This window comes from Heptranchias perlo, chromosome 11, assembly GCF_035084215.1.
Source record: "Heptranchias perlo isolate sHepPer1 chromosome 11, sHepPer1.hap1, whole genome shotgun sequence".
Classification (NCBI taxonomy): Eukaryota; Metazoa; Chordata; class Chondrichthyes; order Hexanchiformes; family Hexanchidae; genus Heptranchias; species Heptranchias perlo.
The window spans coordinates 62479908-62624086 of record NC_090335.1 but is presented as its reverse complement, the minus strand read 5'-3'; the positions used below and the strand labels follow the sequence as shown (position 1 = coordinate 62624086).

The 144179-nt window shown below is 42.3% G+C and overlaps 1 long non-coding RNA gene across 1 annotated transcript; it reads left to right on the top strand.

Annotated features, from left to right (window-relative positions):
• The first annotated feature begins 71660 nt into the window (after nucleotides 1–71660).
• On the top strand, nucleotides 71661–134484 carry LOC137326995 (uncharacterized). Its single transcript, XR_010964323.1, has 4 exons — nucleotides 71661–71924; nucleotides 84575–84699; nucleotides 129290–129444; nucleotides 132554–134484. It is a non-coding gene; the product is annotated as an uncharacterized lncRNA (long non-coding RNA).
• Nucleotides 134485–144179: the final 9695 nt, after the last annotated feature.

The window sequence follows — 144179 nt, the reverse complement described above, 5'->3', positions numbered from 1 at the left end:
ACTGCCACAGCTTTGTCCCCTGGACGACGTGACGAGCACTGCCACAGCTTTGTCCCCTGGACGACGTGACGAGCACTGCCACAGCTTTGTCCACTGGACGACGTGACGAGCACTGCCACAGCATTGTCCACTGGACGACGTGACGAGCACTGCCACAGCATTGTCCACTGGACGACGTGACGAACACTGCCACAGCATTGTCCACTGGACGACGTGACGAGCACTGCCACAGCTTTGTCCACTGGACTACGTGACGAGCACTGCCACAGCTTTGTCCACTGGACGATGTGACGAGCACTGCCACAGCTTTGTCCGCTGGACGACGTGACGAGCACTGCCACAGCTTTGTCCACTGGACTACGTGACGAGCACTGCCACAGCTTTGTCCACTGGACGATGTGACGAGCACTGCCACAGCTTTGTCCGCTGGACGACGTGATGAGCACTGCCACAGCTTTGTCCACTGGGCGACGTGTCGAACACTGCCACAGCTTTGTCCACTGGGCGACGTGTCGAACACTGCCACAGCTTTGTCAGCAGTTTTGTTTCTCATTCCAGGAATGAAACCTAATCGCAAACCTACCAGTAAAGTACTATTTTAACAGAATTAGCCAATAGAATGCCGGGTTAACAAATCTCTTTTACTTCAGACTTGCATCTTCGAAATCACTTCTCTTGGATTCATTTTAGTAAATCGTTTCTTCCTCAGTAATTCAGGAATCTTCACCTACAACCTGAAGATAGTAAAGTTTGAAATCACAGAGAATAAACTGGCAGGTGGTGTAATATCCAATATGCAGGCCATGTTGCTTTAAGAATGCTTTGGGATTGTTGCATCCTGTGCTTTAATTCATAACAACGACAATTTCATTTAACATAGTAAAATATCCCAAGGCGTTTCACAGAAGCGTTATCAAACAAAATTTGACACTGAGCCACATAAAGAGATATCAGGACAGGTGACCGATAGCTTGGCCAAAGAGGTAGGTTTTAAGGATTGTCTTAAAGGAGGAGAGAGAGGCGGAGAGATTTAGGGAGGGAATTCCAGTGCTTGGAGCCTAGGTAGCTGAAGGCATGGGAAAAAAAGTTGTTAATGGGAGTACAGATAATAAAAGATCTGCTCGGTACAACTTACAACCTTCTTGATTCTCTATAAAGATCATATACACATATATTATAAGTGGGAATAATTACAACGAAATAACCTCATCAAGAGGTTCGGAGCTCACAATAAACCGTGGGAGTGAAGTTCGACTGGCTTATTACCTGGATCGCAAGAGTCAATTATTTTCTTCTCAATCACTGCCACCCATGCATTATTTTTGAATTGATATTATTACATTATATATACAACAGTAAAAAAAAATTGAGCCTAACCTGTTGTTAAACAGTAGCCATTTTTTTCCATGGTAGTTTAGTGTCAACATCAACACCTAGGACACTCCATTCTATAGATATGAAATTTTCACTGATAATAATTAGATCACAAATTTAATCTTACACTTGGTTATGAGAAAATAACACCCAAATGCATATTACAGTACTTTTAATCATTATTGTGTGCTCCTGATTTATTAAATATACATTGTCAAATTTAGTTTGAATGCTTTGCCAATATGATATTCCTTTTATTTGAAATCCATGTATAATAAATATGTACTGTATAAGTATTTATATATCAAGTGTTTAACTTGCCAATTTTTGAATTATTAAGCACTGCCTCTAAGATTATACAATTTTTCAACATAGACCACTTGGGACCTCCTAATTCACAACAGTCTGCATCATCACACACTTAAATGAGCCACTGACTGAGCGCTGATCATAGTCATTCACGTCCTCATGCTACAGGACTTGCTGCTTCTCAGCCCACTCCCACGTGAGTAGATTCAGGTATTCGCAAACAAGCTTATCTTAGCTTCATTCCATTCGTTTGGATTCCAGATCTGGAAACAGTGGGCAGTCTGAGCTCCATTAGTGACCACTGTTGTGTGTACGTCATCGGACTGCGTGACGCTCACCTCAGTACACAACAAAAAGAAATCTAGTACAGGTGTCATCAACAATGTCTAGTTAAAAATGCTTGGAACTCCCCAATACTTCGATAGGTAAATTAATTGCCTAATCTGGAACTGACCAGAAAGGTCCAAGTACGATCCCTGGCTCGTGCGGAGATGGATTGCCTCCGCTAGAATGGCAATAGGGGTTCTACAAGTGCCCATGCGTTAGGGAGGGAATAAAAATCTGCTTGGGGTTCCAGCTTCTGAATGTTATCCCAGCGACTCCTGCTCGGAAGTGTCCATAAATGATAGTGAGTGAGAAAAGAATCAATATCGGTGATGATGCCTAACACAGCGGAACAGCCTGCCAAAATGATGGTTTAGTTCACACTATAAATCAGAAAGATTTTTAGAAATGTTATGACTTCAGAAATCCTGCAACAAATAGAACCTGCGGCAGATAGCTTCTAATAAGTATAATATTGGGGGAAGCCTGCTAATAATATTCCAATTATAAGAACATTTACTAAACGTCTAACCTTTCTTGTTAACCTACACATCAATCTAGATTACATCCTGCTTGTAAGAATCATTTTTCTTTTGAAAATAGGATGCTCTTACAATAGGGCTTTATTGCAAATTAATAAAACTATATTTACTGCCGTGACTGAAAAGAGTTTCTTCATCTTTGCTACAGAACTGAAAATAAAATCTAGTAATGCCTGATTTATTTTAATTAAATTCCTCTGTGACAGAAGAACATAAGAAAGCATGGAAGAAGAAGTCATTCAGTCCATCAAACCCCTTCCTTTCACCGACCACGTACAACCTACCCTAATATCCCACTGTGACATTATCCCACTATGACATTAAACAATTTTCCCTGCACTTCAAAGTAGTATGAAACTCGTTGAGATGTTTCTGAGCAATGTGATAAAGTGCTATATAAACGCATACCTTCCTTTTTTCACCTACTTAATCCCTTGAGGGAGATTTCCGCAAAATTATTCCTTGATTTCCCCCCCACTCCCAAAGATATTTCACTGACTCTAAAATATCACTCTAACTCGATCACCTCTACTATTCAGTTTTGGCCAGTTACTTTAAACTTCCAAAAAACCAAAATACTGCAGATGCTGGAAATCTTAAAACAAAAACAGAAAATAGCTGGAAACACTCAGCAGGTCAGGGAGTATCTGTGGAGACCTGAAACGTTGGCTTCTGTTTTTCCACTTTCCATTGATGATAGTTTCACGGACCCAGCAGCACAGGAACCACCGTGATACATAAAGAATTTGTCCACCTCTGTCTCGATTTGTCCATGTAACTTTCAATCCTGTTTTTTTTAAAACCAGATGTTTGTCCACCTCCTTGAAGGTATTAATCAACACCACATTATCTGAAAACATACTGCTCTTACAACATCTGAAAGCTACTGCCCACTTAAACTGGAGAAAGAAAAAAAGTGAAAGAAACAGAGAGGAATCATTGTTCTATTGATATGACTCAATTCCAATTTAATGCAGCTCTGTAATTATCCACACAAAAAGTTCTAATAGCCAAGCTAATTATTACTAGGTTTGTGTAAAAAACAATGCACTACAGTCACAGACATACTGTATTAAGCAATAAACTGAGCAGATAAGTGTATCGAAGCAAAGTATATGGAGGAAATCAAGGATTGTACCTCATGACAGTCCTTCTAACCTGGAGCCTATGAGCTATTAAACTATATCATTTCCTTTTGGGTTTTCTTAACATTATTTAAGTATCCCTGTTATAAATATAAAATGGAGCTTGGGTACATCAGTAGGAGGAGATACTTGGATGATTGCCACAATCCACAGCAGACATCAGTTTCTACTGACATCACCACAAAGGATTATAGATTTTGGAAAAAATTACCTTCAGATCCGACGTCTCTGATCAAAGCCTTGAAAGAAAAAAAAAGCTGCGTCTCATCCTAACTGTTTACACGTTACAATTCTAAAACTGAGGTATAAAAAAGCATTTCATGAAAATAGGAATTCTTTGGGAGAATTCCCTATGGGTGACTTTCTTTCCTGGCTACTAGTTCCATATGCTTGCTGTGCTGTTTAGATCCTGGAAACTGTTTATGATGTCTGGTAAACTTTGTATTGATTTTCCACTCTCCTAGATAGTGATTTCTTTGTAACAGCCTATGTTGTAATAAGGGAAAAAAGATATTAAGTTTCCCCCGATCAATATTATCAAAAGTAAGCTACATTAATCTGTTTCCTGGATTTGACTGAGATTAGGATTGCATTTTCTTGCTTTTAAAGATCAATATCTTTGCTATTTTGTTAAATTCCAAATGCAATTTATTATACTCTTCTGATTGTATGAGGTTTATCTCATTTTCCAAGTCGCTCTCACAGAAATCTATGAGCACATGACTCGAAGGCTATTGGTCTGCCATGATGGATAACGACTGTCGTTGAGAACACATGATAGATAGGAGTCATAATGTTATTTCTGACTTTATTAGTCCCCAAGGAGTTTAAAATTTTATTCATACGTAATTTAGTGATACTTTGCCTCTCTTTCTCCTGTGGTCTAATTTTGGGTAAGTTGTGCTCATGGCTGTCCAACTCCATTGCAAGGAAATCTACAGAAAGCTTGCAGCAGTCCTAATAAAACATCAAAAAGGCAAGGGAGATCCCACAAGTCCATCTCACCAGCATGTCATCAAGCTCATCACATTCAAGCTCTTGAATCGTAATATATTTTACGTAAGTACAAATATTTATAATTCATTAATTTTCTTGTGGTTGTATGCACTTTCCATTGACACACTTACTTATTTCTTGTGTCACAAATTTGTCATAAACTGGTTATGGCTGAAGTAACAAAAAACATAACAGTGCAGATGCTAAAAATACACAAAACATAGTTCGAAAAAGAAATGTAATTGTATAACTGTGAAATATATAATGTTTGGATTTTTTTTAAAATTGTTTCAAACCCATTATTTTGGAAATTGGAAATTTCAGATACTGAGGGGAAAATGGAGGATCGAAAAGATTTTCAGAAAGCATCAGGGGGATATACTCTCACTATAAACAGCAGATACTGTCTATGTCACAGGCCACGGCAGGGAAACGTGACACCTTTAACACTGAAAATAACTATCACAGCATCATCTAGAGGAGTAATATGTACTGCAGATACTTATAATGAATTTTCAAGGAAACGTAAGCACCACATACTGGATTTAATATAGAAAGAAAGACAAACAGACTTGCATTTATATAGCGCCTTTCATGACCTCAGGACGTCCCAAAGCACTTTTAAGCAAATGAAGTACTTTTGAAGTGTAGTCACTGTTGTAACATAGGAAATATATAATATATATATTATATAATGTAGGAAATATATAATAGATATGCATACCATATATAGTACGCTGGCAAAACCCCCAAAGAAATGGGGGAGACCTGGTTACATTGGGTCTCCATTGTTTCTGCTAATTACCAATTTGATTTGTAAGGGGTAGAACTTCCATCATCCCCTTACAATGTAACTGATGGTCTGAGAGCAGGGCAAGGAGTGGGGACTTTGTAAGCTGAGAGTGCCTGCTCCTGTCCCTGGATAGGGACCCTGTATATCAGTGGCAACTGGTATGCTGAGAAGGTGAGACGTATCTGTCTTTAAGGGTGCATGTGAGCTGCACGAGTGGAGTCCAGGCCTGGCAAGCAGCCTAGAGAGCTAAAGAGAACAATTCTTTTTTTAAAATCCTCGATCAAACCCCCTTGCTCGGAGGCCAATCAGAGTCTGTGGGGGCAAGCAAACCCCCAACAATACATGGGAGTCCGTCCCAGTTTTCCAGGCATATGGGATAGATGGGCACCAAAAAAGTACCCCAAGTGGCACTTGTGCCTGCTCGTCCCATGCAAATGAGGTGCCCTACCAATGACCCCACAAACTCTGGCAGGGCGTTTGTACTGGAGGGCACCATCGGGTGCGCTACCAGCATAACTGTCAGGTTGGCATCCAGCAGGATTTCAGGGCCACCAAATATAAATACATTTTAATGTGCATTTTATATATTTCACTTAATTTATTTAAACTTGCATCTCCTTTGTTCTTAAACTTTTATAATTGTAAAACAACGTTCCAATACACAATTTCATCTCAATTTCCAATTCCTTAAACTAATTTATCTTTTCTCCATTCTACATTAACTTCCTTCTTCAACCAACAATCCTTTATTCCCAACAATAGCTAAATCTACCACCACTGTAGTGTATTCTCCATTATACCTTAGAATCCTCCTGCCCTTATCAATAAGGAGCTATTCAACTGCTGAACATGGTAGACCAATAGCCTTCAAATGCAATTAGCTCATTTACAATGAGCTAACAACAACTACAATGAGCTACAACTTACATGGGAAAGTAGGGTTGAGGTCACAATCAGATCAGCCATGATCTTATCAAATGGCAGAGCAGGCTTGAGGGGCCGAATGGCCTACTCCTGCTCTTAATTCGTATGTTCGTATGTTCTACTGTGCATGATATGAGGTTTTTTTTCCCTCAGGTAAACTTGTGAGAAAAAAAATCACATTTAAAATTATATTTTGAAATGAAAGTCAAAAGTATAAAAGTAGATACTGGGCAAGAGACTAGGAGATGTGAGTTTGGAATTATTCAGATTTCAAGTTTGGATTTGGATTCAGATCTAGACCTTAGAACTGGAACAGTTCAGGAGCCTGAATCCATAGAGGGGAAAAAACTGAGTGAGGAGAGACATCCTGTGCCGTGAGGAAACTTGGATGCATCTCTCCTCCCCCCAAAATACATCATAATTGAAATGGAAATCTTTACACTGCATAAGAAAATATGGAATGAGAAGAGGTCATTTAGCTCATCAAGGCCTCATCTCTCCCTTCATTACACTGTCAGGAAACATGACCAGGTGGATTCTCACTTCTCCCAGAAAGAGAGAGAGCTATTACACAGCTCTCCTCCCAATAGATCACTTCTGCCCCTACTATCACAGTCATCCTGCATAAGACCACCAAAGAATTGTACGGATTCCTCTTTACAAGAGCGCTAAGGAACATCCTGATGTGGAGATGCCGGTGATGGACTGGGGTGTACAAATGTAAGGAATCTTACAACACCAGGTTATAGTCTGTTGGACTATAACCTAGTGTTGTAAGATTTCTTACAAAGGAACTTCCTGACACACAAGTAAGGAGAGCCTCCCTAGACAATCAGAGGACTAGACAGTTAGGAAAGTCTGATTAATTTTAAGTCTTTCAGTATATCCAACTGCTTCAATCACTTGCTCCCAGTTCCCGTCCACTGATCCAAGACCTGCTTTTGCAGAGGGCAATTTGTCAGGTGTGAACGTGGGCAGTTTGCTGAATTGGGCCAAAATTCTGCTTTGGCGCTGATTCCTGTCACTTACATATCATTCATGAGCACATTATTTGTAACTTCATGGCTCATATTGTTGTGAAGTTTATCTTCCTTGATATGATATCATATCGGTCACTGAATCACTCAGTACCTGGTACAATGTCAGCTTTTTTCAAATTGAATTCAATATTTTGATTTGAAAAGAATGGTGTGGGAGGAACTTTAATTAAAAAAGGAGTAAAATGTTATAAAAATCCAAATACCTCAAGAAAAGTTTGAAAAATTGGGACTTTTCCACTGGAACAGAGAAGGTTACATGGAATACAATAGTGGTTTAAAAACTTATGAAAGGTTTCAAAAGGATTGATAGGGAAAGACTGTTTCCACTGGTTGGCAAGTAAGTAAGAAAGGGAGCGTAGACTCATGATTATTACTGGAAGAAAGAAGGAGAAGTTGGAAGATTTTTTCTCACACGGAGAGTTATTACAACATGAACTGTGGCTATTGAGGCAAAGACTATAACATCATTAAGAAGAGAATTGGATGACTATTTGAAAGGGAATAATATAAAAGGATGCAGGGAAAAGGCAGGAAAATGGGATCACAGTCGATATCTTCAGTTGAAGTACAAACACCAGCACAGACATGATGGGCCAAATGGCCTCCTTCTGTGCTGTAATTCCTTTGAATCAATGATCTTGCTGTAGGATTCAATCCCCAAAACATTATACATGGTAGTAAATTAGTCTTACGTCATATTCCCACGTACACTGACACTGGCTAATAAAAATTGAACAACATGGTGGGAAAAAAATGTATCTTTCACTTACACTGTCATATTTCCACTGTTTTAAGTAGCTGATTAAAGTACTGACACCATAAAACCTCTACAGTCTAATCACTGAAGAAGTACAAGTGCTCCTGCCCACATTATATAAATATCTAAGAGTAATGAACACAAAAACAGTCCATTCGATACCCAAAGTCCCAAAGAAGACACCTTATAAAGACATTGCTGACCCAGATGCAGTTTAAATATTATAAATATAACAAAAAAACATGAAATAAAGACAAGTCCTGGAAATGAACAGCAATGTCTGAAAGAGACTGAAAGGCTAACCTTTCAGAATGGACCTTTCCTCTTGTTCTAATGAAAGGCCCCATCTAAAAACGAACCTATCTCTCCGTCAGGTGCTGATTGTCCTGGTGTGTCTTTTCAGAATTTTCTATTTTTATTGGAGTTTTAATACCTTAATGCCTAACTACCATGGAAGCTCTGAGAACAGTGAAGGACCTTCTGACCACGACCCAGTCTCAGTCTCAAGATGACATCTCTGTTAATAATTTGCTCTTGCATTACACTCTCTTGATTTGAATCCCAAAGCCCTATTATTTCAGTTCAAATAAAGATAACTGTGTGTGTCTTTGCTATAATAAAAAGGATCAATCAATAAACAGCTTTTCAGAAAGTTTTTTTTCCCCACATCAATCTGTGGTGTTAGTGGATCTGGGAGTGATTGTCGCTCCTGAGAATCTGTAGCTCTTCGAATCCACACACAGTGGGCTCGATTTTAAAAGGGCAGTGGGATGGCAGCGGGGGGATCAATGGGCTCACGGCAAACCCGAATAATAATATTGCACCATTCCCCACGCAATCACAACTTAATTGGTGGCCATTAATCTTGTTTCTGGGTTTGCCGTCCGAGAGCTGCGCAGTGGGCGGACTGCGCACCCATGTGACAGGCTGTCAGCTGGAACATCTGGATTTAAAGGGCCATTGCTCCAATGGATTTTGCTGGAGCAAAGAGCAAGAAGACCCAATGGAGCAGCACAGGGGCAAGGCTGCTCCAATATTCAGCGATGCCTCACTACAGGTGCTACTGGCCGGGGTGAGGAGGAGGAGGGAACTATTTTACCTGGCCGATAGGAGGAAGTGCACTGCCTCTGCCATCAAGAAGGCCTGGCTCAAGGTGGCAGAGGAGGTCACCAGCAGCAGCAACATATCCCGCACCTGGGTCTAGTGCAGGAAGTGCTGCAATGACCTAAGCAGGTCAACATAAGTGAGTTCGCTTACTGATTCTCCTGCATTCCGTGTTCCACATCACCGCACCCCACCCACAACTCATTCTGCACTGCCGAGACTACTCCATCACATCACTCCTCACACCCACAGAAGGCTCATCCTCAACTTACCTGCACTTCCTCACCTCCCCATTTGTGACTCCACCACTACCACTCACCTCAATTCTGATCCAATGTGATGTCTCTATCTCATACTCACCTTCTGATGCACCTCTTTCTCGGTCAGCCTCACCCAAAGCAATGCATTCATCGGTTGGCCACTTCACCATCGCTCACTCACACGTCTGTACTTTCCCCCCTTCTAAGAGAAGAGAGCGCAAAATACAGGTGAGAGGGCGAGGACTGGAGGGGGGTCACAACAAATAGTGGTCCTTACAGCGGCGGATGAGGAGGCCCTGCAGATCAGCTGCACCCTCGAGTGCCTGTCCGTCGGGGACGCCGAGACTGGCACCCTACAAACATCTGGTGACACAACTTTAACATTCATCACACACAATATGAATTGATCTTAACAATGCTTGCCATGTTCAACACCTCAATTTGCTCATCATAACATGACACATCTGTGATGATGCTTAATATTGCCTTCTGTTCTCTTACAGGGCCTTCAACGACTGCAGTGATGGCAGAGGGCGATTCCTCAGAGGACCTGCTGGCCTCTGAGGGCGCACCGTCACATCTTAGTGAGCCATCCAGCAGCGCAGATACTCACACCTCAGTGGGTCTCAGTAGTCAGTTAGTTGGGTTGGCACCTGGTGAGTCACCACACACAAGTGAACATGAGCAGACATTGGTGGCAGGGGCAACTGTGGAGAGTCTGCGTCGGTGGGCGCACTCCTCTCCAGGCTCTGCTCAGCTGGATGCAGATGCTGAACCCTGGGGGTCATCCTTTAAAAGGAGAATGATCGAGGGACAGCAGCACATTTGCGAAGGTGCTAGAACAGGTGTCACACACACTCTTCTCAATAGTGCAGAGGATGGAGGAGTCCAACTCCTGCATTAGTGGAATGGTGGCACAGGGATGTGAGGAACTATCTGAGATAGTGTCACATGTAACTGCGGAAATTTCTGAGATAGTGGCGCAGGTAAGTGCAGAAATATCTGCGATGGAGAGAAGGCTAGCCTCCATTGAGCTTCAAGCATGGCTCACAAATGAGTCCATTCAGGCCCTGACAACAGCCATTCGGACTCAAGGTGAACAACATTCTGCTGCCTTAAACAGGCAGACAGGAACTTTACAACTGGGCTTCCAAACTGTCCTCCAAACTCTTCTCCAGCAGGGTAGTAGGAGCGATGTGGGCCTGGTCCAGGAGAGGGATGATGGTGAAAGGGGACATGGAAGTGGCGACGCCACTCAATGTCTCACCCGTTTCCGCCCTCTCAACCAGTACCCGCAAATGCTGCCTCCTCTCCAGGTGGCCGAGACAGCCTTTGCACTGCTGCAGGTGGAGCAGTCTTTGGAGGGGCCCTCACGGGCACCAAAACCCAGAGGGTGTAGGCCAAAAGTATCTAAGCAGTCCGTCCATGGACATGAGCAACCTGCCACTACCTCTGCTACAGGCACTGGGGATGCACCACGTAAAAGTGGTAGGAAGACTAAGGCTAAGGATTTGTGATCATGAAGAGTATGCACAAGGGTGTCTGACAGACTGTCATGTTTTTCATTTATATTTAGTTTCTGTTAAAGTCACATTAAATGTTATCATTCTCACCACAACTGTATCGTAATGGGAACAACACCACCTGCACGTTCCCCTCCAAGTCACACACCATCCCGACATGGAAGTATATCGCCGTTCCTTCATCGTCACTGGGTCAAAATCCTGGAACACCTTATCTAACAGCACTGTGGGAGAACCATGGACGGCAACAGTTCAAGAAGGTGGCTCACCACCACCTTCTCAAGGGCAATTAGGGATGGGCAATAAATGCCGGCCTTGCCAGCGACGCCCACATCCCATGAACGAATAAAAAAGTTCTTGACTGGCTTTTGTGATAGAGCCCTTTCGTGTGCTTCACCATGAACGGTGAAGTGGGTCACTTTACAGTGGGTGTATATGTAGTTGCAGGACTGTTTTGTGCAGGGAGTAGGGGGACTGGTGTTGGCGCTGCTCTTTCCAGGTGGTATGAGGACTGGACCCTGCTCACTTTCTGACCTTACAAGAACCGTTCACATGTGAGTGACTCCCTGGTCTCACGAGCAGCCAGGTGAGCCGCTACTCGGCCGTGGGTTCCTCCTCCTCCTCAATGTGGACGGCAGATGTGGATGGTGGATGAGGGCATGGGGCCTCCTCAACCGGTACCCCTCTCTGTTGCGCCATGTTGTGCAGGACACAACACACTACTCTAATGCGACCCACTCTCACTGGTGTGTATTGAAGCGCTCCCCCAGAACGATCGAGGCACCGAAATCGCATCTTCAGCAGCCCTATCGCATGTTCAATCATAGACCTGGTGGCAATGTGGCTGTCATTGTATTGACGGTATTGCTTGCTAACGGGGTTCCTCAGAGGTGTCATGAGCCACATGTGCAGGAGATATCCTTTGTCCCCAAGGAGCCAGCCCTTAAGGGTATTCAGTGTGTGGAAGAGGCCCGAGATGTTGGATTCCCTGAGAATGAAAGAATCGGGGCAGCTGCCAGGGAATCTGGTGCACACGTGAAGAAATCTTTTGCGGTGGTCACAAATGAGCTGAGTGTTGATGGAGTGATACCCCTTTCTGTTGAATAGTCCTGGCTCGTATGGAGGTTCTCGGATTGCTATATGCGTGCAATCAATTGCACCCTGTACCCGTGGGAAGCCAGCCACAGAGTGGAATCCCACTGCCCTCTTCGTCTGGCTGAGTTCGTCCATGGGGAAATTGACGTATTGCGAGGCCCTGCGAAACAAGCTGTCGGTGACCTGCCTTATGCACTTGTGTGCAGACAACTGAGAGACCCTGGCGATGTCACCGGTGGCACCCTGGAATGATCCAGAGGCAAAGAAGGTGAGGGCAGTGGTGACTTTAACAGCGACGGGTAATGAGATGTCGCCAGGCCCAGCCGGGAGCAGCTCGGCATGAAGGAAGGCGCAGATGTCTGCGACCACCTGGCGACTCACCCTCAGCCTCCATATGCACTGCTCCTCAGAGAGGTCCAGGAAGCTGAGCCTCAGTCTGTAGGCCCTCTGACGAAGGTAGTGCCTCCTGCGATGTCGCTCTCTCTGTTATTGCCCTCTGTGTTCTTGTGCAGGTGCCTGTGGTGTACCACTGCGTTGTGGTGCTCCAAGTGGTGCTCCAGAAGTGCACGCTGTGCCTGGCAAGGCTGCTGATGTTGCTCGTCCTCGGATGTAGTGGTGAACGCAGCCATGGCGCCCCCCCCATCCTGATGGTGTCAGTTTCAGAGGGTCCAAAAAGTTGGTAAATATGTGTCAACAGAATGATTCTGAGTGGAAACTAAGAATTTTCAGTGTAAACGCAAAGATCTCCCAGCCAAAAGTTTGTCTGAAGACCAGAGTGCCCTGCTGTAATAACTCACCTTTTATCCCCTTCTGTCAAACAAGCATTTCAATGTCCAACTGGCTGCTGGCTGGAACATGTCTCCTAAAACTGTTCAGTTCCATTCGCAACCCCTCAGATAATGAAATAGTCTGTGCCCGCATGCAGCAAGACCTGGACAACATCCAGGCTTGGGCTGATAAGTGGCAAGTAACATTTACGCCAGACAAGTGCCAGGCAATGACCATCTCCAACAAGAGAGAATCTAACCACCTCCCCTTGACATTCATCGGCATTACCATCGCCGAATCCCCCACCATCAATATCCTGGGGGTCACCATTGACCAGAAACTTAACTGGACCAGCCACATAAATACTGTGGTACAAGAGCAGGTCAGAGGCTGGGTATTCTGCAGCGAGTGACTCACCTCCTGACTCCCCAAAGCCTTTCCACCATCTACAAGGCACAAGTCAGGAGTGTGATGGAATACTCTCCACTTGCCTGGATGAGTGCTGCTCCAACAACACTCAAGAAGCTCAACACCATCCAGGACAAAGCAGCCCGCTTAATTGGCGCCCCATCCACCACCCTAAACATTCACTCCCTCCACCACCGGTGCACTATGGCTGCAGTGTGCACCATCCACAGGATGCACTGCAGCAACTCGCCAAGGCTTCTTCGACAGCACCTTCCAAACCCACAACCTCTACCACCTAGAAGGACAAGGGCAGCAGGCACATGGGAACAACACCACCTGCACATTCCCCTCCAAGTCACACATCATCCCGACTGGGAAATATATCGCCGTTCCTTCATCGTCGCTGGGTCAAAATCCTGGAACTCCCCACCTAACAGCACTGTGGGAGAACGGACTGCGGCAGTTCAAGAAGGCGGCTCACCACCACCTTCTCAAGGGCAATTAGGGATGGGCAATAAATGCTGGCCTTGCCAGCGACGCCCACATCCCATGAACGAATAAAACAAAAACATGGAACGTTTCCCACAGCACGGGAACATGCTGAGGCTGAATGATAATCAGTCCCCTGCCTCAATCACCATGAAATTAATTACTTCAAATACTTAAACTATCTAAATAACTGTGTGTTAAATATCATCCCGCTGGCTTTAATTGCCGGTGGGACTTCCGCATTCGTGAGGAGCGCACGCACACGGTCTGTAAGGGAACCCAGAAGTCATCGGTTTGGAGCCTGCTTCCTCATCCGCTCGGGATTTCCCCAATTTTCAGAGCCCTCCTCCCGCCCTGCCCCCAACGCACCTGCACTTCAGCTTGAAAATCGAGCCCAGTGAGTTTCAGTAGAAATCGACGTTATCATGAATTTTAAAAGATAAACCTAAATTTTCCCACAAAAACAATGGTCCATGTTGGCTTGTCTCTTAGTAGAATCCACTGTCCGCCTTTGACAAGGTCCACTGATACCAAACTAACATCCCTGACCCTCTAACCTGGTACCAAGCCACAAGGAATCCCTGCTGCCTTCACTAGGATACTGTGAGCAAAGCCTGCTGGTCCAACCAGGGTCTGCACAATCCACATTAATGTTTATTTGTGTGTTCATTCATTGTAGGATTGTGTAACTGTACTGCAGATAACATAATGTGTCTGGATAGATGCCACTGTGTCTGTTTATGGATTACTAAAAGGCAGTCTGTCTTTCTGTGGTGGTCACACATGGGACCTCATGCCATATTTAACAATACATATTCAAAAAATATTAAATTAATTATGTTTAAATGAATGCTGTGTTGTTGCGCACATAAATCCTTCAGAGTAAATGGGCAACTAACAAAGCTCTAAAATCTTAAATGGTTAATAGTTTTCAACTGTACATTATAATAACGCAGTGCTGTGGTATGGCCCGATGTACTGATACAACACTGTGCTCTAGCGTGCTGGTGTAGTGCTCTGGTCTGTAACTGCAATGTATGTTTGTGGAGTGCTGTAGTGTGCAGTGTTGTGATCATATATTACTGTGATGTATATTGGTGCAGTGCTGTGGTCTGTGCTGATGTGGTTCTGTGATGCGTGAGGTGTACCACAGTAATGTACACCTGTGTACTGTGTGCAGTGATATAACATTGTGTACATAGTTACAGGAGTAGGCCATTCAGCCCCTCGTGTCTGTTCCACCATTCTATTAGATCATGGCTGATCTGTACCTCAACTCCATTTACCCACCTTTGCTCCAAATCACTTGATACCCTGACCTGACTAAAACCTAACAGCCTCAGCCTTGAAAATTTCAATTGACCCAGCATCCACCATTTCTGGTGGGGGGAGGGGGAGAAATGGGGGCAAGTTCCAGATTTACACTACCCTTTGTGTGAAAAAGTACTTCCTGATTTCTCTTCTAAATGACCTGGCTCTAGTTTTAAGATCATGCCCCCCTTGTTCTGGATTTCCCCGACCAGAGGAAATAGTTTATTTGTATCTACCCTATCGAATCCCTTTATCATTTTAAACACCTCGATCAGACCACCCTTCAACCTTCTAAACTCAAGACAATACAAACCAAGTTGATGCAAACTGTCCTCATAATTGAACCCTTAAAGCCCCGTTATCATTCTGGTGAATCTACGTTGGATGTACCCCCTCTTTTCTCAGATTCAAAACCGATGACCTCACACTTCCCCACATTGAAACCTAGTGTTTTTCCCATTTGATCTGTCTCTGTCCCTTTGTAACCCATCTACACACCTCACTGAGTCTCCTAAATTAGTGTCATCTGCAAATTTGGATATACAGCTCTCTATTCCTTCACTCAAGTCAATGATTGATATAAATATATATATAATTATAAATATAAATAGATGAAGTCCCACCACAGATCCCTGGGGTTGTATACAAAGTAATACATTCAAATACATTCAGCCAGTATGGTTGATGACAGGTGCATTGGCACAATAGATATCTTCAATTGAAATGCTGATCCGTGAGGTCATCTCTCTTGTCATTGTGAACACTTTCTTCTCCCCCTTCCCCCAAGAACAGACTGCTGGAGCGTCTCTTGCTCCATTGCCAGGAAAGCATTTCCAGTGTGCAGCAAATCACAAAAAATTAGAAACTTTGGGCACCATCAATATCATCCAAATACCTAGATTTCTGCTTGAGTCGAATAAGAACTTGCTGTACTATTGAGACAATAGTACTGTATGCATCCTCCCACGTCCTACGCAAATATATCTTCACCTACAGTGCCGTAAATTTCTCAGACAGCTCACAAGTATCACACTCTTACCACCTGGTGAAAGATGCTCCCGAATTTTTAGAACAACATTCTCTGCGCACAGCTTAATGTGCATTGCAGACTGAATTAATGGAACGTAATTGTGCTTTCTTCAACTTGGATGACCTGGTGAGCTCATTAAACTTCATTCTGCATTCCCTCCAGATAAATGGGATGCTCCCATCAGAAAAGTGTGCTGCAGTCCTCCTCCTCACACTCCTTCCGGACATGGGAAGTGATTTTCCACAAAGGTTCTTTGGCTCATCTGCTATTTGCGCTATTTTTACGGGGTAGATACAAATAAACTATTTCCTCTGGTCGGGGAAATCCAGAACAAGGGGGGAACGATCTTAAAACTAGAGCCAGGTCATTTAGGAGAGAAATCAGGAAACACTTTCTCATACATAGTGTAAATCTGGAACTTGCCCCCATTTCTGCACCCACACCCCCCCCCCACACCCCGCACCACCAAAGATGGTGGATGCTGGGTCAATTGAAATTGCCCTTGAGAAGGTGGTGGTGAGCCGTCTTCTTGAACCGCTGAAGTCCGTGTGGTGAAGGTTCTCCCACAGTACTGTTAGGAAGGGAGTTGCAGGATTTTGACCCAGCGACGATGAAGGAACGGTGATATATTTCCAAGTCAGGATGGTGTGTGACTTGGAGGGGAACGTGCAGGTGGTGTTGTTCCCATGTGCCTGCTACCCTTGTCCTTCTAGGTGGTAGAAGTCGCGGGTTTGGGAGGTGTTGTCGAAGAAGCCTTGGCGAGTTGCTGCAGTGCATCCTGTGGATGGTACACAATGCGCCGGTGGTGGAGGGAGTGAATGTTTAGGGTGGTGGATGGGGTGCCAATCAAGCAGGCTGCCTTGTCCTGGATGGTGTCGAGCTTCTTGAGTCTTGTTGGAGCTGCACTCATCCAGGCAAGTGGAGAGTATTCCATCACACTCCTGACTTGTGCCTTGTAGATGGTGGAATGCCTTCGGGGAGTCAGGAGGTAAGTCACTCACTGCAGAATCCCCAGCCTCTGACCTGCTCTTGTAGCTACAGTATTTATATGGCTGGTCCAGTTAATGTCAATGGTGACCCCCAGGATGTTGATGGTGGGAGATTCAGCGATAGTAAAGGCATTGAATGTCAAGGGGAGGTGGTTAGATTCTCTCTTGTTGGAGATGCTCATTGCCTGGCACTTGTCTGGCACGAATGTTACTTGCCACTTATCACCCAAGCCTGGATGTTGTCCAGGTCTTGCTGCATGCGGGCACGGACTGTTTAATTATCTGAGGGGTTGCGAATGGAACTGAACACTGTGCAGTCATCAGCGAACATCCCCATTTCTGAACTTATGATGGAGGGAGGGTCATTGATGAAGCAGCTGAAGATGGTTGGGCCTAGGACACTGCCCTGAGGAACTCCTGCAGCAATGTCCTGGGGCTGAGATGATTGGCCTCCAACAACCACTACCATCTTCCTTTGTGCTAGGTATGACTCCAGCCACTGGAGAGTTCTCCCCCTGATTCCCATTGACTTCAATTTTACTAGGGCTCCTTGCTGCCACACTCGGTCAAATGATGCCTTGATGTCAACATCAGTTACTCTCACCTCACCTCTGGAATTCAGCTCTTTTGTCCATGTTTGGACCAAGGCTGTAATGAGGTCTGAACCCAAACTGAGCATCGGTGAGCAGGTTATTGGTGAGTAAGTGCCGCTTGATAGCACTGTCGACGACACCTTCCATCACTTTGCTGATGATTGAGAGTAGACTGATGGGGCGATAATTGGCCGGATTGGATTTGTCCTGCTTTTTGTGGACAGGACATACCTGGGCAATTTTTCACATTGTTGGGTAGATGCCAGTGTTGTAGCTGTACAGGAACAGCTTGGCTAGAGGTGCAGTTAGTTCTGGAGCACAAGGCTTCAGCACTACAGCTGGGATGTTGTCGGGGTCTTTGTTGTATCCAGTGCACTCAGCCATTTCTTGATATCACGTGGAGTGAATCAAATTGAATGAAGACTGGCTTCTCTGATGGTGGGGATATCGGGAGGAGGCCGAGATGGATCACCTACTTGGCACTTCTGGCTGAAGATGGTTGCAAACGCTTCAGCCTTGTGTTTTGCACTCATGTGCCGGACTCCGCCATCATGTAAGGATGGGGATGGATACAGAGCCTCCTCCTCCCGTTAGCCGTTTAATTGTCCACCACCATTCACGACTGGATGTGGCAGGACTAGCAGAGCTTTGATCTGATCTGTTAGTTGTGGAATCGCTTCCGCTGTTTAGCATGGATGTAGTCCTGCATTGTAGCTTCACCAGGTTGGCACCTCATTTTTAGGTAAGCCTGGTGCTGCTCTTGGCATGCTCTTCAATGCTCCTCATTGAACCAGGGTTGATCCCCTGGCTTGTTGGTAATGGTAGAGTGAGGAATATGCCAGGCCATGAGGTTACAGGTTCTGCTGGAATACAATTCTGCTGCTGCTGATGGCCCATAGCGCCTCATGGATGCCCAGTTTTGAACTACCAGATCTGTTCTGAATCTATCCCATTTAGCACGGTGGTAGTGCCGCACAACACGTTGGATGGTGTCCTCAGTGTGAAGACGGGGCTTCGTCTCCACAAGGGCTGTGCGGTGGTCACTCTTACCAATACTGTCACGGACAGATGCACCTGCAACAGGTAGATTGGTGAGGACGAGGTCAAGTAAGTTTTCCCCTCGTGTTGGTTCGCTCACCACCTGCCGCAGGCCCAGTCTGGCAGCTATGTCCTTCAGGACTCGGCCAGCTCGCTCAGTTGTGGTGCTACTGAGCCACTCTTGGTGATGGACATTGAAGTCCCCCACCCAGAATACATTCTGTGCCCTTGCTACCCTCAGTGCTTCCTCCAAGTGATGCTCAACATGGAGGAGGACTGATTCATCAGCTGAGGGAGGGCAGTAGGTGGTAATCAGTAGGTTTCCTTGCCCATGTTTGACCCGATGCCATGAGATTTCATAGGGTCAGGAGTCAATGTTGAGGACTCCCAGAGCCACTCCCTCCTGACTGTATATCACTGTCCCACCACCTCTGGTCAGTCTGTCCTGCGGGTGGGACAGGACATACCCAGAGATGGTGATGGAAGAGTCTGGGACGTTGGCTGAAAGGTATGATTCTGTGAGTATGGCTATGTCAGGCTGTTGCTTGACTTGTCTGTGGGACAGCTCTCCCAATCTTTGGCACAAAGTCCCCAGATATTAGTGAGAAGGACTTTGCAGGGTCGACTGGGCTTGGTTTGCCTTTGTCGTGTCTGGTGCCTAGTGGTCCGTCCGCTTTTATTCTTATTATGACTTTTTGTAGCGAGGTTTTACAACTGAGTGGCTTGCTCGGCCATTTAAGAGGGCAATTAAGAATCAACCACATTGCTGTGGGTCTGGAGTCACATATAGGCCAGAACGGATAAGGACAGCAGGTTTCCTTCCCTAAAGGGTATTAGTGAACCATATGGGTTTTTACAACAATCCGGTAGTTTCATGATACTCGATTTTTTTACACCAGAATTTTATTTAATTAATTGAATTTAAATTCGCCAGCTGCCGTGGCGGGATTCGAACTCATAACTCTGGGTTATAAGTCCAGGCCTCTGAATTACTAGTCCAGTAACATAACCACAATGCTACCATACCCGGTGGCCACTTAGATGGTCAATCTAGCGATTCTGCCGATCTCGTGCCTCCATGTAAATTCCAGGCAATTGTGTTTCTGGAACTACAGTAGGCTGGATGAGAAACCTATGGGTAAGTGTGTCTTTGAGAATTATTTTTGCTGTAATGCGATTAGGTGAAATCTTTTTCCTTTAATGCAATTGAGGAGAACTTTTTAAGGAAAGAAAGGTTTCACGCAATATAATTGAGATAACAAAATAGAAAACAACCATTAAGCAAGCAGAAAAACACAGAAGATGATGCACACTTAACCAATGAGGAGGACAAAAACTGACAGATTTTCCTGACAGATACTAAAGTTCATGACATTGACTCCAGACATATAACATTTTATTATAGATATTTTTTACAAAAACATTTACTGCCTTTTATCTTAAGTATTAAGAATTTCTAATACTTAGTGTAACACTATAGTACCCCTTTTAACACAGAAACCACATGAAGCACATACTCTCACTATAATGTGCTTTGATGTGCTTCAAATTACAATGTGATAGACAGGGTCTACACTATCTATTTCAACTGGATATTAACCCTTTACCCGCTAAAAGCAATGACCAGATATGAGTTCCCCGCTCAGTCCAAGATGGGACGTGCCTGCATTCCTCAGCAACCCTGGCAGGCTCCATCATTGGCTCACATGAATTGGAGTCAGCTTCAGTTTTGTAAATTCCTGAATTTCTCACGGCTTCAAAGCCAAAAACCGAACATAATGAATGAATACCGTAGCTCACTACTGTAAACAGACTTTTCAACAAACATTCAAAGAAAGAAACGAATGATGGAAGTTGGTTTGTAGCTACACTTTTGTTACACAAGCTGGTTGTGGCAATGTCATTTAATGTCAATAAATAAATACATAAATGTTTGTAGCAGTTTTATCTCCAAGACAAAAATGAAGCTGGCTGCTTAAATTCCTAAAGGTTTATTGCATTTTGACCAGCAGTTACTAAGTTGATTACTGGAAAGAAGCAAGAACAGAATGACCTCTGAACTACTCCTCTTCTTCAAAAAAAAGTCTCAGCATATTGTAAATAATGTTATTTATTTATTTGATTAGTGGCCCCGTGCCCCCATGGGCTGATGTTAAGGCACCTTTTTATCAAATTATGGGCCTGTCTAGGCCTTAGGGGAGATGCTGCCCATTATTAACCTCCCATATCTCATGCAATTGCACTGACTTCATGTTCTTCAGAGGTTAACTACATGTCATTTTGTTAACATGCTTATTTTATGTGTTTTGTACTATTATACATTACACTGTGAAGCCTAGTGCTGTACTGGAGTAAATATTTTTCATCCAGACCATGGGAACATGCGGCATCTATAACTTATACATATTTACTTGTTTAGGTGGAATACAGGGCGAATGGTTCGCCAATCCTATGTGTCTATAATATGTAGAAAATTTCAATTGCAAAAAAATGTTGTTTCATACATACTGCCGCAAATTTTACTTTCTGCCACCTCAAACTGGCCATCATGCTCATTCAACTCCAGTACCATGCATCCCCCTAGCATATCGTTTCGTCATCTATTCAATTTTACTATTATAGCCTCATTATTGACCTAACTTCAATGCCTGACATTGCTACTAACCAGCATTGTTTGCATCCATCATAGACTTCATATCATTGTTGCTGAGAAAGGAATGGTACCTAAGTGTTAAATACTCAATATCACTTCTAGCTTTGGCTTCCTCACATTAATAAAATATCTTACTGTCTTTATGACTTTACTTACCTCAGATTCTCCTGCCTTACCTGAACCTTAGAGCATCCCCTTGATGTCATAATCTTCACTCAAATCATAGGTGGAACTTGTCGGACTTACTCTGAATATTGGGGACATGTGACATGAAAGAAATGATAATTTAATTGTTTTGTTTAAAATTCCTGTTTTGAAGCTCTACAGTTTATCAAACTTGCAACTAAAATCCTTATAACCCACATGTGAGGAATCTCATTATAATGTTTTTTTTGAGTATTTCCTCCACAGCAAACACTATACTAATGCTTTAGTGAGACAATAGATAGGCGAAGCCTGGAAATCTCCTCTAGTGGTTTAAGTATGAAAAGTCAAAGAGTGTGATAAGTTATTGATAGTACATCCAATGAGAATTACGATGTGTGAGGTACCACAGTTGTGTGGTAATGTTCTGTGAGTTCAGAGGAGCTGTTTGTGACCTGAGGTCAATTAGAGGCTAATTGTTGAGGGAAGTTTCTTGAAATTGGCATCTGCTTCTACATCCCTGGCTTGAACTTTGGGAAGAAGCCAGGTTATCAAGCTCAGTAAAACCAGCAGGAAATAATTGGCTTTATCTCTCTTTTCTACTACTTTTGACACTCAAGTTTGGCATCTAATATGTGATAAACATGCACTAGGTGCAAGACTTCTATACATTATTGTAAAAGTAGTCCTTTTCAGTTTTGAACACTGATTACTTTCTGAAGCACTTACCTCTTTTATTAGCAGGCAAATCAGCAGTCATTAATTTAGCAAGATTAAAAAGGAAAACTGCACTCAAAACATATTATTTTATCAGAGACTTACGTCATTTCTGCACAAGCATAGACAGGTCAGTATTTCTATGTTGAAGTAGCAACTTTTTCTGTGTTTTTCCTATGTGAACATCCATTACATTATTCACATGGCCAAGGTTGGTGGTTTTTTTGAAATCACTTCTATTAAATAATCTACCATTGACACTTTAATTAATTGAAAAGAAGTTTGCTTCTCAATTTTCTTTATGAAAGCCCAGCCCAGTTAAGAGCTTTTGGGCATTACGCAAAGGTGGCAACTATTAAAACTCTAGCAGGCAAAAGCTCAGGTAAATAGACTGTGATTAAATAAGGACCATTTTTAAATTCTTCCCCATCCCACTTTTTCCCATTCTCCTTGCATTGTTAACGTGTATACAACAACATACATTGTGTTTTCTAACCTTACCACAGACTCTAGCAGTTGGCTTGCGGATCACATCTCTCTCTGTTTGCTTGCTCCTTTGAAAAAATCCAGACATAATCTGTTTTCCCATCACTAGCCAATGTCAAGGGTCAGCCTGCATGGCCTTATTCTCCCCAGGAGAATGATGCTGAGATCAAAGCCTTTAGTGCTTATTGCTTTTAGAATTCCATTGTTTCCTTGTCCCTTTTTCATAAGTCTTTTTTTCTGTGACATTGACAACATCTTACTAAAAGCCCTAGTTTTCTTTGGAAAGGCAGGATCTATCTTAATATTTTACCTGTAATTGTCTGTGGCCAATTTCTTCTAAAGGAATTAAAAATGCAAATCTAATATCATAATTGTGTAATACGATAAGCCTGGCAGTTCAATCAATACCGTCTAGTGTGGTCAATAATAAGGCTATGATGTATTTTTGACAGAACTAACCAATCTCACTTTATCACTGGCATGTGGTCCTTCCCGGACTATACAATATGACATTTCATACACCGACTGCCATCAATCATCCACAGTGTTTGCCTCACCAAGATTCATATTGTCGTCTTCCAGCCTGGCGACATTGGGATTACTCCTTGAGCCCGGCGTCAGGGACATAGGGCACTAGCCACTCAAGGACTTCCAAATTATGATCTGGCTGAACCTTTGGTCCAACGATTATATATTCTCGTCCTTTTATTCTCTAGCCAAGTCCACCTGCTGGGAATAGTGCAACCAAAAAGGCGTTGGTGTCCAGCATCCTGCTCCACAAATAGTTCTCGGATACTCTGCTGAACTTTCTTTCAAGTAACTTGCAACTTCACAAGTATCTGATGTAGGGGCTACCATGCCCTTTTAGACTGTTTAATTACCTTGTTTGGATTAAAATATTATAGCCTGGAAATTACACCTGGTGATGTTAGAAGACTAACTCTTAAATTGTTTGTATTACATTCCTCCAATCATTATGTTAACAGAGGTGTTAAGTCTGCACTAATATCGCCAACAGTAATTTCTAAGCTTATGGATTTTTGGTGTATTTAAGATGAGTTTATTGTCCCAACTATAGACTGTTAACCCCATTGAAAGTAGATAGAAATGTGAATTTTTAAAAATGAGGTCAAATGAAAGAAGTTGAGTCCAATAAAAGCATCACAAAATTAAAAGGAAATACAGATCAGAAACAACAGCTACAAACAAAGAACATTTGGAAATAGGAAACAGGGAAGTTAGCTCACAATAATTTATTGTTCCCAAGGCTCTCCAACTGCTGGTATAAATTAAGATCCTGCTTCTATTTCAGTTTCTCTTCTATTCAAGGAAACACAGCAAAATTAGGCGAAATGAGCAGTTATGCCTTACGTGCAAAGTTCAACACTTGAATATTTAACTCAAATGGGAAAAGAAGAATCAGATTTCAAAAGTAAAATGCATAAAACTCCAGGCTGCTGCTGGCAAACAGAGATGAAGAAAAAGTTCCTGATGGGCTTTCTGCCTGAACTGATGCAAGCTGGGCTGAGCTGGCTCATGAAAGTAACTTGGCTAGCTGAATATTTGGCGTAAATGATTTGATAAGATTTGTGGAATACAGCAGGATCTATTTTGTTACCAATATGTATAACAATTATGATCTCTTACGATGCCACTCCAGTTCTCCTCAGTATTCTCACAAGTTTCTTGTAATATGAAGCACTGAAGGTACATCTGCTACAAACATGATCATCGTCTCATATTATGCTACTTATGATGTGCATGGCGTCAGTTTCGTACTACAGACTTCTCACCTGAAGCTGTCCTAAATCACATAACATCCATGATAACTATCAGAAAGAGGAGGCTTTCATCCTCAGTGTCTTTGCTGAATTAAAGTGCTGAGTTAGATTCAGGACTTCTTGCAAAAAACAAAATTTGTTCCAACTAAGGTAATTTTAACTCTGCCAATGCCTGCCCCTTTCAGAATGTGATCTGATTTTCAGTACCCTGCAATAATGCAGCCAATGGCTGCACATCCAAGACGGCAAAGTTAAGTGCCATTGCCATTGCCTGGATTTATTGATTGCTGCCTGACTAGTCGGAGTGAGAGGGGAATGTTGGGCAGGGTGCTAAATATCCAATTCCTGATGTCTAAACTGAGGGAGGATGGGGGTTGAATATGCATCCAGTCTAGTGAGTCAGTGTGTGTGATGGGGAGGGCAGGGGGAATATAAATCTACTGTAGTGAGGTTTCTCTGTGTGGCAGGGTAGGGATATATATCCAGTCTAGTGGGATTTCTGTGTACGTATATGTGTGAGGGAGGGGGTGGCTTTGGTATGTGAGGGGGTAAAGAGAATCATATGCCTGGCAATCTAATGAGGATATGAGAATTATGACAAGGATCATATACCCAATCCCAGAAAGTCTCCTCCTCTAACTCACTCTTTCCCAGGATCTGAAAACTGTGAATTCCTTACCACTCGTGAGGTGAAATTGCTCTCAACAGATATATTTACAAAAAATATGTTACCGTGGAAGCATAAAATTCCTTTGTGTACTGTTTAGAGGGATTCAAAACTGAAGCTTGGCATCAGCTAAACATTAATTCTCTCCATCTCTCCTGCTCTTTTCAACCTTGTGTTGTTCTGCACCATAAGCAATGTCCCTTCACCTAGATTTTTTTTACAAAATGTTTAGCAGTGTCTGCAACTGCATGAGGAAAGGGATATATATCCAGACTCAGTGAAAGGTTCTTCCCACGGCATTAATTTGTCTTTTACGCTCTGCAGACATAAACTAATGTGCTGGGTATTTTCAGAATTTTCTTTGAGAATTCCAGCATCTGCAGTTTTTTCTATTTAAATACACATCTAGTCCTGGTTGACTAGTGTGCAGAAGTCTGTGTTAGACCTTGGACAGTCTACAGTAATTGAATAAATATTTGTAAATGTGTTTATTACTTTATCATTATTACTGTTTTTGTTATTTTTATGATTATTTCATGAATTATGGACGCAAACTCTTCCAGTTTATGTATTATCCTGATGAGTCCTTGTGACAGATAACTTCCACTGATGGGTTGCATGAAAATATATTCTATTCTATTGATCAGACTCTGTCATTAGTGAATGGAATGCCTGTTGCTTTAAGATCTGCTAATGGGCTGGATGAATGTTGGACTTGAAGCTGCAATCCAACGTCATTCATAGAAACATAGAAAATAGGAGCAAGAGTAGGCCATTCGGCCCTTCGGGCCTGCTCCGCCATTCAAAATGATCATGGCTGATCGTCTAACTCAGTACCCTGTTCCCGCTTTTTCCCCATATCCCTTGATCCCTTTAGCATTAAGAAATATATCTATCTCCTTCTTGAATACATCTAATGACTTGGCCTCCACTGCCTTCTGTGGTAGAGAATTCCACAGGTTCACCAGCCTCTAAGTAAAGAAATTTCTCCTCATCTCGGTTCTAAATGACATACCCCGTATCCTGAGACTGACCCCTGGTTCTGGACTCCCCAGCCATCGGGAACATCCTCCCTGCATCTAGTCTGTCTAGTCCTGTTAGAATTGTATATATTTCGATGAGATCACCTCTCATTCTTCTAAACTCTAGTGAATATAGGCCTAGTCGACCCAATCTCTCCTCATACGTCATTCCTTCCATCCCAGGAATCAGTCCGGTAAACTTTTGTTGCACTCCCTCCATGGCAAGGACATCCTTCCTCAGATAAGGAGATCAAAACTGCACACAATTCGAAGTTCACAGGTTGAATCAGCTTTTGTCAGCCCCATTTGGATTTGCATTATTTAAACACCTGTATGTATAATATTGTAACTAATAATGCAAGACAAACTGTGAGAGCACAACTGCAATCCTAAATATATTAATCGATCAAAACAAAAAAAAATACAAAATGGTTTGTAATAGTTTGCATTCAAAACAATTTCTAGTTGAAAGCCTGCCTGAGTATTTTTCTAAAGCATGTCTGTAAATATAGGTTTATGCCAATGAAGGGAGGTTAATGAGGAATCTTCACATTCTCACCATTACAAAATGAATGCTATATGTGTTCCCCTGATGATTCAGTCAGTAAATGGACCATATACTGTGATAGTGAGTCATAAAGATTAGGAGGTTCCAGGTTCAACCTCTGGTCTGCACTGAATTAACTCCTCTCAGCCACAGTATTGATAGGGGCACTTTAATCGGGCTCAGTGTCCTCAAACTAGGGAAAGCAAATATTAAACGTGTATTCCTTTCCTGATTTGTATCCAGTGACCTTTGCTACAAATCATGTGCCCAGGGACATCAAGTGAGAATGGGATTGCGCCTGGTTATGGTGCCTTCTCTCTCACCCTCTGTACTCTAATAGACTGCCAACATTCACCATCTAGGCTCAGATTTGATCGATGACCACATGGGCAAGGTACCAGAGGGTAGCTTTTGCCCGTACTCCCAAAATCATTTCTGGGAATAATTAGGCATGACAGATATTAACACATTTACAGGTGTTTTGCTTGTTAAGTGCTTGGTAACCAGGAATTAGTGTGAAATCTGCAAATTTACTGCAGACTCCCCTGATTCACCCATTACATTAATTTGGCAACAATTGAAACTGCCATGAAAGGAAAGAGAACAGGCAGAGTTGGAAGGGTGAGCAAAGCAAGACATAGCTTACAGAACTAGTCAAAAGTGGAATGTCTTGGCATTGTATCACATCACTGAATGCTAGAGGAAGAGGAGGAGGAAGGACAGGAACAGCAGGAGACCATGACCAGGGAGACAGACCTTTAGGGTCCTACCTGGGCAGTGTAAGTTCCACCAACCTGTCACCTACCTGGATTTCAGTGAGGAAAAGTATAGGATGTTTTGACAGCAATGTGATTTCTGACCAGTGTCACCTCCTGATAGCAGACCTGCGTCCAGATGTAACTTTCAGTGGAAGTGACAGTGACCACCGCACTTAACTTCTGCACCACTGATTCCTTCCAGAGATCCAGACTGTATAATGCTCTGGTCAGACCATACCATGGGTAATGTGTCCAGTCCTTCTCACCTGAGCACAAGGAGACCTTCAAGCTTTGAAGACATTTCAGAGAAGAGCTACAAGTTGGATCCCTGGCATCAGAGGACTGAGTTGTGAAGAAAGACTGAAGAAACTTATTCCTTGAAATGAAAGGACTGAGAGGTGACCTTCCAGAAGCAAGATAATTGGCAAACATGTCCATTAATAGCAATGTAAAGTCATTGACAGTCATAGCCATATATAACAGTGTAGGATAATTATCAGTGTGGTGGGTTGTTGGTGCTGCATTGAGCTTTTGCACAATGGCCTCCCACAGAGCTGGTTTGAAAAAATGAGTGTTATTTAGAGGGAGTTAATTACATTGAATTTACAGCACAGAAACAGACCATTCAGCCCAACTGGTCTATGTCGGTGTTTATGCTCCACATGAGCCTCCTTCCACCCCTCTTCATCTAACCCTATCAACATATCCTTCTATTCCTTTCTCCCTCATGTGCTTATCTAGCTTCCTCTTAAATGCATCTATGCTATTTGCCTTAAACCACTCCATGTGGTAGCAAGTTCCACATTCTGACCACTCTGAGTAAAGAAGTTTCTCCTGAATTCTTTATTGGATTTATTAGTGACTGTCTTATCTTCATAACTCTTAGTTTTGGACTTACCCCACAAGTGGAAACAGCTTTTCTACATAGTTATCTAATAGGTGATTCAGCACCATTATAGCAATTTTTCTTTGGTTGTGCATTTGTCCATTAGTTTTAACAAATCCTAATATCAAGTATGTGTAAACCTGTGAGTTTCTGCAAGTGTGCTAAAGAAAAACCCATTTCATGCATTAATGGTATAAGATGAAATTAAGCTTCTTTAACTTTAGATGATCCCTGTTTGACATAATATTGTACTGTTTATGGTACACATCAGTAACTACGCACAATTTGTATACTTGCTTCAGGATTTGATCTTGAAGTGGATTTAAAACGTGCAGTTTTTTTTTAATATAACCACAATTTTTATGGCTGTCAAAAAGGTCCTGCTCTCTCCCCTTCAACCTGACTCCGCACTGATAACCAAGGAATTTTAACATTCTAGTTAAACAATTAAAATAATTTAATTTATAAAAATTTTGGAACTTGCATTCCTTAAGCCTGGATTAGAAGTGCAAAAAAACGATCTGTGAAGCAGCTTCTGTCTAATATTTGTTTCTGTTTTTGATAAAGTACTGAGTATTCTATTAAGGGAACCTCAGGACATTGTGTTTGTTCTATGTCTCCATGGTGGTCTATTGCTAGTCTCTAAATATCTCATTAGAGGACTTTTCCCTCATGCAGTGCTTGCTGGCCAGCTTCACCTACACTTGCACAATTGATTTTCAAACACATGATTGCTGATGAAATATTAAGCCATATTGATTTTGAAATTGAGGATCAATTGGAAGTTGGACGTCGTGCATATTTTTGAGACATGCAGATCCATTTGTCAAATCTTCCAATTGCAAAATAATTGAGACTACGTCATTCTTATATTTTTAGATGGAAGGAAGAACATTGCAATCCATAACCGGCCAATTCCTCCAGTGACTGCTATTACCATTCAAACTATTTGTATGTTTTCTTAATCAAGAGTACTTTCTAACCATTTAAGATTAAATAATAATTCCTTCACACGTTGAAAACTGTGCATTGCTATTTTACACAAGAGGCAGTGAATGGATAAATTGTAATCCATGTGAGACAATGTGAATGATGGTATGGACACCCCCACTCCCCAGGGGATACATGTTGTCCAGCTAAGGTTAGCACCTGTATAGTTTTGTATGATACCGTCCAGTTGTTAAGAAGGTCGTCCTCAAATTTCTAAAATATAAACCAAACATTGAAGTCTGATTTTTAAAATATAAATCAGTTTTTTTCCCCACTCACTTTTGATATTATGATGTAGATGTATTAGGTTATTCATATTTTCAGTAATTATCATCATCAGCAAAGAAAACATCAAAACTTGTGCCATGATTCCCACCTTCTCTATGCCCGTGTCAGGGTTTTGACTTAGTAAAGGCAGAACTCCTATATCCAGCTTCTAACAAGTCAAGCTCAGTTTGCTTCAACAGGATATAATGTATGTACCTTATTTAGATCAGCATTGTAAATTTATACTTGGGACATCCTTAACAGAAAGCAACAAACCTTACCACAGGACTTTCATTCCAGAGTAACTTAATGTTTTGCTGCTAGTTCAAGCCCATAGCACCTTTGAATGGTCAGCAACTCTCTCACCTATTCTGCTGTGCTGAATATAGTTTATGTTTGTTCAAATGGAATTCAGACAAATGTTTGTATCTGCGTCACTTAGTGAATTACATGGAAAACCTTTATATCGTGTGAAACAATTACAAGATCACATGGAATAACATAACATAGAGGTGGCGTAAAGTACAAAGTTTGTAACTTTATCAAAGGGTCGATTATAATCCTACCCGTCTGGTGGAAATAACTGGAGGTGGGCAGTCAAAAACGAGTAAGTTACTCACCCGCTCAAGATTTGACCGTCACGCCATTTCCCATTTTAACCTTCAGGCAAAAAATGCAGGGGTTGGAGGTGGGGGGCCTCATGGATTTTTGCAAATTGGGTCCGATTACATCAAAGTGACCCTGATTACATTTTAACCAGGGCCTGAGCAGGGAAGTCGCTGCAGCTTTCCCACCAGCCTGTGGCAGGTCTGCAGACAGAAGAGTTCCTCCAAACTAAGTGTAAAACTTTCCTTTGTGGGGCCGGGAAGGGCAGGAGTGCTTAATGCATGTGGTCTGTGCTGAGATAACTGATGTCAGCCAGGATGCCAATAAGACATTATAAATAACTTTGGTGTTCCAAGAGGAGGGAAAACAATAATCAACCACGATTTCCACTCCAAATCGCTATGCTTTGACTGCTGACTGAAAGTTTGCACAGGTGAACGTTGAGTAAGAACATGATCAGGCTTGGCCTTGGATGCCCCTCTCACTGACAGCCACCAATGAGGTTAGTGCAGAAAGATGACAACTTAGGTGAGGTACCAGAAGGCTAATGATGCTCTTGGAACAGTACTCAAAAATCAGTCACTATCTTCAGGCGAGAAAGTGTAAAGGGAGAAAAATGTGAGGAGGGGCAGAGAAAGAAAAAAAATCGAACTCTAGGAACTGGCGTAGGCCATTCAGCCCCTTGAGCACATTCCATTATTCAATTAGACCACGGCTAATCTATATCTTAATTTAATTTAGCCACCTTGGTTCCATATCCTTTAAATCCCTTACCTATCAACAATCAACAATCTCAGCGTTGAAATTTTCAGTTGACTAGCCTCAACAGTCATTTGGGGGAAGAGAGTTCCAGATTTCCAATAATATATTAAAAGTCTCGCATATAGTGAGCACTTCTTATAAGCGTTACATGTACTTCCAGTAACACTTTCCCTGTCACACTTTCCTCATCACACTTATTGATAACACTCTTATTGCTGTAAAATAGCGTAGCCGTTGACTCGCCAAGAGCAATGCCACAGGAGATCTGCTAGTGTATTCAATAAAAACAAAACAACACATGCCACAAAATAAACCACTCATTGCAGCAAGGATGGGGCTTTGCATATCAGGACAATCATTTGTTTAAAGAAAAAGAGTCAAATGACCCTCTCACCATTATTTCATGTCTGCAATTTTCAGTTGCAGCTGGTACCTGGATTGTCACATCTTTTGGTGCTTATTAAATGAGAATGGTGGAAAATGAAACATTCTCACTCCATCTTACAGCAGGAGCTAGACGCTCCTGCAGCACAAAAAAAAGGGCCAGCTCCCACATCGAGTCGATTATCCAGCACACACCTCTCCTGCTCTCTTGGTGCTGTACTGCCAGAATTTAGACTGTTAAATTAGAAAATGAATTTGAGGAAATTTGTACTTCTGACCCAGCTCCTTTGGGAACTGTGTTTCTATAACTTCTGAGACTTGGCAACCATCACTGAGATCCCAATCTCCATTCTGTGGGCTGATTATAATCTCAGGTCTCCTACAATGAAGTGTAGCGACTGTTAGAAGAGTTAGCTACCGAATACCTCATCTGACAGATCCTGAGATCATCAGTTACATAGTAATATTTCCAGCAAAGTATTTTTCACTTCCAATTCTAGTCTTCACATAATGTGGAGATGCCGGTGATGGACTGGGGTGGACAAATGTAAGGAATCTTACAACACCAGGTTATAGTCCAACAGTTTTATTTGAAAATCACAAGCTTTCGGAGCTTACCTCCTTCATCAGGTGAGTGAGGGGTTTTTAGAACCCCTCACTCACCTGACAAAGGAGATAAGCTCCGAAAGCTTGTGATTTTCAAATAAAACTGTTGGACTATAACCTGGTGTTGTAAGAAGTCTTCACATAGGTTAATGTAGCCAGTATATTGGAAAAATGTTAGCAGATGTGCTGTGGCATTGCTCACAGAGAGTAGAAGGTTATGCTATTTTATAACAATAAGGGTATTATCAAAAATGTGTGATGGGGAAAGTGTTACAGGAACCAAATGACACTTATTGGAAGTTCATACTATTTGCAACATTTTTTATTATATTACTAGCAGCTCTCTCGGCGTTGCTGACAGTGAGTTGGAAGATATATTGTTTTATAATAGGGGTGTTATCAACAAAGTAACAGGGTAAGTATGATGGAGACAGTGTTACAAGAAGTACATCTGACACTTAGAGGAAGTGTACACTATATACAAGAATTTTATAGGCATATATATATATATATATATATATTTAAACTGTAGCAAATTTAATTATTCAGGTCCTTTTATCCTGAATTTTTAACTTGCCCATGAAGATAAATGGAGCTAGCACTAAGGAATGGAACACTTACCCATAGCAGACATCCAGAGGCCTCTAATGCAGTAGGAGGCACTTGAAGCACTGTGGCGTTTTGATCACTGGGGCCGCATATAATCTCACTGTATGTGAGGCTTGTCATGGCCCTCACATTTGATGCGATTTAGGTGGCCCCCCCATAATGTGGCTGAAGCACCTGAGCAGCACTCCAGACACTGAGTGCTGTTTCCAATTGGGTGCTTCAAGGGCTAAACACACATTAAAAATGTAAACACTTTACGGCCGAGCCATCCTTTGTGACTGCCACTGCTTTCTCTTGGCCTCTAAAAGTCAATTCTTGAAAGAGTGCCCCAAAGTGTTTAAATGCAAAAGGACCACAGGTACCTGAAGGACAGTCAGCAGTCCTACAATAACTGCTGGTGGAAAAAAATGCACCAAGCAGATTACTTAATACCCAATTATTACATATCCCTCAAATGAAAAGTGACGGATGAATGAACTGGAAAGTAGTTTGCCACAAGGTAGTTTGCTAGTGCCCAATAATGCAGCTTCCAGCAGCCATGACATTCCCCACCCATCATGCACCTAGTGCCGGGAGTTCCACACAAATATTCAAACATTCGTTGTCATGGGGTGCAGGTGCACGCAACATCGGGGGAGCAATGGTCCCAACAGTGGTGAGCTGTGCCAGCTTTATCTATCCCCCAGTGTCAGCATCAAGCACTCCAAAGGTCAGGCACCATATAAGAACATAAGAAATAGGAGCAGGAGTAGTCCATACGACCCCTCGAGCCTGCTCCGCCATTCAATAAGATCATGGCTGATCTTCGACCTCAACTCCACTCTCCCACCCAATCCCTATATCCCTTGATTCCCTTAGAGTCCAAAAATCTATTGATCTCAATCTTGAATATACTCAATGACTGAGCATCCACAGCCCTCTGGGGTAGAGATTTCCAAAGATTCAACCCTCTGAGTGAAAATTTTTTTCCTCATCTTGGTCCTAAATGGCTGACCCCTTATCTTGAGACTATGATAATATCAGTTAGCTTTGCAGAAAAACTCTCTTAATTCTGTCTTAACCTCTGCTGGAACAATGATATTTTCAATTTTACCTACCAGCCATCCTTGTAGTTCTTTGTAACCATGACACACTTTGAGAATTATATCTGCCCTGACTCATTTCTAATGAGGTGCTTTCATGCTGTTTAATGAGTGCATCAGGTGAATTAAATTTGGAAGAAATTCATGGCATTACCTCTTTAGTTAATAGCAGTTGAATTTGCCTTTTAGACATCAGTCTGAGCACAAGAACTACAACCCACTGGAATTTGCATCTCAATTTCCAATATTTTGTATGGCGGGATTATTTTCTTGTGGCAAACTACCTTCCAGTCCATTCATCTGTCACTTTTCATTTGAGGGATATGTAATAATTGGGTGTTAAATAATCTGCTTGGTGCATTTTTTTCCACAAAGAAATGGGATTCTGCATTGGTGGAGATTCCTCATCAGCATTTAATTCTTCATCAATGCTGACCTCCTCTAAAAGGGTCAGAAGCCTGTGTCTATCCCTCGGCAGCAGCATGTTGTATTGCAAAGCATTTACACTCTTGTGGTTTTATTGACATGGTGTTTACACGCAGTGCCTCATACAACGAGATGACATGATTTCTTTTGGTCTGATTGGTGCATGAAAGTATAACCACTGTCTGGCCAAAATCAATCCGTCTTAACCCCAGTTTAGTCTCAGAAAATCAAACGGTAGCCTGGTTTAGGCCCCCCCACCATGAGGTTCTAAGGAAATATCTTTTAGTCAGTCAGTGAATTAATCCTCTCCAGCCCATTTGGCAACTAGAGAAAGATCTCCCTCCTCTTATTCTCCTAACTCTACTTTAAATATCTCTTTCTCTCCCACTACGATACTTTTCCGCTCCAGAGGTTGGTAACCAGCACACTCCATACTTTCCAGTCTCTGTACAGGTAGATTGTCACATCTGCCAATTTAGCCATGTTCTTCTCTGCCTAGCCTTTGATCTATTACCATCAACATTTCCAAACAGCAACACCCCCAACAACTTTCCTTGTGAGTCCTGAATAATGTGCCTACAGTACGTCATTTTCTACCTCATCATCAGCTTCATTACTTTTTCCTGTGCTTGTGCAAGAAACCTCTCATTCATATCTCACGTACATTCATGCACGTTCCCCTCCAAGTCACACACCATCCCGACTTGGAAATATATCGCCGTTCCTTCATCGTCGCTGGGTCAAAATCCTGGAACTCCCTTCCTAAAAGCACTGTGGGAGAACCTTCACCACACGGACTGCAGCGGTTCAAGGCGGCTCACCACCACCTTCTCAAGGGCAATTAGGGATGGGCAATAAATGCTGGCCTTGCCAGTGACGCCCACATCCCATAAACGAATAATTTAAAAAAAACTCAAACACTCACTCCCACTCATCCATGTCCCAGTCACCTTCATACTTCAGCATTTAAGGTCCATAGTAAGAGAAACTGGGAACTTGCATTTTCTCCTAATATTATCACCAGTTTGACTTTATGTTTCACAGGAACTCCTTCACATACGATAATCCCTCTTCTCCAGGTGCTGCTCTCTATTCAAGTTCTGCAGCATCAATCACCTGAAGTTATTAGACTATATAAAAGTGAACAATTTTATTTCCATTTTGTTCACTCTAAGGTCATTTCAATCACCAGTCTCCATAATAATTGATTGCCCATGTCTGCTTGTTCCCTCTTGCTGGAATAAATGCCTGAATGTTCTCCTATTATAACTGAACTGCAGCAGGTACACAACTGTTTATACTGCCTAATAGTACTTGTTTTGGACCATTTATTGCTAGTGCTCATCAAGTGCAGGCATCTATATACATACCTGATGACTTTGATATTAAGAGATTATTAGGGGACAATGGGGTTTCAATTTGCCTTGTATAGTGTCCATCCCAAGTGTTTGTTCCCTCAATTTTCTTCCCATCTCTCCTGAAAGCACCAAGCCATGATGAAATATGGACACGATCAGTCTTTCAGTGCATTGACCAAGTGGCCACTATTGATCTGTGAGCCTCGACAGTGAATGTAGTTAATTGTGCAGGATATCACAACTGAGTCAATCCTGTTATCAACCTATGCCCACACTTTTGAGCAGGGATCGATGGACAGTCATCCTGGCTGAGTTGTTTTCTCCAACCTAGCTCAGGAGCATTGAGCACATTTAGAGCAGCCCCAAATTCTGCCTTGTTTGAAATCAGCTAACTCAGCACTGACCAGACATTAAACCTGCAGGTCTGTGTGACTTAGTACTACATCTCGTGTTTAAAAGGAAAGTGTATTCATTCATAGTACCTTAATGTTAATATTTGAAAATGAGCTGTCTTGGGCCATAGCTTTTCGTGGGAACAAGAGGACTGAGAGACAGCAATAAATAAACATATAAATATCTCCTTTTACAACTGTTAGAGGATTACATGGCAAATCACAGTAATACATTTTTTTCTGAAAGTAAGAAAAGTTCAAAGCAACATTTGGATAGTTTGGGAGGGAAGGGATTGCATACTTTCAACGCTAATATGCAAAGAGTTACAATTGATAATTGACAACGACAGCCAGCCAGACCTGTATTGCTGCCAGCACCCATTGCGGAATCAATAACCAACTGCTGGTCACCCACGCAGCACATGTACCACGAAAGCATTTGGCCAGAGTGCCCAATGCCACCTGTCTAATAGTGCTGCCAATACACAATCCTGACAAGGACAGATACGGGCAGGTTGCTCTGGATTTATTTCTGGTTTTGATTGTAAGTAGGACAGAAAACCTGTCAATCATTCCAAATGCTGCTTGTTGCCAGCATGAGATTTAGGCCTACACCATAGTTGAGGGACGATCCTGCTATTGAAAAAGTGGTTTGCTGTGCTTGAATTGTTCCCTAATTAACCCTTGTCAACTTTTATGCTGCAAATTTAGGAGTGCGGGAAATTTCCTCCAAGGTGCTTTTTACAGAGGTCACATGTTTTACCCTCCACACACACACACACCCACACACGTCCTTTTCCTAGAGGGGGGATAAATTGGGCCAATTAAGCAGACAGAACCACACGCTTCCCCTTTTGGACAGAACACTGTTATCCAATGATAAACAGCAGGATGCTACTCAATGACCAGATTCAGAAGCCAGTCCAATGTTTTCATTAAACTGAACCACCATGCTGAACTTATGTGAGTCTTAATTTAACCTTTAACCCATAGAGGTTAATTATGTAATCCAACTCCTCCACCTACAGCAATCCAGGGGTAGAATTGATCCTGACTGTAATATGTAGCGACTTCATTCAGGCATTCAAAAAGAGCACGTTTATGATTTCACTGCACACAGCGATGGGAGCAATTCTTTCCCCCGTGGAGCTGGAGGGTGGTAGTGGAGTAACATTTTAAACTACGTGCACAGTGTCATGTCAGAAACACAACAGAAATGCAGCTTACTTTTCCATAGCGATATCTTGGGCTCTTTGTTTCCGATCCGCATTTTTTTAAAAAAAATTTAAATTAAATGTGTCCTTAGATGCTTTTAGAGGAAATGCAACAGCATAGCATCTGACTGGTTCTGTGGTCACGCAGTACAGCAGAAGCATCCTGCGGGTAAGAGATTTAAGAACAGTCAATGCCGTACTGCTCCTTTAAGACCTGTCAGAAGCCTCTGAAGAGCTAGGTAGTTTGTTTTAACAGATGGCCTGCTCTGAAAGCAAGCAGATAGTTGCCAAAAGTAGAGTTCCGGTCCCTCGAGTAGGGTTATAATGAACGATGTAGACTCGCCTGGTCTGGATTGAAATCGAGTCCAAACTGCATGTCAGGGCTAACCTTTCTTTTAGTAAATGACTGTGAAAGAGAACCCATGGCTCCTGGCAGCCCCCCTCCATTTCCTTTTCGGTGGTTACCTGAACTCGAGTGAGGCTTGGAGACTGCCTGGGCTGACTGCAGTGCAATGAGGTTGGCGCAGACCGCAAGTGCAGATGGTTCCATCATTCTGCACCAGGGGTGAAAGTCTTCGCCTGTTTGCAGCCAAAGAAGTGTTATTTGTTTCATAACATGGAAATGTGGAACAGACTTTACTTTATAATAAATTGCTGCCTCTTCGGTTGCACGCAGTTTAGAATAACACGCTGTCTTCGGCTGCAAAACATAAAGCCACAAGCATGAGCTTTAAAAGCAGCCAGGCTTACGCTGCACTCGTCAACAGTCAACCCCCCCCTCCCATCACACAGCAGCCTGCACCTTATACCACACATGATGGTTCCCTGGATAACGGCCATAGCCAGCAATAAACAATCTTCAAATCCGAGCGTTACATCACGCTGCAGCAAAAAAAAGTACCAAACGTCAGCTGTAACTTAATTCCTTGTGTGCGAGAGAATTGAAAGCTCCCATCATTCATCTATTTCTGAAAATAACTTTACCCCATTTATGACCATCCACTTCATTTAAGAATGATTGACTTCTCAGCTGTCAGTTCATTCCTCATAGGGAGAGTTGTTTTTTTTTAATGAGTTAGTTTCAGAAATGTATGAATGCCAGTGCATTTGAATGCCACAAAATAAGTTACAGTTGCACCGTCTGACATCAGGGCTGTGTGAGCTAATATTAGCAGTGTGGGGTCTAACATGGGGGCTGCTAGGGTTAAGATTGGCAGTGTGGGTCTAATATTGGGGCTGCAAGGGTTAAGATTGGCAGTGTGGGTCTAACATCGGGGCTGCGAGGGTTAAGATTGGCAGGGTGGGGTCTAATATCGGGGCTGCAAGGGTTAAGATTGGCAGTGTGGGTCTAACATCGGGGCTGCGAGGGTTAAGATTGGCAGGGTGGGGTCTAACATCGGGGCTGCGAGGGTTAAGATTGGCAGGGTGGGGTCTAATATCGGGGCTGCAAGGGTTAAGATTGGCGGGGTGGGTCTAACATCGGGGCTGCGAGGGTTAAGATTGGCAGGGTGGGTCTAACATCGGGGCTGCGAGGGTTAAGATTGGCAGGGTGGGGTCTAACATCGGGGCTGCGAGGGTTAAGATTGGCAGGGTGGGGTCTAATATCGGGGCTGCAAGGGTTAAGATTGGCGGGGTGGGTCTAACATCGGGGCTGCGAGGGTTAAGATTGGCAGGGTGGGGTCTAATATCGGGGCTGTGAGGACTGACATTGGCAGTGTCGGGTCTAATATGTGTAACACCTCAAGTTAGCGTCTAATTGCAGGAATAATTACAGAACTGTCATTTTCTTTTCTTTAATGGTGATCATCCAAGTGTGTTATAAACAGTAGGAATAGTCTATATGTTACTGTCCATTCTACTGTTTTCTCTTGGAAAGGCATCTCCTGATTGCAAAATACAAGCTGTGCAGCACACATAAGTGCCTGGAGGATACCCTCCATAAGGATCTCCCCTCCCTTCCAACACAGTGGAATGGGTTCACATCACACCCACTTCAATGAAATGTATCTCCTGAACTCTAGAAAGAAGTCCTTATACGAACATAAAGAAATGCCAGGCACAAAAAGACTTACTGCTCCATCCAGCCCGTCCCACACACTTGTGATGCCTTATACGCTCCCCACCCACCCAGGCTCATATAATCTCCTGGGAAAGGTGGGAAAACAGATAAAATGTCAGGCCAATTCGGGGGGGAATCTAGCAAATTCCTCACCGACCCCCTTAAGTGATGAAAACAAGTTGAGGTGATCACATTGGCCCTGATTTACATTACAGGATTTCAACTTCTTAAATGAGATGATCTCCGGCCCAGGCAAAAAAAGGTCCAGCTCTCACTTGAAGGAACACAGCGAATCAGCATTCACCGCACGAGTCGGCAGCCTCGCCTGAAAGGGGTCATTCCAAAGTCTTCATGAAAAAGTAACAGGGGGATATTTTGGGACGATAATGTCATGTACAAATGATATGATGCATTTCAACTTAATTTGTCATCTGTGTAATGAATAAAACAGTTTGTCAATTTTTTTTGAAGTTAGGTGCCTTATTAAACAGACCATAATACTAAAATCCATCACCTTGTTAATTGCACAATTCACATGGAAAAAAAGTTTTAAAAAAGACAAAAACTGTGGGAAATTTAAATAGGTAAGTGTTTCCTCCATAATACTCCTCTATTTTACCATTGGGTTTTCTTCACGGTATTGCTGACTCCTTTATTTCCAGTAAAAAGACCCTTTTTGATTTAAGTAGTTTTGTTAAATGCTATTGCATTTTCCTTTCCTAAGTCCGGATACACTTTCTGGTTTCCAAGTTAATGAGCTGGATGTTGGTCCCAGTGTGGAATTGACAGTATTTCAGAGTGTTTAATATTTTACCTGCTTTGCTGAATGTCCCTAATTAGTCCAATTACAGCTGGACTGATTACTCATCCCTGCCAATTACAGATGAAAATGGCTGACTTAAGTTCTGCACTTTAAAAATAATTAGGAAACAATAACAATTCTGCCAGTTTCTAGAGTATGGGTTTAAAAACCACCAAACCCTTACAAAAGTATCTTTTGCTCATCTCAGCATCTTTTTAAATATCATCTGTAAAAATGAATTGAATTGTATTGATTTTACACACACTGTGTTTTGTGTTGCATCTAACAAATGAGCATGGTCACTAAATGAATTATTGCAAACAAATTTCTAATTATTGTACAAACTATCACTTCAGCTGAGGTGAAGGTTGTCTTACATTTCATTAATGAAAAATATAATACTGAATACATAATAAAAGCAGGCCAACCGGATTCAGAATGGGAGTGACATCAAGGCTTTTAAACCCATCAACCCTCATGGTCCCTGTAATGAACAGAAAGTATTAGGGTTGATGAAGGTAGCTCCCTTCAAGTGTTAGAACATAAGAATTTTTAGGAACAGGCAACGGCCTGTTAGGCCCACCCCTTTTTTGATAGATTAACTGCCCCCATTCATTTTCTGAACCTCTCCTGAAACAGTTACATGATTCTGAATTCTATCCACATGTTAAATTATTGAAAAATAAAGAACAACATTGTTTGCTGTATTGCAGAAAACTTATGCTCACAGTTATGTTCCTTAGTAAAAACTGTTAGTAATGAAAACTAGTCTATTTTCCAAATTAGAGTAAATGTCAACTGGAATGAATAAGGCTATAGTCATACTGCACTACTGGTCTGAAGCTGGCAGCCGCAGGTTGTGAAGCAGAGCCAGCGAGACCCAAGTTATACTGCGAGTTGTGCCTCACACATGGACCCTCCCCAGGAGAAAGCTCTACTTATGTGTATTTAAATGCACGTGCAGAGCTTTGCTCTTTGGGCAGCTTTTTCAATGTTAGGAGAGAGCAGGCGGCAGCATCTACTTTCTCAGAACATCAAAGATAATGTGATCAGGCCGTATATAAATGCAACTCTTTTTTTTAATGCTAAGGCCCATCATCTGATGGTAGAACCCTGATATACATATATCTTCATTTTTTTTTAAAACTTGGCCAGGATAAAAAACACAGATGTTCCTAACCATGCACCTAATAGTCTAATTGATAAACTCAACCTCTCATCATTTATCAGTTTTCAGTTTCTTCAAGTAATCTCCATGTGATTCACACATTGGTTTGAGATTCTGTGTCCACTTGCCTATTACTAAACTCTGAGGTACAGTTTTTGGATTCAGAGTGATTCTTACAACAGAGATTTACCTTTATAGGGCATCAAAAATTATGATGTGTCACACTTTATAAATGCCAGTGAATCACTAGTATGTTTACTTGCACTACCAGTAAAGACTTTTTTGACTCCAGTCTTCCTGTTGCTTTAGTACTGCAGGGTTTAGTTACAAAGTATGTGAGTTTAGCATCTCATGTGCCAATGATTTTCTCTTTGTTTTTTTCAGAAGATGTCATTGTTTTAATAGCAAGATTCTGTTTTTGTTGTCATGGTTGTGAATCCAGAGACCAGCTTAGTTGGTTTCATTTGGGCCTCCTTCGTCATTAGTTAGAGTCTGGTTGCTAATGTAAAGTCGGTTGTTTTGCACAGAATTTTCTGATGAAAAAGAAACATGTTTAATCATTCCTCATCTTCTGTTATGCCTGTATCAGAAATGGAAATAATTCAGCAACAATCGTTCCTGATGGGTGTTATCTCATGGGCTGTACAATGCAATAATAGATCTGGAGTACATTCAACTGAAGTGACTAATCTCTGGTCACATAACACAATCTCCGTATTGCATTTGACCAGTAGATATTATTAGCAAAGTACCCAACAGCATTTGTCCATAACATACATTTACTGCAACGAATACTCTATACAATTCCAGATAGTAATTACGCCTTGGCTCATTGGTAGCACTCCTACTTCTGAATCAAAAAGTCATGTGTTCAAGCCCCACTCCAGGCTGACACATCAGTGCAGTACTGAAAGAGTGTTGCACTATCAGAGGTGCTGTCTTTCAGATGAGACATTAAACTAAAGTCCATCTGCCCTTTCAAGTGGACATAACAGATCCCATGGCACTATTCAAAGAAAAGCAGGCCAATATTTATCCCTCAACCAACATCACTAAAACAGATTATCTGGTCATTATCACATTGTTGATTGTGGGACCTTGCTGTGTGTAAATTGGCTGCTGCTTTTCCCTACATTACAACAGTGACTACATTTCAAAAGTACTTCATTGGCTCTGAATCGCTTTGGGACGTCCTAAGGTCATGAAAGACGCTATCTAAATGCATGTTCTTTGTTTTTATGAATGAGGTCAATATAATAGTATTCAACTACCAGAGCCACAGATCACTTCTGCTGCAGTACATACCTCCATTGTGACCAGTAGGTTGAGATTCGAGTAGAGTTTCCAGAGTGGACTGTGCTCCAACCGTTCCATGTAGTTTGCCATTCTGAAATGGGAAAACTCCCCAATGGACTGAAAGCACCCCTTGAAATCAGTTTAGGTAGAAAACCTACCTCCAGATTCTATCATATCAAAAAACTTAAAATAAACATCACCTTAAAAAGGAAAGGTTAAAAAGTGCATAGTTTTAGCATTATATTTATTTTAAGCAATTCTGGTTTCTCATCACTTGGCCCTTCCTTGTACATTAACAAGAATCATTGAATATTTTACAAGTGAATTAAGATAAAGACTCCATTGTAACACAATGTGGCACTCAGTTTATGAGTCTGAGAATGCAATGATGGGATACCGATGAGAGAGCCCAGAGTTCTGTGCCTCTCAATGATCCAGCATTGAAAGCAGCGACCATCAAGAACAGATCGATTCTTGTAAACAATTTTACAACACCAAGTTATAGTCCAACAAATTTATTTTAAATTCCACAAGCTTTCGGAGGAAGCCTCCGAAAGCTTGTGGAATTTAAAATAAATTTGTTGGACTATAACTTGGTGTTGTAAAATTGTTTACAATTGTCAACCCCAGTCCATCACCAGCATCTCCACATCACAGATCGATTCTGAGCAGCTTTTCTTGGTGCATTATACTTTGAATTTGAAGGGCCGAATGTGTTTTATTTAATGCTAATTTTAAAAATATATTTTTGCAACCTAATTACATTACCGTGCTTCTCACTAACCTTTTCAGCATTCAAAGGGTTACAGAGCAAATCCATTCCCTCATCAGGTCTCTGTCTTGCTCGCTTGCTGGTACTAGTCAATTGGTTCCATATCAGCAATACTGATGCTGACAGAGAAACTGACATGTTTAACAAGCAATAAATTAAGAGTTTAAACTCTATTGACACAGTTCACCTGCAGCTAAACAGCACCTCACTTGTGCTGAATAGATCTCTTTGATGATGGATTAGAATCCAATAAACTGCTAAGGCGCCTGAAAGCAAAGTGAGAACTGCAGTACCGACAAGTAATGTACTTGCAGAGAAAGCCACCTGGTAGAATGACTTGAAATTCACTTTATTCACCACCAGCCAGCTCCCGCTGAACCTACTCTGTACTAATATACACTGTCACCATACCTTGGGGACTGATTTGTCTCTATACTACGGATGATCAAATGGTAAACATGTTTATAAAGAATGCATTTACAATTTTGCTGCGCCTAGCAAAAGAAATCTTCCCCCCTGTGAACACTACCATCAACAACAACTTGCATTTATATAAAATCATAGAAACGTTACAGAACGGAAGGAGGCCATTCGGCCCATTGAGTCTGCGCCGGCTCTATGCAAGAGCAATCCAGCTAGTCCCACTCCCCCGCCCTATCCCCGTAGCCCTGCAAATTTTTTTCCTTTCAAGTACTTATCCAGTTCCCTTTTGAAGGCCATGATTGAATCTGCCTCCACCACCCCCTCGGGCAGTGCATTCCAGATCCTAACCACTCGCTGTGTGAAAAAGTTTTTCCTCATGTCATCTTTGGTTCTTTTGCCAATCACCTTAAATCTATGTCTTCCGGTTCTTGACCCTTCCACCAATGGTAACATTTCTATCTACTCTGACTAGATTCATGATTTTGAATAGCTCTATCAAATCTCCTCGCAACCTTTTCTGTTCCAAGGAGAACATCCCCAGCTTCTCCAGTCTAACCTCGTAACTAAAGTCCCTCATCCCTGGACTCATTCTAGTAAATCTCTTCTGCACCCTCTCTAAGGCCTTCACATCTTTCCTAAAGTTCAGTGCCCAGAACTGGACACAATACTCCAGTTGTGGCCAAACCAGTGTTTTATAAAGGTTCATTGTGACTTCCTTGCTTTTGTACTCTATGCCTCTATTTATAAAGGATCTTGTATGCTTTTTTAACCGCTTTCTCAACCTCAACGATTTGTGCACATATACCCCCAGATCTCTCTGTTCCTGTCCCCCTTTTAGAGTTGTGCCCTTTAGTTTATATTGCCTCTCCTCATTCTTCCTACCGAAATGTACCGCTTTGCATTTTTCTGCATTAAATTTCATCTACCATGTGTTCGCCGATTCCACCAGCCTGTCTACATCCTCTTGAATTCTATCACTATCCTCCTCACTGTTCTCTACCCTTCCAAGTTTCGTGTCATCTGTAAATTTTGAAATTGTGCCCTGTACACCCACGTCCAAGTCATTAATATATATATGAAGAAAAGCAGTGGTCCCAGCACCGACCCCTGGGGAACACCATTGTATACCTCCCTCCAGTCTGAAAAACAATCTTTCACCACTACTGTTTCCTGTCACATATAACACCTTATAAAATTATAAAGAGAGACTTGAAAAGCTATTTTTTACTTGAGCTGAGAATATTAAGAGGTGAGCTGGTAGAGATTTTCAAGATAATGAAGGGTTATGATAATATTAATCATAATTGATTGCAGAACAGGCTCGAGGGGCTGAATGGCCTATTCCTGTTCCTATGTTCCTATGTCTCCACTGGTCACGAGAGGACACAAATTTAAGATAATCACAAAAACAGTTAAAGGAAAGTTAGAAAAAAAATTCTTCGTACGAGGGAGGAGGAGGGTTTAGCATGTGAAATTGTCGGCCACAAACTTGAGGGAGACACCACAAATTATTTTATAAAGGAATTAGATGCTTTAAAAGCAGGCATATTAAAAGATATGAGAAGTTAATAGAAGAGTGAGGATAGACTAAGTGGCTCGTGGTGAAAAACATCAGTGCATATTTTATGTCTGTTTCTGAGCTGCAATATTCTGGTTCTATGATTTTTTCAGGTATGCTCTGATTGACTGTGTTAACTGTGACCAGCAGTAAATTCAGCTCTTCTTTATCAGAACATGCAGCATTCCACAACAGCAATAATCATGAATAATTATCGCAGGGAGCCCATCTGCTTTAATCCCCAAATGTCGGAAATTTACCCCCTAAATGTTTAATCCTGCTGAATATTTTCTCATTAAAAGCACCTCAGCAACCAACTTCTCTCCCATTAAAATTTCTGCTAAATAATGACAGACAACAAAGATATCAATAAGCAGGATCATTAATAATGATCAGCTCAAACTGAGGAACTGGAGATTAATAGTCATTTTCTCATGAGTGTTCAATGTTTAATTTAATGTTCATCTTCGTCTCTACAAGTCACCCTTACACCGCTGATCTGCTCAGTTAGCCTCTGCGGTGGTTTTTGTGGTTGCTTCTAATACTACGGACTGAAAAATCGTATTGCACAGTCAGCAATTTGACCGTGCAAAAGCAATGCGAGCGAACAGCAGAAGCAGCTTAGAACATGACCACATTCCAGTTCCCTACTGACAGCAATATAAAAGAGGACACTGTTCAAAGCTCCAACCAATTACTCCTCAAGACCTTGATATGAACCCAATCCAGGAGAAGAGGATAAAGGTCTCCTCATTCTGATGGCAGCAAAAAGTTACCGAGGGAGCTGAAATAAGAAAATTAAACCAGAAATTGATGCCTGACTGCTTTAATCCAGTGCATGAAGTTGACCAAAATCTACCATTTGCGGGTAACCTTACCCAACTGTCCAAATGTTCATGCCTGTGCTGTGAATTACATTTATCTAAAATGGCAAGATGTTCTCCCCCATATCGAGAGAGTAGAGAAATAGTAAACTTTAAATAACTTCTGTTGCATGAAATGTACATTCTGGGGAAGTTTATCAAAAACTTCTAATCGGCAGTGCAGAGTGACTTTTAAAATGTTTTTCACCACTTGTGTATGCTCAGGATCCGTTGTCCCTTTTGTGCCTGTTCAGTACTACACTTATTATTAAAAAAACTAGAAATGGCGAATGCTGGAAATCTTAAATAAGGATAAATGGTTAATTTCTATGACCATTAGGATCTCTACACAGAGAGTTTGATCATGATTCCCAACATTTACGCTCAGGTTCAATTGCTTTATGGAGTATCATAAAATCATAGAATGGTTACAACACAGAAGGAAGCCATTCGGCCCGTCGAGCCTATGCCGGCTCTCTGCAAGAGCAACCCAACTAGTCCCACTCCCCCACCCTTTCACCGTAGTCCTGCAAATTTTTTTCCTTCAAGTACTTATCCAATTCCCTTTTGAAAGCCATGATTGAATCCACCTCCATCACCCTTTCAGGCAGTACATTCCAGATCATAACCACTCGCTGCGCAAAAAAGTTTTTCCTCGTGTCGCCTTTGGTTCTTTTGCCAATTACCTTAAATCTGTGTCCTCTGGTTCTCGATCCTTCTGCCAATGGGAACAGCTTCTCTCTATCTACTCTGTCTAGGCCCCTCATGATTTTGTAGTTGAATTGAGTGGTCAATTTTTGACATATATTCATACAAAATATTTCTCATGTTACTGTTCACTGAGTTGGCCATTAACATGTTATACCAATTTGCTCAAGTTATAAACCTCTTTATTGTAGTTAGTAATCTGCTTTTGATTTCATCTTCTGCCAAGTCAGTAAATATTTTATCCCAAAAACTTAAAGGTAGAGTGTTTTCTCATACACCAGATATTTTCCCGTTGTCTGTCATAGTGAAATATCTGATTGTAGCAGCTTGTCCACTTCTTAAATCCATAATGGCCCTCCTCCATATGCTTTTCCTCAGTTTCCCCCACTTTGTCTTTCTAAAATCTTTCACATACTTCAGCTAGTACTCAAAGAAAGTTAATTTCTCCTGATCCTGCTGCATTTTAACTGTTTCAAATGGTACGGTCCTATATGACAGTGGATACTTACCTGTGTGACTGATGTCCTAAACTTACCCTTCACAACCACAGGCCTGTGCCCTTCTGTTCTGCTGCCCTGAAGCATTTAAAAGCATTTTGGGATTATTTTCTCTAACCCGTCAAATATCTTATATACCTCTGCAAGGTCCCCTCTGAGATACCTGTTTTCGAGGCTCAAGAGCCCTAGCTGACCAAGTCAATCCTTTTAGCTCTTCCTAGGCATAACCTGGGGCTTGAAATTCCTTATTGCACCATTTATTTTTAACAGGTTAATGACTTCATTAAAATAGTGCACACAGCAATTTGATACAGAATCGTTAACCAGCCCACAGAGAAATTTCGACCACGTATTTTTCAGCTGTGTTACCCCCTGCAAAATTCTGCAAGAGTTTCTCACGATCGTTTTTTAACAAGGTGCTAACAAGTAATTATTTTTCTTTTGGCTAATTTCACTGGACCCATTTTAGACACGAGCAATCTTCAGAGCTGCACTACATACAGACAAATAATCCATCAATGCTTTTTATCATTGTACCACTGCTTCATACACCTACTTTCCTATTAAAAGAAGTGACCAGAGGAAAATATGGTCCCCATTCAAAAAAGAGAGAAAAGATATATTTTGTAAGTGAACTTGTTCCTCAGAGATAAACATTTCATACAACCTACTGTTATTTATCTAAATACTGCACAATATTAAAGGCTGGTGTCAGATTAGAGTTGATCAATTTCTGAACCTAGGCTGCCGACCCACATTCGGCCCCCTCACCTCCCCCCCACCCCCTGCCATCCGCTTGCCCCGCCTCCCAGGACCTACCTGAGGGCCGCTGCCAGCATCACAGTCGCCCATGTTGTTCCAGATGAAACCGGTGAGCTGCCTCAGGAGATCCGACAAATGTCTGCGGTGCACCAGAATTATTCAGATCAGGCCCAAGGCCCGTGATCCAGTTTCGAGCGAGCCTCGGGTCTCCAGCTTCTGGTACGCGCTGCGTGCACGGCAACCATTTCGGTCCTGGAAACAAGCCTGAACAGATTTCTCCCCCATTCTCACTTCTATCAACGGCATGTGCGGGCGTTTCAATACTCCATACTGGGTACACAATATACACTAAACCTAACACACAATGATGAAGACAAAGTGCTTTGATGGGTTTTAGATGTGGAATTTTTGCTCAGTGCAACTCTACATCATCCCTTCCAACCTGACTGATCCAAGCATCTTATATGGAAAACAGAATCCTATTCATGCAACATTGCATGGTTTCTTCACAATTGATGTTTTGTTTAATTATTTTCGCAATCTTGGAGCTTGTTCCTGTTCACTTTTATACAGCTGTCAGTTTTTTGCCCCACTGTCACCAAACAGGAACAGAAAACATTAAGGCAAGTGCCCTAGGGCACCACAAATATGATAAACAAACAATAATAACTATATACAATACAGCAACATTACATAAATAATAATTAAATCACAATGTGATTGTTGATTACCCCCTCTATACCATGCAGTGCCCATCGATCACAGATAAAGCCTACTGCACCTGGTATTCCCAAGTAGTCTCCCATCCAAGAATTAACCAAGCCTAACTGCTGAGACAAAACTGGATCAGGCTCCATCAGAGCACCAGGGAAGTCAGCTAGTTCATGTAGGACCATCACAGTCAGCAGAGAGAAGAGATTATCATCCTTTAAGACTGGGCTGACCTTAACTTCAGGTTCTAGATGTTTGGTAGAATCCGACTGCAATGGTCAATCTTTACTTACATTGTATTTTGTACATGGATCGAAAGACATCTTAAAGGTATGGCTTCAATGTACTGGAGAGTCTTTGGATGAGTTTAGGTCTTACAACAGTCAGAAACAATTTGTTCTGAAAATTCTGCTACAGTTGCCTCCAACTTGGCAGCTTGGGGAAATTTTGTGCTGCAGTTGAGACTTTATCTGCAATGGTGTGAAATCAGACAATGTGACTCTTGCAATTTAGAATTTGTTTTTATTAGAACAATCTAAAAAGTAATACATTTTCAATGACGATGCAGATTAGTGATGTTTCATTGCCTCCTCTTCTGTATAATGTAGGATTGCGAGAAACTACAATGGCAACATTGCCCCTTTACGAATGAGGAGGGGGTTGGGCCTGGAACAAATCCAACAGGTACGAGATACCTGTGGATGAGAACAAAGACTGCAGGGAGGATGGGCAAATTGTCCACGGCACCATGGTAAAGGAGACCATTCAAGTTAGGGGAGCGAAAAAGAATGTGGTTGTGTAGTCAGAGGGATAGATACTGTTCTCTGCAGCCGGGACTGGGAGTTGCGAAGGCTGTATGGCCTGCCCAGTGCTAGGGTTAAGGACATCTCCTCGCAGCTGGAGAAGAACTTGAAGCAGGAGGGAGAGGATCCAGTTGTTGTGGTCCACATAGGAACCAATGACATAGGTAGAACTAGGAATGAGGTTCTGCGGATGGAGTTTGAGGAGCTAGGGTCCAAATTAAAAAGCAGAACCTCAAAAGGTAATAATCTCTGGATTACTACCTGAGCCACGATCAAATTGGCATATGGTCAAACAGATTAGATGGTTAAATGCATGGCTTAAAGAGTGTTGTGGAAAGCAGGGGTTTCAATTCATGGGGTTCTGGCACCAGTACTGGGGAAAGAGGGAGTTGTTCCATTGGGACAGGCTCCTCTTAAACTGGGCTAGGATCAGTGCCCTGGTGAATCGAAAAACTAGGGCGGTAAATAGGGCTTTAAACTAATAAGAGGAGGGGAGGGTTCAGGTAAGGGTAAATTTATAAATCTAAAGAGAAAAGTCAAGGCTGTAGACCAGATTAGTGATTTGGGTGAAAACAAGAAGAGTGTGTCAGAAAGGGACAGAGAGTTTAACAAAGGTAATAGGGCATTAATGACTAAGGTCACACATCAGGGAAAAAAAGTTAAAAGTTAAAATTAAAGTTGCTATATCTGAATGCATGAAGCATTCGTAACAAGATAGGTGAATTAATGGCACAAATAGAGATAAATGGGTTTGATCTCGTAGCCATTACTGAGACGTGATTGCAGGGAGACCAAGGTTGGGAACTAAATGTTCCAGGGTACTTGACTTTTTGAAAAAATGGGCAAAATGGCAAAGGAGGTGGGTAGCCCTGATAATAAAGGATGAGACAAAGACAGTAGTGAGAAATGATCTTAGATCAGAAAATGAGGATGTAGAATCAGTATGGGCGGTGTTTAGAAATGACAAGAGGCAGAAAACACTGATGGGAGTTGTTTACAGGTCCCCTAACAATAGTTACAGTGTTGGACAGAGTATAAATCAGGAAATTAGAGGAGCATGTAACAAAGGCAATGCATTAATCATGGGGGGCTTTAATGACCATATAGACTGGGCAAACCAAATTGGCAAAAGTAGTTTGGAGGACTAGTAGTTTGCATTCGAGACAGTTTTCTAGAACAATATGTCGAGGAACCAACTAGGGAATAGTTATTTTAGATCTAGTGTTGGGTAATGAGACAGGGTTAATTAGTAATCTTATTGTTAAGGATCCTTTGGGGTAGAGTGATCATAATATGATAGAATTTCATATTGAGTTTGAGAGTGATGTAGTTAAGTCCGAAACTAGAGTCTTAAATTTAAACAAAGCCAATTACATGGGTATGAGGGACAAGTTGGCTAAGGTAGATTGGGAAATTAGATTTAAAAATATGGCGGTAGATAAGCAATGGTGAACATTTAAAGAAATAATTCATAATTCTCAACAAATATACAATCCCTTGAAGAATAAAAACTCCACGGGAAAAGTGATCCAACCGTGGCTAACTAGAGAAGTTAAGGATAGTATTAGATTAAAAGAAAAGGCTTACCATGTTGCCGAAAAGAGTAGTAAGCCTGAGGATTGGGAAGGTTTTAGAAATCAGCAAAGGGTGACCAAGAAATTGATAAAGAGGGAGAAAATTGAATATGAGAGTAAACTAGCAAGAAATATAAAAACAGACTGTAAGAGCTTCTACGAGTATGTAAAAGGAAAAGATTAGCGAAAGTAAATGTGGGTCCCTTAGAGGCAGAGACAAAAGAAATTATAATGGGGAATAAGGAAATGACAGAGATGTAAAACAAATATTTTGTATCTGTCTTCACAGTAGAAGACATAAAAAAACATACCGGAAATAATGGGGAACCAAGGGTCTAGCGAGAGTGAGGAACTTAAAGTAATTAAGATTAGTAAAGAAAAAGTACTGGAGAAATTAATGGGACTAAAAGCCAACAAATCCCCTGGACCTGACGGCTTACATCCTAGGGATTTAAAAAAGGTTGCTTCAGAGATAATGGATGTATTGGGTTTTGATCTTCCAAAATTCCCTAGATTCTAGAATGGACCCTGTGGATTGGAAGGTAGCAAATGTAACCCCGCTATTCAAGAAAGGAGGGCGAGAGAAAACAGGGAACTACAGACCAGTTAGCTTGACATCAGTAGCAGGGAAAATGTTAGAATCTATTATTAAGGACGTGGTAACAGGGCACTTAGAAAATCATAATATGATTAGGCAGAGTCAACACGGCTTTATGAAAGGGAAATTATGTTTGACAAATCTATTAGTGTTTTTTCAGGGTGTAACTAGCAGGATAGATAAGGGGGAACCAATGGATGTAGTATATTTGGATTTTCAAAAGATATTCAATAAGGTGCCACACATTAGATTATTACACAAGATTAGGCCTCATGGGATTGGAGGTAATATATTGGCATGGATAGAGGATTGGTTAACAGAGGTTGGCAGGTTGTAACTAGTGGAGTGCCTCAGCTGTTTACAATATATATCAATGACTTAGATGAGGGGACCAAGTGTAATGTATCCAAGTTTGCTGACAATACAAAGCTAGGTGGGAAAGTAAGCTGTGAGGAGGACACAAGGAATATAGACAGGTTAAGTGAGTGGGTGAGAACATGGCAGATGGACTATAATGTGGGGAAATGTGAAATTATCCACTTGTACAGGGCTTTGGTGAAACCACAACTGGAGTTCTATGTACAGTTTTGGTCTCCTTACCTAAGGAAGGATATACTTGCCTTAGAGGTGGTGCAATAAAGGTTACTAAATTGATTCCTGGGATGAGAGGCTTGTCCTATGAGGAGAGATTGAGCAGAATTGGCCTATATTCTCCTGAGTTTAGAAGAATGAGAGGTCATCTCATTGAAACGTATAAAATTCTTAAGAGGGTTTGAAAGGGTAAATGCTGAGAGGCTGTTTCCCCTGGCTGGAGAGTTTAGAAGTAGGCGTCATAGTCTCAAGATAAGGGATCGGCCATTTAGGCCCGAGATGAGGAAAAATTTCCTCACCCAAAGGGCTGTGGATGCTCAGCCGTTGATTATATCCAAGGCTGAGATTGATAGATTTTTGAACTCTAAGGGAATCAAGGGATATGGGGATCGGGCAGGAAAGTGGACTTGAGGTCGATGATCAGCCATGATCTTATTGAATGGCAGGGCAGACTCGAGGGGCCGTATGGCCTACTCCTGCTTCTATTTCTTATGTTCTTATGTAAATCAGTACTGGCTTCAGAAATCAGCCAATGCCAATTTCATTTAGATGCATCAATGCCATTACAGACATGATTAGTAAAATCAGTACCTCTCAATCACTGCTAATCAACTGGAAAAACAGACAAACCTGACTCTTTAGCCATTGTTGTTGCAGTAACATTTCTCAGCAGGATTGAAAGATAGTGAGATGACAGTATTTCAGTTAATTCAAAAATTAATGTAAATCTTGAAATGTTCTGTGCTTCTTTGTGTTTCTCTATTAATTCTACTGGACCATTGTTAAGAATTGGAAATTGTACTAACATGCAATCTAATAGTATTGTCAAGCTGAGTTCCAAAGTTTATGCTTCAGAGGGTGGGAAAACTAGCATTTACATCCATGATTACTGCATGGTGAGCATCTGATTTCAGCTGGGATGTCGGGGGAGGGCGCTGAGCAGAGCTCAGATGGTTCTCTGTAAAGAGTCTTACAACACCAGGTTATAGTCCAAAAGCTTTATTTGGAATCACAAGCTTTCGGAGCTTTCCTCCTTCATCAGGTGACGAAGGAGGAAAGCTCCGAAAGCTTGTGATTCCAAATAAAGCTGTTGGACTATAACCTGGTGTTGTAAGACTCCTTACATTTGTCCACCCCAGTCCATCACCGGCATCTCCACAGATGGTTCTCCACAGGGGGAAGAACAATGGGAGCATGAATCACTCTGGGCCAGTCTCAGGCACTTTCAAACAGCGTGTTGAAACACAGCTTAGGCAGGAACAAGTAAGCAGATGGGACGTCTGCCCTCTAAACCATGGAATAAATAGAAATACATAGAAGTTACAAAACGGAAACAGGCCATTTGGCCCAACTGGTCCGTGTTGGCATTTACCCTCCATGCAAAAAGGATTTCACAGCATTAAGATTATTCCATCCAACTACAATTATGTTTTGTAGACATGCACTCCATGTTACACCATGTGCAAATGATTACATTTTCAGCTGTGTAAAATAAACAGGAGACAATGTTTATTACGGGATTATATGATGTAATGGAACTGGCATAACACTGGCAGGAAGTAGCACTTTATAATAATTACAGCAATTTTCAGAAATAAAATGGTAAATGAGCAAATGGTCACAATTACATTTACCCTCTCTGTTCCCACATCTCTATCCCCTTCCACCTGGAGTGGTAAATGATGTGGAGGAAGGTGCAGAATAACTGTGAAATATAGGGGAAATATTAATAGTAAATAAAAGGATGACATTTTCAAAACAAAATCCAACCATTCAACACAACCAACAGCATAAAGATATTTTTAAGTTTCAAAGGGAATACGAGGAGTAATTTTCCAAGTTTACAACTCGGAAAAACGCCCCTTCTGTTCTCAAAGCTAGAGAGGTGTGAAGTTTGATTACAAATCATAGGAACATACAAACAGGAGTAGGCCATTCACCTCTCAAGTCTGTTCCGCCTTTCAATTAGATCATGGCTGATCTGTATCTTAACTCCATTTACCCTTTCTTTTTCTTTTTTCTTTTCCTTTTTGTGGAACTATCTAAATAATCAATCATTGTTGTTTACATTTCTTTTTGGCACTCCTACTGTAACAGCTAGACTTTCAATTCACCCTCTAGATGTTACAGCAGGTTAACAACTGTATTAGTCCCTATCACTGCTCTTTATCTCTGATATGGTACCAAGGCCTTTCGTTTTGGGTGACTATTTGGGATCAAAAATAGATTGACTGTTGGTAACCTCCACCTAATCCACAGGCAGTGACCCTAAAGGGGTGCAACTTCCCTCCCCATAATGGCAAATCCAAGGTCAATGAAACCCAGAATTGAAAGCACAAAGGCAATGGGGAGATTTTTCTCACACAGTTTACAGTGTAAGAAATTGTCTGTGCAACAAACACCATACACCATGCAACTTTCTGAAGCAGAAACATGGGGTTTATCTAAAATCTATAACTAAATAATAATAACCAGCCTTTTACCATTTTATTTCTGAAAATTGCTGTAATTATTATAAAGTGCTACTTCCTGCCAGTGTTATGCCAGTTCCATTACATCATATAATCCCGTAATAAACATTGTCTCCTGTTTATTTTACACAGCTGAAAATGTAATCATTTGCACATGGTGTAACATGGAGTGCATGTCTACAAAACATGATTGTAGTTGGATGGAATAATCTAATGCTGTGAAATCCTTTTGAAATCATCACTTTTTACTTAAGATTGCAAGAGGCAACCTTGTGAGGTTATTCACTTTGGTAGGAAGAATAGAAAAACAGAATATTTTTTAAATGGTGAGAAACTATTAAATATTGGTGTCCAGAGATACTTGGGTGTCCTGGTACAAGAAACACAAAAAGTTAGCATGCAGGTACAGCAGGCAATTAGGAAAGCAAATGGCATATTGGCCTTTATTGCAAGGGGGGTCGGAGTACAAGAGTAAGGAAGTCTTACTACAATTGTACAGGGCTTTGGTGAAGTTTTGGTCTCCTTATCTAAGGAAGGATATACTTGCCTTAGAGGCGGTGCAACGGAGGTTCACTAGATTAATTCCTGGGATGAGAGGGTTGTCCTATGAAGAGAGGTTGAATAGAATGGGCCTATACTCTCTGGAGTTTAGAAGAATGAGAGGTGATCTCATTGAAACATATAAGATTCTGAGGGGGCTTGACAGGGTAGATGCTGAGAGATTGTTTCCCCTAGCTGGAGGGTCAAGAACTGAAGGGCATAGTCGCAGGATAAGGGGTCGACCATTTAAGACTGAGATGAGGAGGAATTTCTTCACTCAGAGGGTTGTGAATCTTTGGAATTCCCTACCCCAGAGGGTTGTGGTTGCTGAGTTGTTGACTATACTCAAGGCTGAGATAAATAGATTTTTGGACTCTAGGGGAATCAAGGGATATGGGGATCGGGCAGGAAAGTGGTGTTGAGGTTGAAGATTAGCCATGATCTGATTGATGGCGGAGCAGGCTCGAGGGGCCTTATGGACTACTCCTGCTCCTAATTCTTATGTTCTTATGAGGCCTTGGCTGGACAATTCATAGACGTGTTGTAAATCAATAAAAAAAATTAAGTTATCCTGAGTATGAATTTCTGTAACAAATTAAATTTTAATTCAGCCATTTATTTACTAATGGACCTGATTCAAATTTACTCTACCTTGACATTAATTAGTGTATCACAAGAAAATGGGGCGCTTCTTTACAGGACTTCCACTATATTATTCCAGCGCAATGTCATCTCATTTTATTCTTTAGTAAATTTGAGTTCATTAGAGCACTATGCCACTGTCAAACCTTAATAAGATCACATAGCTAAGACTGGATAAAAAATTCAATCTAAAGTAATGTACAATTAATCTAAAGGATGACATTTTATCTTCTCAATAAAGAAGAGCAGGGGAGTGAGGCTAATTGGATAGCTCTTTCAAAGATCTGGCACAGGCACGATGGGCTGAATGGCCTCTTTCTGTGCTGTAAGATTCTATGATAGGAACCTCTCCTATCCAATTTTTATAAACGAGTATAATAAAGTATGCAAAGAGAAAAGGACATTCAGACCCATGAAGCCCTTTTTCTTCACAGACCATGTAGATTCTACCCTATCATGAATTCTACCTTCTGCAGAAAGATAAAGTTCTGCACAAATACTGCCTGTTTTTTTTTATATTCGTTCATGGGATGTGGGCGTCGCTGGCGAGGCCAGCATTTATTGCCCATCCCTAATTGCCCTTGAGAAGGTGGTGGTGAGCCGCCTTTTTGAACCGCTGCAGTCCGTGTGGTGACGGTTCTCCCACAGTGCTGTTAGGAAGGGAGTTCCAGGATTTTGACCCAGCGACGATGAAGGAACGACAATATATTTCCAAGTCGGGATGGTGTGTGACTTGGAGGGGAACGTGCAGGTGGTGTTGTTCCCATGTGCCTGCTGCTCTTGTCCTTCTAGCTGGTAGAGGTCGTGGGTTTGGGAGGTGCTGTTGAAGAAGCCTTGGCGAGTTGCTGCAGTGCATCCTGTGGATGGTACACACTGCAGCCACTGTGTGCCGGTGGTGGAGGGAGTGAATGTTTAGGGTGGTGGATGGGGTGCCAATCAAGCGGGTTGAGCTTCTTGAGTGTTGTTGGAGCTGCACTCATCCGGGCAAGCGGAGAGTATTCCATCACACTCCTGACTTGTGTCTTGAAGATGGTGGAGAGGCTTTGGGGAGTCAGGAGGTGAGTCACTCGCCGCAGAATACCCAGCCTCTGACCTGCTCTCATAGCCACAGTATTTATATGGCTGGTCCAGTTAAGTTTCTGCAATGATAACCAAGCAAAACTCCAGAATTTTCACATCTCCACTATTCAACTCTGGCCTGCTGGCCACAGACAACATTGTATGCCTTTCCTGGGATCTATCATGTCCCTTCATGTTTTTCACCACCCGTGCTATGCTACATTATCTGGCCAACAATGCAGGCAGGCCACCTGTTCCCAAGTGTTTACGAATACCATTCTGTAATCAGTTTAAAGGTAGTACAAAGGTCGAGGAAGGGTGATTCCCTCTGATCTTCGTTTATTACTCCAAGTGATCAAATTCAAGTCTTCCACAGCATTGAGATCCCGCATGCAACTGTTGTTCTTTACTTATCTAAACTGGAGCTCAATCTGTGAGCATCCTGTTATGGAACACAAACTGTATCATATCACTACATGCCATCTTTTCTATATGAAATTAAACTGATGCCCCATCTTCCCTTTCAGGTGGCCATAAAGAATCCCACAGTACTATTTGAAGAAGAGCAGGCGAGTTCTTCCTGTGTCCTGGCCAACATTATCAAAAACCTATTAACTGATCATTTACCGCTTGCTGTTTATGGGACCTTGCTATGTACAATTTGACTGCCACATTTTCCTACATTACAACAGTATCAACACTTCAAATGTATTTCATTGGCCGTGAAGCACTTTGGGAAGTCGTGAAATTGTAAAAGAGGTTATATAAACGCAAGTTATATCTCCTTTCTTGAATCAGATCTCCTTTCATTTCTGGGCCATGCGTTCAAATCCACCAAATAACCAATACTTAGAATTTCTTTTCAACTGTATCTTTCCAGGCAGCACAAAGTCAAAATTACCCCCAGGGTTTTCAGCACTGATGTTCCTCCCTCAGTTGCCGTTCCCTGTTGGTGGTTGTATGTCCTTTTCCTTTGTGGGGAGTGAAGACAATGTTAAAGCAGTGTGCATGAAGGTTTATTTTTGCCCCATTGCATGCATCCCATGATGATCAGAGGTGCAGATGCATTGTCCCTTTAAATTAACTATTCTTGAAGACCAGCAGAAGAGCCTAGCAGGCAATGTGAGCTGACAGAGTGGATGCGAGTTCAGTTGCTGCTTAAGTGTCTACCGAAGTTGCCCTTTGCATAGGTGAGTCTCCTTGACACCCAGGTGATGATAGAGAAGGAGAATCAACAACAACAACAACAATTTGTATTTATATGGTGCCTTTAACATGGTAAAATGCCCCAAGGCGCTTCACAGGAGTGATTTTCAAACAAAATTTGACACCGAGCCACATAATGAGATATTAGGACAGGTGGTCAAAAGCTTGGTCAAAGAGGTAGGTTTTAAGGAGCGTTTTCAAGGAGGAGAGAGAAGTAGAGAGGCGGAGAGGTTTAGGGAGGGAATTCCAGAGCTTAGGGCCTAGGCAGCTGAAGGCACAGCCGCCGATGGTGGAGCGATTAAAATTGGGGATGCGCAAGAGGCAAGAATTGGAGGAGCGTAGAGATCTCGGAGGGTTGGAGGAAGTTACAGAGAATGGGAGGGGCGAGGTCATGGAGGGATTTGAAAACAAGGATGAGAATTTTAAAATTGAGGCGTTGCCGGACCGGGAACCAATGTAGGTCAACGAGCAAGTAAGGAGTTGATTGAAGCCTCTATCAGTGGTATAGAATGTGGATTGGCAACAGTGCCTGGATTTACCTTGGTCATTCTTAAGAGTTTATTAAACCTCGTCCTGCACTGTGTGGCCATCCTTGGTGTGCTGGAAGTTGCACTGACTGCTTCTCTAACCTTCCCCCATTCAGCTTGAACTACCCTTTTATGGAACTTCCTACGCTTGGTGCCCAACTAATGATCCCTCCTGCCCTGACTTCAGCCAGCACACTTCCATGAATGTATATGTGAATCTGGGAGAACCTTCCTGCTGCTGACACCCGCTCCTCCGCCACCCCCTCCCCTCTAGCAGTTGTGCTGCCCGCAGCTGAAACAAATGATGCTTCCTTTAACTGGCTGCAGCAGCACTTTCCCTCCCTTTGCCTTCCTCCCTCCTAGCTGCAGTACACCTGTCAGGAGTGGTATTACAGCTGCAAACCCACCCTGCAGGGCTAATCAGCGGGTTAGCAGTGGTGTTATGTGGGTAGGCAGAAGAACCGCTGCAGCACTAACCTGCCAGTGGGAGAAGAATTAGTCCCAGTGTCTCTTACGAGATTGATCTGTCACAGTGGCTTGTATCTCAACATTGAATCAAAGCACAATCTGTGGAAATGCAGCAATCGCATAAAGACAGGGCACCGCTCTTCCGACTTGGGGAAATGGATGAATCTGACTCCACACAGTGAAAGGATCCGTGACCTCCTAAAATTGGCTGAACATGCGGAATGGCCAACGTAATCCTTTTCTGGGGCCTGTCGTGCACAAATTGATGCAATTATCTTGAGAGTTTCAGATAGTCCAGTTGTTATCAGGCAGGGTGATTCCAAACAATCGTTTAGGATATGACGAGCATCAGTCTCTGACACCAACGCTGTTAGTGCTACACAGGCTTTTGGTCACCAAATCTGTCTCAGACCAGTGACCACAGCGAACATTTGACTCACATCAAAAAAGCTCTGAACTGATAAATATGACTAACAAATATGGAAATTTTATTCAATGACTAATTACCACTATGTATAGCAAAATCAAACACTCGTTTATAAAGATCGAGTTTTGTTACACAGTACACAGAGAAAATTTTCTTCCGAGGAGTACAAGATTTTTAAATATGCAATCGAGCCATCTGGCTTATTTTAGTTCGCTCTATCCCTTAATCATTGATCAATTAATGCTTTAGTCAATGTCCCCAAATCTATTACAATAGCATTTAACAATATGGGGACTTGCAGTAAAAGTCTGCATTACATGCTAAATGTGCACTAACAGTATGCACACAGGGCAATTTTATCACTTGTGCCTTGGGTTCTCCCCTCCGCCCTCAACCCCCACACCAAATTTTCTCCTCTCCTGAAGGTAATGAATTATGTAAGGTCTCTTTCCACAGATGATGGCCACCCTCTGGCCAGTTTTCATGTGCTAGCTTTGGGTGAATGTTGGTTGGCTATTTGACATGAGGGAGCATCACAACCAAGCCCCACCTTCGCCTCACTCACACGTATGTACTTTCCCTCAAAGAATCGCTGCAAGGCGATCAGGACTGGCAGATCTGACTTTTAATTCCTCATCCCAGCTCATAGGCAGTTAGCCTAACTGTTGCAACCCTGAGATCAACTAACTCAGAACCAAATCTGGGGCCTTACCTCTCTGTTACACACAGCCTTTGCCAACTGAGCCAAGGGAGAGAGCTTCCGAACACGAGTTCCTGTATTAATCATGGTCAATCCTCTGTGCAGCTGTAAGATGAGTCGCTCCTCGATTGTTGCTGGGTGACACATCCCAGCATTGTGGAAGAAACTACCAGCTCATACATCTCACCCCATTTGACTCGTCAGAAGGTTGTGCTTTTTTCAATTGTGCCAGCATGAGATGATGGCATAGAATGATATGAGCAGAAATAAACTGGAGTAAAATTGGATTCAGCAATAGTCTGCATGCACTGACTGTTATTTTCTGGTAATTGCTTCAAATTATCACTTAATAAAATTGCAGTGATTTCATCACAGTCATTAAGACTTAAGCAAGGATGTTACATGGAGTTTCCTGCCCACCAAATGAGTAAAATTAAATAAAACTGTTTCCATTAACTTCACAATACATATTATAAAAGATAACAAATATATGAGAGTGATTTCAGGCAGTAATTTAATCTCCAGTTCAAATGACGGTTATGAACCATCTAAGCTTGGCTCTTGTGGTTTATGATGTCATCTGAACCCCTCAGTGAATTTACTGCCTTGTAATTACTCATTATCCTCTATAAAATCAAAAGGGAAAATAGTGTCCAATTCTTCCCTTAGGATCAGTATATGTAACAGGATAATCTTTACAAGATTGTGTGGCAAACTTTTAGTTTGTATTTCATTGACCCAAGTTAGACCAAGTCATTGGACAGCAACAAGTTGTCTGCTAATTAGTTTGCGGGGTAGGTCTGCTAATTTAACAAGTTGCTCGTTGGACGGTGGAGAGTGATTTTCCACTATTTATTTAGGAATTTGATGCCGTTTCTATTTACACCATGTTGAATCGCCAAACAACAATTTGTTAGTGGCAGGTGTTAGGCGTTGGGTTTCCTGGTTTCATGCAGCCAGCCGATATTGGACAGTTCCATTATTGATCTCTATTTCTAGAATTGTCAACAATACCATTTGCGACACAAAACTAGCTGGCAACTCACCAGCTACGTAACTCTGTGCAGGCTATCATAATCATTTTTCCGATTTTGATGACTAGCTTGAATCTATGACCAAAAAAAATCATATTTTCTTGATGTAAACAGTGTCAATGTATTGCTTCCACTGACTCAGATGTATTTCATGCCAAGGACAAATGTAAGTTAATACAGATGAAGCAGTTCAACAAAACTATAGCAAATTCTGAAATAGTGATTATAGCATGATTCCCAAGAAGGGCCTAAGTTCAAATGTCACTCTTGAATCTGTCTACCTGCAAAACATGCCAACTGTTAATCAGACTGCTGTCAGAACACTTCCTGCTGAATGATCTCAGCCCTGTTAGCGAGCAGTAATACTCAGTGTGCTGAACTGTGTCAGACCCTCAGTGCATGTAACTGTAAGTGCCATGTAATTGTAATGTACCATATATTCTGTAATGTGCAATGAACTGAGACTGTGTGGAAATTTTGTACAAAATATTCCTAGTACCAGAGTCTTCCATCTCTGAGAAGGGATAAGAAAATAACAGGGCCAGTGCAGCCAATCTGGCATATTGGGGTACAAATGGGTGATAACAAATTGGCAGCCTGTTTTAAACTCCGCTCGATCTTCTTTTCCACTGACTTTAAATTTCAATGTATCTCCAACCATCCCAATGGTAGTGACAAACATCGTGGAGAAATCCCAGACCTAGAGCATCCCTACTGAAGGAAAGAAGTGTGGTGACAGGAGATGACGGTGATGATTTAAAAGCAAGGTGGAGAAAGGAAAGAAACAACATGAAGGAAATGAAGGCTCCACTTTTGGATTTTAAAAACCAGCAGCGTACCACACGGGGTAGCTGCAACACACTCACTAAACCTATGAGGTTGTGGCATCTGCAGATGTCAGCAATCATAATTAGTTTGAGATTAAATGCACAAAAGAGTTTGAACACATTGACATGAAAGGGAAAAGTATTCTCCTGTTTTTAGCCTTAACTCCAGCACAAAAAGCTGAGGCTAATTGGCCACGATGGCTTGTTCTTGGCTCAAGCAGCAGTTGATTTCTTTGGCTGCCTTTGAATACCTGAAAAGTGCTGTAGTGCAGGAAGGAAACTTTTGTTGAGATTAAGCTGTTATTGTTTCCTGTATAGCCAACTGCACGGAGTATGAAAAAAAAAACGTCACTGCTCTGGGGAGGAGGGAAAAAAGAGAGCGTTGCCTGTTGTGAATCATCACTAAAAGAGCCTGGAGTTTCCTCAGGGAAGTGGCTGATTAAGCCAATAGTTTTATCCAAGGCCATCGTATTGATGTCAAGAGAAGTGATTAATGGCGAATTTGCTTCAGAAGGAAGCTGGGTGCACATGAAAGTACTTTTTTTGCAAGCTCAAGAGGAATTGAAAGGAAAAATAAGTCACTTTTGTCACTTAGCCAGAAGAATATGTTTGTGTCAAGATAAATGTTGATGTAGGTTTGAAGGAAGCATTAAATGCCAATCTATTCAGTATAGAAACGAGATCAAAATAAAGTAGCTACCTGTTAAGCTTTAAGTACTTGGGTTTCTTTGAGAAAATGTATTGTTTGATATGTTAGCTTCGTTTTAACTATGATTTGGTACATTATTTTACATATAATTCCTTAAAGATTGCAATTAGAAAAAAGAACTTTGAATTTATATCAATTAAAAAAAACCTGCAAATGCTGGAAATCTGAGAATAAAAACAGATATGTAGTAAGTTGTAGAGAGGTGTACACCTCGAAACATTAATCTCTCTTTTTACTTTAGCGTTCTTATGAACCTGCTGTGTATTTCCATTATTACGTATCTTGGATTTATATAGCACTTTATGAAGTAACTCAGAAATGTCTCACAGCACTTCGTATACGAAGGTACTGACGAAAGGTCACCGGCCTGAAGTGTTAACCTTACCTTCTTCTCTCCACAAATGCTGCCAGACCTGCTGAGTGTTTCCAGCATTTTCTGTTTCTATTTCATATACAATTACTTTGAAGGGTAGTGACTGTAGTCAAATGAGGCAACAATTGTGCACTGACAGGACCCGACAAACGCCAGTGAAATGAACGGCTAGTTAATCTGTTCTGTACTTTTGTGATCTTTGAAGGAGGAACGTTGGCCAGGAAATTGGGAAACCCCCCCTGCTCTTCTGATGAATAATGCCATCTTTAATATCCATCTGGACCATACAGAGGCTTAGAGTTTCTGCTAGTTTGTGTTGGCTTTATCAGTGCAATCTGGCCAAGTGTAAAACGCCCAGCATAATTTGAGTTTCCGCGATCTTTTGCGCTGGCTCAAAAAAAAATCACACTGAAGCCGGCCCCGCCCACAAAACTGGCCACGGCCCCTGATCAAAGCAACGAGGATGGCGAGTTTCCGCAGTTTGCGCCCGTTTTCAGCCTCAAGGAGGGTCATCAAATTACACTTGTTTTTTTCGGTGCACAGCCACACCATCAAGCACCCATAGTCGTGAGACTCCAACCTTCCTGCAGTCACCAGCAACCATTTTCGCAAGGTACAGGCCTGTAGCAGTTGACACTAATGGAAACAGTTAAATCGTACATCAGCATAATTGAGAGAAAGAGTTAAAATAGTTAAAAAGTTAAATATGGTTAAACATTGTAGCATTTCTTTTAGTTTTCTTTCGAGCTTCATTTAATTTAAAATGGCGCACTTTCTTGCTCTACCTCTCGTCTTTATATTGCTGAAAGAGGAGGAGGAGGTGGTGAAGAAAAGGGGGGAGGAGGAGGAGAGAGAGGAGAGAGAACTGCGGAGGCTCGAAGCCCATAGACTCAAGGCCCAATGAGTGAGGTTGCCCAGGCAGAGAGTTCACCCCCATCCGCAGTTACTCCATTTGTGTGTACAGGCCTCGCTTGAGTTATGAGGAGATGTCAAGGAGCTGGTTGTGTGCCATCTACGTTTGACCAAGGTGGCAATCGACCAGCTCTGCGAGTTACTTAGGGAGGACCTGAAGCCTCGATCGTCAACCAGCACGGCGATCGCTGTGGAGCTGAAAATCACGACAATGTTGAACTTCTGCAGGAGTGGCTCCTTCCAAGCTTCGACAGGGGACCAGTCCCGGATCAGCCAAGGAGCAGTGAATGCCAGCATCCGGCAGGTGACAGACGTCCTGTTCCGCAGGGTGAATGACTTCATTAAATTTGACATAACACTGGCGGAGCAACGGCAGAGGTCACCGGAATTCTACGAGATAGCTGGCTTCCCAAAGGTGCTTGGAGCGATCGATGGCACACACGAGGCACTCAAGTTCACCCATGAGGATGCACAGAGCTTCGTCAATAGGAAGGGTTTCCATTCCCTCAATGTTCAGGTGGTGTGTGATGCCCATTTGCGGATCCTGCACGTTAATGCAACGCACGCTGTTTCAATGCACGATGGAACTCAGACACAGCCTGCACATTCGGGGAAGGTGATCGGCCTGATGGTCGGTTGATGGTGGACAAGGCCTAGCCCCTGCTGCTATGGCTGATGATACCATTTCGGGCACTAAACACTGAGGCAGAGGTCAAATACAATGAGGACCATGTCTCCACTAGGCAGGTTGTGGAGAGTTTAAATGTCCTCTCTGACAATGCAATGTTTCCTCGGACTTGCACCACAGTATCAGCCTTGGTCAAGTATCAACTCAAGTTCTGGAGCAGGGTTCAAACCCACAATCTTCTGGTTCAAAGGTGGGAGTGCTATCAACCGAGCCAAGCTGCCCCAAAATGTAATTTTTTTTTGAGTTGTTTGTTCTAACAGTATACAACATTAAAGAACGTGGTACTTCTATCCATCCTTCAACTGTATTTTCTGATCAGTCAGCATTCAAAAATAATGACAGATGATGAATTCTGCAGATGTTACATGAAGGCAGTGATGTGTGTGCATTGGAAGCTGCTCTGGACTCAGAGAGATTGATGTCAAATGATAAGTTTGTTCCCTTAGGAGTCATATTCAGATGTGGTTCCTTTGCAAAAGTTATAACGTGTAATGTAAGCATTTTACAATATTGAAGAATATGAACCCTGCAGACTAAATTTAGATTCTACAGAGGCAGGGAACACAAAGCTAATAAAAATGTAGGATGGAAGTGCAGCAGCTTTATCCTAAAGTAATGTCGTCATTAAAAAAAAGCTCTGGCAAATGGTTACTCTTAGGCCAGTGGTTAATCAAGCTCTGATTTTAAAATTTACCTTCTTCTTTAAGGTAATCAGGTGCACCTACACGCGCCCTTACCCCCATGGAGGAGACAGCGCTGGCCATCATGGGAAGGGCCATCGCTGAGGCCGTGGCCACTGGAGGTGCTGGAGGGATCGATGATGAGGGTCTCTGCATACCTAATCCTCCTTCTTGCTTCTCACTTCTCCCTCATCCCACAATCTTTTCTGACTCACGTGCTGCTGATGATGTAAATACGCACTTCTTACTTTCTCCTCTCCCCTCACCACAACTCAACCCGTGTCCCTTTGTCATTTCAGATACCCAGGAACTGGAACCTGCCCAATCAGAGGATGCAGAGGAAGACGATTGTGATGATGAAGATACACCATCACTCGATCTTACACTCGCAGCCACCAGTTTAGACACTGACACTGTGCGTAATTTAGAGGCTAGGATAGAGGAGGGATCTGCACGTGATGAGACACCAGGCACAAGTCCGCGGGAGCCAGGGCGGGGGGAAAGGATACCGCGGGTGCCAGCTCGCTGGAGGGCGTGAGGTCGCTCACTAGTTCTGCTGCAGAGGATTCAGATGATGACTTTGATGGGCCAGGCTACAAAAGACGGCTGATAGGCACACACAGCCAAATGCTTGGTGCACTGGAAAGCCTTCGCACAATGTCAAAGGGCATGGAGGAGTCCAGCTCCAACTTGGTACAGGGTTTTGTGCGGAGCTTGGAGCCCATCCTTTCCCACATGGAACGGGTGGCCACCTCCTTCAGCACACCTGTGGAACCCACCATGATGCAGCATCGGATGACCAATGTCACAACTTCCATTACAGCACAAACTTCTTCCGTCAAAGATCTGACTGCTGCCTTGGAAGCTCAGACTGCTGCTATTGTGGCTCTGGGTACCACTGTTGAAAGGATACCGGAGGTGCCCCTGCACATCCTAACCCCCATGGAGGAGACAGTGCTGGCCATCAGGGGCTTCCAGGGTGTCACAGCACTCCAGCAATCTGTTCTCCAACAGATAACCAGGATTGCTGAGGCGCCGCCCCAGGAGAGTGCCAGTGGCGCCATGGAAGACGATCCTGCTGTCCTCTTTCAGGATGACAGCACTCCTGCTCCCACCCCTGCCACTCCACCAGTGCCCCGGCTGTTGCCTGTCAGCCAGCCAGGCCAGACTGCTGCAGCCCAGGCCGAGATGGTGCAGTCTGAAGCAGGGCCCTCTAGGCCCAGAGCTGCTCGAGGTTATCCTCCAAGGCCATCTGCACGTTTCTCAATCGAAGGCCAGCAGCCTCCCACCACCCATGCTCCATCCACTGCGAATGCACCTCGTAGGAGCACTAGGAAAGGTAAATGCACATGAACAACACGCACTAAGGGAATGCACAAGGATGAATAATCTCATTTTATTTGAATCATTTCATGTGTTCATTTATAAATGTGGATTTGAATTTGCATTTGTTGGTGGTTTTTATTTCTGCGATGAGCTGCAGGAGGAAGCAATGTGTAATCATATGGAGGACGATTTGATGGTCATGTGGGAGAGGAAAGGTAAGGAGTGTGGACCTGTTGGTGAATGGGGAGGTGTCATTGAGATTACTGGTATCGCTCAAAGATAAACCAAAAGCAAAATACTGCAGATGCTGGAAACCTGAAATAAAATCAGAAAATGCTGGAAATACTCTGACAAAACGTCTTCGACCTGAAATGCTAAATCTGTTTCTTTCTCCACAGATGCTGTCTGACTTGCTGAGTATTTCCAGCATTTTCTGTTTTTATTTCGCTCATTAATAATCTGATCACGCAAAACCCAGGCAGAAAGGGCCTTGTAGCCTTCCTGCCTTTTCCTCCACTTCCTGCTGCACTTCCTCCTCCCTCTTCTCGTAGCTTATCCTGGTCTGTGTGGCCTCTCTTCATTCTCCCAGTCACATTCAATTCCCAGAGGAAGCCCTAGCAGGTCATCCATGTCTGAAAGCAACATTTTCAGCACACTATTTTAAAAGCCACTAACAGTACTGCAAGACCAGCCAGACCACTCTCTATAGAACATTGCAACTTTAGCCAAGTATGGGAAACTTCCAAAAACACGTACAATTGCACCAGCAGCCAGAAGAAATAATCCAGCAACTAACCTGTAACTCCTATATGATCCCTTTAAATAGCGCTGGGGGGGATCCTTCATGCCGTTTAAGTCCTGTTCACCCGTGCGAGGTTAAGTTAGTTGGAGTGTGGACTTGCAAAATAGGAGCAGTCCCTTTAAATCAGCGTTGCACACTGATTCACGCCATAATCTCCCTACTCTACATGCTGCCGGCGTTCGTTAGGTGCGTGTATGCAAACGCCTTTACCAAGATGGCGTCCTGCTCACTTCATATCGGAAATGTGCGCACGCATCTCGGACGCCATTTTCGGGGCTTAGATGTCCACGTAGCATCTACAAAATGTGCGCTACACTGCCCAATTTCACTCCCATTCATTGTCACCAGAAAGAATTGTTGACCTCTTGTAAAGTAGTCATTTAGTAATAACAGTTCATAGTTTATCACAGCATCAGGTTTGGATTCATTTGGTTTAATTACTTTGCAGCCTGAGCAGGCCCATATTGTGTGTTGAATGTTGAAAACTCGTAACAATAATGTTCTCCTTATACTTTTCTAAGTAGCTCTGAACATTAGCAGTGTTGCAGGTTATAATGGTCGGAAGTAGCTTAAGCCTTTTAAAGATGCCTGTGTTCAAAGCGCATTTCTAAGATTTTTTAACGTAAAATTCAATATCAATTATGATTCACGATTATCCACTTCTGTCTGTTTCTAACATTCGTTGATGCTTTCAGGTGCCCCGCAAATTCTCTAACATTTGGATGTTTACATGAAGGATTGTAACTGGTGTTCATAAGCTTGCTATGGTGCTGGTGATGTCGTCAAAATATGTGGAAGAATCCACTCCTGACATGGCTAAAACTTCAAACAGAGCTCCATTTGGAACTTAAGTATTTCCCTTCTGTCAAAGGATATATCAAAATGTGTCGAAGCATTTATCAAAGCATTGGGGAATTATCCATTCTGTTCATAACAAATATGCCGATATATACTTCAACAGCAAAAACCCAGATGTGTAACGCTATGATGTAAGTAACTTGAGTGACATTAAAACTGAGTTCCATGGAGACCAGACAGGTTAACTGATCAGTGAAGAAGGCATACAAACACAGGGAATCAGCTCTGAAGCAGATTAGAAATCTGAGTTTGAGCTGTTCAAATAAAGTTTGGTGATGTGCTTGACTCAGGTACCAACCTGGAGTTGTTTTGCATGAATCAGGTTAACTGGATTAATAACTATCATTCTCATACACACAAAAAAAATAATGTGGCATTAAAAAAATAAATGTGGCACAAATGCAAGTAAAATTTATGTGGTTCAGATGCCTGAGTTTGTGTGGTTTGACCACCTTCTACTTAACTGGTCTTGAACCAAGTCTTAGGCTTCATTTTTTTCCAAAGATTTCTACATTTAAAAAATCCCAACCACAGAGGTACAAGGCCTGGTGTACACATGGCTTCAGTCTTGACAAACTCGACATGTTACTGAATCCAAAAGGACTGCAGCTGCACAAGTCTGGGACTAGGTACATCCACTCTCGGATTATGTCTGGGGTGGAAAAGTGCTGAGCTTTTGTGGGATTGCAGCTGTATGTCCCAAAGTCCTACGTATGTGAAGCTCTGCTGCTTTTGGCCTCAGAAGAGGATATTAAATCGGAGTTAAAGTGGCAAAAAAAAAGATTGTCTCGATGCATTTTTAAAATGTTTGTTTATTTTTTGTGCTCATCATGATGAAGGGTGTCAGTGCTTTAACATCAAGTATACCCAGCTCAGGTACAACGTGGGTTACATTTGGAGTAAAGCTCCCTCTACAGCGCCTTGAACCTGACTTCTGAGCAGCATCCCCTGGTGTAGCAATGTGACAAATCCATTTCGTACACCAGCCATTATTATGGTCTTGCTGAATGAGGTTGACGATTTATGCTCAGTTATACAGGTAGTTTTGTGTTACATACAGGACGAGAAAACACAGTGTGGTCCATCTGGGTGGTTCTATGACAATAAGAAGTGAGTTGACACTACCAAAACTATTTTCCAAAGCCTGAGCTGGATTGGAGTACAAGGGGGTAATTTTAACCCCAAAGAATGGGTGGGTTGGGGGTGGATAGGAGGTAAAAAATAACAGTTTTTTGAAGTGGGCTTCAAACCAGCTCCAACGCGCCCACTTCCGGTTCTAACCCAGAACCGTTTGGATGTGCACATGTCCAAAACCTGGAAGTTCTGTCCCCACTTAATGCCGGCAGCACATTGTTAAAGGGGCAATTTACCTCAATGAAATAGCTGAGGTACTTAATTTTTTGTGGATTTTAAAGTTCAAACGAATTTAAGCTCACCTACACGGGTTTCCCACGGCTTCTGATTCTCGTCAGGTGAAAGCAGGCGAGACGGGCCGGATTCATGAGACGAGTGCCTTTATTGCGCTGCTTGTAGGCTAGGAGGAGCAGGAGTGCTCCATCCAGGCACAACAAGCTCACCTGGCATGATCGGACCCCTGCAATCAGCCAACCACCCCCCCCCCCACCGCCTCGATGGTAGACTCCCCCAATGGCCAAGTCCCCCTTCCCAATGGCCGAGACCCTCTCCCTTGCTGGTAGATCTCCAACCCCCCACCTCCGATTCTCCATCCGATATCCAACCTCCGAATCTGCATCCAATTATTGATCCAATCACCTCCATGCCCCTGGATCTTCTCCAAGGCCCCCTCCCCCCCAACATCGTCCACCGCCCACGATCTCTCTCTCTCTCTCTCTCTCTCTCCTCCCCTCCCTCCTCATAGTTCCTTTTCCTACCGACTGGCAGACAGCCTGTCAATCTGGCTGGCTGTCGCACAAGAAACCAGGAAGCAAAAATAATTACCTTCAGTGGAGTTGTGGTTGCAATTGGTGACGCACTCACTTGATTTCCGGGTTCCCCATGCGAGCATTTACCCACCCGCTGGGTTCCCGGCTCCGAGTAAAGATCGTGCTCCAAGTCTCAGACCTGAAAGTGTAACAAGCTAACCCACTAAATCAGCTGTATCCACCCATCCTCAATACTAGTGTGAGCTCACATTACTGGCTGTTTGTTGTTATCCTTACAAACACCATTTGTGCTTTTGATTTAGATTTTCTAAATTTAGCTTGTCCAAATCCATACGAGGTCAATGCTGCTCACTTGTTGAATGAGGGAAATGGCCGACAGCTGCTGCCTTCAAAGAGGTTTTAGAAAAAGGCCAGAGGGAAGGATTTGACAGGATATCGGAGTGATGAGATGATTCTCCACAGAGTGATACAACACGGGGTCAAACAGTAGTTTCTGTCATGATGAGTTCCCGATCTCAGCAAGGACAGGGAAAAATCAGAGGAGTCGTTCATCATTCTGAACACTTCCTCGAGGCTGGTTACACAGCAACATTGCATCATGGCAGTTGAGAATTTGAATTCAGTTTAAAAGAAATCTGGAAATAAAAAGCAGGTATCAATAAAAATGACCAGGAAAGCTGTGGGATTGTCATTAACAGCCCAACCGGTTAACTAATGTCCTTTAGGGAAGGAAACCTGCGGAGCTTACCCAGTCTGGCCTATTTGTGACTCCATTCCCATACCAACGTGATTGACTCTTAACTACCCTCTGAAGTGGTACTCAGTTGTAAACAGCGATTGGGCAATTAGGGATGGGCAATAAATGCCAGCCTTGCCGAAAATGAATAAATAAAAAAGATCCATGAAATGTGCTCTTCACATACTATAGATAAGGCATTAGTGCATCCTGAAGTGGAGACAGAGGAGAGATTATTTATCAAAATTAAAAGTTGTTATGGAAACAGACTTGTAAACAAATACTGCCCTGTGGTCTCCCTTCACTTTAGGAAACATTAATAGATGTCACCGGGAACAGATCTTGTATATTTTCCCACAGCTGAAAGTGGGCAGGCAATAGGACTGCGTAAACCCTCCGTTACTGACACAGCAACAGCAACACTTCACTAGAGGGACAGGAAATGAGCCTCTCGTCTTTATTGTATTATCTCTGTGGTGGGAACATTTTTAGCAAATGATCCAAAGTAGAAAGTGTCATACTCGAAATGGAAAACAGGTTGGGCTTGATTTTAACTCCAGGACGGGAATGTGGCTAAGCGAGCGGCACACGCATCCAGGAAGCAGCTTCGGCCAATTTTGACCTGGCCGTTAAAATCGGGGCTGCCACCGAGGACCCAGGGATACAGTCCCCAGACACAAGGTAAGTACTTTGGGAGGGGTATATATAATCTAGATTTGTCAAATGCAAATGTTAAACTCTCTTATATGCAAGCTCTTATCTTCAGACGTATATGTGCTGCAGTATAACTTGGAATATAGTACAGTAATACAACATATACCTTGTCCGTTACAAATATGGTATCTTTAAGTAGGCTGGGATAAATCTACCATTCAGAAAAAAAAGCGCATTTGCTTGACATTAGGGTCTGTAGTCAGATTTGACAGAGGCTGGTTATTTTGGTCTGAGTGGGAGCTGGATGTTTCCTGTCTGCTGAAGGCGTTCACTCATTCCTTCCACAGCTGTGTATACAGAGTGGCGGCACAGTCTAATGTTTAACCCAGCACTCAGCCCTCCAATATTTTACTGTGAAACTGGAGCCAAGGAACACTTGTGAGCAACAGCACATCATTTCCCGACTCTGATTGCTTCCTACACCCGTAACTGCTCCGTCATACTTTGGCTCTATTGAGAAGAGGGATTGAAAACAAGTTATACTGGGCTTATTACACAGCAGCTAAACTTCCATAAGTAGGCGGAAGTATTACGGCTTTTAATAGAAGAAGTGAACACACAAGCAAATGGTGTTGGCATGAAAGAAAACAGTCGAAGTTATTTTGTTCAGTTTAACTCTTCCCAGCACCAACAAGCATCCAACTTTCTTTACAAATATACATTATTTAAGGGCATTGGTCAAAAACCACTAGCTGATTTTTCTAATGACTTGTCGTTCACTAGTATTTTACAATAAAACTTGAAATTATCGATATTCTTCATCAGCAACAACAGAGGGATAATCAGAAAAGATTGTTTTAACCAGCATACTAGATGTTCCAGTTCATGATTGATTGTGACACTTGTGACAACGAAAGACAAACATTTAGTTTTCCCACCCCCGAGTGCACCTAATGAAGCTTATTGCAATTGTAGCCAGCAGATAACTACAAGCGGTTACTGATTTTCTGGTTCAGAATATAATCAAATATGAAATAAGAAAACACCTTTCAGCTCAACAAACCATGTTCATTTTGCCCTATTCTGCTCTCTACCCAATCTAATCAGTCTCCTGAGGGAGATGTTGGGCCTAGACTTGCTGTAACAGTGTCTGCTGTTAGACTTGACCTTGCATGTTTAGGTTTTAATTTTTTTGCGTGGCAAGTTGCTGAAAGTGTGAGGTGATAAGGTCGCAGTGAGGGGAAGAGGGCTTCTGGGACCTGAGTGAACAGGGCAGGCAACAGGGTATCTCCTTAACCAATCAGATTGAAGGATTGTGAAATTAACAGCGCAAGGACTGAGAAGGAAGTGTAAATTAGAGTGGGTGAATTCAATGTCAAATCAGGTACAGAAAGAGAAATAGAGAGGGAAAGAAAGGTTGGATTAAGAGAGAGAGAAAAGAGACAGAAAGGAAAAGGAAAGAAAAAGTTTTAATTTTAAATTTGATAATTTTAAAATGTCCAACAACAATTAAAACCTGAAAGAACGAGACTCCACACTTGTAATAGTTAAGTTTCAGTGCCAGAGAGGTTGATTGGCAGTAATTAACATTTATCACTTTGTTAAAAGGGTACTCAGACTGGAATGGACAAGAGTTAACTTTCTGTTGCGAGTTTAGTTCATATCTACCGCACAATACAGCAATTTCATGCCATTCAATGCATTTCAATGATGAGGCAGACAGCAAGAAGCCGTTTTCGCGAGGCTAAGGGATTTTAAGGGATATGGGGATCGGGCAGGAAAGTGGAGTTGAGGTTGAAGATCAGCCATGATCTTATTGAATGGCGGAGCAGGCTCGAGGGGCCATGTGGCCTACTCCTGCTCCTGTTTCTTATGTTCTTATGTTCTAATGGTGGAGCAGCGCAATTCGACCATCCTGTGCCCCATCATCTGCCTCCCGCACTCCTCTAGCAGGCATCCATGTTGGTGTGGGTGCCTGCCAGAAATATATAAACTAGATGACCCCACCCTGACCACTGATACTCTGGCTGGGTCAGGAGTGCAGGTCAATGCCAATTGCTCCACTGCATTTACGTCAACACAGCAGGCCTGAGGATATTTGGGGCCATTATCTTGTCTGAGCGCAACTGAGCTGCTAGTCTGATGGATGAGATAATTCATCGAGTAATAGTGCTTTATTATTTGATCCTGAAAGTATCAGATTTGCATGTAGATTTACTGGCCTTGATTGGCTGGAAAACAACCTATGCAGCTAAACGCTCAGCCAATCAAGGAGCAATTTTTTTCAGATTGGATCCCACCTCCGAAATGGAACCTGGAATGCAGAAGAAAACATATAGGTTTAAATGTATTCATTTTTAAGTTAAAGATTGTAGATTAGAAGGTATTAGAAAGCTAAAGCCATTTTAAAATCGTAAATATAGACGAATGAGAATGGGAATAGAGAATGGAGAAGGGGAGAGAGTTTAAATATTTTATAATTGTACTTAAACTAGTATTTCATTTTTTATTTTAATTGTAATAGGATAATATTGCAATAATAATGTTAGTCCTAGCTTTGTAATTGTAATATTAGGACTCCTTTAATGTTGAATTATGCAAAATAAAAAATATAGCTGCCCAGGAGATCGGATTTTCCGTGGATCAGCCAGCAGTCCAAGGGTTAATTTTTTGTGTTTCTTAATGACACACATCTTATTACTTCTATGAATGTTCCAGTTTCCTGTGCCAAAATGGCTGGCTCTGGAATGTCTGCAAATCTTTATCCATAAGGAATGATGTGAAGAATTAATTTGGCACATTTGACATCTCCTGATCCTGTGTAATATTTCTATCCAACTTAAAGGACCTATCTGGCCTGTAATACTTCATCTTCGTCTTACATGGCTTAAAAAAGATTTAAAGCCCTCTTGCTAATATCTGCAATCTGCTGTTCTATTATTCCTTTGCCCCTGCCTATACACCTTTTGGTTACCCTCCACTGACTTTTGTGTGTACCCAATCCTCAAATTCTTAGTTTCCTTGTGGGGATTTCCATCAATACAGTTAAGGGAGAAATGATAACAGAAAATGTTGAGCAGATCTATTGGTGACCAAAAGAAAAAAAGGCAGATTAACATTTAACATTATAGACTTTTCACGAGAACTTCTGAGTTACTCTGAGAACTTGAGTTCCATTGAAGGTTCTGTTGCTACAGTCAATACTTTCCTTGTGATCACAGTCAATGACCACTCCTGAAAGAGGACTTCACATTCCCTACTAGCCAGAGTAAGCCATCATTCGCCCAACATCTAGGTAAATGTAGCCAGCCCCAGAGATCGAACAGACTACCCACTTCACTTTTACTTTCTAGGCATATCAGATGTCACCACATGATCTCTTTGATTTCATAAGCCAGAAAAAGACGTATATAGCGACTTTCATGACCTCATGACGTCCCAAAAGCACTTTACAGCTAATTAAATACTTTTGAAGTGTAGTCACTGTTGTAAATATAGGAAAAGCAACAGCTAATATGCACACAACAATTTTAGATCTTGTATTGTGTAATGAGACAGAGTTAATTAGTGATCACACAGTAAAGGATCCCCTGGGTAAGAGTGATCATAACATGTTAGAATTTCACATTGAGTTTGAGAGTGACATACTTAAGTCCGAAACTAGAGTCTTAAACTTAAATAAAGCCAATTACATAGGTATGAGGGGCGAATTGGCTAAGATAGATTGGGAAATTAGATTAAAAGGTATGATGGTAGATTAGCAATGACAAACATTTAAAGAAATATTTCAATATTCTCAGCAAATATACATTCCATTGAGAAATAAAAACTCCACAGTAAAAGTGATTCATCTGTGGCTAACTAAAGAAGTTAAGGATAATATTAGATTAAAACAAGAGGGCTATAATGTTGCAAAAAGAGTAGTAAGCCTGAGGATTGGAAGGATTTTAGAAATCAGCAAAGGATGACCAAAAAATTGATAAAAAGGGAGGAAATAGAATATGAGAGTAAACTAGCAAGAAATATAAGAATGGATTGTAAGAGCTTCTACAAGTACGTAAAAAGGAAGAGAGTAGCAATAGTAAACATTGATCCCTTAGAGGCTGAGTCAGGAGAAATTATAATGGGGAATAAGGAAATGGCAGAGATGTTAAACAAATATTTTGTATCTGTCTTCACGATAGAAGACACAAAAAACATACCAGAAATAGTGGGGAACCAAGGGGCTAATGAGATTGAGGAACTTAAAATAATTAATATCAGTAGAGAAAAAGCATTAGAGAAACTAATAAGACTAAAAGCCAATAAATCCCCTGGACCTGATGGCCTACATCCTAGGGTTCTAAAAGAGGTGGTTGCAGAGATAGTGAATGCATTCGTTGTGATCTTCCAAAATTCCCTAGATTCTAGAACGGTCCCAGTGGATTGGAAGGTAGCAAATGTAACACCGCTATTCAAGAAAGGAGGTAGAGAGAAAACATGGAACTACGGGCCAGTTAGCCTGACATCAGTCGTCAGGAAAATGCTGGAATCCATTATTAAGGAAGTGGTAACAGGGCACTTAGAAAATCATAATATGATTAGGCAGAGTCAACATGGTTTTATGAAAGGGAAATCGTGTTTGACAAACTTATTAGAATTTTTTAAGGGTGTAACTAGCAAGGTAAATAAAGGGGAACCAGTGGATGTAATATATTTGGATTTTCAAAAGGCATTTGATAAGGTGCCACATAAAAGGTTGTTACGCAAGATAAAGGCTCATGGGGTTGAGGGTAATATATTAACATGGATAGAGGATTAGTTAACGGACAGAAAAGAGAGTAGGGATAAACGGGTCATTTTCAGGTTGGCAGGCTGTAACTAGTGGGATGCCGCAAGATCAGTGCTTGGGCCTCAACTATTTACAATCTATATTAATGACGCAGATGAAGGGACCGAGTGTAATGTATCCAAGTTTGCTGACGATACAAAGCTAGGTGGGAAAGCAAGCTGTAGGAGGATGTAAAGAGTCTGCAAAGGGATATGGACAGGTTAAGTGAGTGGGCGAGAAGGTGGCAGATGGAGTATAATGTGGGGAAATGTGATGTCATTCACTTTGGTAGGAAGAATAGAAAAACAGAATATTTTTTAAATGGTGAGAAACTATTAATTGTTCGTGTTCAGAGAGATTTGGGTGTCCTCGTACAAGAAACACAAAAAGTTAGCATGAAGGTAGCGCAAGCAATTAGGAAGGCAAATGGCATATTGCCCTTTATTGCAAGGGGGTTTACAAGTGTAATGAGGTCTTACTACAATTGTACAAGGCTTTGGTGAGACCTCACCTGGAGTACTGTGCACAGTTTTGGTCTCCTTACCTAAGAAAGGATATACTTGCCTTAGAGGCGGTGCAACGGAGGTTCACTAGATTCATTCCTGGGATGAGAGGGTTGTCCCATTAGGAGAGATTGAGTAGAATGGGCCTATACTCTCTGGAGATTAGAAGAATGAGAGGTTGAAACATGTAAGATTCTGAGGGGGCTTGACAGGGTGGCTGGAGAGTTTAGAACTAGGGGGCATGGTCTCAGGATAAGGGGTCGTCCATTTAAGACTGAGACGAGGAGGAATTTCTTCTCTGACAGGGTTGTGAATCTTTGGAATTCTCTATCCCAGAGGGGTTTGGATGCTGAGTCGTTGAGTATATTCAAGGCTGAGATAGCTAGATTTTTGGACTCTAAGGGAATCAAGCAATATGGGGATCAGGCAGGAAAGTGGAGTTGTGGTCGATGATCAGCCATGATCTTACTGAATGGCTGAGCAGGCTCAAGGGGCCGTATGGCCTACTCTTGCTCCTATTTCTCATGTTCTTATATTCTTAACAAGGTCCCACAAACAGCAATGTGATAATGACCAGATGATCTGTTTTTCAGTGATGTTGGTTTAGGGATAAATATTGGCCAGAACACAATAACAATTATTCTAACAGATTGTGCCTTAGATTATAAACTCCTGGTAGATTTAGTGATCATTAAACAGGTAAATGATAAATATAAGCGGTGGATTTACAGACTTTATTGTTCTCCTTGGAATATCAAAAACAATAAAGATGCTTCTCCTGTGCTAATATTCAATATAAAACTGAACCTTGAAACTTGATTCCTTTAATTCTTACTTAGCTATTTAATACCACAGAGTCTCCAGCCTGTCGTATCATTGTTGGCTTCAGAATGATTGCTGTCTCTGTGCAAATTCCTTTTGAGAAAGCTTGGAACATGGGGAATTCAAACATGTATTTCTCATCAGGGAGATGGGACACATGCTGTGCGAGCCGCTTGTCCGTATTTTTAATAGCTCACTGCACTCTGGGACAGTTCCCGCAGACTGGAAGAAGGCTAATGTAGTCCCTATCTTTAAAAAAGGAGACAAGATGGACCCGGGCAACTATAGGCCCATTAATTTGACATTAGTAATAGGAAAGATGTTCGATGGACTCCTTAAGGATGTAATATATGATTATTTAGATAGAGAGGGTCATACTGGGGACACCCAACATGGCTTCAAAAATGGTCATGTCTTACAAATTTGATAATATTTTTTGAAGAAGTCACCAAGATGGTGGATAAGGAAAGCTCAGTAGACATTGTCTACTTAGAGTTCCAAAATGTTTTTGACAAGGTACCGCACAAGATGTTTCGCATCAAGATCGAAGCCTGCGGTGTTTGTGGTAATATATTGAGCTGGATTGAGAACTGGCTGGAAGGCCGTAGACAGAAAGTAGTTATAGATGGATCTGGATCTGTTTGAAGACCGGTCACCAGTGGTGTCCGCAGGGATCGGTGTTGGGACCGTTGCTCTTTACTATTTTTATAAATGATCTAGATGTTGGGAGCACGATCTGCAGATGATACCAAGATTGTGCGAGTGTCAGGACTGTAAACAATGGTCGACTGCTTCAGGCGGATCTTGATGTGTTGGGGGACTGGGCTCATGACTGGCAAATGATGTTTAATTTGGAAAAGTGCAATGTTATGTATGTAGGCAGGGCAAATGTTCAACATTCAGGAAAAAGCATTAAAGCTGGTGGAGAAAGAAAGAGATCTGGGCATTCTAGTGCATAAATCTCTAAAGGTTCATGAGCAACGTCATGAAGTGATAACTAGAGCAAATAGGGTGTTGGGATGCATTTTTGAACAATTGACTATAAGACGAAGCATATTATTTTGTCCTTGTACAAGACCTTGGTCAGGCCACATTTGGAATACTGTGTCCAGTTGGGTCTCCTCACATGGTGGGTGATATTGCGGCTTTGGAAAGGGTGCAGAGGAGGGCCACTAAACTAATTCCCAGTTTGAAGCATCTTAGTTATCGTTATAGGCTAAAACTGTTGGGACTCCACATTTTAGAGAAGCGTAGACTTGGGAGTGATCTGATCGAAGTTTATAAGATGATGAAGGGAATAAATTGTGTTCGAGTTGACAGTTTGTCCCAATTAAACAGGTTGGGGAGGACCAGGGGTCACAATTTTAAGTTGTGTAAGGCCAGATCCAGGTTAAATGTCAGGAAGTGGTTCTTTTCCCAGAGAATAGTGGACCTCTGGAACAGGCTACTGGCTCGTGCGGTGGACGCCGATTCATTGAATTCCTTCAAGCGAGAGCTGGACCTGTTTTGGGCTGGGGCAGAGATCACCTCGTACAAAAGGGTAGGTTAATGTAATGCATGGCATTATCAAAGCCAAAGTGATCTCCTGGACTAGTTTCGATCGGCAAAGGGGTCGCAGAGGAATTTCCCAGATTTTTATTTCCCCAAATTGGCCTGGGTTTTTCATTTGGTTTTTCACCCATCCCGGGAAATCACATGGCGTGGGTTGGGGAGTGTATATAATGTGTTACAAGAGGTATCACAACTGTGTGGGACAGGCTGGATGGACCAGAGGGTCTTTTCCTGTCCGCCATTGTTCATATGACATGAACTATTCATTGGATTCAAAATTGTGCTTGCTCATGCAAATACAGCTGCTAATCGAATATATACTTTAAATGATACAAAAGATGCTTGTATTTGAATTGAATAGCTTGACCCTCCCTCTTCCCTGGAAACAGATTAATCTGTCACTAAACTCTTAACAGCCTTTGAGGCAGGTCCCCCTCCAAGGATGATTGTAAACAATTTTACAACACCAAGTTATAGTCCAGCAATTTTATTTTAAATTCACAAGCTTTCGGAGGCTTCCCCCTTCGTCAGGTGAACATCGTTCACCTGACGAAGGGGGAAGCCTCCGAAAGCTTGTGAATTTAAAATAAAATTGCTGGACTATAACTTGGTGTTGTAAAATTGTTTACAATTGTCAACCCCAGTCCATCACCGGCATCTCCACATCATGACTTCCAAGGATGATGGCAGCAATCACCACCCACATTTCAAGGCTTTTCTAAACAATGCTTCATCTATGTCCTGTCCTAACTTACAGAAGCTAATCAGCCAGACGAAGCCATTCCTGTGAGGGAATCTTGGTCTCCAAGCTGCCTGAAAAATTTTGGGTCATCCTTCTGGGTCCCTTGCACAGCCACCCTCAAAGCAATTGACAGGTCCCTCTGCTAAATAAAACCTCCGAGGCCTTCTCCATAGGCCTTTGAACACTGGATGCCAAGTCCTAATAGGTGTCTGCTGTGTCCAAGGTTCAAACAGAGCAAATGGCAGGAAATACAGTGGAGACTGTATTGCACTATTTGGCCTGTGCCCAGGATATGTGGGTGGGCAACTCGGTCCCTCCTCCAGGAAATGGGGTGGAGGGGTTGAGGTGAGGATGGAGCAGAGTGTGTCCCCAACCAATGTCATGGCCCTCTCCGACCCAGATCCTCTGGAAAACTGATGAGAGGGTCCTGAAAGCCTAGGCCTAATTGCTTTGTGTAGAAAATCTCCGTGTGGCGATGTGATAGATTTTCATTAAAACTGAGTATTCTGGAGCACTAGGCTTCACATTCACATCAACAGAAGGAAACTTTCTACACAAAATATTTTGTTACTGGCACCTTCCACCAAGCTTGAAAATCCATTGCTTGACAGAGGGTCTGTAGATTCTAAGATTATACAACTTCACAAGATCATGAGATATTCATGAATGAAAAAAACCCTCACCTCATTTATCTTATCCTTCCAAATTACCAGCCCTATCGTCTTGCCAGCTGCAGTATCCAGTTTTGTTTTTAAAATGAGTCCAATCCAGTATCCTGGCTTCAATTGTTCGCCAAGGCAGGCCGTTCCAGCTGTTCACCCTCTGCATAAAAAAATACTCCTGATGTCAGCTAATGGCTGCCAGGTTCATCAGCTGTAGTTCTTCCAGTTGGAGATCTTGGATTCCAAAACAGGTTAGTACTATAAAAAAATGGGTAAAAACAGTCCTACGGATAGAGAGCTTACTGACCGAACATTTTAATAAATAACAATGCAGTACAATTAAAAAACAAACATTAGAGACAAACTAGAGGCACTTCATCAAAGCGTAATCAGACATAAATTGACACTGAGCCAAAGAAGGAGATATTAGATTGGGTAACTAAGAGTTTGGTCAAAGAGGTACATTTTCAGAAGGGCCTTAAAGCAGGAGAGAGTGGTAAAGAGGCAGAGAGGTTTAGGAAGGGAAGTCAAGAGCTTAGGGCTTAGACGGCTGAAGGTACGGCCACCAATGGAGGGGGAGATATGCAAGAGGCAAGTGTTGGAGGAATGTAGAGTTCTCAGATGGTTGTAGGGATGGAGGAGGTTACAGAGATAGGGAGGGGCTAGACAGTGAAGGGATTTGAAAACGAGGACGAAAATTTTAAATTTAAGGCGTTAGGGAACCGGAGATCAATGAGTACAGGTGTGAAAGGTGAGCAGCACTTGGTGCAGGTTAGAATATGGGCAACAGAGTTTTGGATGAGCTTAAGTTTATGGAAGGTGGAGAAAGGGAGGCTAGCCAGGAGAGCATTGGAGTAGTCGAGTCTGGTGGTAATAAAAGCATGGATGAGAGATTCAGCAGCAGATGGGCTGAGGCAGGGGCAGAGACGGGTGATGTTATGGAGGTGGAAGTAGGCAGTCATCCAGGGACGGACAATGGAATGGAAAGCGCAGCTCAGGGTCAAATAGGACGCCGAGGTTGCGAACAGTTTGGTTAGTAAACAAAGTTTTTGCGGGGGTGGAGGGATGGTGGAGGACGAAGACAATGGCTCCAGTTTTCCTAATGTTTAATTGAAAGAAATTGTGGCTCATCCAGGCTAGATGTCAGACAAGAATGCTGACATCACAGAGGCAGTAAAGAGGTTGAGAGAGATGGTGGTGAGGTAGAGCTGGATATCGTCAGCGTACATATGGAACCTGATGTCATGTCTTCGGATGATGTTGCCGAGGGGCAGCGTAATGAGAAATAGGAGGGGGCCAAGTATAGACCCTTGAGGGACTCCAGAAGAAACAGTGCTGGCGTGGCAAGAGTAGCCATTGCAGGAGATTAACTGGCTGCGACTGGGTAAGTAAGAGTGGAATGAAGCAAGGGCAGTCCCAATCAGCTGAACAATAGAGGAGAGGAGAGGTGTTGGAGGAGAGGTGTTGGAGGAGAATGCCGTGGTCAACTGTGTCAGTGTCTGCAGAGAGGTCAAGAAGGATGAGGAGCGATAATCCACCAACATCACTGTCATAGAGGATGCCATCTGTGACTTTGATTAAGGCTGTTTCAGTTCCGTGGCGGGGCTGAAACCTGATTGGAGAGGTTCAGGAGTTGCAGGAAAGATGGACAAGGATTTGGGAGGTGACAACACGTTCAAGGACTTTGGAGAGGAAATGGAGGTTGGAGATGGGGCAGTCATTTGCATAGAGGTTAAGGGTAGGTTTTTTGAAGATGGGGGTGCTGATAGTAATTTTGAAAGGGAGGGGGACAACACCTGAGGAGAGGAAACCATTTACGATGTCAGCTCGCATGGGGGCGAGAAAGGGAAGTTAGATAGTCAGCAGTTTAGTGGGAATACAGTCGAGAGAGCAAGAGGTGGGTCTCATGGACAAGATGAGACAGGAGAAGGCATGAGAGAAGATAGGAGAGAAACTGGAGAAATTGCGGGTTCAGGGCTAGTGCAGGGGGTAACCATGCTTTAGTTGATAAGGGGAAGGGGGGATGTGGAAGAGGCAGCAGAACGGATGGTCTCAATCTTAGTGACAAAGTAGTCCATGAGCTCCTCGCACTTGTTGGAGGTGAGGGTGGAGGGGGCAGGGGAGAAGGGTTTAAGAAGATGGTTGGTAGTGGAGAAGAGATGCCAACTAGTTTATTCTTTTACTCGTTCATTAATATTCAGTTTCATAACTTTGGAATCTACAGTGGCTCCGGTGGATTTAGGCGTTGCGCTATCAGTAAATAGATGATGTCAACAAGATTTAAATACATTTTAAACAAAATGTTATTGGTATGAAATACTGACAAGTGATATTATTGTACAATTCATTCCAATATACTCTATACACAGAGGAAAGTAGCTGCTGGAACCTTTAAAGGGATTTTTTACTATTAGAAATATATCTGTCAGGCTGGCCTTTACTGATAACTGAAAATGTAGGTCTGGTATTAATCTAATGGAAAAGGGTTACAAGGGAATTACAGCTATAAATTCACAATAGAAAAAATAGTAATACATCAACTAGAATTTTGTGCTTCTCCTGTGTCGAGTTTTATAGTTGATCTGATTATATTCTTATAATAACTAATGATCTCAAACCAGCTCTAAAATCTGTTCCAAAAGTGAATGACAGGGTCCAACATCTGTGAAAACAATTCAGAACCAAATACATTAAGGCCTCAATTTTCCCACTAGTGTTAACCAGGAGCTTTGTTATAGCTCGTGATACTATTTAACAGCCTGAAAATCAGCGAGCGCCAGCCTTCCACTTTTGATGTCTAAAACACATTTTTGGAGAGAGCTACTATCAGGGAAAAAGATTTGGATTGGTCCACATGTGGGACAGGTTGGCAGTAACAGCAACCAATTCTCCCCCTTTGCCAGCTGTTGCTACTATCTGTGGGTCACTCCTAGTTGGTCACAGTAGCTTAACCTGCCTCTGGCCCTGTAAATTGCTCTGTGCTCCTTAGTACAACAGGAGTTCAGGTGTCCTTTGCAACGTTTACACAACAAGCCAACAGGAAGCAGACAAAAGGGAAAAAGTATTCCTTAAGCAACTAAAACAGCATTGAAATCTACCATCAGCCAGCTAAACCATCTGGCATGGCACTTTTAGCCCATTGAGCAGATATTAACTTATTTAAGTTCAAATTTGTTTGCCATAGTAAGAAAGTGGATAGATTTAATACTAGCCCATTTTCTATTGTTTTAACCATGGATTGGGTGCTCACATCTATCTAGGGCCTATTATAGTGCCTCATGAAATGGATTTGATGACTTGTGCCAGTACAAAGTTATTTTAATCACCCAAAGATATCACCTTGTTGATTGAGTTTGCACATACCAGAGTTAATAATGTATGAATTATACGCAATTAAAGGACTTCCTCATGCTGCACACAATAGCCTGCTTGTAACAAGCTCCCTGGGAGGCAGGCAGCAACCATTAGTTTTGTAATAAATAGTCACACCTGCATACCAGTTAGATTCCAAACTGATATCAATGTACTGTATTGATAGATCAATAAAGTATTCAACAGGCTGAAATTAATTATTTTTTGTTATTCAGCTGAAGGTCCATTCACTGGCTCAACTATGTTAATGGCCACCAATAGTTAATCAAAGAGAGGTGTGTTCCAACCTTACCTGGCTCCCCCTTCTAGGATCAGAAAAAAATAGTCTACTCAGACAAAGGTAAGGATTAGATCCTAAATCTGCAAGTTTTTATATAAGCATCTTCAAAAATACAGATGGAATCCCTCACATTGTGCTGAAGAACATATATGGAAAAGGAACTGGATAGCAAAGTCGATTAGACATTAGCCTTGCACCTTTGGAACCTGAGTTCAAATCCAGCTCAGACCGATGCAGTGAAAGTCTCTTCTGTCTTCTGGCTGTAAAGGACCTATGTGAAATGAGTTTGGCCATCTCAATCCATACTTCAAGTGGGCATGGACAAAAGCTACACTGAATTTGGCACTAATTGGCAATGTCATTCAAATAGGCCCAAGGAGGATTGATGTGAGAAATGTAAAGAAAAAAGGCCAAACTGGTGCTGATGGAGTTCTCTTCTGAGGACAGGGTAGAAGCTCGTTGTTGGGTGAGAGTGGAACAGCTTTGCTATATGGATCAGTTGCCCCTCCCTTTATATTAGACTGACAGAAATCAGATCCCCAAAAAATAGGCCCCGGTTTTAACTGCCCCCACCTAGCGGAAACCTGATGGGAAGACAGTTAAGATGAGGCCAGTCACTTCCTCCCTCTGAACCTGCTGCCCTCCTTGTGTGTCCTGGTGTTAACCTGCTCTTTTGACCAGACAAGCGGGACACCCCCGGGAAGGCAGTGAGGTCCTTTTTTAAATATGCAGATCGGGATCCGATGATCTTATCAGACCTCTTTAACAAAAGACTGGTGGGTTGGGGAAAATTTCTTTAGTGGGGAGAAAGCAATAACTGACTGCACCAGCAAATGGTCCTTTAGCTCAGCTTAGAGTAAATAGTAAAATCTTTTAACATTTCAGTCATGCACACAATTAAAACTGTACAATACAAACACTTTTAGTTTTAATTAATTATGAGTCAATAACATATAAATCAGCAGGACAACACATTAACTTCCCATCATTCATTTGTCACTGAGCTTCGCAATGTACCAGTTAATAGCACATCATTTCAATGTGCACCACTTAAAGCACAGCTCAAAGTATAGACATTATAGAGTGCCTTCAGTCTTTGTGCATCTCTTTACGCTTCTGAGTACATAATCACTTCCAAAAATAATAAACATTTCAGAAGAAACTCATTGTTTTATGACATTACACGTTGCCTGTATGTACCAGGGATTTCACCAGCAACCATTAAAGGGGCAAAATCAAAATACTGCAAATCTGAAATAAAAATGGAAAATGCTGGAGGTCAGGCAGCATTTGTGGAGAGAGAAACAAAGTTAATGTATAGAAAGTACATGAATAGAAACAAAAGATGGGTCCAGTGGAGGTGTAAATGATTACAGCAGAGTAGCAGAGGAGGATAGCTTGGAAAATCTGATAAAGAGAAGGCTCCAGTGGCCAAGGAATGGGGGAGAAAAAAGATACAGACCCCAGGACCCATGTAAGAAATATGGCCGGAAAACTACCATTGAGAACCTACCAATAAAATAAAGAAACTACATATTCCACAACAGCACGATTAAATTTACCCACCACATTGTCGTTTAATACCTTTATTAATGTTTTACTTCAAGACCTAAGCCTGTCTCAGAAGTTTGGGCTTCAACCAGATTTCTTTTCCACAGAACAGTTGAAGGAAGTAACCAACCCCATTATTGCATTCTGAGGAAAGTGGTAGTGGGGAGGGTGCCACGGATGGGTCAGGAGAGGAAGGGGTGAGGTGATGACTGAAGGCCTGAAAGAGGCCTAGGGCAGTTTGGGCACCAATCTTCTTGGTCCTCCCTCCCTCAAGACCGTTAGATTCTGCCCACTGACCTGGCAACCGTCCAATACCTTTTATACCAGTGCTCCTAGACCATCCCTCACACAGTCTTCCCGAATGCTAGAAACCTCCTTCCCAGGATTTCCAACCCCTTCCAGTGCTCCCGGACTCCAGAACCATCTCCAATGCTTTTAGACCCTGGAACCCCTCTCCTGGTGATCCCTGATCTGAGGACTTACCAAGTGGTTTCCCAAGACCCCAAACCTCCCTTCAATGTATTGCTAGACCAAAAGATCCTATTCCAGTACCTCCAGACACTGCCCCCCACCCCCCACTTCCAGTGCTCCCATATCCCAGAGCCACATCATTGCTGATAAAGGAGTCCCTGTTCTTATAAAACCTACGACTCACTACGAAAAACTAACCAGGAAATTAAGAAAATGTTCAAGTAACTTTGTTTTTGCTTGAAGAGAAAGAAGAGCCGTGTGCTATTTTGTTATAATGGCCTCATTCAAAGTTGATGCATTGAATTATTTCAACACACTTAAAAGCATTGGATAAAGTGTTTGTAAATGGACTAAAGGTTTGCAAAATATATTTTTGTGAAGTTGATGCCCTTTTAATCCAGAGCAATGTGAATTAGATCAGATCAGATTCTCTCTTCTCCAGCTTAACCCTGTTGTTATGTCACTTAACACATAAAACAGCAGAGGGATCAGGGTTGTCAGGGTAACGTGTCTCTCAAGACAATTATATTTATTCAATATAATTTATTTTATATAAACCCAAGGAAGGCACAATAAAATCATTGAGTCGTTAATACTATTCTTTTTTGTTCAAATCTTAGTTTTAATCAGCGCTCAGCAAACAGAGCCACAGCCAATATGATTGCTCTGTAATGAAGGTTTCAGAGCTAACTGCCCCCAAATTTGGTAAAGAATTACGGGAGCTAAATTGGGCCATGTAGTGCCCGTTGTTTCGGCGCTACGCGGCCTCTCGAACGTCCAAGATGGCGTCTTAGCTGCGCACACACATTTCCAGCGTGACGTGCGCTGGACGCCATCTTAGTATAGGTATTAGCGCATGCGCAAATACCGAACGCCGGAAGCATGCAAAGTAAGGAGAAAATGGATACAATCAGTGTGCAATGCTGATTTAAAATGATAGACACCATTTTGGCATTTAATGCTCAACTGAATGCACAGTCTTAACCACGACCATCTGAACGTGTCTTAGAGTGCCTGGAGGACCCCCCACCGGCGCTATTTAAAGGGACCATGCAGGATTTACAGGTTAGCGGCTGGATTATTGCTTCTGGCTGCCAATACCTTTGTAACTGTTTTTGGAGGTCTCCTAGACTTGAATACTAGGACGTAGGAACATAGCCTAACATTTAGAGCCAGAACAAACAGGAGTGAAGTTAGGAAACGCTTCTACACGCAAAGGGTGGGAGATGTTTGGAACGCTCTTCTGCAAACGGCTGTTGATGCTAGCTCAATTGTTAATTCTAAATGAGATTGATAGATTTCTGTGAACCAAGGGTATTAAGGGAAATGGGGCTAAGGCAGTTATATGGAGTTAGGTCACAGATCAATCATGATCTCATTGAATGGCGGAACAGGCTCGAGGGGCTAAATGCCACTGCATGCCTCCTGTTATGCGCCACCTTCTCTTACAAGAAAGCAGGACATGTGTCTGGGTGATGTGCCTGTCATGGTTGAATAGCTTCCAGTGTGTGTGTGGTCTGTGAGTGGGCGGCTTGCAACAGCGGTAACGTGTAAGGGTGAGAGGAAGCATCTGATTGGAAGAATTGAGTACTGATGGAAAGAGTTTGTTGGTATGTGGGTGATGGGTGTAGTGCGTGGAGCAGTGGATGCGGCTAGTGGTGCAGTTGGTAGGAGACGAGACTTGACAGTTGACCTCACTCACCTTGACCACTCATGTCAAAGCATTGAATTTCTTCCTACACTGCATCAATGTTTGTGGTGCTGTGCGCCTGGCATTGACGTTGTTCCCCAATGCCTGCCACTGCTTTTGGCCATATGGCTGGAGGACCTCTTGCCCGCCCCCTCCCCCCTCCGCAGATGTAGGATGTCCCTCATTCTGTTCTCCTCTTGCACCAAGACCTCTAGTACATCAGCAGAGAACCTCAGTGCACACATTCTTGTAGGCCTGGTACCAACTCAGATTGGCAGATTGGTGAAGTCTGGCATGCAGATTGGAGGATGTGGGATTTAGTAGTGCGCAACCTTTATTCAATGTTTTAACATAACTCATCAGTGTGTAAACATAGGGACAAGACCTGCATCTGTATTTTACATGTGCGATGCCTGATCTCCGTTCAGACTCCGTGCAGACAGCAGATTGTTATTTACAGCAAATAACAGGTACCAGCTACCTTTAAGAGATTTGAAGAGCCATCCTCCCTTTAAAAAGATTGGGGCTCCCCCTGCTGGTGGAAAGTGCAAATTGCATTGAATCCTTGTGTCAATGCTGATTTCCAATGCAGATTGCAGGTCAGTCCTCAGGTCTCACAAAAGTCTCGTCCTGCTTGCGCAGCAACTATTGGGCGCGGGGTAATAGCGGAGAGCGCTACCCGTGCCCAATAATAGGCCCTATCAAATTTCTTGCCCCCTACATCTTTAAACAGATTTCTTGTAAAACATAAATTTGTGACTTAGAAAAATAAATTCAGCAGAGACCCTAGAAAGTCAAATAATTTTATTTGTTGCAATACAAATCACTACAGGCAACAGACATGCAGTTTATTAAACTGCGAAGGTAATATATGGGTCAGTACATGAGAAAATAAAAAACTAGTAAAAACTCTTATGGTATTAGCACACTCACATATTTGCATATAATTCTTTTGTCCACTCTTAACGCATGCGCTAACTCATTTATTTTAAATGGGTTAATACCTTCTGTCCTCTAATTCAGTAAATTAGAGGACAGATGAAGTTTATATGTTTCTATGTTAATATCTAGATAATTTCATCCTTAAAAAAAGGTGCAAGCAAGAACAGGAAAATGTTTCCCATTATCAAATGGGAGGTAGCAGGTTGAGGAGAGCAGAACAGTACAGCTTTAATAGAAGATGGACATTCTGCCTGACAAGTATTATACCTATGCATCACGTTTTAAAAACAGCTCGCAGCACTTCACATACAATGAATTATGCTGAAATGTAGTCATGTATTGTTATGTAGTCATTCCCTGTGTTCAAAATAGGAGAAAAGAAAGAGACTAAATGTTTTCTGAAAAGATCTGAATAATGAAACTTAAAATGAACTAAAACTGAAAAATAATTTTAAATCACAAAATGAACACCCTGCAATTCCACCACCCCCTACCTCGACCTCTGGCTGAAGAGGCACACAAAGAGTCAATTCCAGAGATACGTTAACAGTGCAGTTCTGGCCTCCTACTGGATCAGGGTAAAGCGTCATGTTTACCACAGTTTGGAAGCCAAGTACTTCAGTTAATTGCTCGTGGGTTTTATTTCCCCATCTGCTAACATGATGTTACGGCCAGTATAGTGGGCATTTTTCCCAGTGGGATGCTGTCGTGGAAAGATGTACGAAAAGCATGTTCCAGCTTTGGCCTAAAAATAATCTGCAAAGTGACCAAATGGACTTAACCCTTTGAGGGCCACTTCCTTTCTTAACAGTCACTTTAAAAGTGATCATTTTCATCAATTTTTTATTTTGTAAAATTATAGTCATAATTATTTGAATTTAAAAAGTACTCTGATACTGGAAAATGTATTATGGCCAAAACGCAAAATACTGCAGATGCTGGAAATCTGAAACAAAAACTGTGAGCTCTGAAGAAGAGTCCATAGCAAAATGTCTTGTCTGTTCTGTTCACAGATGCTGCCAGTCCTGCTTAATGTGTTTCCAGTGTTTTCTGTTTTTGTTATACTTAATTATGGGGATTTTTTTTGCAGGATAATATGACTTACTCCCCACCTCACACCACCAAACAATCCAAGGCCCAGATACCTTAATGTTTCTTCAGGTAGAGAATCAATAGGTGGTGTCAAAGGAATTTTAGGTTAAAATAATCATTTTATTTTGGATGGAATAGACTTGATGGGCCGAAGAGCTTTTTTCACTGAGGACTTATGTTCTTCTGTATTTCTTGCAACAGATGTGCTTCCCCTATTTTCTAAATGGACTAGTCACTCATACACAGCAACAATGTGTTTTTCCCACTGAGCTTTCTTGGCCAAAGTAAAATGGCAAACACTTCTTTTGGAAAAATCCCAATTAGGGTATCAACATTTGAATGCTTTGGCAGGAAGGACCCACACATATGGAAGCTGATTCCAACATTACCATTGGGTAAAAATACTGTTGGCAAAGTTATCATAACAAATGTTTAATGCACTCATACCAAATCTCTCCATTAAAACAATCGGGTTAATGCCTCTGTTAAAATAGTGCAGAGAGGAATTCACTTGGACTGTGTTAAGCATTCGTACAATAACTTCACTGACAGTAATTTCTACCGTTACACTATATGGTTTCTCTCTCTATCATAAGATACTGGGGTACCTGTAAATAATTGCCAGTACAGGTTTGACTTGTGATGCTGGTATGTTATGTTTTCTTTTGCACTATTGATAAAATATTTTAATCAAAATTAGAGGGCAAATACTCCTTTAGGTACAAGATGTTTCTTAGTGCAAGCAAGCCTCTATTTAGAGTAACCTCCCTTAAATCTCCTCATTCTAATGGCAGCTGACAACCTGCCAAATCTGTGACAAAACTCACATAAGCAACAACAAACACTGCCAGCTCCTGGTCCAGCAGCAGAGCTGGATTCGTCAGAGAATTTGGGGTTAATCTTAACCAGCGGAAACCAGGTGGGAGGACAGTTAACGTGGATCCCCTCCTTCCCCGTCCCAATCTGGCTGACTGCAATTTTAAATTGCACGTGGCTCCAAGCTGCCGGGGTCCCCTTTAAATATGCAGATGCGGGCTCAGACGATGTCAATGGGGCCCGATCTATTATTTTAACCTGAGGCCTGAGTGCTGGTTTGCCCGCCAGGCCAAACCTGCCAGGAACAAGAACCAGGGCCAGAAGAGGCCCAGCAAGGTAAGTTTTTTCAGTCTCTTTTTGGGTCAGGAGAAGCAGGAGTGTTCCTCCAGGCCTTATGAGGAAACCTTGAGCCTCCCCTACCCCGGGATTCCCCTCCGGAGCTCTCGCCTTGTGCCGGGGACCATTCCCCTGAGTCTCTGGCAGCAGCCTCCTGCCTCCCGATTTTAATGACCAGGTAACCGCTTCCCAACTTCCCAGCCCTTTGGGTCAGGCAGGTGGTATTTTAACGAGGTTGCTTTGCCGTGTTCCCACCCGGGAGTTAAAAATCGAGCCCCATATATCTAATCCCTGGTATTTCAGTGGAGAGGGTGGGAAGTGCTCTCATTATGGCTGGATCTCAGCCAGTTGGGAAAAACTTGTACTGATGTGGGTTCTGGCTCCAAGAAGAATGGAGCAGAGGCACAAGTAATTATTCGCGTTAAATAATAAAAAATAGGAACTATAAAACAAAAGTTCAGGTAAATATTATAGGTAACAAATAATCTAGAAAAGTGAAATAGTAAATGTTAAAGAAACTGGGAAGAATGACGACAGGTAGAGAAGGAGAAAAGACTTGGATTTCTTTAGTCCTTTATCATATCACCAACATACTAACGTGTTATATAAGTTCAAGTGAAGTTTTTTTTTTAAAAAAAAGCTGGTTAAACTCCAGCACTATTTCCAAACAAAACTGGGAGTCTCTAAATTTTGGTTCTTGCCAACCTATATAGATTCTCTGAGCTTATGTCTCTACGGGGAGAGAGAATGCACTCCGTACTGGGCAAATGGAATCGCTATGTAGAGTTGTCATTAGTTTGTTTTGGAGATTCTTATTCACGATGATTGATTTCCACACAAGTCAGGCACTCAGCTTAACAAAGAAAACTGTGGCCTTTCAGAATGAATCTGCAATTTAGTGCCAACGGTTTTGTGTTTTAGACTCACACACCAGTAATTAGGTTGACAATGTTCAAAATCATTACACTTGGATCTTTATCGACATGAGAGAGAGAGAGAATTTCATTCATTTGGTCTGGGAGGGCTTTGAATCCTCATCATAGAGGTGAAAGCAAATATTTGAAAAACATAGGGAAAAAATTAAGCCTAAAAATCTACTTGTACTTTAATGTCAGCTCTTTGATTTGGATTTTGTTGTGAATGAAAGTGAGGCACTCATCCGAGGTAGGGAAATACTGTGAGCATTGACATACTACAGTACAGCAGCTGCTACTACTACAACATTTACATAGCGAAAAGCTCGAGGCGCTTAACAAAAATGGTGGGGGTAGGGGGCAAATGGGAACCAAGTAAAAGTGGGAGAAGAATTTGGGAAGTTGACGGAACAATAATTGAAGAGGTTTTGAGGAAGCTTTTGAAGGTGGGGAGGGATGTAGTAAGGGGGCAGAAGGGTGTAGGAAGAGAATTTGAGAGTGTGGGGGCAAGAAAGCTGAAGGCCCTTCACAAAGTATATTCATACAATCTCAATGCAGCGCATTGATCACTAACATGCATCCTGATCCTCTAAACTCTACAGCTAGAGAGCACGATTGGTGGGAACTCTGAAGGAGGTGACTGCCCACCAGATCAGTCAGAGGTGGGTGCAAACCACAGGGGATATTACAAAGCAAATATTTGAAAAACATAGGGAAAAAATTAAGCCTACTTGTACTTTAATGTTAGCTCTTTGATTTGGATTTTGGATTTTGTTCTTCCAACAATTTTGTCCAGATGTGAGCTTTTACGAAAATTCCATCCCACTCTATTGTAGCTCTGGCAGTGTGCATTTATGACTTGTTGAGCAGAAATGATTGATGGGGATGAGGGGCCAGAAAAGTCTGGACTTCCATCGCCAAACTCGGCAAATCCATCTATTTTTGTTATACGTAACAACGTGGAAATTCTAGAAACCTATGGTAAGCATGGAGAGAAGAGGAAGGGAAAAGTACTATAAAATCTGGTGTATACATTCCCTGTCCATATTAGTGTTTTAGGAAAAACACTTTTGAATCAGTGTACAAGTCACCCTTTTTTATGATCTATAGCCTTCTGTTTTAATATATTCCTGTAGTACACAAATTACAGGAATTGTATAAGCTTGTAATCTATTACACATTTGATGTATTGGGTGCTCCTCTATGGACTCTGTCTTTTCTCTGTTCCACTCATTTCTCAAGTCTGTGTTTCCTCTTTCTTACTGTGTCATCTCTTTCATTTATCTCAGTATCTGTTTCTTCTCTCTGTGTCTCTGTCTTGTGTGTGTATCTATCTTTTTCTTATGTTTCTATCTCTTTTCCCTCATATCTGTGTCTCTCTTCTCTGTCTTATGTCCGTATCTGCCGCCTCTGATATCTGTATCCACACACACAGTGTTGAGGCTGTCTCTTCTCTAATTCTCATGTCTGTGAAGAAAGTGTACATAAAGTCACAGCTTAGAAAATGGATTTTACATTACATTAAAATACATCTACTCCCCACTATAATGCAAGATTTTATCCATATCAGGACTGAAGGTCTTACTGAATGGCAGTTTTGCAGTACTCATTACTACTGATACACAACAGAATAAACACAAAAAATCAAATAAACTGATTAAGAAAGCTATATTTTGCTTTTATGAAAATGAAATGGTCTTTTTCATCTCCAGCTCTTGTTCAACAATTAAACAAAAAGTTTTACTATAGAGCACCCTTTAATGTTCAACTGTGCATACAATATGTAGTACGGATGCAGATACAGTAGTAAGCTATTAAATCCTGTCCATGCACATTTAAGATAAAAGGATAAGCTATGTGCAGATGGGATTGTGTAGCTGAAGCTCCCTTGACTAGCACAGTCAAAGAGAGAATTACTGCTTCTCTTAATGTTCTTTTTATGAGCTAAAGTGGGAAGAGGAAATTGAAAAAAGTTAGAATTTTAATATTACAAGTGGATCTCCCTAGGCAATGCTCAAAATCAGAGGCCATGCTGTTTTATAATGATGATGAACGCATTACGAATTAACTTGTATTTATATTGCTCCTTACTACATCCTCAGGATGTCCGAAAGCACTTCACATCCAATGACTTGCAATGCAGTCACTGTTGTCATGTAACCAAAAACAGCAGCCAATTTATACACAGCAAGATCCCATAAACAGCAGATGGTAAAGTTAGTTGAAGGCAGATAGTGAGATGGTGCCATGGGATCTTTTATATCCATGTGAAGATGTAGATGGGGCCTCGGTCTAACATTTCATCCAAACAACTGCACATCCAACATGGCAGCACTCCCTCAGTACTGCACTGAGGTTTCAGCCTAGATTCTGTACTGAAGTAGGGCTTGAACTTATAACCTCTGGCTCCAAAGCAAGAGTGCTACCATTAAGACAAGCTGACACTCGATAGCAGAAAGCATACAATACATTATTATCGTTGCATAATTATGTATTTTATCATTCCCTTTCCTTATTTACCATCCACACTATCTCGTTTCCTCTTCCTCAGTCTCACATTTTTGATGCTATCTGTATATCTCCAGATACTTCTCCAATTCTTTCTCTCCCTATGTGTAAGTCTCTCCTTGATTCTGTCTCCTCTTTGTATGTTTCTCTCAGTTTCCATCTTTTACTTTGTATCTTTCTCGGTTTATCTTCTTTCCATATGTCTGGTACTCTATGAGCCTCACAAATGTTCTCTCCCTTTCTTCCTGTATGTCTTTTTCTCCATTTTTCTGTACATTTTCACCTGTTATTGAGATCTAAAGGCAGAATTGGAGCACCAACTTCCGATAGCTGCAGAAATAATTTTCTCTCTGGATGTGGAGGGCTGGGGTGTGTGTCATCTTCTGCGTTTGCATAAAGGAGCTGAGAACCAGGCACTGAGTTAGGATGGAGGCATAAAGCTTGAGCTGGATTTGAAAAGGGAAGGAGGGATCAAGTTTGGGGATACAGCTCTAGCTGTAATAGTAATATATTAATACTATTATTGCTGTGTGGTGACTGTATTTGGTGTTAATCATTATTACTGGGCTGCAGTTTTGCCTATGTTTATTATATGTTATTATTGTTGCTGTGTTCTGTTTTGTAATTCTATACACCCTCATGTATATATTTAGTCATTTTTCCTATCAAAGTTACCTCAGCTGTAGTTCAAAAGTTCTTGCTGTACACTGTTTCTTGCTTTTATACAGTAAAATTCACAGCTACCTTCAAGTGTTGACTGCTCCGAGTAATGCCGTCAGTTCTCCTTCATCGCTGGGCAGGGGGGTGGGGAGGAAATCATGGCTTACAAACAGCAAGTCTGGCCTGCACTGTGAATAGGCACTCCTGCTTTCACTCATGCTATGCACCTTTACCCGGTTCCAAAATGTGATGGTGCTTATTAAACTCAGAAGTAGGCAGCCTTAATCTGTCGTCCACAGTGTGCTTACACAATGACACTGGTTCATTCTGGGAGTTGTAGCCTGCTAACTGATTTGAATCTCTTCACTCACAGTGATAGCTTTGAAGAGACCATGAATTCAAGGCCCAGTTGCCTGAAGGAGGAGCACGCCTCCTAAAGGGAATTTTGTGCACAGGAAAAGCAACTGTATAGTTAAGTTTATGATTTTGTTGCAAATTAAACATTTTGTTTCTATACTTGCTATTTTACAAGACTTGTTTTTAGTATTATATCCTAGATAGCGACTGAAGGAATCCTTGCTATTTGTTTTATTGATAGCTATGTGTTGATTGTGCATTTTTGATTAGTAGTTTTCAGATCGCTTAGTAATTATTCATTGGCAAGTTCCCCACCCGTTCAGTTGTGAAATTTATGAATGTGACATTCGAGTCAATCAGATGTAAGTGTGACTCATACTTTACATATACGAATGTGAAACTTTAAAGTGCGATGGCATGAACTAGATGTAAGATTTTTATATATGTAACTGGTTTGCTATAATTTTAAGCACTTAGTTTAAACAAGTTAGCTCGTTAAATATCACTTAAGAGGCAATGTTGTATAAACGTATTTAGAAACATCTTATTTCCACCCCAACGCTGTTCACAGAATAAATACATTATAGTGAATGGACGAGGGGTTGAAATTTAACTTTGGTGGGGTTGCAAAGCAGGCAGCAGTGGATCAGCTGCCCGTTATACACCGTGTCTGATTTTTCTTTCCATTGACTTCAACAGTCTCCAAGTCTGTCTGCCTCCAAATTACAGATTACTGTTCTCTCCACTGGCTTGTTTTCAGCTCTTGGTGCATGACCTAGTTCTGAGTAGCTATGAAAATACCAGAATGTGGAAAAACATTACAACATCAACTGTACAAAGGGATGCTTCTACTGAGGCCATATAATTCCTTTGTGAAAATACCCCATGCCATAGTAACAAAGACATGAGAAAGCCATTGGTTCACCTCGCTTACTGTTCCAAACAACTAATCAGGATCCTTACCTAATTCTGCAACAAATTGCCCCATAGCCCCTTGCCCAACATAAATTTATCCAATCCTTTTTAAAAACTGTAGTTTTCTTTCACCACTCACAATGGTAAACTCTTCCACAATTCTATACTTGCTTATTAAAAAAAGGTTGACTCAATTTTCTATCTTCTTTTAACAGCTTTAACTCTAAATTGTGTCCCCAGTCTTTGAATCCTGTGCCCAACAGAAGAACTTTCCTAGATCCACATTCTCCATACTTTAGAGGGCACAACTCTAAAAGGGGCCAGGAACAGAGAGATCTGGGGGTATATGGGCACAAATCGTTGAAGGTGGCAGGGCAGGTCGAGAAAGCTGTTAAAAAAAAATACGGGATCCTGGGCTTTGTAAATAGAGGCATAGAGTGCAAAACTTTGGAAGTCATGATGAACCTTTATAAAACACTGGTTCGGCCACAACTGGAGTATCGTGTCCAGTTCTGGACATCACACTTTAGGAAAGATGTGAAGGCCTTAGTGAGGGTGCAGAAGAGACTTACTAGAATGATTCCAGGGATCAGGGACTTTAGTAAGTGGATAGACTGGAGAAGTTGGAGTTGTTCTTCTTGGAACAGAGGTGGTTGAGAGGAGATTTGATAGAGGTATTCAAAATCATGAAGGGTCTAGATAGAGTAGATAGAGAGAAACTGTTCCCATTGGTGGAAGGGTCAAGAACCAGAAGACATAGATTTAAGGTGATTGGCAAAAGAACCAAAAAGGTGACATGAGGAAAAACTTTTTTTTTTAAAAACGCTGTGAGTGGTTAGGATCTGGAATACACTGCCCGAGGGGGTGGTGGAGGCAGATTCAATCATGGCCTTCAAAAGGGAACTGGATAAGTACTTGAAAGGACAAAATTTGCAGGGCTACGGGGATAGGGCGGGGGAGTGGGACTAGCTGGATTGTTCTTGCATAGAGCCGGCGCGGACTCGATGGGCCAAATGGCCTCCTTCCGTGCTGTAATCTTTCTCTGATTCTATGAAAATCTTAAAAGACCTCCATCTTTCTCCTCTCCAGTGAATAAAGTCTAAGAGTAGACAATCTTTCTTCATAACTCAACCCTCTAATTTCAGCAATCAGCCTTGTAGTACTCTCCTGTACTCAAATGATCCTGCAATTTTCCTATAAGAGACCACAACTGATCACTTCAGATGTAGCCTCACCAAAGACTCGATACAACTTCAACATCTCCTGTAGCTGTACATCCCACTATCTTACTCTCTATGAACATTGAACCAACAGTTTTAACAACCTATCCACCACAAATCCAGATGTCTTTCCAGCTTTGTTACCTCACATTCTCACTTTTTCTACCTAATCCTACGACTTTATACTTATGCATGTTGAATTCTTTCTGTCACCTCTCTGCCCATTGACCTAGCCTGTCCAAGTCCCATTAGAGTATTGCACATTGGTCAGCATCATTGACCCCTGCACCAATTTTATGTCATCTGCAACCTTAGATGACCTTAAGTGTGCTTTGCATACACAAAGAAAGCATTTCTTAATAATGCTAAATTAATGCAATGTAAGATTGAAACTATTATCTAAGGAAGTCAAGAGTTTCCACCAGTTCAATATTAAACAAATCCTCTGTTTTTATGGGATGGCTGCAAAGCTGGTTGGCACCAAACAACTCCTGTGCCCTTTGGACGGCACGCTCTTGGATTGTGTTTGGTCTTTCTGTTGCTCTGCAATCTCAGTCTCCCTATCTCCGTCTTTTCCTCATGGTGCTCTCATGTGAACAGAAGAACACAAAAACGCAGACCCGAGACCAGAACCTTGAATAGAACTCCAATCGATCAAATTGCCACTGTAAACCATCCTGTCGGTGAAAATGAGAGAAAAATTAATTTCCAAAGTCACAGCTAAGCAAAATTGCCATCAGGAAATTCTAAATGATGGTCAATAAGCAATCTCAGATGCAGCCTCACAAGAGTTAATGGTTTATTTTCTGTAATTCGCTGATTACCATTCACTATACTAAAAACATTGTAATAGAGAGCAAAGTGCCATCTGAGGTCCGGGGACTAGTTAATGCTATTTGCGCATTGAATAAGAAAGAGTAAACAAATACTTCATAAGAGTAAGAAAGGCGTGTGATAGTTAAAGCTAAAGAAGTGTTACCACTGCCTCTAGCACTCTTATGATATTGTAAGTAAATTAAGACTAGCCCCATTGATATATTCTGAAACAAATGCTAATCTTGTAGTGACCTTGGACATTGAAGCAGAATACAACTGAAGTAATGGAGGAGTTAAGTTGGTCAGAAAAGTATCTCAACACATTGGCAAGCATACAGGGAAAATATTACCCAAATTCAAATCAACCTGTTGTGCAAGTTCTCGGGTCAACTTAATCAGTAGGTTGGCTAATGTGAAAACAAACAAGATGGCCACAATCCCACCATTCCCCTTTCCAATAATTATTTTGTTGAATTTCTAGATATCATTGCGGCCCACTTGATTTTTATTGAACCAATAACAACTCTAAAAGTTAGGGCGTTTATTGTCAACTGATTCAATTGGTTGAAGATCTGTGAATTATTTTGTTTCCATTAGTAGGCACAGATGGAATGGATTGACCATTGCTCCTGAGCAACACCCTCTTCCTGCTTCCCACAACTTCACAGAGTTGAAACCGAGATTCGTGGCATCGTTTCATTCTTTCCCAAGACCCCAGTACTGTGGAAGTCTGACTCTTGTTAGCTTTCCCTTACTCTCACAACCTGTATCTTTTTAAAACCCACATTTGGAGTCACCTAACCACTCTGCCTTGATTTATCTTATCTCTCTTCAGCCTTTGCGGTGTCCTGCACGAAGGGCTTTGCTCTTTCGCACCCATTATTCTCCACAAAAATTTACACAGTAGAAATTGGCTTGTTGCACTTTAAATTCTGCACAATATCATATGCGGATTAAATGTATGTTCTGATGTAGCAGGAGTTTCAGATGGTTCTTAATCAAAATAAACATAGTTCAGCATTATCTTCATAGCTCGCCTTATGGCAGTACGTAGGTATTTAACAGTCAGAGGTACTTTGCTGCTATACACTTCGAGTGAAGAAATGTAGTCACACAGGTTGACATCGATAAATTAAAATTGTGATAACTTTTTCATCCTTTGACAGATGAGCGTGGGTTCATCCATTATACAAAACGATAAAGAAGCATGACTTAATTAGCTAACCAGACCCATGATATCCTGTCAGAATTTATGCATGCACACACTTATCAAGAACTCTAGACAGCAGACGTCAGACATAATTACCTGAGGCAACAAAGCATCACAAACAACGACAGCTGAATATCAAGTGAATGTAACACTAAATAATATCTTTGTATGCCAGTCACGCCACTTAAGCACTGATCTAAAATAAACATCAATGAAGAATAATGTTTTTGAACTCAGCTAATAAGCCTTTCGCATTTCTCCATGAATAAGTATATGACGGCAATTTAGTTAGCACTACACTGACATCTGTCATAAGTGACATCCCTTAAACTGCTGTGCTGCAAAATAATATTTCTCACACATTCCTTGTTTTTTTTTGTGAAAATCATACATAATTTTATAGTAAAAGAAACAGTAAACAAGGCACAGAAACTTCAACAGATCAACCATATTGAAATGTAGTTAATAATCCTGTCTAATCTAATTAGATGTTAGGTATATTGGTGACATACGCAAGTAGAATAGAAACAACTGTCAAATATCAGAGAAGTGATTAACTGGTGAGGAGGACGTAGACAGAGCTCTAGCGTTTGTACCTTCCATCAAAGATAGACAACCATTCTGGAAAGCTCAAACCAGATACCACCATGGGAGAAAACCTACTTAACAGTGTGCAGTGCCAGTGCTCAGTATCTTGAAGTTATTTCTTCTCAAGATACCACCATGAAATCTCTTCATTATTTTAATTTTATTCTATTAAAAACTGCTTATAACTTGACATTGTGGTATACTTATTCAAAGCAGACTATCTATAGCCATTCTGAATTTCTTCATTTTAACACCAGACATTTTCTCCTCATCCTTTGTGATATCAGTCTCTCAAGATTCAGTAGAAATGAAGAAGTTTATTAGGCCTCGGTTCAACTGTCCTTGTCAGTGGTTCGGGAAGCAGATTTTAGTAAGATAAATTTAAAAATAAACCTAGAGATCTCTTGGCAATGTCTTTAGAAGAAGAAATTCAGATCAAAGTGCTGAGCACAAAAGCTGTGCACTGTTCAAGAGGTTTTCCCCTCCAGCAGTGTCTGGGTTAGGTTTTTCAGAAAGGCTTTCCTATCCTGAAATGATCTGAACCACCAAATAGATCAAAGTAATCAAGGAATGAACTGAATAATCAAAACACCTAATTTTATCTGCCAAATCTTGATTCGAATTCATTAGATATATGTGGTTTTCAAGCAAGAAAACTCTTACCAATTAAGGTAAAGCAGAACCTACTTGAATCCTTTTAGATGTTTTTATTCATTCATTCATTCATTCTCGGGATGCAGGCGTCGCCAGCAAGGCCAGCCTTTATTTCCCATCCCCAGTTGCCCTTGAGAAGGTAGTGAGGGTGGGCTTTCTTGAACCGCTGCAGTCCATGTGGTGCTTCCACAATGCTGTTAGGTAGTGACAATAAAGGAACAGTGATATATGTTCAAGTCAGGGTGGTGTGTGACTTGGAGGGGAACTTAAGAGGTGATGTTTCCATGTACCTGCTGCCCTTGTCCTTCAAGGTGATGGAGGAGGTCACTGGCTTGGGAGTTGCCGCAGTGCATCCTGTAGATAGTACACACTGCGGCCACGGTATACCGATGGTGGAGGGATTGAATGTTTAAGCCATTGGATGGAGTGCCAATCAAGCAGACTGCTTTAGCTATGGTGTCTATGCGTTCTTACAGTCACTGAAGGTTTACCATTTAAATTTGCCTCTGATCCTAATGGTTAGGCCAGTATTACTCAATACACCAAGCAATGAAAATTGCTAATCTGCCTATGCTGATCAGAGAAGCAGAAGGCAAATGATTAGACTGCCTAATGGAAGATAATAGGTTGAGTCACCTTGAATTACTTTGACCCAAGATGCCAACATAGAACTTAAACCCAAACTGCCAGAATTTACAGCACAGATGGAAAGTTTTTATAAATGCTATGCTTTTTTGAGAGGTATCAATTCCTACTTCTAGATTTAAAAAACAAATGACCCAAGTTCAGGAGAAGAGGGAGTTTAAAATATTAGACTGAGTATCATTGCCACTAATGGAACTTTTCTGAGATTGTTTGATTAGCATCACATTTCACTGGGAACTCAATAATTTGAACAGACTGAATTTGGATTCATTCAGAAAATTTGGGCCTATTCAAATACATTAAGGTTGGCTTACCTGCTCCTTAAGAAAATGAAGTGTGTAGGCACAGAGGAACTGTGACAAGCTGTTTGTGAGCAATGCCAGCTTCTATATATTTCACAATCATTGCCAAGTAACCAGCTATGATCAGATGCTAGAACAATAGTAAAGATAGGTTACTTTATTAACTTCTTCTTGTAAACTGAGCGTCCGTAGCAACCTAACTTGAGTCTAGATTCTAATGGTTTAGTGATTAGCTGCACTGATTCAAAGTCCATCCAGAACTGGGTATGATTGTTTGCTTTCTAGTGGACTAGGTAATTCAGCAGATCTGATTCCAATCTTTGGTACTTTAATGGTGAGTATGTATTTGCATTTCCTGGTGACTTAGTGGGGGGAGGGAGAAATTTATCTGTGTTGCTTGGAAGCCTAATGAGGCTTGAACTTGTGGCTGAAGTTTGTTCAGGTGTTTTATAAACACCTGAACATCAGTCCAAAAGTACTGTTAGTAATATCATAGCTCATCCATTAATGCTTGTAGCTGGTTAATTATACAATCGAAAGACTGATTTATCTAATTACTATCTCTACCTTTGAGTGAAAAAGTTGTGCATAAAGCAACCATTACATCCTCCAATTACCTGTAGGCCCAATTATAGTTTATTCTTTTTGTCCTAAATATCCCTATAGAGAGGTCACATATTCTTACCATTCATCCCATTTCACCCTTCTTAGTTGCTACTATGAGGCTTATCCCTCGCAGAAGTTTTCCATCTACAAGAATTTAATTTCCTTCCTCTTGATTTCCATTCATACCCATCTTGGTAGTCATTCTCCCTGTTCTATTCACATGTCTCAACCCATTCAAATTATGCTCTTAGATCATGCCTCATTTATTTCTAAAATATTAGTGATGGTTTTTTTTAAAAATTGAGTTTTGTGTAATTTTATTGGTAGGCCAACTACAGAACTCTTATTGTTTGACAAACTAAATGATTTATTGCTTAATGAATCAAACAAAAGCTGAACTGCTTGCTTTTTATAGTCTAACTCCAAGGTCACTGACATGGGACAGTAAATTGAGCTGGTAACTAGATCAAAAAGAAACAGATTCTGTGTGATATTTTTGGTCATGTGCTGAATTGTATTCCATCATATGATTATCTTAATAAAAGTACTTGGATTTATGCAGCCCATAATAATTCTTCAGCTGTTTAAAATGCACTTTATTATTTAAGAAGCTTATGGAGTAAGGCGACTTCTGCAGCAAATTCATAAATATATTTATAAAGAACATGTGTGAGATTTCATCACCTAGCACACAGAGGAAATCTTCCTCCCATCAGTACTGATGATGCTACAATTGACCCCTGTATTCCAGGGCTGGGGAGGAACTCAGTTAAGGCTCCTGCTTTTAACTGCTATTCAATGACCACAACTGGAAAATGTGCATATATGGTGTTCAGGTGACACCAGAATTAGGGTTCAGTTGTGATGCCCATTATAGTCAAATAGCACAGTTTAGGCTCACACATGAAAAAAGGCCACTTGGTCGAGGCGTTGGAGGTTTGAGCCTCTCCAGTCAGGTTTCCGTCCCTGCCGCAGCACTGAAACAGCCCTAAGCAGTCATTAATGACATCTTCTGTGACTGACCATTGTGCATTATCCCTCCTCGATCTCTCTGCAGCTTTTAAGATGGTCGACGACACCATCCTTCTCCAATGCTTTTCCTTCATTGTCCAGCTCAGTGGCAGTATTCTTGCTTGCTTTCACTCATGCCTATCTGATCGTAGCTAGAATATTTCCTCAATGGCTTCTCTTCCTGCCCTCACATCGTAACTTCCAGAGGCCCCCAAGGATCTATCCTTGGCTCCTTCCTCTTCCTTATCGTCATCTACCCCTTAACATCATCTGCAAACATGGGGTCAGCTTCCACATCTATGCTGATGACACTGCTCTATCTCTCCACTACCTCTCTTGACCCCCCCGCCTACTGCCTATGTTTTGTCAAACTGCTTGTCCAATATCCACATTTGAATGAGCCACAATTTCTTCCAGTTAAACATTGGGAAGAGCAAAACCATTGCCTTAGGTCCCCTCAACAATTCTGTGCCCTGTCACTGATTCCATTCTCCTCCCCAGCTACTGTCTCTGGGCTGAACCAAACTGCAATATCAGTTTTCCATTAAACGCCAATCTGAGCTTCCAATCCCATAATCCTCTCAATCACAAAGCCCGCCTACCTCCACCTCCGTAACCTTGCCCACCTCCGTCCCTGCCTTAGCCTATTTGCCGCTGAAACCCTCATCCATGCCTTTGACACCTCCGGACTCGTATAGTCCAACGTTCTCATGGCCTGCTCCCCATCCTCTGCCCTCCAAAGCTCTGCCGTCCGTATCTAATGCACATTGAGTTCCTTTCACCCATCACCCCAGTGCTCGCTGACCAAAATGTCCTCCTGGTCCACCGATGCCGCCAATGTAAAATTTTTATTATCATGTTTAAATCTCTTCATTGCCTTACCCACCTTATTCCTGTTATGTCCCCCAGTTTTACAACCCCCTGAAAACTCTCTGTTCCTTTGACTCCCTTCCCTTCGCATCACCATTGGTGCTGTATCTTCAGCCATCCAGGCCTCATGTTCCGGAAGTCCGTCCCTAAACTCCTCTGCCTCTCCACGTCCCTCTCCTTCTTAAAATTCACCTGTTTGACCAAGCTTTTGGTCACCAATCCTAATGTTTCCTTCTTTGGCTTGGTATCCATTTTTGTCTGCTTATCCTTTTCTGAAGTGCTTTGGTGTGTTTTTCTTCGTTAAAGGCGCTATATAAATGCAAATGGTTGTTGAATTTAGAAGTCATTGAGCTAACCCTGGCCAGAAGGCCTCTGAATCCGATATACTTACATGATCTGCTACATTGTCATACTATTTTCTAAAGCTATTAACATATTAACAGGCTTTAGGGATGCTTTTTCTTCCTATATACTGACATTAGGGTGTAAATTTTAACTTACCGGTGGGAATTCAGCGGGGGGGAGGGTCAATGCACACGTGGGAAACCCGTCGCCCTCACTCACTCACACGTCTGTATGTCTCCCCTTGTAGGAGTAGAGCGCGCAAGATGCATGGGAGAGGAGTAGGACTGGAGGGGGGGGGGGGCCACCACAATTAGTTCCCCTGACAGAGGCGGACAAGGAAGCCTTGGAGCTCAGCCGCAAGGTTGAATATTTGGCTGTCAGAGACGCCGAGACCGGCACCTTGCAAACGGTTGGTGAAAGAACTTTAACATCCCTCACACACATCATGAATTGATGTTATCAATGATTGACCTGTTGCACACCTGAGTACGCTTATCGCAACATTACTTCTGCGATGATTCTTAATATTGCTGTACGTTCTCTTCCAGGGCCTCCAAGGATTGCTGAAGTACCACACGACCCGGACGAGGGCAATTCCTCAGAGGAGCTCCATGCCCCTGAGGGCGCACCGTCACATCATAGCAAACCATGCACTAGCACAGATACTGACACCTCAGTGGGTCCTATTACACAGCTAGTCACCTGGTGATTTATCACTCACAAGACACTGGTGGCTGGGGCAGCTGTGGAGAGTCTGCACGATGGGCGCACTCCTCTCCAAGCTCTGCTCAGCTGGAAGCAGATGCTGAACCACGTTGCGATTGAGAAAGATCATGGTAGTGATGCACCTTTGCGAGGCACTGGAAGACAAGCGACACACATTCTCCACAATAGCGGAGAGGATGGAGGAGTCCATGAATGGCAAGACTTGATGCCATCCATTGGGCGCGTGTACAACGGGTGTATGTGTGGTTGTAGGACTGTTCCGTGCAAACGGAGGTGGGGGAGGGGGGGTCGGTGCTGATGGTGGTGGTGGTGGTCATCGTTCCAGGTCGTATACACTTATGAACAGACGACTGAGCGATCCTGATAATGTCACGTGGCGCTCTGGAAGGATCTGGAGGTGGAGAAGTTGAGGGCAATGGTGACTTTATCTGCGACGTGCAATGCGTGCCCACCAGGCACAGCCGGGAGCAGCTCTGCATGAAGGAGCGTGCAGATGTCTACGACCACCTGGTGATTCAATCTGAGCCTTCGTAGGCACTGCTCCTCAGAGAGGTGCAGGAAGCTCAGCCTTTGCCTGTAGACCCTTTTACATGGGTAGTACTCCTGCAACCACAGCCCCACCATTAGCCCCTCTCTGCTCTTCTGCAGGTCCCTGTGGCGCACCTCTATCTTGTGGACTTGCAACACCCAGAACTGCACATCCTGCCTGCTGCGAATGGTGATGGGCCTCCTCCTTCGATGTACTGCAGAATAAATCCATTGCACTCCCCATCCTGAAGTCAGTTTGAGGGGGTCCAAAATGTAGGTAAATATGAACACAAGAATTCTGAGTGTGAACAAAGAAATCTCAGTCTAAACACACAGAACTTCCAGCCAAAGGTTTGTCTGAGAGAAAACTCATCTTTTCTTCACGTGTGTCAATCACTGGTTTAAAAGTCCAAATGAGGGCCGGCTGCAACTTCCCTCCATTTCCCTGGCATCTTTCAGAGGCCACGGGAGACACGTTCAGAAGTAGCTAAAATGGTTTGTGTCGGTCAAACCACAAAAATTCAACATCTTTAAGTACTTTAAGCACCTCAATTGGCCCTTTAAATATCGTCCCGCCAGGACTTCCATGTTTCAGAAGCACTCAAACGCGTCTGGGTCAAGCCCAGAAATCGGCACAATGGAGCCAGGATGTGGTCCCGCTCCAAAATCGGAGAATTTTCACTGTCCACCCGCCCCCAACCCACCCTTTCTTTGGGGTTAAAATTTATCCCCAGGTCATAAGAACATAAGAAATAGGAGCAGGAGTAGGCCATCCGGCCCCTCGAGCCTGCTCTGCCGTTCAGTAAGATCATGGCTGATCTTCTACCTCAACTCCACTTTCCCGCCCTATCCCTTGATTCCCTTAGTGTCCAAATATGCATCGATCTCAGTCTTGAATATGCTCAACGACTGAGCATCTACAGCCCTCTGGGGTAGAGAATTCCAAAGATTCACTACCCTAATTTTAAGATGTATTGTTGGTAAGACTTTCTGGCTAGCAAAATGGAAACGTTAGTATCAGGAGCTGCAGCTTAGTATTAGATCAGCATGATTCTCCACTTCAGAATGATTTTCAATTCAAAATAACATTCCATACCATGACTTTTTATCTTGACACTATTCCAGTTATTGGTGAATCCCGGGCGAGGAATGTCAATGCAAAGTACAAACGGGCCCTGTGATCAACCCTCCATGTTCGCTAGTTATGTTCTTTAGTTAGAATGTTCCTGCCATGGGTAGGCTTTCGCAGGCTGCAATACCATAGCACCATCATCCTCCCACTGCATCTAATGATACTTGGTATAATTGTTTTGACAGCCATCGTTCAGTCAATAGAAGTAAACCAGACCTGTAATGGGCTGTTAAAATAACTTCCCCCTAAAAGCCTTGAGGATTAATCAAAGTGAAATATGAAAATGCAAAGTCTTTTAGTTCAGTTGTAAAGATAAAAGGGAAAGCAATTCAGGCTTAAAGACACTGCAGTTAATACCCCTCCACTTGGCTCCCCATCAATAACTGGGAGATAAAGATTGCTATGATATTGATGTTCTTGTTAGGGTTTTTTTTTCTAACACTAAATAAAATTTCCTAACACTAGTCCAGGCATGCAGTGCCCTCTCCCTCATTTGTTAGCAGTGATGCTTTGTGTCTGACAAACCACTAAGAGTAATAATAATGATGTTGAGTAGTTCCACTTCCATCTGAGCGTGGCTTTGTGGTCAGATGAGGCCTGTCAGACCACTGCTGTGGTTCCTGTGTGCTCAGCAGTGTTGCCTGACATCCGACAAAACTTGGAATGCATGTCTTGCCTTAGCTGTGCTGAAGAAGCAGCTCAGCATTTTTCAAGAAGAATCACATGGCACAGTTATCTAAAAATGATTTCTGTGGAAAGGTCAATCTGTGCCAGCACTTAAGAGCTGCTAATAGTTATAATCATTTAATTACAGCAACAAGTGGATAGTGTGCCTGAATTTTATACTTACTATTACACTCCAGCATTGATCTATTGTACTTTTTTTAGTATTTACTTCCGAACATTATCTCGACAATACTCGAATTAGTGGTAAATCCTGGGCGAGGAATGTCGCTGCAAAGTACAAACAGGCCCTGTGACCAACCCTACCCCCATTTAATAACAAATAACTTTGTGGGGGGGGGGGGGGCAAAATTGTTAAAATGGGATAGTCATGCGGTGAAGGATAGAATACTAGAGCCTGGTCTTTAGTTGCTTCTAAGCCTTTATTTACAGAGATTCCCCTTACACCCACCCCCCGGCCCATAGATAAGCTCTCCTATAAAAAGGATACGAGAGTCCCCAGTTGATACCCACCACCTGAATACAATTAACACTCATTGATATAAATCATACAATTAACAGAAATAATTGCATAACGTTGCTAGGTTGCAGCCAGTGCAATGAGTTAATTATTTTCAAATACTTTCATGTAGGAATCAATGATATAGGAAAGACTAGAATGGAGGTCTTGGAGAGAAATATTGAGGAGTTAGGTTCTAGACTAAAGTGCAAGACCTCAAGGATAGTAATCTCAGCATTACTCTTATGCCATACACTAGAAAAGTTAGGGAGGAACAGATACGGCATGTCAACACATGGCTAACAAGATGGTGTAGAAGGAAGGATTTGAGATTTCTAGGACATTGGGACTTGCCCTGGGGCTTGGGAATTCTACAGATGAGACGGGCTTCACTTGAATGGACTGGCAAAGATGTCCTTGTAGAGAGGGTAAATAAAGCATTGCAGGAGGATTTATACTCTAAGGCAGGAGGAAGGGGCAAATGGGACATAGAAAGAGAGAAAATAAGGAATGATGGACATAGCAAAGATACAGAAGCTAAATTGGAAAGGAAAAGGAAAGAACTTGTATTTATATAGTGCCTTTCATGACCTCAGGACGTCCCAAAGCACTTTACAGCCAATGGTATGGTACAGAATAGGGGCTGGTAGATGACTGTTCTAGAGCAGACAATGATACAACAGATAAATGAGTGGAGTATAAGGAAATGACCACACAGGGAAAATGACAAAAGAAGCAAACATCTGTTTAAAAAATGAGGGAAATGGATATCTTAAAGTTCTATACATGAATGGCTTGGGAATAAAATGGGAAACCTGAAGATCCTTGCTGGAGAGGGAAGCTATGATATTGGCATCACTGAGACATGGGTTGGTGAAATGCACAAAGATACTTATTACTTTGTAACGATAGAAAAGACAAACTGGGAAAAGACACTGGCCTAGAAATTTGATGCTGCCTCACCCGTTTTTCAGACGCAAAATGGACACCCACGCATCAAGTATGCTGGGCAGGGGGGCGCTCATTACGCACCGGAGGTGCGCTGCCTGCCATATTAGTAAAGACAGAAAAAGAGGTCTTCAGAGCCCATGTCAGAAACAGGCGTTAGGCCCTTTGCATATGCAAATAGGGGCCTTGACGCTTGTTTGAGGCCCCCTTTGCAAAATTGGTTGTCCCTGAATGTAGCCAGTGCGGGCCAGCTCTGTTCAGGAAAACGTGGTCGACATGGGGCCTAACCAGCAGTCCTTAAAGGGACAACTGGAGGCCGCTATCAAAAAGGTACTTATTAAAAAAATATCTGAATGTGGAGCTGAGAGGAGCAGGTGTGCTCCTCCCAGGTCTACTGCAATGGTGAAGACAGTACCGGCCCTTGCTTGGCCTCTCCTGGTCGCCCCCCACCCTGGTCTCTCGATAACCGCCCCCCCTCCACTCCCAATTGCTTCCCCTCTCTCTCCTGATCGACCCCTCTCTCCCAATTGCCCCCCCCTCGCTCCCCATCACTCCGCCCCTCACCCAGGGACTACCTGAGGGCCGCTGCCGGCAATGCAATGGCCCAAGATTGAAATCACCTTCATTGGCGAGCTGCCTGGGGACACCCAGCAAGCATCTGCAGCTCACTGGTTTCATGTAAGTGAGGCCCAAGGCCCAATAACGATGCAGGGATAGTTCTTTCTGCCTGCGCAAACCAATTTCTAGACGATAGCCTTTTATGTGGAAAAAGAAATTGGTTACAACAGGGATGGACCTATCTGGCCCAGATGCAGATAAGGTGAAAACCCTATGGATAGGGATGGGAGACACAAGAGGGAGGAAACTAACTATGGGTGTCTACTATAGGCCACCAGGTGAGCAGGAGGGATTGGACCAAGATTAGCCTCATCAAGAAGAAAAAAATGAATACAATAGAAACATTCAACTTTAGAAAGACAGATTTTTGAGGGTATGAGGGGTGAGCTAAGGAGATTGGACTGGATAGCACTGTCTAAAAGGGAAAAGCATGGAAGAAAAGTACACTGAATAATGATTTACAATTGGGAAGAAGGGTAACAGAGGGAAAACACCAATGTGGACAGCAATGTAAGCAATGCTGGAATAAGGGCAAAAGAGATCTGCCGGATTGTCCTCCCAGCAGTGGTGTTTTAGTGGGGTAGGAATTCCACCTGCACTTCCAACACCACCAGAATCCTGAACCAATTCCCTGAGTCTGGATTCATCACCCATTTATGGTGGGTGTCCGGCCGGATTACCACTACTACAGCACCAGAACAGGGGCTAGGTATTTAAAGGGTTTGAAGTGCCCATAGATCTGGAAATTGGCATCCTGGTAGGCCTAGGTAGAGAAGGTAAGTGAGGCACATATTGGAGGCAGAAGGGGCACTCTCCCTCTAACGGGGTGGGGGGGGGGGGTGTAGGGCAGAGCCTCAGGGCCACCACTTCACAAGGCCTATTGCCACCTTCCCTGTGGCAGCCCCAGAAAGCAGCAGTTGGTAGGGCAGACAAGAGGGAAATCTGGCAGGGATTCATGCCCTACCTTCTGCCGGGATTTGTATGAGGTGGGTTGGGAAAGCATGAATCGCAACCAAATCTTAAACCTCCCATTCCTCTCTCAAGACCTTGAACTCATCAATACCACCCTGGCTCCATGCCAACCTCTCCAAGCACTCACTTAAATGCCCTCTAGTCACTAACAATATCCTATGCAACTGCAACTGTGGTGTGCTATCCCTCATCCGACTCAACCTCTCTGCAACCTTTGATACAGTCGGCCATTCCATCCTCCATGGCAGTGCTCTCTCCTTTTTCCATTGTTGCCTGCACCAGTAAACTCAGTTCCTCTCCTCCAATGACTTCTCCAAATGTTACTCCCATGTGTCTCAAGACTTCATCCCAGACTGTCTTCTATTCTTGAACAATATGCTGCCCCCGTCAATATCTGCAAACGTGGGACTAGGTTTCCATATTACCCCAATGCCACCCATCTCTACCGCTCTGCCTCCATCCTTTAATTCATAACCGTTACTGTGCTGTTCAACTGTCTGTTTGACATCAAATTTTGGAAGAGCCAGAATTTTCTTCATCTCAATATCAGTAAAAAAAAAGTCCAGCCATTCTGTCAAGCACCTGCCAGAAATGTTGTCCCTCAGAAAGCCATTCCATCTCCCCATCTGACTACTCACTCAGACTGAATCTGAAATCATGTCCTGCTCAACCTAAAGCTGAACTTTAAATCCAGTCCATGAACAAGGCTGCTTATTTTCACCTCCAGAACATGACACGCCTATGCCTCATCACCGCTAAATCTCTCATATCAGGCTTTGTCACTGCAAGCTTTGATTTCTCCAATCCTCTTCTTGCTAGCATCCACAGCTCTACCCTGCACAAACTCCAATTCACCCAACACTCTGTGGGTCATAGCGTAACCCAAATAAAGTCTTGTACATTCATCCTCACTGGCTCCCTGTTCCCCAACACATCCTTCAAAATCTTTAAATTGCTGGGCGCACTTTTCGATATTCCAACTCTGGTCTAATGTGCATTCCGCGCTCACTCCACTCCAGTAATGATGGCAGAGCCATTCAGGAGCTACATTCCTTCACTCGGGAATTTTCTTTCTAGGTTCTCTTCTCCTCGCTACCTCTCTTTCCACTTTCAAAAACCTTTTCAAAACTTAGTGCTTCAATGTTGCATTCCAGAACCTCCCCTACTTTCTCTACTATTTCCTGCTTGATGTACACCACACGGCCTGTAAAGCATCTCATTGTGTGAAAGGCGTTATATAAACATAAGTTGTTGAATACCCCAGATTTGTGAAAGACTGAGGAAATTCAGGGCCATGGTTTGTTTAAGACAAGTCCTCCCTTGTAGTTCCACTAGGTGTGTTTACTTATATTGGAAGTGTATGTTTATAGTCCTCTCTCTTCCCCTCCCTCAACTGAGATATAATAAGACTGATGCAGTGAGATCACCTGGAAATTCATGCTGTTGATTAATCTCGACCATATACAGAAATTTTACAAATTTGTACACAGCAGTGAATAACCACCAATGATTTTTAAGCAATGTCTTTACATAATACGAATACGCATTTCCTAATATCATGTAGTATATTTAAAGATACTGTAATGCACAGCATGATGCAAATGAAAGCTGCATATCAATTATTTTCCTGGTTTATCCAGTAAAAAGTAACAGAACAGTCCAGAATGTCCAGGACTCACTGCCATTTTGCAGGATTGCCTCTATAATGCCGCTTTTGATTGAAATGTTAACCTGCTTTAAACCAACATTGAAATGGCTCTCACCAACATCACAAACAACATTTTCTGACTGTGACTGAGGTCCATTATCCTTCCTCCTCCTCCTCAACCTCTCTGCAGCCTTTGACGCAGTCATTCACACCATTCTCCTCCAATGTCTTTCCTTCACTGGTCAGCTCAGTGGCACTGCCCCTGCTTTGTTCCACGCTTGCATATCCAATCATGGTCACAGCATCTCGAAGGCTTCTCTTCCCACCCCACACTGTCACCTTAGGAGTCTGTCAAGGATCCATTCCTTAGCCCCCCCTCCTCCTCCTTGTTTACATGCTGTTCCTTGACAACATCATCTGCAGATTGGGGCAACTTCCATATGCACACTGATGACACCGAGCTCTATCTCCTCTCCCATTCTTTCAACCCCCTCCACTGCCTCTGCGCTGTCAGACTGCTTGTCCGACACCCAGTCTTGGATGAGCCATAATTTCTTCCAGCTAAAAATTGGGACAACTACAGCCATTGCATTCAGCCCTCCTCCCCATAAACTCGGTACCCTCACCTCCAACTCCATTCCCCTCCCAATCACTTTCTCAGGGTGAACCAGACTGTTCACAACCTCGGTGTCCTGTTCAAGCCCAAGCTCAATTTTTAACCCCATATCTTTTCCATCACAAAGACTACCTACTTCCGTATATATAACGTCACTTGCCTCTGCCCATCTGCCACAGAAACCCTCATTTATGCCTTTGTCACCTCCAGACTCAAGTGTTCAAATGCTTTCCTAGCCAGCCTCCCGTTCTGTACCCTCCATTAACATCAGCTCATCCAAAACTTTGCTGCATTTATACTATCCCACAGCAAGTTCCACTCACCCACCACCACTGTCTTTGCTGACCCAATTAGGCTTCCAGTCCCACAATACCTCAAATTTAAAATGATCATCCTTGTTTTTAAATCCCTCCGTAGCCTCATCTCTCCCTATCTCTAACCTCCTCCAATGCTCCGCCCCAAACCCCCAGTTGAAATCTCCATTCCTTTGACTCTGGCTATTTTGTGTATGTCCCTCTCCCCCTTCACCCCATCATTGGCGGCCATGCTTTCAGACGCCTAGACCCCAAACGCTGGAAGTTCCTTCCTAAGTCCATTCACCTCTCCACCAATTCTTGCTCCTCCTTCTTAAAGCCCACCTCTCTGGCCAAGCTTTTCATCATCCTTCCTAATCTTTTCTTTTTTGGCTCAGCAACCATTTTCCTTGCATTTCAGTGAAATACCATGGGGTGTTTCTCTACATTAAAGGGACTATATAAACATAATGTGGAGATGCCGGTGATGGACTGGGGTGGACAAATGTAAGGAGTCACACGACACCAGGTTATAGTCCAACAGTTTTATTTGAAATCGCAAGCTTTCGGAGCTTTGCTCCTTCATCAGGTGAGTCGCCTGACGAAGGACTCACCTGACGAAGGAGCAAAGCTCCGAAAGCTTGTGATTTCAAATAAAGCTGTTGGACTATAACCTGGTGTTGTGCGACTCCTTACATATATAAACATAAGTTGCTTTCTAGCATCAAAAATAATGAAAGGTTGTTTTTTATTTAACAAGTCTTTGATAAAAAGATAAATTAATGTGGTAGAAAAACTTTAAAACGGTTATATCAGCTTATATTGTATTTATACATTGTTTTTCATGCATTGATACCTTACAGATGTGCATTGATCAGACCCCATATGCTTAATAGCATTGTGTAAGGGCAAGTCCTTTTCATCAAAAGAAAATGCATCTGATACATGCTACATTCTCTCCCCGCCTCCCCCCCCTCCCAATCCTCTGTTGAAATGAAGAATCACCACATGTCTCTCACTCATTCTTTCCCAGGATTCCAAAACTATGAAACTCATTAACTTCTTCGAGCCTTACTTCCTTCTACAATCTACAGGTTTAAAACCCAAACTCCATCACTTAGCCACTGTTTCATGGTTTGTTTGGTCTTATCTTAAGGTTTTTTCAACCTTTGCTGGTGCCCTGTAATATGGGGGACATGGCTCTTTGCCCAAAATTGTCAAAAAGAAAAATCACAGAAAACTATATGTTATTTGCAATAAGTTTGACCTACATTACTGTGTAGTCACTTGACCTTCTTTCCCTTTGTGGGTTGGAAGGGGTTAGCTACTGAGAAAGTATATCATGAGAAGAAACTGTGAGACAATTTTACACAAGTATGCAGCACAGCATAAGACTGACTCAGTATGATTCACATTAAAATACAGACATTTTGTATGCACCCTGACACAGAAAGGACAATCCTCACACAGCCTTCCACAACACTCTAGGTACCCATTTGTCATCGTTTTGCCACAAGCAACCACAATAATTTTATTTTTTTCCTTTCTTCTATTAAAAAGATCAATACATAGGTTTCCAAAGAGTCTCGAGTTATTATAAGATAGAGCTGCTGTTTAATCACAGATGAAAGTATTGGTTGTCATTAGCTGCATAATTGATCTGAGAAGACAGCAGACGTACTGAAAGTAGTTATAAATTTCCATCTGACCATCATTGACCAGACACTGTCCACTGACCTTTCACCTTAAAGATAATTAGGTATGGATAACAGATTACTATAGCACGAGAAAAAAATGTTGGATCAGAGATATTCAATAACACAGAGTTCTCCTAAATCAATAATAAACTTTAAGTTTATAACCTTGTATTATACACGTTGTTATAGTTACTAAAAGCAAGCAAATTTTCTTCTGTTTTCATTTAAACTTTTTTTAATGCATAAACCCGTTAAAAAGGAACATACTGATAACTATAATATGTTTTTAAAAGACTAGAAATGTTTCTTGATGTTAGCAAACAACAAATTCTTTTGGCAGATCCCCTTAGATTACTTGGGTGTAGTACCAAAAGGCACTCCACTAGATACTACTGAGTCCTACAAGGATGCTTCAGTATCTTGGGCTGGCTGCATGACCCATGTTTTTACCATTGCTTCTTCTCCCTCACCCTGTTTCATTCTTGTAATCATCACTATATCACTATTTCCTCATTTATCACATTTCTTTTATCCTTAATACTACCCTGCACCATAAGGCTTGGTCCTTCAACTTGTTTTCTCAATTTGAAAAAAATTTGACAAAACACCTTGGGGGTGATTTTAAACCCCAAAAACGGGTGGGTTGGGGGTGGCTGGGAGTTGAAAATAGTTGTTTTTTTGGGTTGCAACCGCAAAATTTTCGGACTTTGCATTCCCAGTGGGAAGCCTGTACTTTTACGCGCCGACGTTAAACCCGGAAATAAAGCCGGGTTGTGGTCGCGACCCAAAGAAACTATTTTCAACTCCCACCCGCCCTCAACCCACCCGTTCTTGGGGTTTAAAATCACCCCTCTTAACTTCAAAAAAGAATTTATTGACTACCCCAGTTCGATTTCATATCTTTTATGTGGCCTACAGGACACCACGGAGTCTACAGATCCAGACTTCAGATTCTAATTCGGAGCTTAATTTTTGGAAGCCCTGAATTCATGTTTTGGATACAGATGTGGATTGTTTTTGGAGCAATGAATCCAAATTGAAAGTTCTGTTTTGGAACTTGGTCTATCCTGGGCAGGTTTTTGTGGGAAGGTTCCGATGTTGCCTGCGTTTGCGCTTGCCTGAGAGAACGGGGGTAATGTCCGAACTCAGAATCCCTCTGATTTGGGTAAAATTGAAGAAAAAAAATGTGAGCTTGATGAGCCAAGTGGTCTTGTTTCCTTGTTCATGCAACAAGTAGATCTGAATTGCCCAAGTATGAATTCAAAAACAACTTCAGACCTTTTGGATCGTGCCTACAGTGTGATGTAAAGGGAAGAGAATCTGACACCTATTTCCCATCGTAAAAATGGTCCAAATACTCCATCTTGGAGGAATATAACGTCAGTGTTGTTCACAGGAAAGTGTGTAGAAAGTGTAGTAAAAATCAGCTTCAAACTCAGCCTCCTTGTCGCTAAAATGTTGTTGCCACACACGAAGACACAGGTACTCAGCCAGTGTAGCAATTGGAGACACAGAGCAAACAACACTGGTTAGGTATCAATGGAGTCACCCTGCTGAGAATTTGTAATATAAATGACACCTCTCCATTGAAGTTGGGCAGTCAAACTCAAACCAAAGAATTTGGACTGGGTCGGGGCAGCTACTGTAAACAAGGTAGACGTTTCTGTTTCTGTACTGGAAAAAAATTCAAGCTTAGGCAAAAGGCAAACCTGATGCTACAAAAGCTCTGCTTTGGCTCATTTTATTAATCCACCAAGTTTGGATAAACTTAGGTTTCTATTTGTCCCTTCTTGGCATTATGGAAAGATTCTATTTGTGTCCAGCAGTGTATCACCTCTGGTGTTGGGATAAACATGTAGTGGAGATTTTGCAGTTACATTACTGAGGACCTTAGAAGCTGTGTTTATGTATGTATTAACACATTTATACTGGGAATCCATGTGAGTAACATTCAGAGGTTATCCAGCTAACAAACAATTAGTTTACAATGAAGCCCAGCGATAAGACTTACAATGTTATGATGAAACATAAAATGGTTTTAGTTTCAATAAAATTTGTTTGAGAACATTTTGCTTCCAATTTGTTCCCTCTCTTGAAGATACTGATTTATTCTAAGGTATGGTTCCTTGGATAGTGGCAGGCTTTTAGCTTGCCCTTGTGGCTAGAATTCATATATGAACCAAAACAATGTTAGCAGCCTATTTGACCATGAGGGGAGGTACCTGCCTTACCCAACAGACACACATCCATTTTCCAGCTGAGGTCATAAGGAGGCAGTCAGAAGTGGAAACCTTCCCCCCCGCCCCCATTTCAAGGGTGATGATATCAATAGTAGAAGCCTTTCTGTCATCACAACTGAGCTGCACTAACTCAGCATGGACCAGAGATTATAACTGGGGTCCCAGTGCTCAGGCTGCGGCCCGCGAGAAGTCCTTTGACTCATCTGTCTTGCCAAAAAGTCTTCCAGAATTGTACAATCAAAATTCCAAGCAGGTGATGCAACTTCGCTTTAAGAGGTGCATCCCCGCTTTGAGCAGCCCTCAGAAGCCGCTTTGAAAATTGCTCGTGTCACGTGGGCAGGCTGCCCAGCTCCCGATGGGATCGGCAGGGCATCCCGTCAATCATTATAAAATGAGGCCCCGGAGCTAAAGTTGCCCGGGCCTCACTCTGACAATGTCATGGAGGCCCCTCCCTCCCCCAACATCTGATTCGCGCCCCGAGTTAAAATCAGGGTTCTAATGCTTCTTGGAAATTAAGCCCAATTTCTGCTACACACACATACATTTGTTCCAATAGGGCCATTGTACCAACTAGAAACCTATCTTCTGAACTTTCGTGGTTTGTGTAGTTCATCACCACACCAAGTGGTACATCTACCCACTAATCCATCAAATGAATGTACTTTGAGAAAAATCTTAGCAATTAATTACCACTTTGTGTGTCAGATTTGGCTCAGTGGTATCACTCTTGCCACAGAGTCAGAAGGTCGTGGATTCAAGCCCCATTCCACAGACTTGAACACATAATCTAGGTTGACACTTCAGTGCAGTACTGAGGGAGTGCTGCACTGTCAGAGGTGCCATCTTTCGGATGCGACATTAAACTGCTCTCTCAGGTGGACATAAAAGATCTAATGGCACTATTCTAAAAAGAATAGAGGAGTTTTCCAGGTGTCCTGATCAACATTTATCCCTCAACCAACATCACTAAAACGGATAATCTGGTAATTTATCTCATTGTTGTTTGCGGGGCCTTGTAGTGTGCAATTAAGCAGTCCATGCCCGCATGCAGCAAGACCTGGACACATCCAGGCTTGGGCTGGTAAGTGGCAAGTAACATTCGCACCAGACAAGTGCCAGGCAATGACCATCTCCAACAAGAGAGAATCTAACCACCTCCCCTTGACATTCAACGGCATTACCATCACCGAATCTCCCACCATCAACATCCTGGGGGTCACCATGGACCAGAAATTTAACTGGACCAGCCACATAAATACTGTGGCTACAAGAGCAGGTCAGAGGCTGGGTATTCTGTGGCAAGTGACTCACCTCCTGACTCCCCAAAGCTTTTCCACCATCTACAAGGCACAAGTCAGGAGTGTGATGGAATACTCTCCACTTGCCTGGATGAGTGCAGCTCCAACAACACTCAAGAAGCTCAACACCATCCAGGACAAAGCATCCACCCCATCCACCACCCTAAACATTCACTCCCTTCACCACTAGCACACAGCGGCTGCAGTGTGTACCATCCACAGGATGCACTGCAGCAACTCACCAAGGCTTCTTCAACAGCACCTCCCAAAGCCGCGAGCTCTACTACCTAGAAGGACAAGAGCAGCAGGCACATGGGAACAACACCATCTGCACATTCCCCTCCAAGTCACACACCATCCCGACTTGGAAATATATTGCCGTTCCTTCATCGTCGCTGGGTCAACATCCTGGAATTCCCTACCTAACAGCACTGTGGGAGAACCTTCACCACACAGACTGCAGTGGATCAAGAAGGCGGCTCACCACCACCTTCTCAAGGGCAATTAGGGATGGGCAATAAATGCTGGCCTCGCCAGCGACGCCCACATCCCATGAACGAATATTTAAAAAAATTTGGCTGCCACGTATCTCTTCATTACAACAGTGACTTCACTTCTAAAGTGTTTAATTAGTTGTAAAGTGCTTTGGGACATCCTGAGATCATGAAAAGCACTATATAAATGCAAGTTCTTTCTTTACTGAATTGTCAGGGGTGCCATCTTCCAGAAAAGATGTTAAAATAGGAATTATCTGCATGTTCAGGTGGCTGTGAAAGATCTCACGACAGTATTCGAAGAAGAGGAGGGGGAGTTCTCCCTAGTCTCCTGGCCAACATTTACACCTCAACCAACACCACCAAAACAGATTAACTGCTCATTTCTCTCATTACTGTTTGTGGTACCTTCCTGTGTACAAATTGGCAGTTGTGCTTGCCTATAAAGCAACAGTGACCACATTCCAAAAGCAATTTGTTGGCTGTGAAGCACTTTGTGACATGAAAGAGAGCTAGATAAATGCATGTCAGCACCTTCAAGAGAGGGGAGGTGCAAAGGTAGAAAATTGAGATTGTGGGACAGTCATTAATGAAAACGATATTGTATGAGGAGATGGTACGATAGAAGTAGGTCATACTCTAATATCCTCCATCTGGGAAAACATAGTGGCCAAAGATGTAGCCTCAGGTGGTTCATGATCTGTTGCTTTTATAGCAAAATATTTTCTTGTGGTCTGTTAATCAATTCTGATATTTAAATATCAGAATACATTTACATTACTTTATAAAGTCTGAGAATCATCCACTCCAGTCATCTCACCACTGTACAGTGACAATTGATCAGCAAGTGACATATTTAAGGTAATTTGGGTAATTCAGTTTTTATAAGGACTCTAAACAGCTAAGAATCAAACAGACTATCATTGACCAGATCGTAGAAAAATAGAACATTAAAGTTCAAGGAGGCTTTAGTTTCTGATCAGTTTCTGATTTTCTTCATTTATTGCAACTCCATTTAGTTTCTGATTTTCTAAAATAAGATATATTTACAGTTTAACACATTCTGTTTAGACATGTGCCATTTAAAATGAAGAAGTTCTGTAAGTATACTTAATACAATCCACATTTTCTAGTCAGGTCATTGCCATCCTTTATACCTTGACTCACCGATGTGAAATGTCTTCAGTTGAAGTACATAAAGAATGCTATTTGTTTTAGTTAAATTTAGATTCAAATGTTTAAAATCCAACCAATCAGTCTCACTAGCAAGGTCGTAAGGCTAGCAGTGAGATTTCATGGTCCTCACAGGCTAAACTGGTGTCAGCCACATATAGATAGCAGGAAAGTTCAATCTTATTTGTCAAGACAAAATGTCATTATGTGGAAGCTGCTTCTTTGGATGTTACCTACTGACAATGTGATGAAACAGAGAAAGTAACAAGTTCACATTCAATTCCAGTTATCATCTCAATATGAATTTGTTTCATTCTCAGCCCTGATTCACGGAGAGACTGAAAGACACTTTGGCCCCGTTATTTACGGGGAGGCGCAGGGAGGGAGGTGTAGCGGCCGGATGTCTGGGTTTCCTGGAGGTCCGGCCGAATTTTACGGCAGGACCTGATTTAAATTTTTGGACTCCGTTTGCCGGCCGCAGCCAGCCAGATTGAGAGTCTGGCTGATTGTCGAGCGGGAAAGCCTATGGTACCAGGTCGCAGCCGGGTAGTGGAGAGGAGTGAGGGCGAGACGGAGAGATCGTGGGTCGGGGGAGTGGGGGGGAGGGCGGCCATGGATTGATTTGGGGGGGCCAGAGACATCGGGGGGGGGGCCGGAGAGATCAGGGGGGCTGGAGATATCGGGGTCGGCAGAGAGATCGTGGGGTGGAGACACAGGGGGGTCCGGAGAGATCAAGGGGGCGGACACATCAGGGGGGCCAGGCCATAGACATCGGTGGGTCGGAGACATCAGGGCAGCTGGAGATATCAGAGGGTGCCGGTGAATTCAGAGGGCCAGAAACATCCGGGCAGGACCAGAGAGGTGAGGGGGGGGGGGTGCTGATGGCAGGAGGGAGAGGGGGTCGGCCGATTGCGGGGTTCCGGTCCCAGGGGTCAGATCGCGCGGAAGTAAACAGGTTTGCTTGTGAGGCCGGGGGTAAGTACTCCTGCTCCTCCTGGCCCACAATCAGTGTTGGAAAAGCACTTACCTGTTGGATCCAGCCATTCTTGCCTCACTTCAGCTGTCAGATTTCCCGAGCCCTGGAGAACCCGGCCCGCAGCCATTAAATTTAAAACACAGGTAAACGTTTGAGGCACACATCCTCATTAATATATTTAAATTAAGGACCCGCCTCTCAAGAGCAGCTTAGTTGCCTGTCCCCCAACCTGCCGCCGTTAAACTGGAAGTGGAGGCAAGGAGACAAGTGGGGGTCGGGTTATACATTTTTGAATTTTTAACTCCCCCCCCCAACCCCGGCCCACCCGCCTCCCCTCCCGCCCGTCCTGGGGGGTTAAAATTATCCTCTTTAATCCAAAGAATGACAATTTATAACCACTATAGTACACTTTACATACAGACCGATGTCTCCGAGCACTTCACAGGGCAGTAGGAGGGGGAACAACAGTTGGGGGGAAGGGGGGGTTGCAAAAACATGGTCCAGTTGATGGGTTGGTAGGACTAGTAACTGTTACATTCCCCACTGAAGCAGACCTGAAGCTCTGTGTACATAAAGGTTTGCAAATTTGTTTTTTTTTGTATATCATAGAAAGTGTAAGAGAGAATTTTTTTTTAAATGCATAGATTAAGCATTTTATGACTGGTTTGTGTAGGAATTGGTTTCCTTCATAAGGTGTTTGATTAACTGCTCATTGATATTCACAATGGAACAGCATTTTTTACACATGGAGGTAGTAAAATCATCATAACGGGAGTTTTATTTATCTAGTTATATTATGGAATTCTTGTACTGACATTTTTGCACAATAACTTTTCACTAAAAGAATTTTGCTACTTTTTTCACCATGCTATTTCCTCTGTTTGCTGTAACAACATCGTATACCTTTTTAAAAAGAAACTATGATTCGGTATCACATAGTGCGCAGAGGAAATCTCCATCCACCTGCCAATATAGCTAGGACATTTTACTCTTGACAAGAAGGCCTTAGAAGTGTGTAGTTAACTGATCTCCGCTGAGCGATGATAGCAATGGGGAAATTAGCCTCGGCGTTCCTGGGCTAGGGAGGGGAAATATTGACAAGAGTCCCATTTCTGATTGCAATGTAGTAACACCTGAAGTGTGTGTGTGGGGGGGGGGAGGGGAGATCGGTTGAGGATTAGAATGAGTTGAGTTGTGATGGTACCTGTGGAAAATAGCTTGAAATGTTTACTGTTAAGGAGCATGCATGAATACTAGTCACTTGATTGAGGTACCAAAGGGAGACTGACACTTGTTGATTTGTTCTCCAGTATGGAGTCAAGGACTTCCAGGGATATAGCATTGAAATATTTACCAAAAAACATAACTTCTTTACAGGAAAACTATATCCCAGAGTTAATTTCCTTTCATTAACTAGTCACTTTCCATCCAGTAAATGGTGATCTTTCTCTGCTATTTCATATTTATTTGGTTAAAATGTTTTTATTTATTTTGATCATCTGAGATGAACTTGTCATGACAATATATTCCTGCTGTGTATTATAGGTCAATTAAGTATTCCAACCCTCAACATTTCTGTATAAAAACCTGCCTATTCCCCACAACAGTTTCATTCCTTGAATACAATTGATGGCATGGGACAACCTCTTATACATGAAGTGTGAGTCCGCAGCAGCATCATTTAGTGATAATTTATAGCAGAAGAAAAATATGCCATGGCAACTCAGGTGTTAAGGACAAGTGATCACACGATGCTCTCCGTGCAATGGAATAAGTAACATTCACAATAAAAGGGAGAGAAAAATTACTTTGAGAGAGAGATGGGAAATAAATGACTTTATACCAGAGTTTAGCTCCCCATGAAATTATTCTTCTGTATTTGCTTCTTGACTTTAGCATTTAAGAAAGCATGGAATAAGAAAAGGCAATTTAGCCCATCAAACCTTCTACAGACCATGTGCAATCCACCTTATCATAAGGTAGATTCTTAGATAGAAAAAAATTTAAGTGGGGAGTTGAGTGGTGTAATGTATTAGCATACTTTGATCTAGGTTTCAACCCAGTTCCGATGGTTGGACTGAAAGTTTTCCTCGCTCTGCGGACTGTAAGAATCCCACATGAGATGTGTTTGGGCAGACTGAGCCCAGATCCTAGTGGGTGCAAACCAATACCACAGAACTGCCCACAATTCGGCACCAGTTGGCTCTATGATCTATAAATCGTCTCGAGGGGGCAGAGAGGAATTTCCCAGATTTTTTGCCCCAAATTGGCTTGGGTTTTTATCTGGTTTTTCGCCTCTCCCAGGAGATCACGTGGTTTTGGATGGGGGTGGAGATCACAATCGTGGGACAGGCTGGATGGACCAGAGGGTTTTACCCTGTCCATCATTGTTCATATGTTTGTAACCCCGCCCAGACTGCTTATAAGGATGGCTGGTGTGAGAAATATTAAAATTCATGCTGATAAAATGGGATTTGCTCCCTGAGGCACATTCTGGGGCAGAGAGAGATGGAGCTTTATGCTGCCTGGTTATGCCATACTTTGCCATTGGTGTGTTTGATTTTAACATTAGGTACCCAAATGGAGATCTGTTTCTTTCATCAGTACTTGCACCCTCCCACCATGATGGCCACAAATAAACTCACAAGTTTAAACAGCCCCTTCACTATCTCTACTATGTCGATATAGACTGCGTTCAACTCTCAAATAAGGCGAGGACAAGGAGGTCAAGCCATTCTATCAGCCATTTAACCTAAACAAATTTGTTAAATAAATTCCTGCCATTTATGTGTCCTTTTTTAACCATTCCTTTTAATTTGGTGTTGAATTGTGTTAAAGCTGCCAATAGTAGTTAAAGGGATGACATGACCTTGAAATTGAGAAAGTACAGTTCTGTACGCAAAGCCAATAATTTGCAATATTTACGGTTCGCTTTGCTGAGTTACCTCAGTAATTTGTTTTCCAATATGTAAGGTTATTGAATCAACAATCTAGACAAAAAAGAATCATTACCAATAAATTGCATACTGATAGGCAGAAATTAAGTGAGAAATCAGATAGGTAGGACAATAGTACAGCTGCTGTGAAGAAATAAAGGATAACAGTTAATACGGTTATATCAACGTACATATATTTTGTGTATGTTAACTTATTTAAGAAGAAAACTAGGGTATTACAAACGATATTTTTTGAGCCAGCTTAAGCACAAAATATAAAATGCTGCTCGGGGCAGATGAATTACCAGAACAGGCCCTAAAACAGGCGTTAGTCCCCTAATTAACATTCGGCAGCTGCCAGGCATGTCTGAAAAATCGCCCGACCCAATATGAGGTAGGACATATTTCAGACATCCTTGGGGCGTGGGACGTAGGCCCACAAATTTGGCCCTTTTTACCCCTATTTTCTGCCTGGAAAGCAAAAGCAACAAGGGGTCCAATATCTCCCCCATTAGGATGGGTGACTGAAAGTGTGGCCAAAGGTATAGGTTTTGATGAAGCTTTAAGAGGCTAGAGAAATACAAGTCGATTTCCTAGACGAGTCTGTATCTCTAAATCTTTTTACAGTATCTCAACATACTGTAATCAGTTAAGGTACAAATTCATTAAAGCACAATGTTTTCAATAAGCAGGTGTTCCTAATAATGTACATCTCTCTTTCATCTATTAGGGCACCTATCTCAATACAATTACAGTTTGGTGCACTGTAGAAGGTTATGTCACTACACCTCTTCATTCTCAATTAACTGTCACTCTGTTCCATTGCTCATAGAGCTTTTAGCGATTATTTGAAATGTGCTTTCACACTTGGAGTATTGTGCACAGTTCTGGTCTCCATATTGTAAAAAGGATATAGAGGCATCGGAGAAGGTGCAAAAAAGATTCACAAGGATGATATCAGAACTGAGAGGATATACTTATCAGGAAAGGCTGAAAAGGCTGGGGTTCTTTTCTCTAGAAATAGAAGGCTAGGGGATGACCTGATAGAGGTCTTTAAGATAATGGAAGGGTTTGATAGGGTAGATGTAGAGAAGATGTTTCCACATGTGGGCAAGTCCAAAACTAGAGGTCATAAATATAAGATAGTCACTAATAAATCCAATAGGGAGTTGAGGAGAAACTTCTTTACCCAAAGAGTATTGCAAATGTCGAACTCTCTATCACAAGGAGTAGTTGAGGAAAATAGCATAGATACATTTAAGGGGAAGATAGATAAGCACACAAGGTAGAAAAGGAATAGAAGAGTATCCTGGTAGGGTTAGATGAAGAAGGGAAGGAGGAGGCTCATGTGGAGCGTAAACGCCGGCATAGACCAGTTGGGCCGAATGGCCTGTTTCTGTGCTGTAGACTCGATGTAACTCTATGCTTTCTGCCATTTTTCTGCAAATGTGATTTTCCACAATAAACTGTGGAGAATTCAGTTTTTATTGCATCATTTTTTAAGCAGAGGTCTTAGGCTTAGTCTGGCCTATTTGCAAAACCAAAGTTCTTGATTATAAATGTTTTAAAGATACCTAAATTGAAATGTTTACTCAGAATCCAAAGAAAGACAAAATATCAAGCCGGAAGGGAGCTGAAAATGATCCAAGCAGTTCCTGTAAATGGGCTAACACCTGTTCTAGGTCGCCACTGGGGACACCTGAAAAATGGACCCAATATCGGGTCAGAAGTCTTTCAGTCATACTTTGGGTACGTTGCTTTATGAAAGTGGTCCTTGTGTCCATTTTACGACCGTAAAATGAAAGCAAAGATGTCCAATTTCGACCCCATTGACCCTAAAATGACACGATGGGATACTAGCATGCACTCAACATGCTCATCTGAAACGTGTCTCTTTTACTTTAGCAGCAGCATTAACCTATTTATTTTAAATGGATTAAACGCTTCCACCAAAATAGAGGAGAGAGGAATTTCAGATGAGCGCACTAAAGGCCCGATATTTATGGGGAGGCGAGGAGCGTGGGGGGGTGGGTGGTGGTGGAGGTGTAGTGGACAGGAATCCCGGAAATGCAGGTTTCCCGGAAATCCTGCCGAATGTAATTTTTTTACTCCATTTCCCGGTTGGCAGCCAGCCAGGTTGAGAGGCTGGCTGGCTGGCTGTCAGGAAGGCCTGCGGCACCAGGCCGCAACGGGGAGCGGAAAGGAGGGAGGAAGTGAGAGATCGTAGGTCAGGGGGAACATCGTGGAGGGCCAGGGAGGACATTGGGAGGGAGCCGGGGAGAAGATCGCGGGCGGAGGAGGACATCGGGTTTGTGGGGAGAAGATCGCGGGCCAGGAGGAATTTGGGGGGGGGGGGGGGGGGAGGTTTGCCAGAGAGGACGTCGTGGGCCAGGGGGATTTGATCGCGGGAGTCCTATCGCGGGGGGGGGTCCAATTGCGGTAGGGGCGGTATCCAATTGTGAGGAGGGAAGCAGGTTAGTTTGAGGGGCTGGGGGAGAAGCACTCATGCTCCTCCTGGCCCACAAGCAGTGATGGATCTGGTAGTTCTCGCCTTCCTTCAGTTGCTGGATTTCCCAAGCGCTGGAAAACCCGGCCCACAGCCATTAAATTTACAACTGTCCTAAAATTTGAGGCACGCAGCCTCATTAAAATATTTAAAAGATGAAACTGCCTCTGGAGAGTAGGTTAGTCGCCCAGACCCCAACCCGCCTCCGTTAAAACCGGAAGTGCGCGTGTTGGAGGCGGGTTGGGGTCGGCTTCCCCAGTTTTTAATTTTTAACCTCCGCCCTCCTCTCCCCACCCCCCCCCCTCCCGCCCATAACATTTATATGTTAATATCCCACAGTGCAATTTCAAGTCAAAATATAGATTGTAAAACGATGATACATAAGAACATAATCAGGCAATCGAAAAAGGCCATTCAGCCCATTCAATCTCCCTCAGTCACATATTTTGTTTACTGTAAACTATTAATTATTTTCTCTTCTTCCTTTTTTGGCAATATTGGGGTCATTTTAGAAATTCACATTCCCAGTGCAGAGAGCACATATCAGGAATTTAGTCAACTCCACCCCGGCCTCAATATTCTGTCCAGTAAAATAAATGGATGGAAAATCATAAGCGATACCCACTCAAATAGACAGGCACAGTAGTGTAGTGGTTATGGGCTGGAACTGATGTTCAAATCCCCCAATGAAATTGAATTCAATAAATTTGGAAACTTGTGACCATGAAAGCTACTAAATTGTAATAAAAACCCAACTTCAGAGAAAGGAAATTGCCATCTAGCCTGGCCTAAATTTAACTCTACGTGGTCGACTCTTAATGCCCTCTGAAGTTGCCCACCTTTTCAGGATAACCAAGGATGGGCAATAACTGCAGCTCTGCCAGCGATTCTCACCCACAAGAATAAAAACAAATTCCCATTTGCGCTACTGGCAGGTGAGGCTGTACATTGACTATGTGTATTCATAAAACTATCCATTATGTGCTGTCCTGGCTGCTGGGAAGTATACAAGAGCAGCGTAGCATAACTTCCCTGTTAATTTCCTTTCATCAAAGTGTTGAAGCAATTAACCTCTGCTCACTCGGGTGTCTACCATCTCTATTGGATATTGAAAGGGCCTGAAGTTCCTCTTCAAACATAAAGAAGGAGAATGCTATAATCCATAATTAACAATCTACTAACAAAATTAGATTCTCATACAATGAATGTTTCAAAGCTGCTCATCCTTACAATTTCACGAACTGATCATTAATTACAGAGAATAGTGGGCAAATCAATGTTTATTAAAAGAAGAATTTTGAGGCCCTGCAGGTTTACAGTTTACATGTTTTGGTTGTCTCGTCATTAGCAGCGAAGGAAAACTAAGAATATAACTGCTTAAAAGGGTGCTAGAAGCAGATTTAATGGTAACTTTCAAAAGAGAATTGGATATATACTTGAAAAGGAAAAAATTGCAGGGCTATGGGGAAAAAGCGGGGGAGCGGGAGTAATTGGATAACTCTTTCAAAGAGCCAGCACAGGCACAATGGGCCAAATGGCCTCCTTCTGTGTTGTATGATTCTATGAAACTAACTGAAATTTCAAGAGATTCAGGTCTACTCTGCTCCATGGGCTCCTCTTAAAATCATGTGAGATCCTTCTATAGAAAAGCTCTTTGGTTTTCTATTATCCACTGCTTCAAATTGCATCTCTTTAAAATGGCCTTGACTAGAATGCCTGAGGTTAACTTAGTAGATTCATTATTGAATATTACCCTTACAAATAGATTATGTATGTCTTACAGTTAAATCAAGTTTAATTTCCAAAAACAAAATCAGTCCCTTCTTAGAGTACAGTCAGGACAAAACGGTTCATTGAGCATAATTTGATTGATTAAGATGATTTGCTGCTTTATGCTGATTACAATGTTCAAAGTGCATTACCCACTTATGACCTTTCCCGTTAATATGTGATTTGTGTACCAGCCCTGCATTGCACTTGAACAGTATAAGCACATACTTCTGGAATTAATATTGTGCGCTTCCTTGTGATGTCTGTGCATGACGCAGTATTGCACAAAAATAAAGTCGTCTTTTTTTAAATTCAAGAGGACATATTACAAAGATCGAAATGACAGTCCATTTGTGCCGTATTTTCTTACATTGTAGATATTTGTTACAGCAAGAACAGAGTCCAAGTAGATTTCAAACCTGCCTGTGTTATATCCAACCCAGATTGTTGAACATCCATGTAAATGAGAGGCTTTGTCCCTGAAGGATTTTAACTGCAATTGGCAGCTAAACAATTTATTACCAAAACGACGGTAAGTTAGACCTTTAATTGAATTTTCTTTTCAATAAAGTATTCATATCTGTACCACTAGTTAGAGGTTAAAAGTGACATAATGCTTTATTTTCAGAACAGAGTAAAACATGACTAAATAGGTATGAAATCTATACAGGTTAAAGTTCCCTAAACGGGACATCTTTCAAATGCACAATGTTTGACCAATAGAAAGACAGAGACAGTTGTTTTCATGCAACAGATTTTTTTTTAATAAGCCAATCCAACAGAAGACTGTAACGTAAAACTTTTTTTAAAAATTAGCAAGTAGTATGATTTGTTAGTCAAGTTTTATTGGTAACGATGACCTTGCTTCTAAAATGACCTTCAGCAAAGCAGGTATACTTTCAAATTACTGGCAGAGAAAGGATTTTAAGATGTCAGCCCTTTTGGTGTGATTTAATACACCATAGTTGAGATGTGAAACAGGAAATCTATGTGAACAGTTTCAGGCTGTCAGCTCTAATTTGCTGTGATGGCTTGTGACAAGGCCTGCGCAGAGCAGTATTGAGTAGTTTTGACTGTGTCAACAGGGGTTGATTTGAGTTTACCAGTTCTGTCTCTCTCATTTCACCAAATGCCAATGATACCATCATGGCTTGATTTAACCTTACCCTTAGCTGGAATGGAAAGCCCCTCCGCTGAACTTATTTGCTGACATTTTTTTTCTTAGTTACTCTTTACACCATGTTTGCAATAGCAATATGTTTCTGAGCAAACTGAAGTATAGACTCGTCCAACACAAACACACTGGACACAACTGTGTGATGTCATTTGAACATGAAGTTGCCTCTATCAAATTAAAGTAAGCAGCACAGTACCACCTCCAAAAGGTGGTCCCACATCAATTCAGTTTCGCCCCCCACCTCCTGCAGCTTTACCACTTGACCACCTGAGAACTTTTAAACTTCATTTTTAATCAATTTTGTCAATCTTAATGAAGAGCTGGCCATCCTATCCAAAACGCCTGGTACCAACAAAAAAATATGAATCCTCAAAAATGAAGAGTGAGCTGAACTATCTCAAAAAGACCACAAGGCTAAGTGGTCCTTAGTAAAGGTCTGTGAAAAAGGGCAAAGAATAAGGTGTGCCATCCAAAAAATAATTACTGCCTGCTGCAGAAAGAAATGGGGGCCATAATCTTCTACCTCAGAACATGCCCACTGAAACCTTGGATTTTGGTAAGTTTTTTTTACAATATATAATATTCATTGTTACATGCATCTGTATTCTGTAAAGTTAGTTTAAAAATATATAATTCTGTGCCTTGAGCAGCAGGTAAAAATGAATCTCCTTAGATTATGCAGAGTCCAAAGTTATGTACTTGTAAATACATGACTTTGGACTTTGACTGTTGAAGTGGATGATAAAGATCCCATGCACTATTTGAAGAGGAGTGGAACATTTTCCTAGTATCCTGGACACCATTCTTCCTTCAACCAATATCATCAACACTAGAACAATGGGACATTCATCACATTGCTGTTGTGGGATCTTGCTGTGTGCAAAATGGCTGCCACATTTGCCTATGTCACAGCACTGGGGTAGATCTTGATTTTGTGCGATAGTGTAAAATGGGTGATAGTGAGTCGGCAGTGTTTTACATCTCTCCTGATTTTTATTTCCATTGAAGTAATTATCTTGGAGTCAACCCAACTCCAAAATACTTTGTTTCCCTTCTCCTACCCTCAAATAGGATCATCTTTAGTCAACTGACAAATGCAAGTTTGAGCCCTCACTAGGCAGACCAGGTGCCATCGAGGCTAGCACACACTGACATCCTCCAGCATGAATACACATTATACCCCAGTAAATGGATCCTCCTGTTAGAAATGTGGAGCTTCAGCAACATCTGCTTTCCTCCCTTCAACCCAATCAGCACATGGTCTCATACCCAGCTTCCAGATTACACCTTCTAGTAGTTGTTATGTCGGGCCTCAGAATTTCCTTAGAAAGCTAGATAAGTACATGAGGGAGAAAGGAATAGAAGGATATGTTGATAGACTGAGATGAAGTAAGGTGGGAGGAGGCTCGTGTGAAGCATAAACACTGGCATAGACCTGTTGGGCCGAATGGCCTGTTTCTCTGCTGTAATATTCTCTGTAATTCTCTGTAGTATTTCTTGGAGACGTGGAGGAGCAGGATGTCCGGCTCATGCCCCAAAAATGAGGCCGGGCCTCACTCTGTTCTCTTCTACTAGATGTGCTGCAAGCTTTGGACACCCCCCACCACCCAAGAACTGATCCCACCCAGAGTTAATATCAACCCCAATGTTTCAGGTCGATGACCATTCATCAGAGCCAGAAGATGTTAAAGGTTAATCCGACCTCACTCTCTCCACAGGTGCTGCCTGACCTGCTGAGTGTTGCCAGCATTTTCTGCTTTTATTTCAGATTTCCAGCATCTGCAGTATTTTGTTTTTTTTCCCTTAATTTATAATCACTTAATTCAAAAAATTTTAATTAAAAATGAAATCATGCCCTTTCCATAGATAAGGTACCGCTTATTTAACAGCTCCAGTTATTTCGGGCAAAGTCAGTTCTTCAAGCGGCTTCAATCAGCTCTTCGCACCCCATTAAGGTGTGGTTAGCTTGGCTACTTACATTTGAGTCTGTTAATCAGCCCCCAGAGCAGAAGTGCCCTTTACAATAGCTGAGGTTTTACCATCCAGCTCATAGCACTTTCTAGAAGTAAAGGGAATTAGGGGTTACGGGGAGCGGGCAGGAAATTGGACATGAATTTAGATTTGAGGTTAAGATCAGATCAGCCATGATCTTATTGAGTGGCGGAGCAGGCTCGAGGGGCCAATTGGCCTACTCCTGCTCCTATTTCTTATGTTCTTATATAGCAGGCAAACTGCCCAACATGCCCATTATAAGCAATGGGGACTGTACTGACACTTCAGAGTTACAGCTACTTCAGCTATGGACACCCTTTGTTTCCAAGATATCTGTAATTCTGAGATTGTACTCTATTCTCGCCCTCCAAGTTGGAAAACAATTGCAGGCTGGTTTGAGAAGTTTGTGGTGTTTTGCTTTATTTTCATTGGATTTAGCATTGATTGACATCCTTTCCCTTCTTCGATGTAGACTTCAAGATCCTCATCTTCGCTTTCAATCCCTCCATGGCTTCACCGCCTTAGTGAGCTTTTCCTGCCTTACACCTCCTCATGCATCTTCCATTCATCACCGGGTCGTGGAAGCATCTACCCACACTTGATGCTGACGTCGGGTGCCCAAAATGGAATATGTTCCATTCCCCAGCACGGACATCCCTCACCCCGAGAGACACAAAGTTCACAAATAGAAAGATAAAGACTGTTGCTTATTGATGCCAGTTAGTGGAAACACTGAAAATTGTTTTAAAATCTTTCACACATGATGCCTCTTCCATTTCAGTTCAAGGGTATGATGAATTGCTTTGTCATGGCGCTCCTATTTGGCATGAGGCAAAAGTGAAAGCTAAGCAGACACTGGGTGCAATAAGCACATGATAAATGCAATTGCTGAGTTTGTTATTTTTGCTGTGCTCATAAGATGTGCCAAAAAGAAGAGATTTTGTTTCAAGAAACATTGCAGCTGGGTACTTGGCCGAAAGTTATTTCCTACTAAATGAACAACCTGTTTTCCACAAAATCTTGTACTTATGAAAACTATTCATTTACTCAGAATGAAATATTGGTTAAGAATTCCCTTTTTCACAATTTACTATATGTTTTTAATTGGGATGGAAAATGTTGGACATTATGAATGGTTTGTGCTGTTATTTTTAATTTGCTGTAGTCTGGCAGATTGTCGAACACCAGGAACTCTGCAGTAGGTCACACAGAAGGCAATCTAAGAGCATCTAGTTGCTCCAGTAAAATGATCCTATCAAATACAGTATCTTGAGTACTTGTTTATAGGGGAGCGACACACCAAACTGTCCATTTCTTTCAGCGTTTAAAAAAGTTCACTTATCCGGTATTTATTTCAGTGAAATGGATTGCAATTGACCCAGATCATCGCTAATTATCGGTCATGAAAAAGAATTAGGATAAACTTAAACATATTTTTCCTTTTCAAAAATAAATCCGTGAATACTGATGCTACCATTGAAAGAACTGGTTTTTGTTATTGCGTTATGGAGCTGAATTAACGTGGACAATGAAAATCACAAAATCGTTGATAATGTGTGTTAAATGCTAATTATTTTTAGTTTTTACTTTTGAAAAGAGACATAGATAACAAACTGGCCCATTAAGACTAACAGTTCTGTGAGGTTCCCTCAAAAAAATGTTCATGTCAATATTGTCATACACTGTTTAAAACAGGAGATCCTCGGAAAGTCAAAGAACTGCCAATTTAATATAAATTTTGTCTCTCTCTCTCTCTTGCTCTATTTCTCTTGTTGAATGTCTTCCAATAAGCTCCTCTTAAGTTCAAGGACAGAATCAGAGCCACTGTGTGAATCATCCTGGGGTAATTTTTTCTTTTTTTTTGACTGATTAAAAATTTACAAACAAGAGAGAATCTGGCCTGAGTGTGATAATGATGGATCACGTAAAGAGAGTGCAGTAGTTAGCACTAAAATGTGATATCCTGTTACTGTCTTATCGATGTGACACCCATTAGTGTCTCATAATAGTAACGAATCAGTTGTTCTGTCTTTCTCAATTTCCTTAAAGAAAAATCTCTCTCCTGCATCGGGGATAGAGAAGATAATGTACTAAATAATAGATGCAATTAAAGCCTTTCTCCTTGTCATACAAAATTGATGTCACTTCCTGCAAGAGGCACGTGGTGTTAAGAGACAATTAGACCAAACACAATTTCAAGATGCTTTTTCTATAACAGAGTAACTATACTCACATCGCTCTGAAACTGTAAGTTTATTTCTCACAACAAACGGGAATTGCTGCAGATACAAGGATTTTCTGGTTTAAAAAGACATCTGTGAGGATGTCACAGTACTATCATATAATCAATAACCATGTTGTCTAAAACCCAGAAGGGAAATTAGTCTTTGGGATTTCTTAAATGTAGCCTTTTTTCCTGTTATTCAATTAAAGAAAGAATTATTAATTCAGGACAATGGTTACTCCTTGTTAATTGATGTACAGTTTATAAGATGGCAACAGGCACATTAAAGGCGATGGCAAGGAATCAACAGGTATTTTTAAAGGGAGATACATTGTTTTCCAATTAGGAGAAAAAATGTTAAACAACTTGCATCACATTGGGAAAAAAAAGCACAAGTGAAAGACATTGCAAATAAATTGTTGAACAAAAAACTTAAGAAGGAGGCATATGACATGCATAGGCAGCTGGGATCAAGTGGATCCCTTGAAGAGTATAGAGATTGCCGGAGTAGAGTTAAGAGAGAAATCAGGAGGGCAAAAAGGGGATATGAGATTGCTTTGGCAGATCAGGCAAAGGTGAATCCAAAGAGCTTCTACAAATACATAAAGGGCAAAAGGGTAACTAGGGAGAGAGTAGGGCCTCTTAAGGATCAACAAGGTCATCTATGTGCGGAACCACAAGAGATGGGTGAGATCCTGAATGAATATTTCACATCGGTATTTACGGTTGAGAAAGGCATGGATGTTAGGGAACTTGGGGAAATAAATAGTGATGTCTTGAGGAGTGTACATATTACAGAGAGGGAGGTGCTGGAAGTCTTAACGCGCATCAAGGTAGATAAATCTCCGGGACCTGATGAAATGTATCCCAGGACGTTATGGGAGGTTAGGGAGGAAATTGCGGGTCCCCTAGCAGAGATATTTGAATCATCCACCGCTACAGGTGAGGTGCCTGAAGATTGGAGGGTAGCAAATGTTATGCCTTTGTTTAAGAAGGGCGGCAGGGAAAAGCCTGGGAACTACAGACCAGTGAGCCTGACATCTGTAGTGGGTAAGTTGTTAGAGGGTATTCTGAGGGACAGAATCTACAGGCATTTGGAGAGGCAGGGACTAATTAGGAACAGTCAGCATGGTTTTGTGAGAGGAAAATCATGTCTCACGAATTTGATTGAGTTTTTTGAAGGGGTAACCAAGAAGATAGATGAGGGCTGTGCAGTAGACGTGGTCTACATGGACTTCAGCAAAGCATTTGACAAGGTACCGCATGGTAGGTTGTTACATAAGGTTAAATCTCATGGGATCCAAGGTGAGGTAGCCAATTGGATACAAAATTGGCTTGACGACAGAAGACAGAGGGTGGTTGTCGAGGGTTGTTTTTCAAACTGGATGCCTGTGTCCAGCGGTGTGCCTCAGGGATCGGTGCTGGGTCCGCTGTTATTTGTTATTTATATTAATGATTTGGATGAGAATTTAGGAGGCATGGTTAGTAAGTTTGCAGATGACACCAAGATTGGTGGCATTGTGGACAGTGAAGAAGGTTATCTAGGATTGCAACGGGATCTTGATAAATTGGGCCAGTGGGCCGATGAATGGCAGATGGAGTTTAATTTAGATAAATGTGAGGTGATGCATTTTGGTAGATCGAATCGGGCCAGGACCTACTCCGTTAATGGTAGGGCGTTGGGGAGAGTTATAGAACAAAGAGATCTAGGAGTACAGATTCATAGCTCCTTGAAAGTGGAGTCACAGGTGGATAGGGTGGTGAAGAAGGCATTCAGCATGCTTGGTTTCATTGGTCAGAACATTGAATGCAGGAGTTGGGATGTCCTGTTGAAGTTGTACAGGGCATTGGTGAGGCCACACTTGGAGTACTGTGTACAGTTCTGGTCACCCTATTATAGAAAGGATATTATTAAACTAGAAAGAGTGCAGAAAAGATTTACTAGGATGCTACCGGGACTTGATGGTTTGACTTACAGGGAGAGGTTAGACAGACTGGGACTTTATTCCCTGGAGAGTAGGAGGTTAAGGGGTGATCTTATAGAAGTCTATAAAATAATGAGGGGCATAGATAAGGTCGATAGTCAAAATCTTTTCCCAAAGGTAGGGGAGTCTATAACGAGGGGGCACAGATTTAAGGTGAGAGGGGAGAGATACAAAAGGATCCAGAGGGGCAATTTTTTCACTCAAAGGGTGGTGAGTGTCTGGAACGAGCTGCCAGAGGCAGTAGTAGAGGCGGGTACAATTTTGTCTTTTAAAAAGCATTTGGACAGTTACATGGGGAAGATGGGTATCGAGGGATATGGGCCAAGTGCAGGCAATTGGGACTAGCTTAGTGGTATAAACTGGGCGACATGGACATGTTGGGCCGAAGGGCCTGTTTCCATGTTGTAACTTCTATGATTCTATGATTCTATGATTCTATGATTTACCCACAAATTGTTCTTTTGTAAAATACCCTCCACACACTCCACACCCTCAAATAAATGAAAGGAAGAAATATATGGATTTTAAAATATTCATTTGTTAAATAAGGTTCTGAAAATGACTGTAGGAAGCCAATCGCTCTCAAGTTCACTTTGGGTTTGGATTCATAGTGGCCCCTCCACTATGAATCCTGATCTGAGCTTATTGAATTTTGTGGTCAGAAGACACTAGAGATTGCAATGTTATGATGCAATGGATATAATGGAATGCCTAAATTTGAATGAATGGACTGCATTTCCAATTCACATGTTATTAATACTATTGATTTTGCTAGACCAAATGATGATGTTATCCCATCACAGCCATTCACTCACTCCCCTTTCCTCCCAAAGCCCAAACTGCAGATGACCGAGTTTACACTGCCTTCGGTGATCTGCAGGTCGGTAGCAAACCGTCAGTTGCTATGGATTTGCAGTTATTGGTCTGGAGTTCAATGCGATCTGACAATCTCTACTGTTAGTCCATATTTACAAGCCATCTTTAGCATCACAGTGAAACAAAAACTGCTTTGATGTTATGTTAAAGTTGGTGTGTGAATGCATGCTAAGCTTCTTAGCTGCTTTATTAGTTGTATATCAATAACCACAATACGATTGCCATGTTACCTATTGTATTACACTCTCACAATGGCTCTATAAGTGAATGTACCAGCTGATATTGCACTGAGCCATAAAGACCATGATGGTCCAGAGTTTGATCCCTGGTTTGTGTAGTTGGATGATTTCAGGTGAGCTTCCAGAGAAAGAAGGGAGGGTGATTTTCTCCTTCACCACTTGGCCGTTAATCTGATGGAGCGGTTCACCTGCCCATTGCCCTCCTAATTTTTATCCCATTGATTTCCATGGAATGAATACTGGGTAGGTCCTACACTGATCTGCTCCACCAGATTACTGCCCAGTTGGTGAAAGTGAAAATTACCCCCAAAGACTCTAACAATTGGCACCTAAGCTAAGGAGAAGGAAAAAAAATCAGTCATGGTTTCTCCATTTGATCATGACCTGGCGGCCCTTTGTCTTCACATCAGATAAGGAGAGGATCCGGGTTGGCTTTCATGCCGCCTACAGTTGAATAGCCTCCTGGCACTGTCTAGGCTCACACGAAGAATTACCATTGGAGGACTGCTGGCACCCATGACTTTGTAACCCAGCTTCAGATAAGAAGAGAAAATTGAGGAGGGGAGCGAGGGGACTTGTATCAATATATTTCTAGAGGCTGGTGACTGTCCTGTAATCTCTTTACATTTTGGATGTTCCCTATTCACTATCAGCAGAAATAATCATTTCTTCATCCAGAATCTAAAAAATCTGTAGGTTTTTTTTGTGACAGTCAACTGCTACACTACATAAACTTACAGTGATTACATCACAGCCATCAGTGTCATAGCATCATCCATCAACAGAGTGCCCTGGTCCTGGACAGTCAGGTTAGGGGAGGTGAGGGGACGGAAGAGACCCAAACTGGATTAAACTAGGAATTCAGATAATCATTGTAAGCAGTCAGAACTCTTCCAGTTTATCTGCCCCCTTTGTTGGGATTGCTGCCGTCCAATCACTCCCATTCATTAATTATTCTTTGTTTAATTGGGTGTTGCAATCTTTAGTTATGCAATGCAGAGCTGCTACAAGCCATTCGCCCTTGTATTTCAATTTGTGTTTGCCATTTATCTTACTTTATTTTTACTGTACTTTTATTTCCACTGAAGATTTTTTTTTCATTTAGGGTCCCTTTGCTCGCTGTGTAAACTGGTCATTAGGCACTAAGTGCTGCTCAGATGATCTGACATTAGCAGATTTCGAAAAGCTATTAGCAACTTTGCCGGGTGACCCGTGTGAGTTTCCAACAGATCGGAGCTGCTCGGGTGAAAGTTGCAGGTGCTATATATTTTTTTACGGCGTGGAGTGGCATTAAGCCACCTTAAGTGGTAAAGTGGGCAGAAATAAAACGCGGATAAAATCTTCTTGTCTTCAATTATTAACTGGAGGGTAATCCAACCTGATCTGCGATTAAAGCCTCCCTTTCCCTTGCCTGTATTACTGGCCCCGTCTCTGATGAATGGAATAGTAAGGTTGCTGAGTGATTATCGATCCTTAAAATAGAGGGAGAGAGAGAAAAAAAAGACTTGCACCATTAACCCTTAGCTTCAGGAGCTGTGCGGCTCATTCACAGTTTTGTCTCTCCCCCGAGGTCGTGCCCTTCTTTCATTTCCCAGGTCAAGTTTCGAGCTGACAAGTAGTAATTGATCCGGCTGCTGGTTGGGCTGGTGGTAAGTGGGGGATATTGTTACAGTGAAAACAAATAGCACTTCCCAGGTCTGACCTTTTCCACTGTTCGCTTTTGTTGTGGTTAGTGAGGGCTCGCATTTTGGAAGAGCAAGGAACAAGGCTTTCAGTTTGTAGTCGCTTAAATAAATCAACAGGGCGTACTGCTTCCTTTGCAATTAATATTAATACATATGAAATTAGAAATGATTCTTGCTGCAGTTAAAAAGTAATCCTCCGAAAATAAGAAAAACACCACTGCTGGCCGCAGCAATTAGTTTTGCGATGATTCAAATTGCCTTGATTAATTTATAATGAGCTGCAAATCATAGTCGTTACTTTATTATTATTCTAGCAATTATATACAAAGGCTAAGCGATCAGCATGATTTAGCGTTTGGAAACCTGGCTAGCGACCCCCCAAAACAAAATTGAATAGATTGTTCAGATTTAAGTAAAGAATTGAACTCATTCATTTATCCAATTCCTCAGCATTTGGGGGAGTTTTGCTTGGACATTCCACCACAAAAGTGCTGAGTGGAGGCTATAGGGAAAATTGGAGTGCCACTCTTCCACCTTGGTCTGGAATTTGCTCTGAACGGTGCCCGCCGCTCATTAGATTTAAACCTGCCCACTAACAATCCATTGGCTTCAGTGTGGGATCTTTCTCTAATGGCGAGCTGCAATAAGTGCAGCGTCCTCTCCTGGGCCTCTGTGAGCTGTGTGAACAGGGAAAGGATCTCTCTGTCCCCTCAAACAATCAGATAGAAGCATCTTTGATAATGGTAAACTATCTTTTCAGATCCTGACGGACCTACTGTGTACTTCCAGCATTTTCTGCTTTTATTTCCAATCCAATTAGGTAATGTCCATTATATTGGGATTTATATTGAGCCTATAGCACAGGAACAGGCCATTCGGCCCAACTGGTCTATGCCAGCTTTTATGCTCCACACGAACCTCTTCCCAACTCTTTTTGTCTAACACTATCAGCATATCCTTCTATTCCTTTTTCCCTCGTGCGTTTATCTAGCTTCCCCTTAAATGCATGTTAGTCGCCTCAACTGCTCCTTGTGGTGGTGAGTTCCACATTCTAACCACTCTTTGGGTAAAGAAATTTCTGCTGAATTTCCTATTGGATTTATTAGTGATTATCTTATTTTTATGATCTCTTTGGCTCGAGCATCTATTTATGTCTGATTACACCTCTGTGACGCGTCTTGGGACATTTTTGTATGTTAAAGGCATTATATAAATGTAAATTGTTGTTATGGGCTTTGCTCCTCTGAACATTACTTTCTCCAAAGGTATGGATACAGTCTCTCTGCATTGGTGAAATGAAAGCGGATGACCTCACACTTCCCCACATTGAACTCCTTAGGTGATTGAAACTAGTCCCAGAGATCACATTGGCCTTGATTTATATTGCAGGATACCTACCTCTTATACGAGGTGATCTCTGCCCCAGCCAGAAACAGGTCCTGCTCTCACTTGAGGGAATTAGCGAATCAGGGTTTACCCTGCGAGCTGGCAGCCTTTTCCAGAGGTCCACTATTCTCTGGGAAAAGAAGAACTGCCTGATATCCAATCTAGTTCTGCCCTTACATAACTTGTAAGCGTGACCTCTGGCCCTCCTTAACCTATTTAGTTGAAATAATTGGTCTACATGAAGACAATCTAGTCCCTTCATTATTTTATAAATCTCGATCAAATTACCCCTTTCTATGCTTCTCTAAAGTATAGAGACCCAGCTCATTTTTTCATAGAATCATAGAAAGTTACGACACAGAAGGAGGCCATTTGGCCCATCGTGTCCGTGCCAGCCAAAAAAGAGCTATCCAGTTTAATCCCAATTTCCAGAACTTGGTCCGTAGCCCTGTAAGTTACAGCACTTCAAGTGCACATCCAAGTACTTTTTAAATGAGTTGAGGGTTTCTGCCTCCACCACCCTTTCAGGCAGTGAGTTCCAGACCCCCACCACCCTCTGGATGAAAAAATTTCTCCTCAGCTCCCGTCTAATTCTTCTACCAATTACGTTAAATCTATGCCCCCTGGTCACTGACCCCTCTGCTAAGTGAAATAGGTCCTCCCTATCCACTCTATCTAGTTCCATCATAATTTTTACTTGTATTAAATCCATTACGTTCCTCCCCTTGACTTAATTTGAGGTTCCTTTGAGATATACCATGGGATGGTGATGGAGGAATCTGGGATTGGCTGATAGATATGATTCTGTGAGTATGAGTATATCGGTTGGTTGCTTGACTAGTCTATGGGACAGTTTGGCTAACTTAGACATCAGTCCTTAGCTGTTTCTTTTATTCATTCATGGGATGTGGGCATCGCTGACAAGGCCAGCATTTATTGCCCTTGAGAAGGTGGTGGTGAGCCGGCTTCTTGAATCGCTGTAGTCCGTGTGGTGAAGGTTCTCCCACGGTGCTATTAGGTAGGGAGTTCCAGGATTTTGACCCAGCGACGAAGGAACAGCGATATGTTTCCGAGTTGGGATGGTGTGTGACTTGGAAGGGAACGTGCAGGTGGTGGTGTTCCCATGTGCCTGCTGCTCTTGTCTTTCTAGGTGGTAGAGGTCGTGGGTTTGGGAAGTGTTGTCGAAGAAGCCTTGGTGAGTTGCTGCAGTGCATCCTGTGGAAGGTACACACCACAGTCACTGTGCGCCAGTGGTGGAGGGAGTGAATGTTTAGGGTGGTGGATGGGATGCCAATCAAGCGGGCTGCTTTGTCCTGGATGGTGTTGAGCTTCTTGAGTGTTGTTGGAGCTGCACTCATCCAGGCAAGTGGAGAGTATTCCATCACATTCCTGACTTGTGCCTTGTAGATGGTGGAAAGGCTTTGGGGAGACAGGAGGTGAGTCGCTCACTGCAGAATACCCAGCCTCTGACCTGCTCTTGTAGCCACAGTATTTATGTGGCTGGTCCAGTTAAGTTTCTGGTCAGTGGTGACCCTCAGGATGTTGATGATGGGGGATTCAGCGATGGTAATGCCGTTGAATGTCAAGGGAAGGTGGTTAGATTCTCTCTTCTTGGAGATGGTCATTGCCTGGCACTTGTCTGGCGCGAATGTTACTTGCCCCTTATTAGCCCAAGCCTGGATGTTGTTCAGATCTTGCTGCACATGGGTACGCACTGCTTCATTATCTGAGGGGCTGCAAATGGAACTGAACACTGTGCAATCATCAGTGAACATCCCCATTTCTGACCTTATGATAGAGGGAAGATTATTGATGAAGCAGCTGAAGATGGTTGGGCCTAGGACACTGCCCTGAGGAACTCCTGCAGCAATGTCCTGAGGCTGAGATGATTGGCCTCCAACAACCACTACCATCTTCCTTTGTGCTAGGTATGACTCCAGCCACTGGAGAGTTTTCCCCCTAATTCCCATTGACTTCAATTTTACTAGGGCTCCTTGGTGCCACACTCGGACAAATGCTGCCTTGATGTCAAGGGCAATCACTCCCGCCTCACCTCTGGAATTCAGCTCTTTTGTCCATGTTTGGACCAAGGCTGTAATGAGGTCTGGAGCCGAGTGGTCCTGGCGGAACCCAAACTGAGCATCGATGAGCAGGTTATTGGTGAGTAAGTGCAGCTTGATAGCACTGTCGACGACACCTTCCATCACTTTGCTGACGATTGAGAGTAGACTGATGGGGCGGTAATTGGACGGATTGGATTTGTCCTCCTTTTTGTGGACAGGACATACCTGGGCAATTTTCCACATTGTCAGGTAAATGCCAGTGTTGTAGCTGTACTGGAACAGTTTGGCTAGAGGCGCGGCTAGTTCTGGAGCACAAGTCTTCAGCACTACAGCCGGGATGTTGTTGGGGCCCATAGCCTTTGTTGTATCCAGTACACTCAGCCGTTTCTTGATATCACATGGCATGAATCGAATTGGCTAAAGACTGGCTTCTGTGATGGTGGGGATATCGGGAGGAGGCCGAGATGGATGTTAGTGAGAAGGACTATGCAAGGTCGACTGTGCTGTGATTTCCCCTTTTTTTTGAACTTTGCAGCAATTGTTTACAACTGAGTGACTTGCGTTAAAAGTCACCCAAGTAATGTGGGAATGGAGTCGCGAGTAGGCCAGACCAGGTAGGGGTGACAAATTCCCTCCCCTGAGGGACATCAGTGAACCAGTTGGGTTTTCATGACAATTGGGCAGATTTCATGATTATTTTTCCCTGTACTAACCCATAAATTACCAGATTTATTAAATTCAATTTGAATTCATGAACTCTGGGTTATTAGTCCAGTACCATAGCCACTAGGCTACCATACCCCATAAACTTTCATCAAGTAAAGTTGTTGTAAATTGGCCAGATGTGCATGCTACATGCTGAATCATTCATTGTAGGCAAAAGATAAACCTTTCGAAATCCAAACCATGTTCTAAGAATGTTAATTTGTTACACATTAATGCTGACTGGTAAGATTTCATTCATTCTCTTGATTCCATTTAAGAGACACACCTGTTTAAAAGTGCCTGATAGGGGTCCAGATTTTGCTGCGAGTGGTGAACGAACGGCGCCAGACGTTAGTTAGATTTGCACTTGCCCATTTACTTTCTGTGGGGTTTTGCACGGCAGGTTACTGTAAATTAGAGAGCCAAACAGCGCGGCGCCCTCTATAGGGCATCTCGGACCTGTGTGAACAGGGCCAGCAGCTGTGTTTCGCCTTAACCAATCAGATTGAAGAATCGTTAATGAGCTGCGCTGAGTCTGAACCAGGAAGTGTAAGTTAGAATAGTGAATTCAATGTCAAAATAGGTACAGAAAGCAAAATAAAGAGAAGGAAAGATTAAGAGAGAGAGATAAAAGAGACAAAGAGAAAGTGGAAAAAAAAGGGATGGTTTTTCCTTTGGAAATAACAGCGAGGCTAACGGGCTTACCGTTATTTCTGTGCATTTGGTACAGCACCACACTTGGAGTACTGTGCACAGTTCTGGTATTGATATTATAGATAGGATATAGACACATTGGAGAGGGTGCAAAAAAGATTTACAGGGATGATACCAGAACTGAGACAATCCACCTATCAGGAAAGGCTGAACTAGTTGGGGCTCTTCTCTCTCGAAAAGAGGAGGCTGAGGGGTGACCTGATAGGGGTCTTTAAGATTAT